Source organism: Hyperolius riggenbachi, chromosome 8, assembly GCF_040937935.1.
Source record: "Hyperolius riggenbachi isolate aHypRig1 chromosome 8, aHypRig1.pri, whole genome shotgun sequence".
NCBI classification, from domain to species: Eukaryota; Metazoa; Chordata; class Amphibia; order Anura; family Hyperoliidae; genus Hyperolius; species Hyperolius riggenbachi.
The window spans coordinates 291,161,635-291,305,813 of NC_090653.1; the positions used below are offsets into that span (position 1 = coordinate 291,161,635).

The 144,179-nt window shown below is 47.5% G+C and overlaps 1 long non-coding RNA gene across 1 annotated transcript; it reads left to right on the forward strand.

Annotated features, from left to right (window-relative positions):
• The first annotated feature begins 6,551 nt into the window (after positions 1 to 6,551).
• Positions 6,552 to 108,394, forward strand: LOC137528598 (uncharacterized). Its single transcript, XR_011023433.1, has 3 exons — positions 6,552 to 6,600; positions 31,036 to 31,134; positions 108,071 to 108,394. It is a non-coding gene; the product is annotated as an uncharacterized lncRNA (long non-coding RNA).
• The last annotated feature ends 35,785 nt before the right edge of the window (positions 108,395 to 144,179 follow it).

The following is a 144,179-nucleotide window of genomic DNA, read 5'->3' on the forward strand; positions in this document are numbered from 1 at the left end:
GAGACCTCCTCCCAGGCCTTCCCACTAGTTGCCATGGTTCCTCAGAGGCCCTGTTTGAGGACATCACAGTGGGAGGGGACACATTCGGAGGGACAACACTAGATACAGACACAGCATTTGAAACATTAGGAGAGACATCACGGGGAACAGACTTTGAAAGTACATTAGGAAGGTTGGAGACATACGACTGGATGTCCTCACCCATAAAGGCTAACAAGGCCTCCTTCACCTCAGGTGGAAAATTTGCCCAGGAATTTGGGCACACGCTGTAAGGATGTCCATAACTAAAACAAAGATTACATTTGATTGTTTTACAGTCTCTAGCCTCATGCCCAAATTCCTGGCAAAGATTACAACGGGGCTGTTTACAGCTGTAGCTGAAGTGTCCCCTCCCCTGACACCGATTGCAGACCCTGGGCTGACCCGGATAGAAACAAGTGATACGATCTTTCCCTATGAGGGCAGAACGGGGGGCATGGACAAAAACACCATTCTCCTGTCTCATTTTAATTGTGACTTCATACCCCCCCCCACCAGATATCCAGGTCATCCAGGATCTTTTGGGGAGGAGACACCACATCCACATAATGGGAAAGCCAGAGAATGATATCCTGCACAGGGATGGACTCATTGGTAACCACGACGTTAGCCTTCCTCACCAGGGGTTGTCTAGATACATACGAAGCCTCAAAAAACTTCCATTCCGAAAATCTCTTCTCTCGCTCCTCAAGAAAAAATTCTTGGCCTCCTGATGTAAGAAAGCTAACGTCGTAGTAAGCAGGAGGGTCGCCAGGAGCGATGATGGCGTAAATGTCCTGTGCTTTTATACCCGTGCCAAGGAGGAGTTGGACAAAATCTTTTTTTCCTGGGATCTGGTAGTTCCCAGTCCACTTCAAGCGGACCACATTCCTCCTTCCCCCTGACACGGGTGCTTCCCCCTCCTGCTCTAAAGGGGCAGGCACCCTCCTTCCAGCAGGCCGACCCTTGTTGGTCTGGACTTTTGCAGCCTGTGCATAGGATGGGACCTGTTTTGCCTGGGCCTCAGACATCCCGGTGGGCGGTACTACGTTTCCGCCCCTCGTAATGTAGGCCAAATCAGGCAAAGGGGGCAGAGAAGCCGACCGCTCATGGACAGTCGGATGACCCTCACCTACACCAGCAACTAAGCACATTTCAATTTCTTCGCCATTGGAATCATAGCAAAAGAAAACTTCATTTCTTACTAAAAACCTCTTGTTACCTGCAACAAAATTTGTTTGAAGACCTATGTTAGAGTCACCGAGCCCGACAGAACAGACTTTCCCTAGATCAGTATCATCACAAATCGGCAAGAAATCAATTGCTTCAGCTGTTTTTACTTCTAGGATAGTAAGAAGGTTAGGCTCAACGACATACCTTTTCTCTCCTGCAATAAAATCACCGACTATCTTTGGCTCCACGACTGGCGGGTCCGACACACGGGACCCCCCATCCACAGCAGCACTCTGCGACGGAGCCACTGCCACATCAGCCCCGACAGTCTGGGAGGAAACGGTCGACTTGTCTGCCCCCTCCTTCTGGCCCCCATCAGAGGATACAGGTTCTGAAATGACACCCATTACACCTTTTGGGGTCACAACCACCTCTGTATCACCAAAAACAGTATCAACAACAAAAGAGTCACCGACAGAAGGTTGGCTATGACCCGCACCGACACCCCCAGGAGCTACGGGTACAACTGAGACACCGGCACTAGTGGTAGGTTTCACCTCTACTTCTTTAATATTACCAGCACTCTCACCCTGCACCCCAACAGGTGTCAATGTAGGGGCCACAGCAACCCCAGGCTGCACCACAGAAGGTACAACAGCAGGTTCAGATATTTGCACAGACCCAGCACACTGACTAGGCACAACATTCTGCTCTGCAGCAGCACTTTTACAAGGCTGCACACCTTCTCTTTTCACCCCCTCCCTCCCCTCTTTATCAGCACTATTGGTGCACACTTTTCCCTCAGGCACTGTGTTCACACTAGCAGCATTAAGTGGCTGCACATTACAGATCTCCTTCTCAGGCACAGTTACTTGTTTAGTCTCAGGTGGCTGCCCACTAGCAGGCTGGCCAGCATTGTCACACAGCACCTCGGCGGGTGCTTCTCCCATAACATCACTTACAGTCTTTGGTGGTTCAGTGGGCACAATGCTGTCACTGACCTCAGCTTGCCTTGCAGGCTGCTCTCCAGTCTCTGGCTGGCTCTCCATGTGCACACAAGGCTGCTCCTCCTCTCTGCTGCCCCCTGCAGTGTCCTCATTCACTACAGGCAGCTTCTCTCCATCACCACCAGCAGCTAGGAGAGCAGGGAGCTGACAGGAAGTGCGGGTGACATCACTTCCGGGTCTGGCCAGGGAGGCAGGAAGCAGTCCGGCAGCAGCATCTCCAGATAGACTTACTCCACATGAGACATCAGGCTGGCTGCGGACGCTGCACTTACTTCTCTTGGGCATGGATCTCACAGTTGGAGGTCTGTATCTCCCTTTCCTCTCTCTCTTTTTAGCTGCTCTAGGAAGCGACTGTCGGGTTCCCCTTGTCACTTCCTCCTCCATTGGCTCCTCAGTATCCTCCAGCACTCCACCACCATTAGCAGCAGGCATCTGGTCACACACAGGCTTCACACTGCTGGTATCAGTATTAGCTGCAGCAGGCATCTGGTCACACACAGGCTTCACACTGCTGGTATCAGTATTAGCTGCAGCAGGCATCTGGTCACACACAGGCTTCACACTGCTGGTATTAGTATTAGCTGCAGCAGGCATCTGGTCACACACAGGCCTCACACTGCTGGTATCAGTATTAGCTGCAGCAGGCATCTGGTCACACACAGGCCTCACACTGCTGGTATCAGTATTAGCTGCAGCAGGCATCTGGTCACACACAGGCCTCACACTGCTGGTATCAGTATTAGCTGCAGCAGGCATCTGGTCACACACAGGCCTCACACTGCTGGTATCAGTATTAGCTGCAGCAGGCATCTGGTCACACACAGGCCTCACACTGCTGGTATCAGTATTAGCTGCAGCAGGCATCTGGTCACACACAGGCCTCACACTGCTGGTATCAGTATTAGCTGCAGCAGGCATCTGGTCACACACAGGCTTCACACTGCTGGTATCAGTATTAGCTGCAGCAGGCTTCTGGTCACACACAGGCTTCACACTGCTGGTATCAGTATTAGCTGCAGCAGGCATCTGGTCACACACAGGCCTCACACTGCTAGTATCAGTATTAGCTGCAGCAGGCATCTGGTCACACACAGGCCTCACACTGCTGGTATTAGTATTAGCTGCAGCAGGCATCTGGTCACACACAGGCCTCACACTGCTGGTATCAGTATTAGCTGCAGCAGGCATCTGGTCACACACAGGCCTCACACTGCTGGTATCAGTATTAGCTGCAGCAGGCATCTGGTCACACACAGGCCTCACACTGCTGGTATCAGTATTAGCTGCAGCAGGCATCTGGTCACACACAGGCCTCACACTGCTGGTATCAGTATTAGCTGCAGCAGGCATCTGGTCACACACAGGCCTCACACTGCTGGTATCAGTATTAGCTGCAGCAGGCATCTGGTCACACACAGGCTTCACACTGCTGGTATCAGTATTAGCTGCAGCAGGCATCTGGTCACACACAGGCTTCACACTGCTGGTATCAGTATTAGCTGCAGCAGGCATCTGGTCACACACAGGCTTCACACTGCTAGTATTAGTATTAGCTGCAGCAGGCATCTGGTCACACACAGGCTTCACACTGCTGGTATCAGTATTAGCTGCAGCAGGCATCTGGTCACACACAGGCTTCACACTGCTGGTATTAGTATTAGCTGCAGCAGGCATCTGGTCACACACAGGCTTCACACTGCTGGTATCAGTATTAGCTGCAGCAGGCATCTGGTCACACACAGGCTTCACACTGCTGGTATCAGTATTAGCTGCAGCAGGCATCTGGTCACACACAGGCTTCACACTGCTAGTATTAGTATTAGCTGCAGCAGGCATCTGGTCACACACAGGCTTCACACTGCTGGTATCAGTATTAGCTGCAGCAGGCATCTGGTCACACACAGGCTTCACACTGCTGGTATCAGTATTAGCTGCAGCAGGCATCTGGTCACACACAGGCCTCACACTGCTGGTATCAGTATTAGCTGCAGCAGGCATCTGGTCACACACAGGCTTCACACTGCTGGTATCAGTATTAGCTGCAGCAGGCATCTGGTCACACACAGGCTTCACACTGCTGGTATCAGTATTAGCTGCAGCAGGCATCTGGTCACACACAGGCTTCACACTGCTAGTATTAGTATTAGCTGCAGCAGGCATCTGGTCACACACAGGCTTCACACTGCTAGTATTAGTATTAGCTGCAGCAGGTATCTGGTCACACACAGGCCTCACACTGCCAGCATCCTCCTGGACACCAGCAGCAGCATTAGCAGCAGGGATCTCAGCACACACAGGCCTCACACTGCCAGCATCCTCCTGGACACCAGCAGCAGCATTAGCAGAAGCTGCAGCAGGTATCTGGTCACACACAGGCCTCACACTGCCAGCATCCTCCTGGACACCAGCAGCAGCATTAGCAGCAGGGATCTCAGCACACACAGGCTGCACCTTCTTAGTATCCCCCGGGACACCAGCAGCAGCACCATTTTCACCCCCAGCAGCCGTCACAGGAGCTGAGCTGGGGGACTGGGTGGCACCACTTTGGGGCACACATGCCTCTGTAGCCTTTCCAGCCTTATCTTCCAGCTTGCTCTCAGCAGACACAGGGCCAGGATTCAGCTGAGAGACTCCAGTACCAGCCACGCTACCACTCTGCTCCTCCTCACTGGCGCTGGTCTCCTCCACCACCTCCACAGTCACCTCCATATCTTCCACCTGCTCACCCTGGGTTTCACTGGGCTTGGTCACCTTCACCCTCTCTGTAAGTTTTGGGGTTTTAGCAGCAGAAGGGACTGGATTTTTCCCCTTTCCTTTCTTTGTATCCTCCACCACGGGCTTGGCTGTGGTCTTACCACCAGGGGCCACTTTCTTCACAACCCCCTTGGTCGACCCTTGCCGAAAGCGAGCTTGGTTTCTGCGGACCTCACGAAAGGGGCCTCCTTTCTCCTCCAGCTCCTCCAGAAGTACTCTCTGGGCCTCGACCTTCCTCTGCATCTCTGCAGTGACCACATCAGTCTCAAGGAATTCCGGCCTCCATCTTACACCGAAACGGTGAATTCTTTCCTTCAGCTGGCGTTTCAAAGTGTCATACAAATCACTGTGGTAATTCATGGCCTTATTCCAGGCCACAACGTCTCTAAACACCTCTTCACATAGAAAACCCCCTTCCCCTAGGTGGGTCAGGTCAGGGGGGGAATAAGCCGGCTGCTCCATTGCTGGAAGCAGCCGACCAGTGCAGGGAGGGCCCCTGCAGGCCAAGGCCTAAGCAGGGACCTCAAGTATTCCTCAAGCCCAAAATCAAGCACAAAACTGGGCTAGGTATAAGCCGGTTATGCTGCTCTCTGGATCCCAACAGGAGCTCCCCACCACACGTCTGCTCTGGTGCAGAGACTGATGGGAATGGATCAGTGATCTCTGTACAGCGCTGTGGAATATGTTAGCGCTATATAAATGTATAATAATAATAGTGTGTGACTGTGGTGAGGGCATTGGAGTGTAAGCTCCTCTGGTGCAGACACTGATGGGAATGGATCAGTGATCTCTGTACAGCGCTGTGGTATATGTCAGAGCTATATAAATGTATAATAATAATAGTGTGTGACTGTGGTGAGGCCATTAGAGTGTAAGCTCCTCTGGTGCAGAGACTGATGGGAATGGATCAGTGATCTCTGTACAGCACTGTGGAATATGTCAGAGCTATATAAATGTATAATAATAATAGTGTGTGACTGTGGTGAGGGCATTAGAGTGTAAGCTCCTCTGGTGCAGAGACTGATGGTAATGGATCAGTGATCTCTGTACAGCACTGTGGAATATGTCAGAGCTATATAAATGTATAATAATAATAGTGTGTGACTGTGGTGAGGACATTAGAGTGTAAGCTCCTCTGGTGCAGAGACTGATGGGAATGGATCAGTGATCTCTGTACAGCGCTGTGGTATATGTCAGAGCTACATAAATGTATAATATTAATAGTGTGTGACTGTGGTGAGGACATTAGAGTGTAAGCTCCTCTGGTGCAGAGACTGATGGGAATGGATCAGTGATCTCTGTACAGCGCTGTGGTATATGTCAGAGCTATATAAATGTATAATATTAATAGTGTGACTGTAGAGAGGACATTAGAGAGTAAGCTCCCATATGCTAAATTATAATATAATTGGCTGTTCTGTCTTTGTACAATACCCTTGAATATGTTCCTCGCTTTCCTAGCCAATTAAATGCCGGCTGGTCAGATCAGGAGAAATGTCACCCCACTCTCTTTAATTGCCTCGTATTGTAAATAAATGTTTTACGATAGTTACGTGCGCGGATTGAATCAGCTTCATGCATCTCGCCTTATCTCGCAGTTTCAGACGCCGGAAATCCTCAGAGATTAAGTTTTGTCTGCGATGAACAGGTAATAATGCGTTTACTGCTCATGGCCACGACATGTACTTATCACCTTTTCTTTATTCAGAACTCCTGGAAAGTCAGAGACTAGCAGCTATAAGAAGGGGATAAATAGGATGAACTGACTTTTATGCGACATTCAGCCTAGCGACTCATCATGCCAGCATATTAGGGTGATATTAGGATATAATATCCACTAGGGATTAGTGATGACTACAGGAGGCCGGCCGACAGGTGTAAGTTGTAAGTCCCCAGAGTGCCTCTCTCCCTCCTTCCCTATTCAGAGTCCTGATGAGAGGGTAAATGAGGGGGTTACTCACCCTGATCTCAGCATTACACTGACCAGATCTCCCATCAACCAGGGGCACCTCTAGGTACCTAATATACCTGGGGTCACCACTAGCTACTTAATATTGAGGGTACTTGTGGCTGCCCAATACTAAGGGACATCTCTAGCTACCTATGACATGCAAGGGAAGTAAGGGAGGAGCGACAGCTGGGCCAGCCAGCACACTTGCGGTGCAGTTCGGTGGGGGTTTGTAGGCTCATGGAGGGTGAAGTCTAAGGTGCCAGGGCAGCTGTGCCTATAGCCTCCTGTGCGGTAAAGGGAACCTAAACTGAGAAGGATATGAATTTTTCCTTTAAAAAAAATACCAGTTGCCTGACTCTCCTGCTGATCCTGTGTCTCTAATACTTTTAGCCACAGCCCCTCAACAAGCATGCAGCAGATCAGGTGCTCTGAGTGAAGTCAGACTGGATTACCTGAATGCTTGTTTCAGGTGTGTGATTCAACCATTGCTGCAGCCAAATAGATCAGCAGGACAGCCGGGCAACTGGTATTGTTTAACAGGAAACATCCATATCCCTCTTAGTTAAGGTCCCCTTCAGGGAGAAACCGTGACCAAGAATTGAACTTCCTCCCAATCAGTAGCTGATACCCCCTTTCCCGTGAGAAATCTTTACCTTTTCTCGAATAGATCATCAGGGGGCGCTGTATGGCTGATATTGTGGTGAAACCCCTCCCACAGTGTGATGTCAGGACCATGGTCCTCACAGTTTCCTGTCTGTGAACCTTATTGCTTTGAGGGAAATATCAGCTGTTTTACTGTTTACAGCTGTTTCCAACTGCCCAAAAAAAGCAAGCATCATCTCCTTCCAGTGATATCACCTTCCAGCAGTAAAAATGTCACCATATGATAAATATCAGAGTGTAAATCAGGGAGAGGAAAGATTTTACAATGGGCAAACACTGACTAAATCACTTATACATAATTATTGTAAAAATGAAGCACTTTTTTATTACATTATTTTCACTGGAGTTCCTCTTTAAATCCAAGCCTGAGTGGCATAATATGGGGGTTAGGCATTAGGTGGGAGGGAGGGTTGGATTCAGGTACTTAGGGCTGGAGCACACCAGGGCGGTTCTGGAGCGTTTTTTAAAACACTTGCAGGGGGAAAACCGCTTGGCCAATGAAAGTGAATGGGCTGGTGCACACCAGAACGGCTCGTTTTTCCACAAACGCAAACTCGGGGGCTGCAGCATTTTTTAGATTTCCGAGGTGTTTCTGCCTCAATGTTAGAGTATAGAAAAGTGGAAAACCGCTCTGAGAAACGCCAGATCAGAGCCGTTTTCCAGGCGATTTTATTACAGAAGCTGTTCAGTAACAGCTTTACTGTAACAATACATGTAATCTGCTACACAAACACGCTCCAAAACCGCTAGATATGTATAGAAAGCCTCTCTCCCCATGCCTAGAATCGCTCTGAAGTCTGCTCCAATAACCTCTAGTGTTTTGCGGATCTGCTAGCGGTTTTTGGTGTGCACTGGCCCTCAGAGATAGTGAGGGATAGGCATTACGTGGTGTGGGGATTTTTTTTAGGCACTAACAGGTGCCCATATTGTACATTTCCGGTGTATTTTTTAGTAACGGCACCACCCAGTGCCCAACTCATGCAGCAGGGCTGCGATACAAACTCCTATTCTGGCACCGCTATAAATAATTTCCCACGTTCGTTTCCTTCACACCTGCCAGAAATACTCGCTGATTACGGATAACACGGTTACTGCCACCGAGCGATTTCCGTACCGACGCAGAGAGCGACAGATGTTAGAGATAATATTGGGGGAAATGATGCGATATTGCTGCTGCGAGTAGCACGACTCCATCACCTCGCAAATACTAACTGTCACCTACCTCTGCATTACTCTCCTAATCAGACACAATGAGGGTGACTAATTGTGGCTGTGACTGCTCACATGCTTTGTGTCACTTCTCCGACGCCTACGGGTGCGAGATGGGGAGGCGGGTGTGGGGTGAGTATATATATATATATATATATATATATATATATATATATATATATATATATATATATATATATATATATTTATATATATATCCGCACGTGCGCCCGCCCACGCCTGAGCATATGTGCGGAGTTGGTGGTGACAGCGCTGAGGACTGCAGGAGGAACGGATAGATAAATATTTGCGTGTTTCGGTGCTAACTCGTGAACTAATTATCTTGATGTATCGGCGAGGAGATTCGGCGCGATTCGCCGCACGCCGGCAGGTTTTATATTTCGTGTCGGACAAGAAGGTCCTGACCTGATGGAATGAGATTCCTGCTGTATAACTACATTCCATGAAAATAAAACTCCCGTGTACATTATTCACATTCTCCCTCTGATGCGGGGGAATCTGGTGCAGGTGAGAGAGCAGCGGAGACGCGACTGGTGGGGAGAAGCGATCAGGAACTAGAATTCATAAAAGAAAGAAGGAAAAATCAAGGTGAATTATTTTTCTTTTGTAGTCAGATGGCTGCCATATGCTAGATCTCCCTTACATGGTCACAGCTCTGTCCTGCTGTAGTGTCCACACTGATGGGGGCGCTGTCCCCCCCAATGCAGTGGTGGCTCCAGCTTAAAATTTTTGGGGGTCACAACGGGGGCACAATGGCTGGCTGGTGGGGCCCATTTGGGTGATAAAAATCAATGTCTATATGGTGAGCTTTACATATTTTTTTTGCATAACTCAGGTGATAAATTTAGGCTAACTAGTTCAGCAATGACAGGAAGCAACTGTCTGTAAGCATCACAAAACACAACTCACAGGCTGAGCAGAGCAGATTGTCCAAATGATGGTGCCATTATTGAAAAAGGTAACCTACAGATGTACTTGGCTAGTTTGCTGGCATGCTTTAGGCTTCTTGCACACAGGGACATTACAGGCGCACGTTAGTGCAGCCTGTGACGCTCCCCCAATGCACAGCAATGTAACACAAGTGGGCTGTTCACACTGCCCACGTTGCGTTACATTGTAACGCAGGAAAGTGCTGCATGCTGTGCGTTCTCTGCGGCTAAGCCGCGTTAGACTGTTTGCACATGCTCAGTCATGTTGGGGAGGAGGGGAGAGCGGCCGGGCACATGGCTAATTAATATTCACTGCACTCAGTGACGTGCAGTGTTTACTTCCTGGAGCGGCCGCTCTGTGCGGCGATTGGCCGGGCGGGACCACAAGATGCCGCATGCGTCCAAGAGTATGCATCCCGGCATCACGGACGCCAGAGTGAGCTGCACAACGCGGCTCACTCCGACGTCCACACCAGAGAGCACCAGGCCTTGCGTTAGGGGCACGCTATGTGCCCTATAACGTCCCCTAAACGCCCTGGTGTGTAACTAGTCTAAATCTTTATTTGCTATCCTGAGTTAAAACTGTCTGTAAAATACAAGCTATACTGTATTGGCTACTTTAAAGGCAAAACAGTAAGCTTTCAGCTTGTAAAGGCCCGTACACACGCCTGACTGCAGGCAACAATGGGTCCGTCATCACCTCCCGCTGAGCGGGCGTTCCAGCGACAGTGGCGTGTGTACAGTCTGTCTGCAGACTGATACGGCTGTTTCTGAGCGATCCGCCTAGGCGGATCGCTCAGAAACAGCCTTATCTGTCCGCCGACAGTCTGTACACACGCCAGACTGTCTGCTGAAAACCCGCCCAGCTGGAGGTGACGACGGACCCGTCGTTGCCTGCAGTCAGGTGTGTGTACGGACCTTATAGGCCCAGACACACGGCGGATTTTTGTGGTCGTTTGAACGCCCCGTCGTTCAGTCTTCCGCACGCCAAATTGGGCGTGTGTACAGACTGTCGTTCGGGTGATAAGACTGCTTTTGAGCGATCCGCTGTCTTATCACCCGAACGACAGTCTGTATACACGCCCGATTTGGCGTGCGGACGACTGAACGACGGGACGTTCAAACGACCCGTCGTTCGCAAAAATCCGCCGTGTGTATGGGCCTTAAAGCTTCTTTATACTCTATTCCTGCTGACTGACAATGTTAGAACATACAATCAGAAGGAGGTAGAGAGATTTTTTGCAAATATAAGTGTCATCCAGATACATTAATTACAAGGGAGCTTGTAAGGATTGTGAGGTCTTTATGGCAAATAGAGAAGACCCTTGGTTTAGTTAATGCCTTCATAGACTCAGTCGGACATGGATAGTTTTTTGCAGACCCTCTCCTGTTCAGAATATGCTGCTGGAGCCTGACAACATTTAACCGTTACTGAGCACAGTAGGGCACAATGATTCCTGGCGACCGTGCGAATGTATGTGCACAGAGCCAGTGGCAGACACAGACAGGTAAAGTATACTGCACGGGGCACTGAGGAGCTCATTTTACATTAGGGGGACAGTGGTTCCGTCGCGTTCGGCCTAATATCACACACCATTACCGCTGCGCACCCGATCCAGCATGTCGGCCCTACATCTTGCAGTATGTACAATCTATACATGCGGCAAATTTTGGCCATAAATTACGTCGCCAATCAGGCAGGCTCTTAACACTGATTTGCACCCAATTATAGTAATCGAATCGGATGGTCAATCGGCCGCCAAGTTGATGTACAGGGCTGGATTTGGACAAAGGCTCCATAGGCCATTGCCTAGGGCACATTGGAAGCTGGGTACGCTACTGGTTAGGGGTAGCACTAGGTAAGCACCCACCACTTATTACAACTACATTTAATGTGAGAAAAGCTACCTATAATAGGGGGACAGCTACCTATACTTTGGGGGGCATCTGCCTTTACTGGGGGAGGGACAGCTACCTATGCTGGGGGAGGGACAGCTACCTATGCTGGGGGAGGGACAGCTACCTATACTGGGGAGGGACAGCTACCTATACTGGGGAGGGACAGCTACCTATACGGGGGGGGGGGGGAGCTACCTATACTGGGTAGAGAAAACTACCTATACTGGGGAGGGACAGCTACCTATACTGGGGAGGGACAGCTACCTATACTGGGGAGGGACTGCTACCTATACTGGGAAGGGACAGCTACCTATACTGGGGAGGAACAGCTACCTATACTGGGGGAGGGACAGCTACCTATACGGGGGGGGGGGGGAAGCTACCTATACTGGGTAGGGAAAACTACCTATACTGGGGAGGGACTGCTACCTATACTGGGGAGGGACAGCTACCTATACTGGGGAGGGACAGCTACCTATACTGGGGAGGAACAGCTACCTATACCCGGGAGGGACAGCTACCTACACCCGGGAGGGACCGCTACCTGTACTGGGGGGGGACAGCTACCTATACTGGGGAGGGACAGCTACCTATACTGGGGAGGGACAGCTACCTATACTGGGGAGGGACAGCTACCTACACTGGAGGGGGGGGGCAGCTACCTATACTGGGGGGAAGCTACCTATACTGGGGAGAGAAAATTACCTATACTGGGGAGGGACAGCTACCTATACTGGGGAGGGACAGCTACCTATACTGGGGAGGGACAGCTATCTACACTGGGGGGGTGGACAGCTACCTATACTGGGGGGAAGCTACCTATACTGGGGAGAGAAAACTACCTATACTGGGGAAGGACAGCTACCTATACTGGGGAGGGGCAGCTACCTACAGTATACTGGGGAGGGATAGCTACCTACACTTGCGAGGGACAGCTACCTATACCGGGGGGCATCTACCGATACTGGAAAGGGACAGCTACCTATACTGGGGAGGGACAGCTACCTATACTGGGGAGGGACAGCTACCTACACTGGAGGGGGGGGGGACAGATACCTATACTGGGGGGAAGCTACCTATACTGGGGAGAGAAAATTACCTATACTGGGGAGGGACAGCTACCTATACTGGGGAGGGACAGCTACATATACTGGGGAGGGACAGCTACCTACACTGGGGGGGGGGGGACAGCTACCTATACTGGGGGGACAGCTACCTATACTGGGGAGAGAAAATTACCTATACTGGGGAGGGACAGCTACCTATACTGGGGAGGGACAGCTACTTATACTGGGGAGGGATAGCTACCTACACTTGCGAGGGACAGCTACCTATACCGGGGGGCATCTACCTATACTGGAAAGGGACAGCTACCTATACGGGGGGGGGGGGGGAAGCTACCTATATGGGGGGCAGCTTCCTTTACTGTGGGGACAGCTACCTATACTGGGGGGGGGGGGAGGGGCAGCTCCCTATACTTGGGAGGGAAACCTACCTATACTGGGGGGGGAGGGGCAGCTACCTATACTTGGGAGGGAAACCTACCTATACTGGGGTTAGAGGAATGCTATTAGGGCGGCTGGTTATAGTTGGCCTTGGGCGGTAAGAAATACAGATCCAGCCCCGCTTATCTATGGCCACCTTTAGGGACAAGTCCGGCATTGTGGAGGTTTGCGGTCAGTACAGTACTATTATGCAAGACACATTGATTTTTTTTCACCGGGACAATATGTGATTGGCATGAGGAAGTCACGCCCCCATGTATCAGTTTGTAGTGCACCAGTGGGGACACCAATACTGCTGGGGGTGCAGCTGATGATGGGACCGGCCAGGAGGCAAGCGTGCTGGATGGACCCAATGGGAACATCACTACAACTGAAAGGAAAGGGTCCCCTCAATTAATAAGCGTGGCAATTATTGATCTATAAATTGAAGGGGGGAGGGGATAGAATATTGGCTTATACTCAGATTTGGTGACTTTCAATTTGTCCAGCAGACATGCTATCAGATGATACATCGGGTTCCATGACTCCCAATGTCACAGATTGTTCTCAGATACATCCAACTTTTTTTGTTTTTTGTTTTTTTGCAACCAAAAATTATTTAAATTTTTTTTCTCCTTGCAGACTTATAATGGACTGGCGGAGTCAGCCAGCAGTAATGCAAGCTGCACATAAATCCTTTGTTTTATTGCTGAAGTGACAGTATTCCCCGAGTGGCACAGAGTGACTTATAAATTGTATCGATTTTTTTATTATGGTGGCAAAGAGGCCGCAAGGATTTCAGAGTCATAACAGAGGGCGTCCGGAAGCGGGACACGAGCAAGCAATGCTGCAATAACATGAAGTACATACATAGAAATAAGGCAGGCATGGAAGGTTAGCGGATTGCAGAGGGGGGAATATGAGGTACGGTCAGGCCCAGAGTTCCTCCTAGGTCAGGGCTTCCATAAAGGAACACTAGCAGGGGCGTAACAATAGACCCTGCAAGGGATGCCTCCACAGGGGGGCCCAGAAGCCACAGGGGGCCCGTGGGGGGGAAAAGTTTGAGAGACTGACAGCCAAGGGCACAGAGAGAAAAAAGCGTATTCTGCTCTCGCACCATTGTTATATTGACTGCATGTGTCCACCACACAGATAAGGACTCATACACACTTTGGAATTTTTACACTGTCCCTGCTCTCTAGGGTTAGTAAAAAACATCTGTCTCACACTGCAGCTAAGTTCTAAAGACTTGACAAAGACTTTGTAAACAAAGGAGTCACATTTTGAAAAAAACGTTTTAGACTTTCCCTTGTTATATTGACTGTATGTGTCCACCACAGCAAAAGGATTCCAAGATTCTTATCACACAGGCTAATGACTTTATGGCCTCTGAATACTTTTACAACTCAATGGAGTGGAGATTGATGTCTGACTGTTGCTGCTTCATTGAGAGCTTGTGACATTCTGAATGTTTTGCCAAAGTTACAGTGATACTATATGTTATGTTCAGCATGTCATTGTTGTTCCTCTATATAGCATGTGCTCTCATGTAGTAATATAATACGGCTGTGTGTGTATGGACTGGGAGCAGAGCTGCAACGGGGGACTTGTCGGCTGCAAGGGGCTGGAGGAAGCCCCGGGTAAGTAGATCTGGGGGTAGCATAGATTGCCTGACGTTTCCTTCAAGTCTAAGTGTTTTTATCTGTATGGAGAAAACACATTGGTCCTCAGTTTTTCTGAGCAGAAAGCGAGGGGGTGGGGGGCCTCATCCAAAGTCTCGCAGGGGGGCCCAGTGATGTCTAGTTACGCCCCTGTACACTAGGCAATTGCCTGGGGCGCTAAACTCCTTAAAGGTGCCCATACATCAGACGATGTATGGGCAGATCGACCAAGAGACAGATTTATCTGATTGAATCCTATGGGAGAGAGATCTGTTGCTTGCCCATACACGGCAGGCCGATTTCTGATCGATTTCTGCCCAGCAGAAATCTAGATTAGCCAGCACAGAAACCAGGTAACTGCCTAGTTATGTTTAAGTGGCACTGTCTATTTAGTATTATTATTATTGATTTATAAAGCGCCAACATATTCCGTGGCGCTGTACAAAGTAAGAAAACAAACATGGGGTACATAATACAGACAATGGGGTACACTAATATACAAGATACATAATTAGTGACAAAATACAAAAATGATACAAAATACAGAATACAAAATACAGAAGTGGTCATGACAGTGATAAAAGTAACATGATAAACAAAAGGAGGAGAGAGTCCTGCCCTTGCGAACTTACAATCTAAAGGGAATGGTTTTCACATTGAAATAAATGTTTAAATCTGTTATATTATACGTACTGCATACGGACCCCCTGGAAACCCCGTCAGGAAATTTATTGCTCTTTCTTTTGATATATGTAAATTTACACCACCGTTAGGTTTGCTACATTATCTGTCATTTACCACTTTTAAATGTATACTTTTTTTGCCTTTGAAACTAACATTTTCTCAAAAACTATAAGGTCTTTTTGATTTTTTTTTTCCTCTTGTAGTCACTGTCCCCCTCCACATACCATACAAATGTGCTGTTTGTAGCATGTAAGGGGGCTTTGCCATTAACCGCCAAAGTCGGCGGCCGTTCGCCTGCCATTAAAGTTTGCGTCCGCGGACCCAAGATTGGAGGTTCGCGACATCTCTAATCATAATCCCAATATAAAAGGGTATGTCAAAAAGGACAAAGAGTATAAGATTAGTTTATATGCGGATGACGCTCTCCTGTTTTTATGTCAGCCCATAACGTCTATGTCTACGCCAATGCCCTTATTGGACCATTATTATTATATAGTATTTATATAGCACCGACATCTTCCGCAGTGCTTAACAGAGTCTATATATTCTTGTCACTAACTGTCCTCAGAGGAGCTCACAATCTAGTCCCTACCATAGTCATATGTCCATGTATGTATCGTGTAGTGTACGTACCATAGTCTAGGGCCAATTTTAGGGGAAAGCAAATTCACTTATTTGTATGTTTTTGGGCTGTGGGAGGAAACCAGAGGGCCTGGTGGAAACAATCACATACACGGGACACAGACACGGGGAGAACATACAAACTCTGTACAGATAGCGACCTGGCTGGGATTCAAACCGGGTACCCAGCACTGCAAGGCAAGAGTGCTAACCGCTACACCACTCTGCTGCCCATTCTGAAAAACTTTCTGGTCTGGCCATAAACACGGCTAAGTCACAAGCATTACCTGTCAAATCTACCCCTGCAAGTGGTTACAATTTAGACTTCAACTGGGTAAACGCAGAGATCTCCTACTTAGGGATCAAACTGACCTCATACTATGACACTTTAATTCAATCTAATTATGTTTCATTATTGAAAATGGTTGAATGCACTCTTAGGGATTGGTCTCAATATAGGATTTCATGGCTAGGCAAGATTACAGCTATTAAAATGGTGATATTACAACGCATTATTTTACAAGAGAGTCCTCCTAATAAATCCAGGGAGTGTGATTATTGCAAGATTACAAAAACTAATCAACACGTTTGTATTGAACGGCAAATCAGCACATTTCAAAAATGTGTACCTTTATAGACCGAATATTGATGAAGGTGTTGGTATGCCTAATTTGCTATACGATTACTTACATGGTAAATGGTATCCAAGTTTAACCCTAAAGCACATGATGTAATTCGAGATGAATGCTATTCTTCCCTTTAAAGAGAATCTGTATTGTTAAAATCACACAAAAGTAAACATACCAGTGCGTTAGGGGATATCTCCTATTCTCCTCTGTCACAATTTTGCCGCTCCTCGCCGCATTAAAAGTGGTTAAAAACAGTTTTAAAAAGTTTGTTTATAAACAAACAAAATGGCCACCAAAACAGGAAGTAGGTTGATGTACAATGTATTGTAAATGCTGTCATTATGTGTAATTGCCGTATATATGTAAAATGTACAACTGTCATTACGTACTTGTCCAAGCCATGTGTACCACAAGCAATTCCGAGTACGGCACCACCGTACTTGGCGAATAAATCCATCTTGTATCTTGTATCTTGTATCTTGTATGTCCACACATAGAAAATACATTCATACACAAGCAGGCTGTATACAGCCATCCTTTTGTATCTCAAGAGATCATTTGTGTGTTTCTTTCCCCCTGCAGCTATCTTCCACTGAAGTGTCAGGCTGTTTCTTCCTGCAGAGTGCAGACAGCTGTGCCTGTATGTAATTCCTCAGTATGTGAAAGCCCAGCCAGCTCAGAGGAGGATTTATCCAGCTTGTAAAAGATAAGAGAGAAGCTGCCCTAATCTAAATAATACACAGGCAGTGTGCAGAGAGGGTCCTGGAGGGGGGAGATGCATCACAGAACCACAACACTGAAGAACTTGGCAGTCTTCCAGACACGGAGCTGGGAAAAAAGGGCGCAGGCAGCTAGTGGACAAAAAGGGCGCCGCCATTCACTCCCATAATAAATAACGTTTAATGGGCGCCGAGCAGGAAAAAAGGGCGCCGGAGCTAAATAAAGTTTACAAACGGCGCCCGGAGCTAAATAAAGTTTACAAACGGCGCCCGGAGCTGTTTAATGATTTATAACTGAGCTTGTGTTGATTTACGTTTATAAAATGCACCCGTGCCAAATAACGTTTATGAAAATACTAAATATATTTAACTTATTTAAATAATTAAAACATTATTTAAAGTTTTATCCCTTACTGTTTATAAAACATTATTCACAAAATAAAGCGATCAGTACGTAATGTAAATTGGAATATATTTTTTGGAGTCACAATTTGTAAAACATTATTATCCACATAATAAAAAACATTATTATTCACAAAATAAAGCGATCAGTACGTTACGTAAATTGCAAAATATTTTTTGCATCCATAATTAGTAAAACATTATTATCCACATAATAAAGGGGGGTCTTAGGTTTAGGCACCAACAGGGGGGTCTTAGGTTTAGGCACCAACAGGGGGGTCTTAGGTTTAGGCACCAACAGGGGGGGTCTTAGGTTTAGGCACCAACAGGGGGGGTCTTAGGTTTAAGCACCAACAGGGGGGGTCTTAGGTTTAGGCACCAACAGGGGGGTCTTAGGTTTAGGCACCAACAGGGGGGTCTAGGGGTTAGGGGTAGGTACAGGGAGGGTTACTTAGGCACCAACAGGGGGGGGCTTAGGTTTAGGCACCAACAGGGGGGTCTTAGGTTTAGGCACCAACAGGGGGGTCTTAGGTTTAGGCACCAACAGGGGGGTCTTCGGTTTAGGCACCAACAGGGGGGTCTAGGGGTTAGGGATAGGTACAGGGAGGGTTCTGTGTAAGAGTAGGCTTAGGTATAGTTTTAGTAAAATTTTAGTAATAATTACTAATGTTTTACAACACTTATTACGAACGTACTTATATTTATATCATCGTTATAAAGAATATTTTCAGATTTTATTATAAGAACAAACCATAAATGAAGGTTATTCACAATAATATACAAGTATAACAATTAAACATATATTATTGTTTTTTTAATAAACGTAATTATAAGTTTAACTTTACAAATAGGGAAGATTAACGTTTTCACAATTTCCGATTTTATAAACATTATTTAATGATTTATAATTTTGTTAAACTTTATTTGTAAACGAAATATAGCACACTATTTTTATAAACCCTATTAATGATTAATTATTATTTAGAGTTTACACCCCGCACCCTTTTTGTCCAGGCGCCCTTTTTGTACGTACGCTCCAGACACAGGCTGACAAGTCTGACAAGAGAGAGATAAGTTGATTTATTACAGAGATGGTGATAGAACGTGCTGCAGTAAGCCAGAACACATTAGAATAGCTTTTGGAACTTGTAGGATGATAAAAAACAGGATGCACTTTTTGTTACTGAGTCTCTTTAAAGAAAACCTGAACTGAAAATTAAAAGTCAAAATAAACATACACAGGTCATACTTACCTCCTGTGTAGTCTACTCCTCAATCTCTTTCTCCTCTCCTGCATCCCATTTGTCCCCTGTGATCAATGGAATTCTCCATCCTCCATTTTGAAAAAATTGCCCATAACAGCTTTCTGCTCAGCACACTGTTACACTGTAATATCACCCACATGAGCCATAGGGAAACATGGACACATCAGTTCTCCTCTCAGCTGTAACTGACAGCAACTGATATATAACTGACAGCAACTGATATATTTCAGTTCTGACAAAATGTTGTCAGAACTGGAAGGGATCATTGTCAGAAGAAAATGGTGAGCTTCTGAGAGGAACGGATGGCAAGGTAACTATGTAATGTTCATTTGAAGTTACCTCATGTGTTTATTTTAAATAATTTCACTCAGTACAGGTTCCCTTTAAAGGACACCCGAGGTGACATGTGACATGATGAGATAGACATTTTTCTTTCTCTGCCTGAAAGAGTTAAACATCAGGTATGTAAGTGGCAGTTCCTGTCTGGGTCAGGACTGGGTCAGACTACAGTGTGAACCTCACTGATAAGAAATTACAACTATAAAACACTTTCTTAGCAGAAAATAGATTCTGAGAGCAGGAAAGAGATAAAAAGGGTCAATAGTTCATAGCTTTTAGCTCTAGCACACTTCAATGAATAGGTCATTGAGCAAAAACAAAACAGTAAAAACTTAAAAAGAAGATTTAAATATAAACTAAAACCGTGGAATATCTTAAAAAGTCATTTTAGGAGAATGAGGAAAGATACAATTGTTTATTTCATTAGTTTAATGTTTAGTTCATTAGCTTAAGGAAGTCAAATATAGTTGCGGATACATTATCTCTCTGGTGTACATATAAAGATAAAATGAAGCAGTGCTCTGCTAAACCCCCAAGACTTACTTTTGTCGAGTTTCCCCAGATTTTAAAAATCACACTCAGTTCAACTGTACGATAACTAATTCTCCTACGACTTCCAATCGATTCTGGATGGCCGAGAAATGCATCCCCTGCTCAGTATTTGAATGTAATAAAAATGCCCCATCAACAGAATGTTATCGTTATATGCAGATCAGAAAGTTTCTTGAAGTATGCAGTCCCATATGGATTGCTCAACTGTACTTTTTATTGAATTTGTATCTACTGTATCTTCTACGCCTTGCAAAAGGAGCTATTTTTCAACACATGATAGGACTCACACAAGAACAAGAACTAAGGGCATGCAAGAATGGGAATGTAATCTGCAGTTAAATCTAGATACACAGGCGTGGCATAACGCAAGCCTAACGTTGCTAAGCTATATACCAGAGCCTATATGATCAGGGATACTACTAGGCGGTAAAGAACCCCTCAAAGTCGCTATAAAATGTTCCCTGGGGTTTCTTCACGGTGCTTTAGGTGTCAAACTGAAGGGTCACTCAGAAATATATATTTTGGGACTGTCAAATAGTTAAAACACATTGAGAAAGGCTAAAAAGAGATCTGAGCAGTATTTTCTCAATCACAATAGTTCTAGAACCACAGCATGCCCTGTCATTGGCACCACCTAATACCAGAATGCCTAAAAAATGGAGGCGTATGTACTATGAGTTGATATGCTCAATGCTTTGGGCAATGGCCTCAAGATGGAAACTGGTACATGTGCCTTCTGAGCCGGTCTTAACCTCCCTGGTGGTGCATTTCTGTCTGGAACTATGAGTCAAATGTCACATAACTGTCCCTCAGAGGGGCTCACAATCTAATCCCTGCCATAGTCATATGTCTATATGATACACGATATGTATGTATCGTGTAGTGCGTGTATCAGTCCAGGGCCAATTTTCAGGGGGAAGCCAATTAACTGTATGTTATTTGGGATGTGGGAGGAAACCAGAGTGCCCAGAGGAAACCCACGCAGGGAGAACATACAACCAGACACAGGGAGAACATACAAACTCCTTGCAGATGCTGACCTGGCTGGGATTCAAACTGGGGGCCCAGCGCTGCAAGGCGAGAGCGCTAACCACTACGCCACCGTGCTGCCCCAATGGAGGTACTCAAGTTAGCTTGACAAATATGAATAATGTTTCCTAGTATTGAGAAGTGAGAGATATACGGTATCTCAATCTCTTATTATGATGAATGTTTTTACATAGCTTACTGGACGAGTTGGTTGCCTCTGGTACACATTTGATGTCCACTCTACTGAGTGGAACGCAGCGTGACCAAGTGTCCAGGAGGGCGCGAAACGGCCGTCGATTGATCCACCTTTGTCCCTGCACTCCCATCTCCTCACCAGCAGCTCACACTTCAGCTTACAAGGTATTCTCTGTGTGTTTATATCTCAGTGTGAACACTGTCATTACACGGATGTTGCAATAAACCAGAATGGTAAAGGACAGATGGTGCACATACTTTTTCTCCTCTTTACATGTTTTTCTCATGTTGCCTATTGGGTAAGGTTAAAGGTCATTAAGGGCTGGTTCAGATGGACGTTTGTGCGGCGTCGCGTTTGGGGGCGTTGCGGCGGCTGCGCAGTCAGGCTTTCAGTAGCCTTCGCGTCGCATTCCGATGTGGTCGCGTTTTTTCTTCCCCTAGGGAGACATTAGCCGTCGTGGTTAGCCGCCCCCTGGAAGCTACATGTCGCTTCCAGGGGCAGCTCAAACGCTAGCGAAAATCTGGACCCGAACGCCGCGATCGTGCAAACACGCGCAAAAGCTTGGTGTAAACAATCCCATTCACTTCAATGGGAGCGTTTACCGCGACGTTCCAAACGTTTGCGGTAAACGCTCCGCAAGCGTTCGTCTGAACCAGCCCTTATGATACTTTTTCTGCAATGGTGGATAATTTGTTTAACCATTCTTGTGTTACACTGCAAGATATTTGTATGTTTTCTACCATTTTAATGACTGCAATAAACACAAAGTGAAAGAAAATGAGAATTTCCTTGAAAAAAAAAAAGTAACCTTGAAATAGGAAAAGGGGTACACACAGGGGGACAGGAGCTCAATATAACAGGAAAAGGGGTACACACAGGGGGACAGGAGCTCAATATAACAGGAAAAGGGGTACACACAGGGAGGACAGGAGCTCAATATAACAGGAAAAGGGGGTACACACAGGGGGACAGGAGCTCAATATAACAGGAAAAGGGGGTACACACAGGGGGACAGGAGCTCAATATAACAGGAAAAGGGGTACACACAGGGAGGACAGGAGCTCAATATAACAGGAAAAGGGGGTACACACAGGGGGACAGGAGCTCAATATAACAGGAAAAGATGTACACACAGGGGGACAGGAGCTCAATATAACAGGAAAAGGGGTACACACAGGGGGACAGGAGCTCAATATAACAGGAAAAGGGGTACACACAGGGAGGACAGGAGCTCAATATAACAGGAAAAGGGGGTACACACAGGGGGACAGGAGCTCAATATAACAGGAAAAGATGTACACACAGGGGGACAGGAGCTCAATATAACAGGAAAAGGGGTACACACAGGGGGACAGGAGCTCAATATAACAGGAAAAGGGGTACACACAGGGAGGACAGGAGCTCAATATAACAGGAAAAGGGGGTACACACAGGGAGGACAGGAGCTCAATATAACAGGAAAAGGGGTACACACAGGGAGGACAGGAGCTCAATATAACAGGAAGAGGGGTACACACAGGGAGGACAGGAGCTCAATATAACAGGAAAAGGGGTACACACAGGGAGGACAGGAGCTCAATATAACAGGAAAAGGGGTACACACAGGGGGACAGGAGCTCAATATAACAGGAAAAGGGGTACACACAGGGAGGACAGGAGCTCAATATAACAGGAAAAGGGGGTACACACAGGGGGACAGGAGCTCAATATAACAGGAAAAGATGTACACACAGGGGGACAGGAGCTCAATATAACAGGAAAAGGGGTACACACAGGGGGACAGGAGCTCAATATAACAGGAAAAGGGGTACACACAGGGAGGACAGGAGCTCAATATAACAGGAAAAGGGGGTACACACAGGGAGGACAGGAGCTCAATATAACAGGAAGAGGGGTACACACAGGGAGGACAGGAGCTCAATATAACAGGAAAAGGGGTACACACAGGGGGACAGGAGCTCAATATAACAGGAAAAGGGGTACACACAGGGGGACAGGAGCTCAATATAACAGGAAAAGGGGTACACACAGGGAGGACAGGAGCTCAATATAACAGGAAAAGGGGTACACACAGGGAGGACAGGAGCTCAATATAACAGGAAAAGGGGTACACACAGGGAGGACCGGAGCTCAATATAACAGGAAAAGGGGTACACACAGGGAGGACAGGAGCTCAATATAACAGGAAAAGGGGTACACACAGGGAGGACAGGAGCTCAATATAACAGGAAAAGGGGGTACACGCAGGGGGACAGGAGCTCAATATAACAGGAAAAGGGGTACACACAGGGGGACAGGAGCTCAATATAACAGAAAAAGGGGGTACACACATGGAAGACAGGAGCTCAATATAACAGGAAAAGGGGTACACACAGGGGGACAGGAGCTCAATATAACAGGAAAGGGGGTACACACAGGGGGACAGGAGCTCAATATAACAGGAAAAGGGGTACACACATGGAAGACAGGAGCTCAATATAACAGGAAAAGGGGGTACACACAGGGAGGACAGGAGCTCAATATAACAGGAAAAGATGTACACACAGGGGGACAGGAGCTCAATATAACAGGAAAAGGGGTACACACAGGGGGACAGGAGCTCAATATAACAGGAAAAGGGGTACACACAGGGAGGACAGGAGCTCAATATAACAGGAAAAGGGGGTACACACAGGGAGGACAGGAGCTCAATATAACAGGAAAAGGGGTACACACAGGGAGGACAGGAGCTCAATATAACAGGAAGAGGGGTACACACAGGGAGGACAGGAGCTCAATATAACAGGAAAAGGGGTACACACAGGGGGACAGGAGCTCAATATAACAGGAAAAGGGGTACACACAGGGGGACAGGAGCTCAATATAACAGGAAAAGGGGTACACACAGGGAGGACAGGAGCTCAATATAACAGGAAAAGGGGTACACACAGGGAGGACAGGAGCTCAATATAACAGGAAAAGGGGTACACACAGGGAGGACCGGAGCTCAATATAACAGGAAAAGGGGTACACACAGGGGGACAGGAGCTCAATATAAGAGGAAAAGGGGTACACACAGGGAGGACAGGAGCTCAATATAACAGGAAAAGGGGTACACACAGGGAGGACAGGAGCTCAATATAACAGGAAAGGGGGTACACACAGGGGGACAGGAGCTCAATATAACAGGAAAAGGGGTACACACATGGAAGACAGGAGCTCAATATAACAGGAAAAGGGGGTACACACAGGGAGGACAGGAGCTCAATATAACAGGAAAGGGGGTACACACAGGGAGGACAGGAGCTCAATATAACAGGAAAAGAGGTACACACAGAGAGGACAAGAGCTCAATATAACAGGAAAATGTGTACACACAGGGGTGACAGGAGCTCAATATAACAGGAAAAGAGGTACACACAGAGAGGACAAGAGCTCAATATAACAGGAAAATGGGTACACACAGGGGTGACAGGAGCTCAATATAACAGGAAAAGAGGTACACACAGGGGGACAGGAGTTCAGTATAACCAGGGCCGGATTTATGGCAAGGCCTCATAAGCCATGGCCTAGGGCACCAGAAATTTAGGGGCGGCTCAGTGAGGTACAGTAAAGCTGTTCCATGCAGCCATCCCTATCTACAAGGACAGCTTTAACCTTTGAACTCTCTGTCCTGTACTTGTGTCGTCCCTACAAGACCTGTAAGCTCTATCCTGCAGGTACACATCAGCCTAACTCTCATGGTGACACAATGGGTCCATCATTAATGAGATGGCAAACATAACGGTTCTTAAGGAAAATATAACTTATAATTTATATGCGTATTACTGAAATAGTTATTGTCTGTGACATCCAATCATGTAAGTAGAATTCTCATTGGGGCACACAGAGATCACAACCATACAGACGGTATAATTGGCCTTGGGCGGTAAAAAGTACAAATCCGGCCCTGAGTATAACAAGAAAAGGGGTACACACAGGGAGGACAGGAGCTCAATATAACAGGAAAAGGGGTACACACAGGGGGACAGGAGCTCAATATAACAGGAAAAGGGGTACACACAGGGAGGACAGGAGCTCAATATAACAGGAAAAGGGGTACACACAGGGGGACAGGAGCTCAATATAACAGGAAAAGGGGTACACACATGGAAGACAGGAGCTCAATATAACAGGAAAAGGGGGTACACACAGGGAGGACAGGAGCTCAATATAACAGGAAAAGATGTACACACAGGGGGACAGGAGCTCAATATAACAGGAAAAGGGGTACACACAGGGAGGACAGGAGCTCAATATAACAGGAAAAGGGGGTACACACAGGGGGACAGGAGCTCAATATAACAGGAAAAGATGTACACACAGGGGGACAGGAGCTCAATATAACAGGAAAAGAGGTACACACAGGGGGACAGGAGCTCAATATAACAGGAAAAGGGGTACACACAGGGGGTCAGGAGCTCAATATAACAGGAAAAGGGGGTACACACAGGAGGACAGGAGCTCAATATAACAGGAAAAGGGGTACACACAGGGGGACAGGAGCTCAATATAACAGGAAAAGAGGTACACACAGGGGGACAGGAGCTCAATATAACAGGAAAAGGGGTACACACAGGGAGGACAGGAGCTCAATATAACAGGAAGAGGGGTACACACAGGGGGACAGGAGCTCAATATAACAGGAAAAGGGGTACACACAGGGAGGACAGGAGCTCAATATAACAGGAAAAGGGGTACACACAGGGAGGACAGGAGCTCAATATAACAGGAAAAGGGGTACACACAGGGAGGACAGGAGCTCAATATAACAGGAAAAGGGGTACACACAGGGAGGACAGGAGCTCAATATAACAGGAAAAGGGGTACACACAGGGGGACAGGAGCTCAATATAACAGGAAAAGAGGTACACACAGGGGGACAGGAGCTCAATATAACAGGAAAAGGGGTACACACAGGGGGACAGGAGCATAATATAACAGGAAAAGGGGTACACACAGGGGTGACAGGAGCTCAATATAACAGGAAAAGGGGTACACACAGGGGGACAGGAGCTCAATATAACAGGAAAAGGGGTACACACATGGGGACAGTAGCTCAATATAACAGGAAAAGGGGTACACACATGGGGACAGTAGCTCAATATAACAGGAAAAGGGGTACACACAGGGGGACAGGAGCTCAATATAACAGGAAAAGGGGTACACACAGGGGGACAGGAGCTCAATATAACAGGAAAAGGGGTACACACATGGGGACAGTAGCTCAATATAACAGGAAAAGGGGTACACACAGGGGGACAGGAGCTCAATATAACAGGAAAAGGGGTACACACAGGGGGACAGGAGTTCAGTATAACAAGAAAAGGGGTACACACAGGGGTGACAGGAGCTCAATATAACAGGAAAAGGGGTACACACAGGGGGACAGGAGCTCAATATAACAGGAAAAGGGGTACACACATGGGGACAGTAGCTCAATATAACAGGAAAAGGGGTACACACAGGGAGACGGGAGCTCATAACAGGAAAAGGGGTACACACAGGGGGACAGGAGCTAAATAGAACAGAAAATGGGGTACACACAGGGAGGACAGGAGTTCAGTATAACAAGAAAAGGGGTACACACAGGGGGACAGGAGCTCAATATAACAGGAAAAGGGGTACACACATGGGGACAGGAGTTCAGTATAACAAGAAAAGGGGTACACACAGGGGTGACAGGAGCTCAATATAACAGGAAAAGGGGTACACACAGGGGGACAGGAGCTCAATATAACAGGAAAAGGGGTACACACAGGGGTGACAGGAGCTCAATATAACAGGAAAAGGGGTACACACAGGGAGGACAGGAGCTCAATATAACAGGAAAAGGGGTACACACATGGGGACAGTAGCTCAATATAACAGGAAAAGGGGTACACACAGGGAGACGGGAGCTCATTATAACAGGAAAAGGGGTACACACAGGGGGACAGGAGCTAAATAGAACAAAAAATGGGGTACACACAGGGGGACAGGAGTTCAGTATAACAAGAAAAGGGGTACACACAGGGGGACAGGAGATCAATATAACAGGAAAAGGGGTATACACATGGGGACAGGAAGAGCTCAATGTAACAGGAAAAGGGGTACACACAGGGAGGACAGCAGCTCAATATAACATAGTAAATTCTTAGAAGGTGGAAAGTAATTTTTATAAACGAGGAACTCACAAACTTGGGTTTCCAGAAAGCAACCAGCTTCAGCCCAGGTGGGGACCTCTTGGTGCCTTGTATTGTCACTCTCTCTAAAAAAAAAACAAACCTTGAGACTGGAGGGTCTCATCCCTCCGAAGGATGGTAACAGGTTAGTACAAGGAGTTGAAGGTGCTCAAAATTTTGAAAACTATTAAAAACTATTTTAACCCTCCTGGCGGTTTATTCAAAATCCGCCAGGGGGCAGCAAAGTCTTTTTTTAACTTTTTTTTTCATGTAGCATCCCCCCAGCCCCTTCAAAGAACGGGATCTCCTGGAGGGCTTCCCCCGTCGCCATGGCGACGGGCGGCATGACATCACCGATGTCATCGACGTCGTGACGTCATTGGGAGTTCCGATCTACCCCTCAGCGCTGCCTGGCACTGATTGGCCAGGCAGCGCACGGGGTCTGGGGGGGGGCCTCACGGCGCGGGGAGCGCCGCGTAATCGGCACAGAGCGGCGGCGATCAGAGGGCACACGCACTAGCTGTGTGCTGCAAAAAAAAAATTATCAAAATCGGTCCAGCAGGGCCTGAGAAATCCCCCTGCGCGGCATAGTCCGTGCTCAGCTCGGGCTTACCGCCAGGGAGGTTAAGCAAGACTGGGTCTAAATAAAAATAAAAAAACAGATTTTTTTTTAAAATTATTTTACAAATTTGGCCATCTCCAAAGGAAGCAGGAAACTTTAGCGCACAGCGGTAAAATAGCCAAGGTTTGCTAATACAAATACAAATACAAATTTGGGTACACATTAATTATGGTTTTGTAAAATGAAAAAACTTTATAATTTTTGAAATTCAACATTTTGAAAATAATAACATTACAGTTTGACGGTTTTGATGTTTCGTATTTACAAATTATTCATTTTTAACAAAATTATCATTTTGAAATGTATTGTTTTGAACATGAGGTTAGGAAGGGGGATTTTAGGGTTAGGCATCAACAAAGGGGTTTTAAGGTTAGGTGTCAAGAAGGGATTTTATGGTTAACCTTCTTGCCGGTTATCCCGAGCTCAGCTCGGGGTAACCTGCACAGAAGGATTTCTCCGGCCCCGCTGGCCCGATTTTCAAAATTTTTTTTTTACTGCACGCAGCTAGCACTTTGCTAGCTGCGTACATTTTCCGCTCGCCGCTACGTGCTGCCTCCCCCCTCCAGACCCCTTGCGCAGCCTGGCCAATCAGTGCCAGGCAGCGCTGAGGGGTGGATTGGGATTCCCTCGGACGTCCATGACGTCCGTGACGTCATCCCGCCCGGTCGCCATGGTGACCGGGGAAGCCCAGCAGGAAATCCTGTTCTGAACGGCATTTCCTGCTTACTCTGATCGCTGAAGGCGATCGGAGTGGGTAGGGGGATGCCGCTTGTCAGCGGCTATCATGTAGCAAGCCCTCGGCTCGCTACATGATTTAAATTTATTTATTTTTTTAAAAAAGTGCTGTGCTGCCCCCTTGCCGCCAGAATTGGAACGGCAAGGGGGTTAATGGACGGGAAGAAGGGTTTTCGGGTTAGGCATCAGGAAGGGGGGGGTTTAGGGTTAGGTCAGGTGTCAGGAAGGGGCATTTTAGGGTAAGGCATCAGGAAGTGGGGATATTAGAGGTAGGCATCAGGCAGGGGGTTTTAGGCTTAGGCATCAGTAAGGGGGTTTTAGGGTTAAAGGGTGGGAAGGGTGGTTTTCAAGTTAGGCATCAGGAAGGTGGGTTTTAGGTTTAGTTGACAGGATAGGGCTCTGTGTGAGAGTAGGGCTAGGTTAGGTTAAGCTATAGTAACATTTTGGTATATATACCAATATTTTATTACGACAATTTACGCTATTTAAACTTAAAAAAATAACAGCAGATTAATCAGCAGATTGTTAATGATCATTTTAATTTTATCATTCGATTTAATTTTGTTGATAACTAAAACAGGCGCCCATTTTTCCTCGCACCCTTATTTCATGCACGCCCTCCATGTCCTTGTACCCGCCTCTAATGACAAATGATTTCAGTCAAATTGTAAAAAATGAGTTTACTTGTGTCTGTATATATATTTTTGGTAAAATTCTCATCTAAAAAATAGAAAACTATTGCATAAATCACGACAACAATGGCCACGTTCACAAATCGCTAGTCCGTGAATTTCCTGGAGTAAGTATTAGCGTGACAGTAGCAGTCTATTCCGTACAGTACAGACAGAGGGATAAACGTCCAATAAACCCATCTCTATTAGTAGATGTGGATCCACCAGCTGATAATACAATCGCCTTTTGCAGAGCAGATTATGCCGGATACAATGACAGAGAGCAGATTATGTGATAGAATCCCTCAATGCATTATATACTATCTCAGATCTTCCACATGCTTCAGCTAAGCCGGTTTACCTTGACGCAGCGATTCTCGGCGGCTCAATCGCCGGAGCTCTTCCCATCGACTCCTGAGGGTTTCTTACCATAAACTCTAATCACACACTTTCCAAAACTCCTCGACTCGTAACTAATCATCTTTATTTGATAACGGCACAAAGAGCAGCCGAAATGCAGCGGTGATGTACAGCAACCAATCGGCACTGCCGAGCGGATACTAAAGCCTGAATTCTAGATGGGACTGTAGATCAGAACTATAAGTCTTCCTTTTACACAGTTGGTGAAGACAGACTATAAAAAAGTTTTCGGAAATGGATGTGAGCTATCAGTACAGCGAGAGATGGGAGTCTCACTCCAAACCTGAAGTGAAAATAAACGTATAATATAATGAATTGTATGTGTAGCACAGCTAAGAAATATAACGTTAGCAGCAAAGAAAATAGTCTCATGTTGTTTTCCAGTACAGGAAACAAAACTTCAGTTATCTATGCAAAAGAGCTTCTCTGAGATATTCAACCCAACTTGGGTCAAATACAGTCTTGTTTTCTGAACACCTAAAAGGGAACCAGAGACGAAGCACCCTTGTGTATTTTACCATATATATCAGTAAGAACATTAGAGAAAACACCTACCCTGCTCTCTGTTTCATCCTCACTGCTAAAAGTGTCTGTTATCAGCTGTGATAAGAATCCCGGACTGAGCATTCAGTCTGGCTTTGCAGGGAATAATTATAGCTGAGTCATTATAGCAGAGCCACAAGGGGGCAGGCTTGGGCTTGACAAGACACCAGAGAAGACAGACTCAGCTATAATCATTCTGTAGCAAAGCTAGACTGAGTGCTCAGTCGGGGATTCTTATCAGAGGTGATAACAGTCAGATTAAACAGAGAACAATGAAACAAAGAGCAGATTAGGTGTTTACTGTCATGTTCCCACTGATTTATAAGGTAAAATACAAGAGGATGCTTCATCTCTGGTTCTCTTTAAACAGCCAGGAAACAGTAGGAGACCGCTTGAGATAAGATTTTACTGCAGGAAAGTTCAAAGGGTCATTCGCTCTGCTCTGTTTTATAGTTTAAAATACAGTGCGTGGTTTGTAAATTGTAAATATGACAGAATGATATATTACTGAAAATAAAAATAAGAGACTCCTCTCTTTGCTACTATTGTTCTATTCATTATCCATACTACACATACAATTAATTATATCATAAGGGTTTTTTTCTACAGGTTTGCTTTTACTCTAGTTCTGAATCACTTTATTTTTTCTCCTATTAGATTTGCTGCAGTAGACCAATCATAGGGACTGCAATAGAGGCTGCCCTTACAGGGGATCACTTTCATGGAGGGATAGGTGAGAAAAGGAACCCCTAAAATGTAAGTCTAAAAACAAACCTTTTGAATAAGCACTCTTACCTTAGATCAGGGGTCTCAAACTCGCGGCCCGCGGGCCATTTGCGGCCCTCAATACAATATTTTGTGGCCCTCGCCGGCAAAAGCTTACTTATAGTTCGCTTCAGTGCTCCCAAGTAATCCGCCGCATCCCCACCAATAAACGAGGACTGCAGAGCCCTCAAATCGCCCGGGGGGCAATCCGCTGGCATTTCCTGGAAGGGGCAGAGCTTTCAGCTTCAGCTCTGCCCCTCCTGACGTCAATCGCCGCACGGATCGCCGCCTCTCCCCGCCCCTCTCTGTGAAGGAAGAGTGAAAGGGGCGGGCAAAGATTGACGTCAGGAGGGGCAGAGCTGAAGCTGAAAGCTCTGCCCCTTCCAGGAAATGCCGGTGGATTGCCCCTTGGGCAATTTGGGGGCTCTGCAGCCCTTGTGTTGCGGTGGGGACACGGCGGATTACTTGTAATGGGAGCACTGAAGCGAACTATAAAGTAAAATAGGCAAAATAGTTCGCTTCAGTGTGAATTTGTTTTTGAAATTAAAATCAATGCAAGGGGTGGGGGATGGGGGGCGGGGGGGGGGATCGGGAGCTGCTGATTGTGAAATCCCATATGCGGCCCAGCCTCATCCTGACTTTGCCTCCTGCGGCCCCCCAGGTAAATTGAGTTTGAGACCCCTGCCTTAGATGAAGAATGAGGAAGTTTAAAATGACATTTATTGGACATAAAAAAAAATTAGAATTAAATTAAATTAGAAAATTAAATTAGAATAACTAATCAATTAAGAAAAGCTAAACACATTTTTACAGAATGTTGCTCAAAACTAGTGTTGGGCGAACATCTAGATGTTCGGGTTCGGGCCGAACATGGTCGCGATGTTCGGGTGTTCGAGCCGAACTCCGAACATAATGGAAGTCAATGGGGACACGAACTTTCCTGCTTTGTAAAGCCTCCTTACATGCTACATACCCCAAATATACAGGGTATGTGCACCTTGGGAGTGGGTACAAGAGGGAAAATTTTTTTAGCAAAAAGAGCTTATCGTTTTTGAGAAAATCGATTTTAAAGTTTCAAAGCGAAAACTGTCTTTTAAATGCGGGAAATGTCTGTTTTCTTTGCACAGGTAACATGCTTTTTGTCGGCATGCAGTCATAAATGTAATACATATAAGACGTTCCAGGAAAAGGGACCGGTAACGCTAACCCAGCAGCAGCACACGTGATGGAACAAGAGGAGGGTGGCGCAGGAGGAGAAGGCCACGCTTTGAGACACAACAACCCAGGCCTTGCATGAGGACAAGAAGCGTGCGGATAGCAATTTGCATTTTGTCGCCATGCAGTCATAAATGTAATACAGATGAGAGGTTCAATAAACAATAAACAGTAATTGGTGTTGTCCAGAATGCGCACAATGCGTGGGTCGCGTTCAATGCAGTCCTAGGCCGAAGAGGTCATAGCCTAGGGTCACAAAAACCTGTTTATTTGGGCAATTTCAATGGTGGCGAGTCTGACGTACATAAATCGCAGCAATGGCCGTTAGCAACATCTGAATCTCACGAAATGTCTCATGCAGGTAGAAGACATATTGTTAGACTTGGGCTCCAAAGATGGGGTCCCTACATCTCTGCAAACCAGAGTTACAGGGGTCCAAATTTGGTAAAATCCCCCATAGGCTTTCATTGCCTCCCTATTTCACTTTCCAAAATCTCACATCTTTTCAAAGGGCAATTGCTCAGCAGTACCAAATTTTCTAGCATTGTAGGGACTCTTAGGGGGATCATGACTGGTGAGTTTTGCCACTGCTGAGCCATTGCCCTTTGAAATGGTGTGAGATTTTGGAACGGTAAAGAAAACAGACATTTCCCGCATTTAAAAGACAGTTTTCGCTTTGAAACTTTAAAATCGATTTTCTCAAAAACTATAAGCTCTTTTTGCTAAATTTTTTCCCCTCTTGTACCCACTCCCAAGGTGCACATACCCTGTATATTTGGGGTATGTAGCATGTAAGGAGGCTTTACAAAGCACGAAAGTTCGGGTCCCCATTGACTTCCATTATGTTCGGAGTTCGGCTCGAACACCCGAACATCGCGACCATGTTCGGCCCGAACCCGAACAGCTAGATGTTCGCCCAACACTACACGTGACCTGTTCGGCCAATCACAGCGCTAGCCGAACGTTCGGGGAACGTTCGGCCATGCGCTCTTAGTTCGGCCATATGGCCGAACAGTTTGGTCGAACACCATCAGATGTTCGGCCGAACTCGAACATCACCCGAACAGGGTGATGTTCTGCAGAACCCGAACAGTGGCGAACACTGTTCGCCCAACACTACTCAAAACTATATAGTTATAGTTGTTCAGAAGTAGAACTATATACACCCTTGAAAAAAATTCTTAAAAGTCAGGGGTCGTCTTATACACCAGGTGTCATTGATACCGGGTGATACGCCCTATCCTGTTACCGCCTCTCAGATCTCGCTGCTGAGGACTGTAGTGAAGCGGTGCAGGCACACATGTGTGAGATCCTATCCTGTCACCGCCTCTCAGATCTCGCTGCTGAGGACTGTAGTGAAGCGGCGCAGGCGCACATGTGTGAGATCCTATCCTGTTACCGCCTCTCAGATCTCGCTGCTGAGGACTGTAGTGAAGCGGTGCAGGCACACATGTGTGAGATCCTATCCTGTCACCGCCTCTCAGATCTCGCTGCTGAGGACTGTAGTGAAGCGGCGCAGGCGCACATGTGTGAGATCCTATCCTGTTACCGCCTCTCAGATCTCGCTGCTGAGGACTGTAGTGAAGCGGCGCAGGCGCACATGTGTGAGATCCTATCCTGTTACCGCCTCTCAGATCTCACTGCTGAGGACAGTAGTGAAGCAGCGCAGGCGCACATGTGTGAGATCCGATCCTGTTACCGCCTCTCAGATCTCGCTGCTCAGGACTGTAGTGAAGCGGTGCAGGCGCACATGTGCGAGATCCTATCCTGTTACCGCCTCTCAGATCTCGCTGCTGAGGACTGTAGTGAAGCGGCGCAGGCGCACATGTGCGAGATCCGATCCTGTTACCGCCTCTCAGATCTCGCTGCTGAGGACTGTAGTGAAGCGGTGCAGGTGCACATGTGCGAGATCCTATCCTGTTACCGCCTCTCTGATCTCGCTGCTGAGGACTGTAGTGAAGCGGCGCAGGCGCACATGTGCGAGATCCTATCCTGTTACCGCCTCTCTGATCTCGCTGCTGAGGACTGTAGTGAAGCGGCGCAGGCGCACATGTGTGAGATCCTATCCTGTTACCGCCTCTCAGATCTCGCTGCTGAGGACTGTAGTCAAGTGGCGCAGGCGCACATGTGTGAGATCCTATCCTGTTACCGCCTCTCAGATCTCGTTGCTGAGGACTGTAGTGAAGCGGCGCAGGCGTACATGTGCGAGATCCTATCCTGTTACCTCCTCTCAGATTTCGCTGCTGAGGACTGTAGTGAAGCGGCGCAGGCGCACATGTGTGAGATTCTATCCCGTTACCGCCTCTCAGATCTCGCTGCTGAGGACTGTAGTGAAGCGGCGCAGGCGCACATGTGTGAGATTCTATCCTTTTACCTCCTCTCAGATCTCGCTGCTGAGGACTGTAGTGAAGCGGCGCAGGCGCACATGTGTGAGATCCTATCCCGTTACCGCCTCTCAGATCTCACTGCTGAGGACTGTAGTGGAGTGGCGCAGGCGCACATGTGTGAGATCCTATCCTGTTACCGCCTCTCAGATCTCGCTGCTGAGGACTGTAGTGAAGTGGCGCAGGCGCACATGTGCGAGATCCTATCCTGTTACCACCTCTCAGATCTCGCTGCTGAGGACTGTAGTGAAGCGGCGCAGGCGCACATGTGCGAGATCCTATCCTGTTACCGCCTCTCAGATCTCGCTGCTGAGGACTGTAGTGAAGCGGGGCAGGCGCACATGTGTGAGATCCTATCCTGTTACCGCCTCTCAGATCTCGCTGCTGAGGACTGTAGTGAAGCGGTGCAGGCGCACATGTGTGAGATCCTATCCTGTTACCACCTCTCAGATCTGGCTGCTGAGGACTGTAGTGAAGCGGTGCAGGCGCACATGTGTGAGATCCTATCCTGTTACCACCTCTCAGATCTGGCTGCTGAGGACTGTAGTGAAGCGGCGCAGGTGCACATGTGTGTGATCCTATCCTGTTACCACCTCTCAGATCTCGCTGCTGAGGACTGTAGTGAAGCGGTGCAGGCACACATGTGTGAGATCCTATCCTGTTACCACCTCTCAGATCTCGCTGCTGAGGACTGTAGTGAAGCGGTGCAGGCGCACATGTGTGAGATCCTATCCTGTTACCACCTCTCAGATCTCGCTGCTGAGGACTGTAGTGAAGCGGCGCAGGTGCACATGTGTGAGATCCTATCCTGTTACCTCCTCTCAGATCTCGCTACTGAGGACTGTAGTGAAGCGGTGCAGGTGCACATGTGTGAGATCCTATCCTGTTACCGCCTCTCAGATCTCGCTGCTGAGGACTGTAGTGAAGCGGCGCAGGCGCACATGTGCGAGATCCTATCCTGTTACCGCCTCTCTGATCTCGCTGCTGAGGACTGTAGTGAAGCGGCGCAGGCGCACATGTGTGAGATCCTATCCTGTTACCGCCTCTCAGATCTCGCTGCTGAGGACTGTAGTCAAGTGGCGCAGGCGCACATGTGTGAGATCCTATCCTGTTACCGCCTCTCAGATCTCGTTGCTGAGGACTGTAGTGAAGCGGCGCAGGCGTACATGTGCGAGATCCTATCCTGTTACCTCCTCTCAGATTTCGCTGCTGAGGACTGTAGTGAAGCGGCGCAGGCGCACATGTGTGAGATTCTATCCCGTTACCGCCTCTCAGATCTCGCTGCTGAGGACTGTAGTGAAGCGGCGCAGGCGCACATGTGTGAGATTCTATCCTTTTACCTCCTCTCAGATCTCGCTGCTGAGGACTGTAGTGAAGCGGCGCAGGCGCACATGTGTGAGATCCTATCCCGTTACCGCCTCTCAGATCTCACTGCTGAGGACTGTAGTGGAGTGGCGCAGGCGCACATGTGTGAGATCCTATCCTGTTACCGCCTCTCAGATCTCGCTGCTGAGGACTGTAGTGAAGTGGCGCAGGCGCACATGTGCGAGATCCTATCCTGTTACCACCTCTCAGATCTCGCTGCTGAGGACTGTAGTGAAGCGGCGCAGGCGCACATGTGCGAGATCCTATCCTGTTACCGCCTCTCAGATCTCGCTGCTGAGGACTGTAGTGAAGCGGGGCAGGCGCACATGTGTGAGATCCTATCCTGTTACCGCCTCTCAGATCTCGCTGCTGAGGACTGTAGTGAAGCGGTGCAGGCGCACATGTGTGAGATCCTATCCTGTTACCACCTCTCAGATCTGGCTGCTGAGGACTGTAGTGAAGCGGTGCAGGCGCACATGTGTGAGATCCTATCCTGTTACCACCTCTCAGATCTGGCTGCTGAGGACTGTAGTGAAGCGGCGCAGGTGCACATGTGTGTGATCCTATCCTGTTACCACCTCTCAGATCTCGCTGCTGAGGACTGTAGTGAAGCGGTGCAGGCACACATGTGTGAGATCCTATCCTGTTACCACCTCTCAGATCTCGCTGCTGAGGACTGTAGTGAAGCGGTGCAGGCGCACATGTGTGAGATCCTATCCTGTTACCACCTCTCAGATCTCGCTGCTGAGGACTGTAGTGAAGCGGCGCAGGTGCACATGTGTGAGATCCTATCCTGTTACCTCCTCTCAGATCTCGCTACTGAGGACTGTAGTGAAGCGGTGCAGGTGCACATGTGTGAGATCCTATCCTGTTACCGCCTCTCAGATCTCGCTGCTGAGGACTGTAGTGAAGCGGTGCAGGTGCACATGTGCGAGATCTGAGATGCAGAGAGGGAGGGAAATAGGATACAAGGGCGGGGCCAGAAGGATGAAAGAGGCATGTGTTATGGGCATAGCGCGATCTATTCTTCCTTACCACTCTGATAAACAAGTAGACAGGGAGAGATGTGACCATTCCACTTAGGTAGAGTGACCAGACGTCCCGGATTGCCCGGGACACGTCCCGGATTCGGGGTCCGCTGTCCCAGGCAGCATGAGGTCCCGGGAAACGTCCCGCTTTTAGCAGCGGGACGTCCCGGCCTCGGGACTCTGGCCACTCTCTCCTCAATGAACTGGCAGCGGCGTCTATAGACGCCGTGCCAGTTCATTGCCTGCAGCCCTGCTCCAGCCTCCTCTTCCGGTGTCTGTTTCCGACACCGGCAGGCGAGCAGGGCTACGGCAAGATGGCTGCCGAAGCCCTGTACTGGAGACCTATTTGTGTCTCCAGTACAGGGCTTCGGGCGCCATCTTGCCGTAGCCCTGCTCTGCCAGGCTGTCAGCGCGGGAGACTGCAGGAGAAGTAAGACGGTCCCAGGAGCAGCGCGCCAGAGGCCGGACACTTCTGCCAGGTGAGTAAATGCTTTCTTTTCCAGGTGAAATGTTTGCCCGCATTGTTTCTTTTCTGGTGAAATGTTTGCCCGCATTGTTTCTTTTCTAGCGAAATGTTTGCCCGCATTGCGTTTTTCTGGGGAAATGTTTGCCTGCATTGCGTTTCTTTTCTGGTGAAATGTTTGCCCGCATTGCGTTTCTTTTCCGGCGAAATGTTTGCCCGCAGTGCGTTTCTTTTCCGGCGAAATGTTTGCCCGCATTGCGTTTCTTTTCTGGTGAAATGTTTGCCCGCATTGTTTCTTTTCTGGTGAAATGTTTGCCCGCATTGCGTTTCTTTTCTAGTGAAATGTTTGCCCGCATTGTTTCTTTTCTAGCGAAATGTTTGCCCGCAGTGCGTTTCTTTTCTAGCGAAATGTTTGCCCGCTGTGCGTTTCTTTTCTGGTGAAATGTTTGCCCGCATTGTTTCTTTTCTGGTGAAATGTTTGCCCGCATTGTTTCTTTTCTAGTGAAATGTTTGCCCGCAGTGCGTTTCTTTTCTAGCGAAATGTTTGCCCGCATTGTTTCTTTTCTGGTGAAATGTTTGCCCGCAGTGCGTTTCTTTTCTAGTGAAATGTTTGCCCGCAGTGCGTTTCTTTTCTAGCGAAATGTTTGCCCGCATTGTTTCTTTTCTGGTGAAATGTTTGCCCGCAGTGCGTTTCTTTTCTGGTGAAATGTTTGCCCGCTGTGCGTTTCTTTTCTGGTGAAATGTTTGCCCGCATTGTTTCTTTTCTAGCGAAATGTTTGCCCGCAGTGCGTTTCTTTTCTGGTGAAATGTTTGCCCGCATTGTTTCTTTTCTAGCGAAATGTTTGCCCGCAGTGCGTTTCTTTTCTAGTGAAATGTTTGCCCGCAGTGCGTTTCTTTTCTGGTGAAATGTTTGCCCGCATTGTTTCTTTTCTGGTGAAATGTTTGCCTGCAGTGCGTTTCTTTTCTGGTGAAATGTTTGCCCGCAGTGCGTTTCTTTTCTGGTGAAATGTTTGCCCGCATTGTTTCTTTTCTAGCGAAATGTTTGCCCGCAGTGCGTTTCTTTTCTGGTGAAATGTTTGCCCGCATTGTTTCTTTTCTAGCGAAATGTTTGCCCGCAGTGCGTTTCTTGCCTGGTGAAATGTTTGCCCGCAGTGCGTTTCTTTTCTGGTGAAATGTTTGCCCGCATTGTTTCTTTTCTGGTGAAATGTTTACCCTCATTGTTTCTTTTCTAGCGAAATGTTTACCCTCATTGTTTCTTTTCTAGCGAAATGTTTGCCCGCAGTGCGTTTCTTTTCTGGTGAAATGTTTGCCCGCATTGCGTTTATTTTGTACTGACATGTTTGCCCGCATTGCATTTATTTTATACTGACATGTTGCCCACATTGCATTTATTTTATACTGACATGTTGCCTATTGCGTTTATTTTCTGGTGTCCGGGGTAACTGTTACTGCATTTATTATTTAATGGTCATAGATGGCTATGTTTGCTGCTTTGTGGTTACGGTATACTATTAGCATCACACAGTTTCTGCACACTCATGATGCAAAGTCTCGTTTGTCCACATCATGGCGTAAACACTGCTTTCTTATGCCTCGCTGTAACATCATTACGTTAGCTCCGCCCATACAATGTCATGGCCACGCCCATTTTTTGCCCGCCCCCCCCAGTCTTCGCTGCTGCGCGCTCCTCAGTCCTCCCCACTTTTCGCCGTGGCGCGCTGCGTGCGCCGTCCCCCCCCATCCCAGGTTGGATCCACAAAAATCTGGTCACTCTAACTTAGGGAGAGTTGACAAATCCAACCAGTCATTCTCCTATATACTGATATATACTGGGTACCACATACAGTACAGCAGCAGTATCTGATCATACATAGCACCAGTATATGAATTTTTTTTTAATTTTTATTTGGTGTGCATTGGAAGAGGGGTAGTCTTATACGGCAAGCATATCCCAAACCCTATATTTTAACTGGAAGAGTTGGGGGGTTGTCTTATACGACCAGTCGTCTTATACGCCAGAATATACGGTAGTTCTGCTCTAGGAGATCGCTGTGGGTCAGCACTGCTGCTAGAGGTACAGGCCTCACCCCTTCTTTCACACTACTGTATCTTGCACATCTCAATCCCTACATTTTTTTCTTATTATTCTGACCACATACATCCAGATTTCAAGGCAGTCTTCATGAGAAATTGCTTCCAACACGATCAGAAATGATACATTCGGAAAAACAATAAAATAGTTGTTTGAGTGTTTCGATCTGTGTTATTGATGTAATTAGATGTACACATTTTGGCTGCCCTGTTTGCATCAACAGGCATAATTGATTGATCGCTTTCAACTTGGCAGTTCTGCGTTGTAGAGATGCAATCGTTTCATTGAATGGAAAGTACCGGTGATCGATCTGCGCAGAGATGCATATGGCCAGGCTTAATCTTACTGTAGTTTAAAGATCACGAAGAGAGGAGGAAACAGAGAGTCAATGGAATGTACATTACAGAGAAAAGTGCAGCTAAAGGGAAAAAAACCCTTATGATATAATGAATTTTATGTGGAGTACGGATAATTAATACAACAATCGTAGCAAAGAAATAAGCCTCATTTTTATTTTAAATTACATAGCCTTTTTTTTTTTTATAACATTGCATAATCCTGTCATATATGCAATTTTACAAACTACACTCTGTATTTTAAATTATGAAACAGAGCAGAGCTAATGACCTTTTGAGCTTCCCTGCAGTAAAACCTTATCTGAACCGTTTTTTCGCGGTTCCTTTGATGTAGAAGTGCTTCAGAAAACAGCACTGTAGTGACCCAAGTTATGTCAAAGAGCTCAGAGAAACTATTTTGCATATATAAGTTGTTTCTTAACTCTCCCAGTACTGGAAACAATATGAGACTCTTCTCTTTGCTACGAATGTTCTGTACTATACAAACAAATCATGATCTCAGAAGTTTATTTTTACTTCAGATTTCCTTTAACCACTTGAGGACTGCAGTGTCAAACCCCCCTAAAGACCAGCAAGCCTTGGTCTACAGAGGCGCCAGAGTAGAATACAAACTTTTAAAAACCGTCTAAAAGAGGGGGATGTTCAGGTGGACTTACCTGAAAATATAAAACTCAATTGAGTCACAATATATCAATACAAATATTTTATTTAACTCCACTTAGTGCAACGCGTTTCGCAGGTGTGGTCCCGCTTCATCAGGCAAACAGGAGTATAACTCAACGGGTCTAAATGCAGAAATGAGCGCCTCTCGGCCGATCGCAGCGCTGTACAAGTAAGTAGACGGCGATCTCGCCGTCTAACAGTCTCCGAGCGGCGAGCGGCGATTGCCGCTCGGAGACTGAAGAGGGGGCGGAGCTCCACCACTCGAGCATGAGAGGCGTGCGCAGCATGCGCGCGATCTCATGCAAATTAGAGCCCCAGGACTTGACACCACTTGGCGTTAGGCGGTCCTGGGGCTGCTGCCGCGACCACGCCCATTGGCGTGGGGCGGTCGTTAAGAAGTTAAGTTTATAGTGTACCAGAGACTGTAGTTCCTTAAAGTGTACCAGAGACGAAGCCCCCTCATGTATCCTACCATAAATATCAGTGGGAACATTAGAAAAAACACTTACCCTGTTCTCTGCTTCATCCTTCACTGCTCAGCCTGCTTGTTATCAGCCCTGATAAAATCCCCGATTGAGCATTCAGTCCGGCTTTCCTCAGGAATCATTATAGCTGAGTCATTATAGCAGAGCCAGAAGGGGGCAGGTTTGGGCTTGAAAAGACATCAGAGAAGACAGACTATAATGATTCCTGAGCAAAGCTAGACTGAATGCTCAGTGGGGGATTTTATCAGGGCTGGTAACAAGCAGGCTGAGCAGTGAAGGATGAAACAGAGAGCAGAGTAGGTATTTTCTCTAATGTTCCCACTGATATATATGGTAAAATACATGATGGTGCTTCGTCTCTGGTTCACTTAAAAGGAACTACAGTCTGTTCATTCTGAGTTTGTATCTCATCAGCAGCTCAGCTGTAGTATTTTTCTGTAGACAAGAGGGCTATTTACTCCTAGACACCCATTACCAGAGAAAACCGATACATAAAAAGTCCACACTCAAATTGTTGTACTGAAAATAACACTGGAAAAAGCCATTATGACTTGAGTGGTGTTAATCCATTAGCCACTTCAACTGCTTTCTACCTCAGTTGGCAGAACTCGTTGTGCTGTAATTATCTTAGAATGCTTTGATCTCGTCTTGCTATCACACAGTAGTGAAACGGAAAACAGAAGTCCTCTATTATTCTCTCACACTGCCCCCTAGTGACGAGTGACCATAAAGACACATTACAGCAGTACTAATTACAAGCTAGGAAATCTAACAAAGAAGAAATAAAAAGTTGATCAAATAAATTGGCCTGGAGCAGGCCTTTAAAAGCCTCTAAATAAATTGGCTGCTAAAGGTTTAAATGCAAGACCACCTACCTGCCAGCCGTGACATCTACCACCTCTAGATACCGGTCCCCTTTCATCTGTGACCTTTTTGTGGTTCATAGCAGCATTCTGGTATTCTGTTCACACTCTGTAGAACGTTACAGAGAGAGAGATCAGTTACAAGTATGTAGTCCAGCATACAAATAATCGAAGATCTGTAAATGCAAAAGACTCGAGAATATTCACTCTTCAATCATATTATTGCAGAAGGTAGAAGAACAGCGTTGGCCCTGCAGTGTCTAAAGGAAGATATGGGTAGACATCCAAAGCCGTACATCTTGTGCATATAAAATGGTGGATAAAATGGGTGCACATACCAGGAGTGATGAGATGAACGATGGTGGTTTGTGCTGGGCACAAAGTTGCCTGACGGCCGTTTCGCGCTTACTGGCGCGAAACTGGCCGAATCTGGCTTTTAAGATTGCATCAGACTGTCATTGCTGCGGTTAAGAATCTACACTCTGCTTTGTTTAGCTAAAAAGGATACAGAACTAATTTGAACTTTCCTGCATTAAAACTTCATTAGAATCCTTATCACAGTGTTTCGGCTTCTATTCACGGTTCAGGAAACCGGAGTGAATTTGACCAGCTGTCAAGTGTTTTTTTTTTACACTTGCTGTACTGGAAAATAGAAAGGGACTTCTGATAATTCCGTAGCAGGGATATGCGTGTATGTTTATCTCATCATGTCAAGCAACTGCAGGGATCTTAGATTCCTGGATTTTAGCAACTCTTTAAAATTATTCTTTCCAATGGGTGCATTGCTTGTATACCATCAGTAATATAGCACTGGTCATCTTGCTCTGTGTTACGCTTGGTGGTATATCCTCCACGGTCAGCACACAATGAGGACTCTGACGTGAGGGAGGTACACACGCTAGCACAAGGAACCAGGATATCCCCAGTTTAGTGGAGGAGAGGACTGACTCCAACAGGAGATATGGTGCACAGAGCAGGCGTAGATCTGAGCAGCCACAAACAATCCTTCCACTGTAGTGGCTCAGCGCAAGGTAGCGCTGAGCGCATAAACCAGAATTTAAAAGATCAGGACAGGTAACAGACTGATCGTTTGCTTAACTAGTCACTGCTTAAGTGACAGCAAACGTCCAAGACAAGACAGACTGGAATGAGGCAGCCAATGCGATTGCAGCGGTGGCGTGCCTCACAAGGACAGGACAGAATAGTCGGGAAATAGAGTCAAGAAGGCAGACGTAATCCACACAAATATACAATAGGTATGATTTCCTAGCGTATTACGATTACAGCTATCAATGAACTACAAACGACTAACTGACATATGTATATATCGGCGATAAACCGATATATGACATAAGCAAGAAACACTAAGAACTGGAGCAGGACTAGGAACAGGACTGAACTAGCTAAGCACGGGTGATCACGATACGCGCAACCTACCAAAACGTGCTGGAAACAAACTGACTGAACACAGAATATAAACAGTTCGATTACGTATATATCAGCGACACTGATGTATTAACGTAACACGAATACAAAGAAAAGAACAAACGTGCTAGTATGCGTATATATTGGCGATGAACCGATATATGACGTAAGACAAGCAAAGTAACAACTTCTGATAACAAGAGCAGAACTAGGAGGACTCGCTGACCCCTTCACAGGAGTCAGTGCAGTCCACACGGACTAGGAACGAGGTGGGGGCCGGACAGAGTGACAGACTGAATCTGAGACTATGATAGCCCATGGAGCACTGCAGGAAGCAGTCCTTTATACTGAGGTCATCCAATGGGAGCAGACATGCAGATTCCCACACAGGTGAATGGTAATTAATCACAGGCTGATAGCAGGAAAAGGCAGACAAGGATATACAGCCTGCAAGAAAGGGATTGCAGCTCCATTGCAACAGACAAAGGCCTCAATTCACTAAGCTTATCTCCTGTCTTTAATAACTCTTCTAGAGTTGTTACCATGGTGATAAGGCAAGTAGTATTCAGGAAACATTTTACCTCCGGCAAACCTAAAGTTAACTCTTCTGTCTTTAAGTTAACTCTCCAATCCTTAAATGAACTCCAGAGTTAAAGACAGGCTGTTTATTAACTGCGTGTGAAAATAACTACCGAGGAGGTAAATTAACTACAGAGGAGGTAAAATAACTACAGAGGAGGTAACTTAACTACAGGAGAGGTAACTTAACTACAGTCTGTTACAGAGGAGGTAAAATAACTACAGAGGAGGTAACTTAAGGAATGAAAGGATAAGATAAATCTCTTACTGTGTGGAGGTAAGTTTTCTCTTGCCTTATTATCTCCAGCATGATCTTACTGAATTGAGGCCAATGTTTGTTTTCACAAAAGCATATTAACCTGTCATTAACTTCAGAGTGACTGCAGATGGAATCAACACTCAGTGTAAGCGAGCAAATGCACACAAAGAAATAAAAAACTGCTTGTCTTCAGTAAAACTGCAGCCAGCAGTACATGCTGCAGAAGTGATCATAACACTCTGTCTCTTGACTGTAACTTATATAAAAAAAGAACAGCACCGCGGTTGCATAGTAAATAGCACTAATGTTGGCCTGATCGTTCAGACCAGATCACAATATAAATACAGAGTGTGAGCTCCTCTGAGGACAGTCAGTGACATGGCTATATGCTCTGTAATGTGCTGCAGGAGATGTCAGTGCTATATAAATACATAATAATAATATGGTAGGACATTACACTATGACTATGGTAGGATTAGATTGTGAGCTCCTCTGAGGACAGTCAGTGACATGACTATGTACTCTGTAATGTGCTGCAGGAGATGTCAGTGCTATATAAATACATAATAATAATAATATGGTAGGACATTACACTATGACTATGGTAGGATTAGAGTGTGAGCTCCCCTGAGGACAGTCAGTGACATGACTATGTACTCTGTAATGTGCTGCAGGAGATGTCAGTGCTATATAAATACATAATAATAATATGGTAGGACATTAGACTATGACTATGGTAGGATTAGAGTGTGAGCTCCTCTGAGGACAGTCAGTGACATGACTATGTACTCTGTAATGTGCTGCAGGAGATGTCAGTGCTATATAAATACATAATAATAATAATATGGTAGGACATTACACTATGACTAGGGTAGGATTAGAGTGTGAGCTCCCCTGAGGACAGTCAGTGACATGACTATGTACTCTGTAATGTGCTGCAGGAGATGTCAGTGCTATATAAATACATAATAATAATATGGTAGGACATTAGACTATGACTATGGTAGGATTAGAGTGTGAGCTCCTCTGAGGACAGTCAATGACATGACTATGTACTCTGTAATGTGCTGCAGAAGATGTCAGTGCTATATAAATATATAATAATAATATGGCAGGACATTACACTATGACTATGGTAGGATTAGAGTGTGAGATCCTCTGAGGACAGTCAGTGACATGACTATGTACTCTGTACAGTGCTGCAGGAGATGTCAGTGCTATATAAATACAGAATAATAATATGGTAGGACATTAGACTATGACTATGGTAGGATTAGAGTGTGAGCTCCTCTGAGGACAGTCAGTGACATGACTATGTACTCTGTAATGTGCTGCAGAAGATGTCAGTGCTATATAAATACATAATAATAATATGGTAGGACATTAGACTATGACTATGGTAGGATTAGATTGTGAGCTCCTCTGAGGACAGTCAGTGACATGGCTATGTACTCTGTACAGTGCTGCAGGAGATGTCAGTGCTATATAAATACAGAATAATAATATGGTAGGACATTAGACTATGACTATGGTAGGATTAGAGTGTGAGCTCCTCTGAGGACAGTCAGTGACATGACTATGTACTCTGTAATGTGCTGCAGAAGATGTCAGTGCTATATAAATACATAATAATAATATGGTAGGACATTAGACTATGACTATGGTAGGATTAGATTGTGAGCTCCTCTGAGGACAGTCAGTGACATGACTATGTACTCTGTAATGTGCTGCAGGAGATGTCATTGCTATATAAATACATACTAATAATATGGTAGGACATTAGGCTATGACTATGGTAGGATTAGAGTGTGAGCTCCTCTGAGGACAGTCGGTGACATGACTATATACTCTGTAATGTGCTGCAGAAGATGTCAGTGCTATATAAATACATAATAATAATATGGTAGGACATTAGACTATGGCTATGGTAGGATTAGAGTGTGAGCTCCTCTGAGGACAGTCAGTGACATGACTATGTACTCTGTAATGTGCTGCAGAAGATGTCAGTGCTATATAAATACATAATAATATGGCAGGACATTACACTATGACTATGGTAGGATTAGAGTGTGAGATCCTCTGAGGACAGTCAGTGACATGACTATGTACTCTGTACAGTGCTGCAGGAGATGTCAGTGCTATATAAATACATAATAATATGGCAGGACATTAGACTATGACTATGGTAGGATTAGAGTGTGAGCTCCTCTGAGGACAGTCAGTGATGTGACTATGTACGCTGTAATGTGCTGCAGGAGATGTCAGTGCTATATAAATACATAATAATAATATGGTAGGACATTAGACTATGACTATGGTAGGATTAGACTGTGAGCTCCTCTGAGGACAGTCAGTGACATGACTATGTACTCTGTACAGTGCTGCAGAAGATGTCAGTGCTATATAAATACATAATAATAATATGGTAGGATTAGAGTGTGAGCTCCTCTGAGGACAGTCAGTGACATGACTATGTACTCTGTAATGTGCTGCAGGAGATGTCAGTGCTATATAAATACATAATAATAATAATATGGTAGGACATTAGGCTATGGTAGGGATTCGATTGTGAGCTCCTCTGAGGACAGTCAGTGACATGGCTATGTACTCTGTAATGTGCTGCAGGATATGTCAGTGCTATATAAATACATAATAATATGGTAGGACATTAGACTATGACTATGGTAGGATTAGAGTGTGAGCTCCTCTGAGGACAGTCAGTGACATGGCTATGTACTCTGTAATGTGCTGCAGGAGATGTCAGTGCTATATAAATACATAATAATATGGTAGGACATTACACTATGACTATGGTAGGATTAGAGTGTGAGCTCCTCTGAGGACAGTCAGTGACATGGCTATGTACTCTGTAATGTGCTGCAGGAGATGTCAGTGCTATATAAATACATAATAATATGGTGGGACATTAGACTATGACTATGGTAGGATTAGATTGTGAGCTCCTCTGAGGACAGTCAGTGACATGACTATGTACTCTGTAATGTGCTGCAGGAGATGTCAGTGCTATATAAATACATAATAATAATATGGTAGGACATTAGACTATGACTATGGTAGGATTAGAGTGTGAGCTCCTCTGAGGACAGTCAGTGACATGACTATGTACTCTGTACAGTGCTGCAGGAGATGTCACTGCTATATAAATACATAATAATAATATGGTAGAACATTAGACTATGACTATGGTAGGATTAGACTGTGAGCTTCTCTGAGGACAGTCAGTGATATGACTATGTACTCTGTAATGTCCTGCAGAAGATGTCAGTGCCATATAAATACATAATAATAATATGGTAGGACATTAGACTATGACTATGGTAGGATTAGAGTGTGAGCTCCTCTGAGGACAGTCAGTGACATCACTATGTACTCTGTAATGTGCTGCAGAGAAGATGTCAGTGCTATATAAATACATAATAATAATATGGTAGGACATTAGATTGTGACTAGGGTAGGATTAGAGTGTGAGTTTCTCTGAGGACAGTCAGTGACATGACTATGTACTCTGTAATGTGCTGCAGGAGATGGCAGTGCTATATAAATACATAATAATAATAATAATAATATGGTAGGACATTAGACTATGACTCTGGTGGGATTAGAGTGTGAGCTCCTCTGAGGACAGTCAGTGACATGACTATGTACTCTGTAATGTGCTGCAGAAGATGTCAGTGCTACATAAATACATAATAATAATATGGTAGGACATTAGACTATGACTATGGTAGGATTAGATTGTGAGCTCCTCTGAGGACAGTCAGTGACATTAATATGTACTCAGTAAAAGATGTCAGCCTAACAAATGCAGAACACTAATAATAATTTCAGTAAAATTACAAATGAGTCTGATTGATTTTAATCACAATGCTTGTCCCATAAATAACCCCAAACAATAGGTCTTATTGAACTTGCATGGAGGTTATGCTATGAAACTAATTAGGATGCAAACAATGGTGAATTATGAGATGGAGTAATTGTCTGATATGCAGCTGGAGGAAGCTTTGTGTTCTGTCCTGAGAATAGAATTGTGCGATTGTCTGAAGTAGTGGCTTCCATTAATGAGAATGCTGTAGGCAGCCTGCTCGGCCGGCGTTTCCTGCGATTAAGGCTTTTGGCTCACGGTACGTGTTGTAAAGGTGACATTGTAATTGCAGAGGTTCAGCACTAGATGTTTCCATACGGTTCTCAGACACGGTAAAGAGGAGGACTAGCACGCTCCATTACGAGTGTGAAAATCCAAATTAACCTTCAAAGCGTAGCACCAATCCCAGACTCGAGCCAGGAATACAAATAGCAGGACCACGCTGTGCTCTGGCAGGGCGACGAAACCCCCGGAATCACAGGGGACCCCCGAGAGATACTGCAGACGGACGCCCCGAAGTCTGCTTCAGTGTTAGATGGATGATGTGGAGAAACAAAAGGTTTTATATCTGTCTGAGACCCCGGAGATGACATCCCTACACTGGAGGGATCTAGTGTACGATTAAAAAGTGTGTCGCGGTAATTTAGGCATTGGAGAAAATGGCCAGTGAAATATTTACAAAATAACGATACTCCACTACTCAAGTCTGATAGTAAAATATTGGAAATTTTGACCAATATTTTACTCACACCTAACCCTGTTCCCACACGAGTCTTCCCTCTACTGATGCCTAACAATAACCGACCCCCAACCTTAACTGATTCACCATGTAACACGCCTTACCCTAACCAACCTCCCCAACCAATGCCTAACTCTAACTGATCCCCCACCGCAAAATGCCTAACCGACCTCCGCAACCGATGCGCCTAAGCCTAACCAATCCCCCATGTAAAATGCCTAACCGATCTCCCCAACTGATGCCTAACCAATCCCTCACGTAAAATGCCTAACCGACCTCCCTAACCTATGCCTAACCCTAACTGATCCCCTGCCACAAAATGCCAAACCCTAACCAACCCCCCAACTAATGCCTAACCCTAACCAACCCCCCCCCCCCCAGCCAATGCCTAAACCCTAATGGATCCCCCACAGCAAAATGCCTAACCCTAACCAACCTCCCCCCATGATGCCTAACTCTAACCAATCCCCACGTAAAATTCCTAACTAACTCCCCCCAACCAAAGCCTAACCGATCCCCCTCTGAAAATTGTTTAACCCCAACCAACTCCCCAGCTGATGCCTGATCCATTTTCCGCCCCCCCCCTCCCCCCAACGATTTTGCACCAATTTGCTGTTAAATATCGGCCACGGTAGTTTGGGGCACCTCCATGTGTTAAAAGCCACATGTAGGCTGTAAATGTACATTTGAACACTCGAGCCACCCATTAAAATAGGGTCTGGGGCTAGTCAACCTGCGGCTACAAATAGTGAAAAAAACAAACTACAAAGAAAATTATTTTATGATATAATGTTTTTGAGTATGCTTCCTCTGCATTAGAGGACACCACTTCATCCTCACTCCACCATAGTTGTTTTACAAGTAGTGGGCATGGCAAATCTCTTAGGCCTAGTGCACACCAGAGCGGTTCGGTCGCGTTTTCAGATCTGCTTGCGGGTGCGGATCCGCTAGGGTAATGTATTTCAATGGGCTGGTGCACACCAGAGCGGGAGGCGTTTTGCAGAAACGCATACTCCCGGGGTGCTGCAGATTTTGGATTGCGGAGGCGTTTCTGCCTCCAATGAAAAGTATAGGAAAAACGCAAACCGCTCTGAAAAACTGCAGATCAGAGCGTTTTTGCAGGTGTTTTTGTTACAGAAGCTGTTCAGTAACAGCTTTACTGTAACAATATATGAAATCTGCTACACCAAAAACGCTTCCCAAAACCGCAAAATGTTAGGTGAAACGCTGCAGAAAAATAAGAAAAAGCGTTTTAAAATCTGCTAGCATTTTGCGGGATCTGCTAGCGGGTTTTGGTGTGCACTAGGCCTTATAGCCGCTAATCAAGGCCTTTAAAGTAAATGCCTGTGGAGGTGCCTAAACTATCAGGGTGCCTTCAGCGTCCAAATTTCTTGATTCACCAGATCTGCATACCTGTCACCGATATTATATATCAGGAAGAAAGGAGAGCGCTGAACCATGTGCGTTTTTGTTAGGATTGGTCCACACTAGGCACAGTTGCAGAACGCTATCCGTTGTTCGGGCTCCGGTTTTCAAAAACCAGAACGCAAACAGATACGTGCTGCCCTTTACAGCATACGTTTCAGATCCATTTGCGTTTTAAAAAATGGATCCCCAGCCCTGGCCGTGGGGGAAGGGGGGGGGGGCAAACTGGAGGGGGTAGCAGCCAGGAAGGGGGGCAGGGGGCACAGTGGCAGGAGGGGGGGGGGGGGGGGTCACTCCACCTCCAGCAATTTGCACAAATGTAATTGTAATGCAGCTAGCGGGAAAGCAATTACCTTCCTTGCTTGCTTTCCACCGCTGGCCGCGTGACTTCCTGCAATGTTGCTCTCTATACTTCAGTGAGCAGCATTGCAGGAAGTCATGCGGCGAGCGGAGGAAGGGAGGGAGGTAAGCTTCTCCGCTCGATGCATTACAAGTGGTGGTTGTTTTTTTTCCCTGCAAAATGTCTGCAATCCGTGCTCGATGATTCCCTATGTGGCCAGAAATATCAAGAGATTATTACGCTTGAGGAAAAAAAATTCATTTTTATGCAAATTAGGAGGTGTATTTCCTCTCCTGTGCAAAATGGCATCGATCTTGTTGATCGCTCCAGCATAGCAAAAGCCCTTCTGCACAGGATACCCGTCCCCTAATCTGCATAACATCCAACGCAATCATCTCTTGATATTTCTGGCGCCATAGGGGAAAAGACGTGAGATTCACTGACATTTTAAGGGGAAAAGCGCAGCCATTTTTTTCCTCACATTGAAATAATGATATTTCTGCACTGAAAACTTTCACTTCCATAGAAAATCATTATATTCATCTTTTCTGTGATTTTGCAGTGGTTGTAGTCGCATACTCCTCTCTGCCAAGCTCTTCACTGGCTGCCAATCAACCAGAGGATCCAGTTCAAACCCCTAACCTACAAAGCTCTCCACAATCTCTCTCCCCGGTACCTAGCTTTACTAATTTCCAGATACAAACCCAACCGCAATCTCAGATCTGCACATGCTCTTCTGTTGTCCCCCTCTAAGTTTACCCCCTTAAGGTGACCACACACCATACAATTTTTTAAATATCTGTTCTATTTAAGAATTGCAATACATTTTTCTGGCTGATTGTAACATTTTAAAAATATGACCAATGTACCACACACATGTTCAATTTTCCCCAAATTATTATAAAAATGATTGGAAACTGAGCAAATTGCTAGGGTGTGTATATTAATAAATTGACAATCTAACACACACCATACAATATTAAGAAAGACTGAAGAAAAATATCTGGCATTCCGGTTCGATAAAAAATAGAAGAAAACGGGAAATCCGATCGGATTTTTCAGTCGAATGAAAAAAAAAAAGCTTTCAATTTTTTCGGGAGATCCGATCGTTTTTATCGAATTGCCGTAAAATCGGATCATTTTGTTGTATCGTGTGTGGCCACCTTAACATTCAGGCAGGGGCGTAGCAATAGGGGGTGCAGAGGTAGCCACCGCATCGGGGCCCTTAGGCTAGAGGGGGACCCAAGGGGCCCACCCTCAACCACAGTATTAGCTCTTTATTAGTCCTATGCTGATAATAATCACTTCTATAGATGATTAGAAGAGTAGTGATCATTAACACATTGTTTCCCATCCCTTTCTTGCACCTCTGACACTGTGCTTGTCCTTGATTGGTTTTGGTGTGGGGTATCAATTGTTATGTATAGAGAGCTTGGGGGGCCCCAATGCAAAACCTGCACTGGGGCCCACAGCTTCTTAGCGACGCCACGGCATTCAGGTATACAACGTTTCTCATGCGCCTCACCCCTCCTCCGGCATGTCCTTCCACAAAGCATCCGTCACTCTCCAACCTTTGATATCTTTAAATGCTCCCTCAAAACTCACTTTTTCCAACAAACATGCTCTCTACCTTAGGCCATTGCCCCTTTGACCTCTAGTCAAGTTCCACTCCTACTAGATATACAATAATCATACCTAAATGCAGTGTGTTTTTAGGACACTACCCCACCTCTTGTTTCTTTACTATTCCTTTAGATTGTAAGCTTGCAAGGACAGGGGGCTCTCTCAACCTTGTCTTGGAATTAGTTAAACTTTTTTATTCATCATGTAACTTTTGTCACAGTAAACACCAACTCTGTATTTCGTATATTTGTGTATACCATTGTAAATATTATGTACCCCATGTTTGTTTCTTACTTTGTACAGCGCCACGGAATATGTTGGCGCTTTATACATCAATAATAATACTTATGTTACAAGTATGACCCCTGCCTCAGTGGTAAGCGGTGAGTTCCTCTGAGAAATAGGCAATGATGTAACTCATAACTCAGAGTGGAAAATGTTTCAGAGATATATAAAATGCTGAATGACAACAGACACTGAGCAATGTGAAGAGCCGGTAGAGGAATGAAATAAATAGGCCTAGAAATAGAAACCATCCCAATCTCACTAAGAGACACAAAGTTTATTGTCTGTCGGCTCACAATGCAGCTCAACCAGAGGCGGGACAAGGTCCTCCAGCACCCAAGGCTGAGACACCAAAGTGCGCCCCTCCATCCCTCCCACCCCAGCCGTCACACCCTGATTGCTATTAGACTAAGAGGTGCCACAGGGCCCACAACCTCTCCAACACCTTAATATCTAGTTATCTGGCTTGCAGTCACTGCTATGTATCCCCTTTTCTTATCTGTTTCTGCTTCAAACACAATTAGGAATGACAGCTGAATGAATTGTGCGCCCCCTCCTACACTGCGCCCTGAGGCTGGAGCCTCTCCAGCCTATGCCTCGGCCCGGCCCTGAGCTCAACATACTTTCCAAACTTGCGTTTCACCAAACTTTATTGTTTTTTTCCCCACAGTGGATAAAACTCCAACTAACCTTTCATAAATAAAAAATAATTAAGCAAGCGATGCAGGGGAAATGTGCTGATTTGATGGGCACAGCGTGTTCCTCGCCGTACAACCTACCCCGGATAAATCCCAATAAAATATTAATGATGATTTTTTTTTCCTTGCTTGAAAAAAAACCAGAGAGAAAGGAAAGCGGGAAGTTAACCTCTCTTGTCTGCTGTCTCTTCCCAGAATCCTCTGCAGCAGGGCAGAATACGGAGTATAAGAACTCGCAGCCCTGGCGATATTTTACAGAGCGCAGCGTAATGATGGTGTCCTTAGCATGGTACGGCGTGAACTTTATAGATTTTGATAATAAAAAAAAGACTGAAAAAGAAGAAGAATCAGCCAGAGACGGGACAAGGAGACGGGGAGCGGAATGCAGAATAATGCGGCCTGTGGGAGGCAATCATCCATCTTCTATGCCTGGAAATAATATCTTGTATAACTTATCTTATGAAAAAGAAGAACTTTCTGCTATATATCCCCTCCATTCATCATATTCTCCAGCAGTAACCATGACAACCAGGGAAATTAGGCCAGTTGCTTCCCATACTGTGGAGGAGCAGAATTCTCTTGTCAGGTCTGCAACCCTTTCCTATCCGAAGCGCGGAGTCAGCGGAAGACGGGTTTATTTTATACGGCAAATCAGCCGATCGATGCGTCTGTCAGAGGTTACCGCTGTATAAACCCTCATAAGCAACATAACAAGGTGTTATGCTCAGATTTCATCTATGGTCTAAAAGCATTAAAGGGCCACTATCGCGAAAAAAGTAGGCAGTTCAAATCTGACAGAACCGACAGGTTTTGGGCTGATCCATCTCCTCATGGGGGATTCTCAGGGTTTTCTTTGTTTTTAACAGCATTTCCTTAACAGCAGTGGCAAAGTCTAACTGCCAAAACAGTGTGCAAGTGATTAGGGAGGCTGGCTGGTATCTTGCTATTTTGGCAGTTAAACTGCTGTTCAGGAAATGCTGTTGAAAACAAAGAAAACCTTGAGTATCCCCCATGAGGAGATGGATCAGTCGAAAGCCTGTTGGTTCTGTCAGATTTTAACTGCCTACTTTTTTCGCGATAGTGGTGCTTTAAAGGACCCCTACAGCGAACAAAGTATGCAGTTAAAATCGGGCATAACTGACAGGATTTTGGACTAGTCCACATCCTCATGGGGATTCTCAGGGTTTTCTTTATTTTCAAAAGCATTTCCTAAACAGCAGTTTAGCAGCCAAATAGCCAGCCAGCCTCTACCAGCCAGCCAGCTAAATACCAGCCAGCCTCTCTACTCACTTGCACACAATTTTAGCAGTTAGAATTAGCAACTGTCGTTTTACTAAATACTTGTGAAAACAAAAAAAACAAAAAAATCCCCGAGAATCCCCCATGAGAAGGTGGGCTAGTCCACTCCAGCATGGTAGGTGTTTTCTCTAATGTTCCCACTGATATTTATGGTAAAATACATGAGGGTGCTTCGTCTCTGGTACTTTTTAATTTTGGGGCATTTGGGTCTCCCCAGAGGGTCATGGAAGAACTCCAATGATTTTATAGGTTACAGCTGTCCTTTAAGCTGGCCTTGGGCTGATATAAATGAGAAATCACTGTGAAGCTCACCTGGTATGATAGAATGACTGGACTATGTAAGTATGGCTGCTGCTTTATGTACTGACATTTGGAAAAAGATAGAAGTTTGTGATATCATCGCCACATTGACATGTTAGTTTAGCACTGGTGGAGCACAGCAATGTCAGCAGCACAGAGCAGGACGATCCATGTGACAGTAAATGCTAATGCTTCTGTGTCAGTTACAGCTCAAGCCAGCAGCTGCTCGCCCTCCATGGTGCTGAATCAATGAAACAGTGAGAGGAACTCTGACCATAGTACAATCTGTGTGTAATGCTCTGTCCATGGTGCTGCCTGCCACTATCATCTGTATGTAATGCTCTGTCCATGGTGCTGCCTGCCACTATCATCTGTATGTAATGCTCTGTCCATGGTGCTGCCTGACACTATCATCTGTATGTAATGCTCTGTCCATGGTGCTGCCTGCCACTATCATCTGTATGTAATGCTCTGTCCATGGTGCTGCCTGCCACTATCATCTGTATGTAATGCTCTGTTCGTGTTGCTGCCTGTCACTATTATGTTTATGTAATGCTCTGTCCATGGTGCTGCCTGACACTATTATCTACAGTGGCTTGCAAAAGTATTCGGCCCCCATGAAGTTTTCCACATTTTGTCATATTACTGCCACAAACCTGAATCAATTTTATTGGAATTCCACGTGAAAGACCAATACAAAGTGGTGTACACGTGAGAAGTGGAATGAAAATCATACATGATTCCAAACATTTTTTTTACAAATCAATAACTACAAAGTGGGGTGTGCGTAATTATTCAGCCCCCTTTGGTCTGAGTGCAGTCAGTTGCTCATAGACATTGCCTGATGAGTGCTAATGACTAAACAGACTGCACCTGTGTGTAATCTAATGTCAGTACAAATACAGCTGCTCTGTGACGGCCTCAAAGGTTGTCTAAGAGAATATTGGGAGCAACAACACCATGGAGTCCAAAGAACACACCAGACAGGTCAGGGATAAAGTTATTGAGAAATTTAAAGCAGGCTTAGGCTACAAAAAGATTTCCAAAGCCTTGAACATCCCGTGGAGCACTGTTCAAGCAATCATTCAGAAATGGAAGGAGTATGGCACAACTGTAAACCTACCAAAACAAGGCCGTCCACCTAAACTCACAGGCCGAACAAGGAGAGCGCTGATCAGAAATGCAGTCAAGAGGCCCATGGTGACTCTGGACGAGCTGCAGAGATCTACAGCTCAGGTGGGGGAATCTGTCCATAGGACAACTATTAGTCATGCACTGTACAAAGTTGGCCTTTATGGAAGAATGGCAAGAAGAAAGTCTTTGTTAACAGAAAGCATAAGAAGTTCCGTTTGCAGTTTGCCACAAGCCATGTGGGGGACACAGCAACCATGTGGAAGAAGGCGCTCTGGTCAGATGAGACCAAAATGGAACTTTTTGGCCAAAATGCAAAACGCTATCTGACTGAGCTGGAGCTGTTTTGCAAAGAAGAATGGGCAAGGATTTCAGTCTCTAGATGTGCAAAGCTGGTAGAGACATACCCTAAAAGACCGGCAGCTGTAATTGCAGCAAAAGGTGGTTCTACAAAGTATTGACTCAGGGCTGAATAATTACGCACAACCCACTTTGCAGTTATTTATTTGTAAAAATGTTTGGAATCAGGTATGATCTTCGTTCCACTTCTCACGTGTACACCACTTTGTATTGGTCTTTAATGTGGAATTCCAATAAAATTGATTCATGTTTGTGGCAGTAAAGTGACAAAATGTGGAAAACTTCAAGGGGAACGAATACTTTTGCAAGCCACTGTATATGTAATGCTCTGTCCATGGTGCTGCCTGCCACTATCATCTGTATGTGATGCTCTGTCCATGGTGCTGCCTGCCACTATCATCTGTATGTAATGCTCTGTCCATGGAGCTGCCTGCCACTATTATCTATATGTAACGCTCTGTCCATGGTGCAGCCTGTCATTATCTGTATGTAATACTCTGTCCATGGTGCTGCCTGCCACTATCATCTGTATGTAACGCTCTGTCCATGGTGCTGCCTGACACTATTATCTATATGTAATGCTCTGTCCATGGTGCTGCCTGCCACTATCATCTGTATGTAATGCTCTGTCCATGGTGCTGCCTGTCACTATCATCTGTATGTAATGCTCTGTCCATGGTGCTGCCTGACACTTTCATCTGTATGTGATGCTCTGTCCATGATGCTGCCTGCCACTATCATCTGTATGTAATGCTCTGTGCATGGTGCTGCCTGCCACCATCATCTGTATGTAATGCTCTGTCCATGGTGCTGCCTGCCACCATCATCTGTATGTAATGCTCTGTCCATGGTGCTGCCTGCCACTATCATCTGTATGTAATGCTCTGTCCATGGTGCTGCCTGCCACCATCATCTGTATGTAATGCTCTGTCCATAGTGCTGCCTTCCACTATCATCTGTATGTAATGCTCTGTCCATGGTGCTGCCTGCCACCATCATCTGTATGTAATGCTCTGTCCATGGTGCTGCCTGCCACCATCATCTGTATGTAATGCTCTGTCCATGGTGCTGCCTGCCACCATCATCTGTATGTAATGATCTGTTCATGGTGCTGCCTGCCACTATCATCGGTATGTAATGCTCTGTCCATGGTGCTGCCTGCCACTATCATCTGTATGTAATGCTCTGTCCATAGTGCTGCCTGCCACTATCATCTGTATGTAATGCTCTGTTCATGGTGCTGCCTGCCACCATCATCTGTATGTAATGCTTTGTCCATGGTGCTGCTTACCGCTAGCATCTTTATGTAATGCTCTGTCCATGGTGCTGCCTGCCACTATCATCTGTATGTAATGCTCTGTCCATGGTGCTGCCTGCCACTATCATCTGTATATAATGCTCTGTCCATGGTGCTGCCTGCCACTATCATCTGTATGTAATGCTCTGTCCATGGTGCTGCCTGCCACTATCATCTGTATGTAATGCTCTGTCCATGGTGCTGCCTGCCACTATCATCTGTATGTAACGCTCTATCCATGGTGCTGCCTGCCACTATCATCTGTATGTAATGCGCTGTCCATGGTGCTGCCTGACACTATCATCTGTATGTAATGCTCTGTCCATGGTGCTGCCTGACACTATCATCTGTATGTGATGCTCTGTCCATGGTGCTGCCTGACACTATCATCTGTATGTAATGCTCTGTCCATGGTGCTGCCTGACACTATCATCTGTATGTAATGCTCTGTCCATGGTGCTGCCTGCCACTATCATCTGTATGTGATGCTCTGTCCATGGTGCTGCCTGCCACTATCATCTGTATATAATGCTCTGTCCATGGAGCTGCCTGACACTATTATCTATATGTAACGCTCTGTCCATGGTGCTGCCTGCCACTATCATCTGTATGTAATGCTCTGTCCATTGTGCTGCCTGCCACTATCATCTGTATGTAACGCTCTGTCCATGGTGCTGCCTGCCACTATCATCTGTATGTAACGCTCTGTCCATGGTGCTGCCTGACACGATTATCTATATGTAACGCTCTGTCCATGGTGCTGCCTGACACTATCATCCGTATGTAACGCTCTGTCCATGGTGCTGCCTGCCACTATCATCTGTATGTAACGCTCTGTCCATGGTGCAGCCTGTCATTATCTGTATGTAATACTCTGTCCATGGTGCTGCCTGCCACTATCATCTGTATGTAACGCTCTGTCCATGGTGCTGCCTGCCACTATCATCTGTATATAATGCTCTGTCCATGGTGCTGCCTGCCACTATCATCTGTATGTAATGCTCTGTCCATGGTGCTGCCTGCCACTATCATCTGTATGTAACGCTCTGTCCATGGTGCTGCCTGTCACTATCATCTGTATGTAACGCTCTGTCCATGGTGCTGCCTGCCACTATCATCTGTATATAATGCTCTGTCCATGGTGCTGCCTGCCACTATCATCTGTATGTAATGCTCTGTCCATGGTGCTGCCTGACACTATCATCTGTATGTAACGCTCTGTCCATGGTGCTGCCTGACACTATTATCTATATGTAATGCTCTGTCCATGGTGCTGCCTGACACTATCATCTGTATGTGATGCTCTGTCCATGGTGCTGCCTGACACTATTATCTGTATGTAATGCTCTGTCCATGGTGCTGCCTGACACTAGCATCTGTATGTAACACTCTGTCCATGGTGCTGCCTGACACTATTATCTGTATGTAATGCTCTGTCCATGGTGCTGCCTGCCACTATCATCTGTATGTAATGCTCTGTCCATGGTGCTGCCTGCCACTATCATCTGTATGTAATGCTCTGTCCATGGAGCTGCCTGACACTATTATCTATATGTAATGCTCTGTCCATTGTGCTGGCTGTCACTATTATCTGTATGTAATGCTCTGTCCATGGTGCTGCCTGCCTCTATCATCTGTATGTAATGCTCTGTCCATGGTGCTGCCTGACACTATCATCTGTATGTAATGCTCTGTCCATGGAGCTGCCTGACACTATTATCTGTATGTGATACTCTGTCCATTGTGCTGCCTGCAACTATCATCTGTATGTAATGCTCTGTCCATGGTGCTGCCTGCCACTATCATCTGTATGTAATGCTCTGTCCATGGTGCTGCCTGACACTATCATCTGTATGTAATACTCTGTCCATGGTGCTGCCTGCCTCTATCATCTGTATGTAATGCTCTGTCCATGGTGCTGCCTGCCACTATCATCTGTATGTAATGCTCTGTCCATGGTGCTGCCTGACACTATCATCTGTATGTAATGCTCTGTCCATGGAGCTGCCTGACACTATTATCTGTATGTGATACTCTGTCCATTGTGCTGCCTGCCACTATCATCTGTATGTAATGCTCTGACCATGGTGCTGCCTGCCACTATCATCTGTATGTAACACTCTGTCCATGGTGCTGCCTGTCACTATCATCTGTATGTAACGCTCTGTCCATGGTGCTGCCTGACACTATCATCTGTATGTAATGCTCTGTCCATGGTGCTGCCTGACACTATCATCTGTATGTAACGCTCTGTCCATGGTGCTGCCTGACACTATTATCTATATGTAATTCTCTGTCCATGGTGCTGCCTGACACTATCATCTGTATGTGATGCTCTGTCCATGGTGCTGCCTGACACTATTATCTGTATGTAATGCTCTGTCCATGGTGCTGCCTGACACTAGCATCTGTATGTAACGCTCTGTCCATGGTGCTGCCTGACACTATTATCTGTATGTAATGCTCTGTCCATGGTGCTGCCTGCCACTATCATCTGTATGTAATGCTCTGTCCATGGTGCTGCCTGCCACTATCATCTGTATGTAATGCTCTGTCCATGGAGCTGCCTGACACTATTATCTATATGTAATGCTCTGTCCATTGTGCTGGCTGTCACTATTATCTGTATGTAATGCTCTGTCCATGGTGCTGCCTGCCTCTATCATCTGTATGTAATGCTCTGTCCATGGTGCTGCCTGACACTATCATCTGCATGTAATGCTCTGTCCATGGAGCTGCCTGACACTATTATCTGTATGTGATACTCTGTCCATTGTGCTGCCTGCCACTATCATCTGTATGTAATGCTCTGTCCATGGTGCTGCCTGCCACTATCATCTGTATGTAATGCTCTGTCCATGGTGCTGCCTGACACTATCATCTGTATGTAATGCTCTGTCCATGGTGCTGCCTGCCTCTATCATCTGTATGTAATGCTCTGTCCATGGTGCTGCCTGCCACTATCATCTGTATGTGATGCTCTGTCCATGGTGCTGCCTGCCACTATCATCTGTATGTAATACTCTGTCCATGGTGCTGCCTGCCACTATCATCTGTATGTAATGCTCTGTCCATGGTGCTGCCTGCCACTATCATCTGTATGTAATGCTCTGTCCATTGTGCTGGATGTCACTATTATGTGTATTTAATACTCTGTCCATGGTGCTGCCTGCCAAAATCATCTGTATGTAATGCTCTGTCCATGGTGCTGCCTGCCACTATCATCTGTATGTAATGCTCTGTCCATGGTGCAGCCTGCCACTGTCATCTGTATGTAATGCTCTGTCCATGGTGCAGCCTGCCACTATCATCTGTATGTAACGCTCTGTCCATGGTGCTGCCTGCCACTATCATCTGTATGTAATACTCTGTCCATGGTGCAGCCTGCCACTATCATCTGTATGTAACGCTCTGTCCATGGGGCTGCCTGCCACTACCATCTGTATGTAATGCTCTGTCCATGGTGCTGCCTGCCACTACCATCTGTATGTAATGCTCTGTGCATGGTGCTGCCTGCCACTATCATCTGTATGTAATGCTCTGTCCATGGTGCTGCCTGCCACTATCATCTGTATGTAATGCTCTGTCCATGGTGCTGCCTGCCACTATCATCTGTATGTAATGCTCTGTCCATGGGGCTGCCTGCCACCATCATCTGTATGTAATGCTCTGTCCATGGTGCTGCCTGCCACTATCATCTGTTGGTGAAGGGCTGCTTCACTTCACTGCTGGGAATTGTGAGCACTAATTATATTACATTGCTGTTTGTATATTGTTTTTTGCTGCTGCAATATCTGGTGGATTGTCTGTTGTGGTTCATCTGATATTAAGCAGCAAGTGTCAGCTTTTAAAAGTACAATTTTTTTTTCTTTTCCCTCTAGTTTGTTTTGCAGCAGGCAATTGGCTAGGGGGAGGGACTAGCTGCAACAGGAGGTATTTGGTCAGCTTCAGGACTCAGTACTGAGCTTGCTCAGTCTGTGGCTTGCTCACTAAGTGGCTTCGACACAAGTGGCATAGGCGTTAAAAACAGGCGTTACAACACAGGCACAAAGAGAGTGGTGAGAGGAAGTAGGTAAGGACTAAAAAAAAAAAAAAAAAAAAAAAAAAAAAAAAACCTTCAATCAATATTGCGTTTTTTTTGCATTGGTTAGAATGTGCTAGGCACGCTGTGGTGTAGTCTTTAAATTTTGAGGACTCCACCCCAACTTCACTCACTCCACCTCCACTCCTCCACCCCTCCCGCCCCTCCTCCTCCCCTCCCCCCTCCTCCCTCCTCCCCCCTCCCCCCTCCCGCCCCCTCCTCCCCTCACTCCCCACACTCCCCAACTTCACTTACTCTCCCCCTCCTCCTCCCCAGCTACACTCAATCTCCCGTTTCATCTTTTACCGCCACAGTTTACTTTAAATAATTTTTCCCCACACAAAAGTCATCATGTTGGACTATGCTGTACAGTGTACATCCTGCAACATGTATGCATGCCTTGATCAGCGGATTGAGGGTGTTTACTGTTGCCCTGGATGTGTGCGTGTTGCTCAGTTAGAGGCGGAAGTCGCAGAGCTAAATAAGCATCTCGCAACACTGAGAAGCATACACAACATGGAGATGAGCTTGGATCTCACGATCCAGACACTGGATGGAACCGTTGAAGATGAGGAGGGTGGAGTTCAGCCGGACCAAGAAGCAGAGGTAGCCGCTAGTTGGGTCACAGTTAGAAGGGGTAGGGGAAAAAGTGGCAGGGAGGCTAGTCCCGAGTTGTCCCTCACTAATAAGTATGCTTGTTTGCGTAATATTGGGGAGGATGATTCAGGAGTAGCAATGCTGCAGCAGGATGTGCTCCTTAGCAACCAAGGGGCAGACTGCTGTAACGAGAAAGGGAATAGGAGTGCAGCTAAGGCTAGACAGGTACTGGTGGTAGGGGATTCAATTATTAGGCGCACAGATAGGGTAATCTGTCGAAGAAACCGCGAATGCCGTACAGTCTGTTGCCTCCCGGGTGCTCGGGTTCGGCATGTAGCGGAAAGAATTGACAGATTACTGGGTGGGGCTGGGGAAGACCCGGCTGTCATGGTACACATTGGCACCAATGACAAAGTTAGTGGGAGATGGAAGGTCCTCAAAAATGATTTTCAGGTACTAGGAGATAAACTTAAAGCAAGGACCTCCAAGGTGGTGTTCTCTGAAATACTGCCAGTGCCACGTGCTACATCTGAGAGACAGAGGGAGCTTAGGGAGTTAAATAAGTGGCTGAGAAATTGGTGTAGGAAGGAAGGGTTTGGGTTCCTGGAGAACTGGGCAGACTTTGCAGTCGGCTACAGGTTCTACAGCAGGGATGGGCTGCACCTTAATGGGGAGGGTGCAGCTGCATTGGGGGAGAAGATGGCTAAACGGTTGGAGGAGATTTTAAACTAGGATCTGGGGGGAGGCGGGAGGATAAAGTCTCAATACGTAGACAAGATGAGGTAAAAAGACAGTGGGAACCTATCATTATGGAGGGTGGAGAGGGGGGTGGGGGGTGGAGAGGGGGGTGGGGACAGTGTAAAGATTAAGGAGGTTGGTAAAAATTCAAGTAGCCAATTTCATGTAAACAAAATTGGTAAATGTGGTGGTAAAAATATAAAGTGCATGGTAACCAATGCTCGGAGCCTTGCAAATAAAATAGACGAACTAGAGTTCATTCTGAATGACAAAGGCTATGACATTGTGGGAATAACCGAGACATGGATGGATGAAAGCCATGACTGGATAGCTAATTTAAAAGGATACAATTAGGAGGGATAGAACAGGGAAAAAAGGTGGAGGGGTTTGTCTCTTTGTTAAGAATTCTCTTACAGCTGTCCTCAACGATGAGATGGAGGAAGATTGCGAAGATGTGGAGTCCGTTTGGGTAAATATTCAGGGTGGAAATAAAAGTTGCCAATTGCTTATTGGGGTATGCTACAGGCCACCTCTTATTAATGAAGCTGCAGAACTGCGATTACTACAGCAGATTGAAAAAGCTGCAAGTAAAAATGAGGTCATAATTATGGGCGACTTCAACTTTCCAGACATTGACTGGAGTATTGAGGCTACCCATTCTGGTAAAAGCAGCAGATTTCTGGCAGCACTACAGGACAATTACTTGACTCAAATGGTAACTGAACCAACTAGGGGGAATGCGTTACTGGATCTGATCATTTCTAATAGACCAGATAATGTATCAAATGTGCAGGTTCAAGAACATTTGGGAAATAGTGATCACAACATAATAACGTTTGATCTGGTGACTGATAGGCCACGGGGCAGCGGGACCACTAAAACTATGAATTTTAGAAAAGCAAAGTTCAATCAAATTAGGCAGGCACTAAGTTTGGTAAACTGGGATAATGTACTACAAGGGGACGACACTGAAGGGAAATGGCAAGCTTTTAAACTTATACTCAATCAATACTGTAGTATGTATATCCCATATGGAAACAAAATGTCTAGGAATAAAAAAAGGCCTCTATGGATGAATAGAAAGGTTAAAGATAAAATGAAGAGGAAAAAGAATGCCTATAAGGTCTTAAAACAGGAGGGGACCGAGGCTGCACTAAGCAATTATAAGGAGTGCAATAAAAATTGTAAAAAAGAAATTAGGCAGGCAAAGATTGAAGCTGAAAAACAAATCGCTAAGGATATCAAATCTAACCCAAAAAAGTTTTACAAGTACATTAACTCTAAAAAAAGAAAGGTTGACTGTATAGGACTCCTAAAGGATGAGGGTGGGAACTCAATGGTGGATGACCAAGGTAAGGCAGAGTTATTAAATGCTTTCTTTGCTTCTGTCTTCACAAAAGAAACAGCACTGTTGCAAACTACAGAGGCGGAAGAGTCTCAATCTTCTAACTGTAATATTAAATACTTAACGCAGGAAGAAGTGAAGGCAAGACTAAATAAATTAAAAATAGACAAGGCACCTGGCCCGGATGGCATGCATCCTCGGGTCCTAAGGGAATTAAGTTCAGTTATAGATAAACCCCTTTATCTTATCTTTTGTGACTCTCTTGCAACTGGCAGAGTCCCAGTGGATTGGCGTACAGCCCACGTTTTCCCATTATTTAAGAAGGGCAAAAAATCTGATCCAGGAAATTATAGACCTGTAAGCTTAACATCAGTTGTATGCAAACTATTTGAGGGGTTACTAAGAGATACTATACATGACTTCATAGTAGAAAATAATCTTATTTCTCAGCATCAACATGGGTTTACTAAAGACAGGTCCTGTTTGACTAACATGCTCAGCTTTTATGAGGTAGTGAATGCTAATATGGATATTGGGAATGCTGTAGATGTGATATACTTGGACTTTGCAAAGGCCTTCGACACTGTTCCCCACAAAAGACTGGTGCAAAAGTTGAGGATGCAAGGACTGGGGAAGAGTCTGTGTTCATGGATAGGGAACTGGCTAATGGACAGAAAACAAAGAGTTGTGGTCAATGGATCGTACTCAAAATGGGAGACTGTTAGCAGTGGGGTCCCACAGGGGTCTGTTCTGGGTCCAGTGCTCTTCAATTTATTTATTAATGACCTAGTAGATGCAGTAGTGAGCAATGTTGCTATTTTTGCAGATGATACAAAATTGTGCAGAATCATCAACTCTCAGGAAGATAGTGTCATATTGCAACAGGATCTGGATAGGATGGCTATATGGGCACATACATGGCAGATGAAATTCAATGTTGACAAATGTAAGGTCATGCATTTTGGACGTACTAATGGTCTAGCACCATACAAAATAAATGGGATACAGTTGGGGACATCAAACTTGGAGAAGGACTTAGGAGTACTCATTGACAACAAGTTAAATAATCGTACTCAATGCCAAGCAGCTGCAGCTAAAGCTAACAAAATTTTGGGATGCATTAAAAGGGAAATAAAAACTCGAGATGCTAGCATAATATTGCCCCTGTTTAACTCTCTAGTAAGGCCACATCTGGAATATGGAATTCAGTTCTGGGCACCACATTACAAAAAAGATATTGCAGTTTTAGAGCAGGTGCAGAGACGAGCAACAAAATTGATACGTGGGATGGAAGGTCTCACTTATCGAGAAAGGTTAGATAAACTGGGTTTATTTAGTCTAGAGAAAAGACTCCTTAGAGGGGATCTAATTAACATGTATAAATACATCAGAGGGCAATATAATACCTTGGCGGATGAGCTTTTTGTCCCTAGGCCTTCTCAAAGGACTAGAGGACATGATCTGCGCATGGAGGAAAAACGTTTTAACCATTTATTTAGGAAAGGGTTCTTTACAGTAAGAGTGATTAAGATGTGGAATGCATTGCCACAGGAAGTCGTTATGGCAAACTCTATACCTGCATTTAAAGGGGGCTTAGATGCTTTCCTTGCGTTGAAAGACATCCATGGCTACAATTACTAGGTAATGCCTAATGATGTTGATCCAGGGATTTTATCTGATTGCCATCTGGAGTCGGGAAGGAATTTTTCCCTTTAGGGGCTAATTGGACCATGCCTTGTAAGGGTTTTTTCGCCTTCCTCTGGATCAACAGGGATATGTGAGGGAGCAGGCTGGAGTTGTACTTTATACTGGTTGAACTCGATGGACGTATGTCTTTTTTCAACCAAAATAACTATGTAACTATGTAACTATGTATGTAATGCTCTGTCCATGGTGCAGCCTGCCACTAATATCTGTATGTAATGTTCTGTCCATGGTGCTGCCTTCCACTGTATTCTGTATGTAATGCTCTGTGCATGGTGCTGCCTGCAACGGTTATCTGTATGTAATGCTCTGTCCATGGTGCTGCCTGCGACGGTTATCTGTATGTAATGTTCTGTCCATGGTGCTGCCTGCCACTACCATCTGTATGTAATGCTCTGTCCATGGTGCTGCCTGCCACTGTTATCTGTATGTAATGCTCTGTTCATAGTGCTGCCTGCCACTATCACCTGTATGTAATGCTCTCTCCATGGTGCTGCCTGCCACTGTCATCTGTATGTATAGCTCTGTCCATGGTGCTGCCTGCCACTATCATCTGTATGTAATGCTCTGTCCATGGTGCTGCCTGCCACTACCATCTGTATGTAATGCTCTGTCCATGGTGCTGCCTGCCACTGTTATCTGTATGTAACACTCTGTCCATGGTGCTGCCTGCCACTATTATCTGTATGTAATGCTCTGACCATGGTGCTGCCTGCCACTATCATCTGTATGTAATGCTCTGTTCATGGTGCCGCCTGCCATTATCATCTATATAATGCTCTGTCCATGGTTCTGCTTGCCACTATCATCTGTATGAAATGCTCTGTCCATGGTGCTGCCTGCCACTATCATCTGTATGCAATGCTCTGTCCATGGTGCTGCCTGCTACTATCATCTGTATGTAAGGCTCTGTCCATGGTGCTGCCTGCCACCATCATCTGTATGTAATGCTTTGTCCATGGTGTTGCCTGCCACTATCATCTGTATGTAATGCTCTGTCCATAGTGCTGCCTGCCACTATCATCTGTATGTAATGCTCTGTCCATGGTGCTGCCTGCCACTATCATCTGTATGTATAGCTCTGTCCATGGTGCTGCCTGCCATTATCATCTATATGTAATGCTCTGTCCATGGTGCTGCCTGCCACTATCATCTGTATGTAATGCTCTGTCCATGGTGCTGCCTGCCACTATTATCTGTATGTAATGCTCTGTCCATGGTGTTGCCTGCTACTATCATCTGTATGTAATGCTCTGTCCATGATGCTGCCTGCAACTATCATCTGTATGTAATGCTCTGTCCATGGTGTTGCCTGCCACTATCATCTGTATGTATAGCTCTGTCCATGGTGCTGCTTGCCATTATCATCTATATGTAATGCTCTGTCCATGGTGTTGCCTGCTACTATCATCTGTATGTAATGCTCTGTCCATGGTGCTGCCTACCACTATCATCTGTATGTAATGCTCTGTCCATGGTGCTGCCTGCCACCATCATCTGTATGTAATGCTCTGTCCATGGTGTTGCCTGCCACTATCACCTGTATGTAATGCTCTGTCCATGGTGCTGCCTGCCACTATCATCTGTATGTAATGCTCTGTCCATGATGCTGCCTCCAACTATCATCTATATGTAATGCTCTGTCCATGGTGCTGCCTGCCACTATCATCTGTATGTAATGCTCTGTCCATGGTGCTGCATTACCAGCACCCCCTTCCCCCCCCTCTCCGCTCCCCTCCCACCCTAACCTTCCCCCCCCCCCCCCCCCCGTCCCTATCACCCTCTTTAGCAACACCCATCAGTTCCTGAGAGGCCAAACTGAGCATCTCTCAAACCAACACAGATTTCCATACAGAAAATCCAAAAAGGATTTTCTAGATACACTCCTTTGGATATGTATGAATTACTCGTAATAATGTTTTTCTTTGACAAATTTTAAGCATAAGATAAGTTTTATGATACATGAGTGATATTGGATATATGTTTTTGTATGTATGACCTAGCTTTTATCAGTTCTAATATGTTATAGCTGAAGACGCCACCCATTTATTTATTTATTTATTCATTTATTTATTTATTTACTCACCATCTATATACGAATCACGGTTTCACATGTTTGCCCGTAGGGAATGCGTGAAACTATATGAAGTGGAATCGGTGTAATAATGCAGGTTCTGTTTAGAGTAATGATATGTTATTGTGTGTAATGGAGGTCACGCCAGGTTCTCTTTATTGATCCAGGATGTTTCCTCCGTCTGTTTAGCAGAATCTAAACCAAGCGCCCTCATGTGGCCAGTTACCAAATGAAACATGCAACTCCCATAGGATAGAGGAGACACATGGAATTCCGACTCTTAAGAGATGCCTTGAGTATGCGTGCGCATCGCCTCCTTTCTGTTATGGTGGGGCCGCCGCATGACACGGGGGCCGTTGCCATGACACTAGACGCTTACAAATACGCGTCCCTTGCCCCATTGCATCATCTGACGAAGGCGTGGAACTCCGAAACGCGTCATGACGCAATAGGCGAAAGGCAGCTGCCATCATTGCTCCGCGTTCCCTGATCCGCTGTCGCTATATTCCAATTGGATCCCCACTACTGGCCACAGTGAGGAGGCGTGCAGGACGGATTAAACACCCAAAGGACGCGGTGATTCACTTCTTCATTTCTTCAGTGTGATAAGTGCAATATTCTTTACCTTACATTGTACATCTGTATGTAATGCTCTGTCCATGGTGCTGCCTGCAACTATCATCTGTATGTAATGCTCTGTCCATGGTGCTGCCTGCAACTATCATCTGTATGTAATGCTCTGTCCATGGTGCTGCCTGCCACTATCATCTGTATGTAATGCTCTGTCCATGGTGCTGCCTGCCACTATCATCTGTATGTAATGCTCTGTCCATGGTGCTGCCTGCCACTGTCATCTGTATGTAATGCTCTCTCCATGGTGCTGCCTGCTACTATCATCTGTATGTAATGCTCTGTTCATAGTGCTGCCTGCCACTATCACCTGTATGTAATGCTCTGTCCATGGTGCTGCCTGCCACTGTTATCTGTATGTAATGCTCTATCTATGGTGCTGCCTGCCACTATCATCTGTATGCATGGCTAAGTCCATGGGGCTGCCTGCCACTATCATCTGTATGTAATGCTCTGTCCATGGTGCTGCCTGCCACTATCATCTGTATGTATGGCTAAGTCCATGGGGCTGCCTGCCACTATCATCTGTATGTAATGCTCTGTCCATGGTGCTGCCTGCCACTATTATCTGTATGTAATGCTCTGTCTATGGTGCTGCCTGCCACTATTATCTGTATGTAATGCTCTGTCTATGGTGCTGCCTGCCACTATTATCTGTATGTAATGCTATGTCCATGGTGCAGCCTGCCACTATCACCTGTATGCAATGCTCTGTCCATGGTGCTGCCAGCTACTATCACCTGTATGTAAGGCTGTGTCCATGGTGCTGCCTGCCACTATCATCTGTATGTAATGCTCTGTCCATGGTGCTGCCTGCTACTATCATCTGTATGTAATGCTCTGTCCATGGGGCTGCCTGCCACTATCATCTGTATGTAATGCTCTGTCCATGGTGCAGCCTCCCACTAATATCTGTATGTAATGTTCTGTCCATGGTGCTGCCTTCCACTGTATTCTGTATGTAATGCTCTGTGCATGGTGCTGCCTGCAACGGTTATCTGTATGTAATGCTCTGTCCATGGTGCTGCCTGCCACTACCATCTGTATGTAATGCTCTGTCCATGGTGCTGCCTGCCACTGTTATCTGTATGTAATGCTCTGTTTATAGTGCTGCCTGCCACTATCACCTGTATGTAATGCTCTCTCCATGGTGCTGCCTGCCACTGTCATCTGTATGTAATGCTCTGTCCATGGTGCTGCCTGCCACTACCATCTGTATGTAATGCTCTGTCCATGGTGCTGCCTGCCACTGTTATCTGTATGTAACACTCTGTCCATGGTGCTGCCTGCCACTATTATCTGTATGTAATGCTCTGTCCATGGTGTTGCCTGCCACTATCATCTGTATGTAATGCTCTGTCCATGGTGCTGCCTGCCACTATCATCTGTATGCAATGCTCTGTCCATGGTGCTGCCTGCTACTATCATCTGTATGTAAGGCTCTGTCCATGGTGCTGCCTGCCACCATCATCTGTATGTAATGCTTTGTCCATGGTGTTGCCTGCCACTATCATCTGTATGTAATGCTCTGTCCATGGTGTTGCCTGCTACTATCATCTGTATGTAATGCTCTGTCCATGGTGCTGCCTGCCACTATCATCTGTATGCAATGCTCTGTCCATGGTGCTGCCTGCTACTATCATCTGTATGTAAGGCTCTGTCCATGGTGCTGCCTGCCACCATCATCTGTATGTAATGCTTTGTCCATGGTGTTGCCTGCCACTATCATCTGTATGTAATGCTCTGTCCATGGTGCTGCCTGCCACTATCATCTGTATGTAATGCTCTGTGCATGGTGCTGCCTACCACTATCATGACAAGACAAGACAAGACAAATAACATTTATATTGCGCTTTTCTCCTTGCAGACTCAAAGTGCCAGAGCAGAGCAGCAGCCACTAGGGCGCGCTCTATTGGCAGTAGCAGTGTAAGGGAGACTTGCCAAAGGTCTCCTACTGAATTAGTGCTGGCTTACTGAACAGGCAGAGCCGAGATTCGAACCCTGGTCTCCTGTGTCAGAGGCAGAGCCCTTAACCATTACACCATCAGCCATCTGTATGTAATACTCTGTCTATGGTTCTGGTGCCAGTAGTGGATTGCAATTGGATAGTTTTAACACCATATATGGTGTAATTGCCTAAATGCAGCAGAATCCTAAACAATCACACAAGGATATTGCAGAATTTGGACTACCTAGTACAAGTTGCTATTTATGTTTGAATAGAATTGCAATGCCCCACCCCCGAGTCCTATATCTACAATCTAGAACAACTAGCTACATTAGTATATACTAACACTATGTTCTATAGTAGTGTACAATATTTACATTGTGGTGACAACATCCAACAGCCCTACTTGAAAGCAGCGGACAGGGACGTGTTATATTGATGTAGTGCCATTTCTCTCCAGCAGAGGGAGGCCTTTATGAACCGAGGCATAGTACGGACAGTAAATCTCAAAAAAATGTATCACTGCTCATTGTGACGTTTTATATTATGTAGTAAAAACAGATTTGTCTTTTTTTTTGTACACAGTTCAGTCAAAAGAAATGACACAAGCCCATTATTTCCGCACTCAGTGACAATCATGGGCAGCACGGTGGCGTAGTGGTTAGCTCTCTCGCCTTGCAGCGCTGGGTCCCTGGTTCGAATCCCAGCCAGGGCACTATCTGCAAAGAGTTTGTATGTTCTCTCCGTGTCTGCGTGGGTTTCCTCCGGGCACTCCGGTTTCCTCCCACATTCCAAAAAACATACAGATAAGTTAATTGGCTCCCCCTAAAAATTGGCCCTAGACTACAGTATTTACACTACATAATATAGACATATGGCAATGGTAGGGATTAGATTGTGAGCTCCTTTGAGGGACAGTTAGTGACAAGATAATATATATATATACTGTACAGCGCTGCGTAATATGTCGGCGCTATATAAATACTAAATAATAATAATAATCATATTAGCAAAACACTCCTTATATGTCACCCACACAGAAGGACAAAGGGATGCAAAGAATTCAGACTTGTGTGCAAACACAATGCAAATTCTATGCAGTTTTAAGGGAACATTGAAATACATTATTCAGCATGCCCAATTTTACGTCAATTATCTTGGTTTCAGCATCGGAAGCAATTCCTGTATGTATATATTGCTGTATATTGGCATATACCCTTTCCCTTCCAGTGATGCGTAACCTAGGCTATTTAGTTATGCAGCCTTCTGCCCCAGTGCACTCTGGCAGAGCAGATGTTTCTGCTCACTTCGGGACATACAACAAACATACATTCTGCAGTGATGCTCCTTGCCAAGAGTAAAGCTCTCGCCCACCCGTGATAAATGCATACTCTTTATATTCTTAAAGGAAACCAGAAGTGAGAGGGATATGGAGGTTGCCATAGGTATTTACTTTTAAACTATAGAAATAATAATAATTATTTAGTATTTATATAATGCCGACATATTCCGCAGCGCAGTACAGAGTATACAGTCTTGTATCAAGGATTGGACTTCATCCCAATCAGTAGCTGATACTCCCTTTCCCATGAGAAATCTTTACCTTTTTTCAGACAGACCATCAGGGGGCACTGTATGGCTGATATTGTGGTGAGACCCCTCCCACAGTGTGATGTCAGGACCATGGTTCTGCCCATGAACCTTGTTGCATTGTGTAAAATAATGGGCAAACACTGTCTTCATTTATAAATGGATATTGTAAAACAATAAGTAATGCTATGCATTATGTTATTTTCACTGCATTTCCTCTTTAACTGTCCCTCACAGGAGCTCACAATATAATCTCTACCATACTCATATGTCTTTATCATGTAGTGCAGAGGTTCTCAACATGCGGTACGCGTACCCCAGGGGGTACTTCTGATGGTTCCAGGAGGGTACTCGGGCTTGATGTACTTAACCAAGAATAACAAATGTATAGTTTTAGATAATGCTAAATCTTATTTAAATAACACCAAATTAGTATTTTAGCTAATTAAAAGCAATAGTAAATGCTTTACAATTGTTTACAACCAATTATGTACTAGGATTAAATATATATTTGTCAAGAGGTACGGTACTTGTGGTAGTTTTTACTATGATAGGGGGTACTTGGTGAGTACAGGGTTTTAAAAGGGGTACATACCAATAAAATGTTGAGAAACACTGATGTAGTGTATGTATCCAGGAACGGTTCTCCCATGAAGCAAGGTGAAACATTTGCATCAGGCACAGAGATTACAGGGGGCGGCATGTTTGTACTGTGTTTACACTTACAGCATGCAGTCAGAGTAGGAGAAGCAAGAGGAGAGCGAGATGAAGAGGTCATCATTGGGGAAAAGCAGCTTGTTGTGCTGTGTGAGGAGTGACAGTGAGTGAGGAGGGGGAGGCAGGAGAGCATAATTGGGGAAAAGCAGCTTGTTGTGCTGTGTGAGGAGTCTGACAGTCAGTGAGGAGGGGGAGGCAGAAGAGCATCATTTGGGAAAAGCAGCTTGTTGTGGTGTGTGAGGAGTCTGGCAGTGAGTGAGGAGGGAGAAGGCAGGAGAGCATCACTGGGGAAAAGCAGCTTGTTGTGGTGTGTGAGGAGTGTGACAGTGAGTGAGGAGGGGGGAGGCAGGAGAGCATCATTGGGGAAAAGCAGCTTGTTGTGCTGTGTGAGGAGTCTGGCAGTGAGTGAGGAGGGAGAAGGCAGGAGAGCATCACTGGGGAAAAGCAGCTTGTTGTGGTGTGTGAGGAGTGTGACAGTGAGTGAGGAGGGGGGAGGCAGGAGAGCATCATTGGGGAAAAGCAGCTTGTTGTGCTGTGTGAGGAGTCTGGCAGTGAGTGAGGAGGGAGAAGGCAGGAGAGCATCATTGGGCAAAAGCAGCTTGTTGTGGTGTGTGAGAAGTCTGGCAGTGAGTGAGGAGGGGGAGGCTGGAGAGCAGCAGTGTTCCATTTAACTTGCACAGCAGAAGAGAGGAGGTGGCACTGCTATCCTGACTGAGGAGGAATGGAGTGGCTGAGGGTGAGCAGTGTGTTTGTCACAGACTCACAACCAGCCAGTGCGCTTTGTGTTGAGCTGCAGCATGTCATGTGAGTAAATTGTCGGGCACTATACGATCATTCAGAAGGGGGGGGGGGTTAGGGGTCACCCTCACAACTTTGCCTCAGGCAGCAAAAAGTCTAGAACTGGCTTTGTTTGTATCGTAGTCTAGGGCCAATTGAGAGGGAAGCCAATTAAACTATCTGTAGGTTTTTGAAATGTGGGAGGAACCTGGAGTGCCTGGGGGAAACCCACTCAGACACAGGGAGAACACAGGGAGTCTAAGATGATTAGCTGCATGCTTGTTTCAGGTATGTGATTCAGATACTACTGATGCCAGAAACATCAGCAGGACAGCCAGGCAGCAGGTATTGTGCAAAAGGAAATGCACTTATTAGGAACACCTGTTCAATTTCTCATTAATGCAGTTATCTAATCAACCAATCACATGGCAGTTGCTTCAATGCATTTAGTGGTGTGGTCCTGGACACGACAATCTCCTGAACTCCAAACTGAATGTCAGAATGGGAAAGAAAGGTGATTTAAGCAATTTTGGGCGTGGCATGGTTGTTTGTGAAATTCTCAGACCGGCCCGTCTGACACCATCTGCTCAGTTACTGGGATTTTCACGCACAACCATTTCCAGGGTTTACAAAGAATGGTGTGAAAAGGGAAAAACATCCAGTATGGGTGAAAATGCCTTGTTGATGCTATAGGTCAGAGGAGAATGGGCCGACTGATTCAAGCTGATAGAAGAGCAACGTTAACTGAAATAACCACTCGTTACAACCGAGGTATGCAGCAAAGCATTTGTGAAGCCACAACACCCACAACCGTGAGGCGGATGGGCTACAACAGCAGAAGACCCCACCGGGTACCACTCATCTCCAATACAAATGGGAAAAAGAGGCTACAATTTGCACAAGCTCACCAAAATTGGACAGTTGAAGACTGGAAAAATGTTGCCTGGTCTGATGAGTCTCGCTAGAGTCAGAATTTGGCATAAACAGAATAAGAACATGGATCCATCATGCCTTGTTACCACTGTGCAGGCTGGTGGTGGTACAGTAATGGTGTGGGGGGCGTTTTTTTGGCACACTTTAGGCCCTTTAGTGCCAATTGGGCATCGTTTAAATGCCACGGGCTACCTGAGCATTGTTTCTGACCATCTCCATCCCTTCATGACCACCATGTACCCTTCCTCTGATGGCTGCTTCTAGCAGGATAATGCACCATGTCACAAAGCTTGAATCATTTCACATTGGTTTCTTGAACATGACAATGAGGTCACTGTACTCAAATGGCCTCCACAGTCACCAGATCTCAACCCAATAGAGCATCTTTGGGATGTGATGGAACGGGAGCTTCGTGCCCTGGATGTGCATCCCACAAATCTCCATCCACTGCACGATGCTATCCTATCATGGGCCAACATTTCTAAAGAATGCTTTCAGCACCATGTTGTATCAATGCCACGTAGAATTAAGTCTGTTCTGAAGGCGAAAGGGGGTCAAACACTGTATTAGTATGGTGTTCCGAATAATCCTTTAGGTGATTGTACATATGGCAGCCTCTATATCCCCCACTCATTTCAGGTGTGCTTTAAAGTGAGAAAACATTGACTAAATCATTTATAAATGAATATTAAAAAAAAAAAAAAAAGTTTATCCATTAAAAGATCCCACTTTAAATGAAATGGGTTTATAGTGTTGAAGGGCTTCATACATCTGTTGGCAGCCCCCAGGGATGTAGGGAGCAGAAGCCAAATCTACACTGACAGAAACAGGCGAAGAGGAACCAAAGAATCAGGACGAGAAGGAGTTACAGAGTGTTTGTCTGTATTCCGTCTGTTAGAGAGAATGTTTTGCTTCTTCTGCTGGACAACATTCATCTGGGAGCTGCTACAACATGGTTGAAGACTTCTTATTAAACCATGGGAAGAAAAATATTGCCAGTTGCTAGGAAATTCTAGGAGCAGATTGTAAAACCTCAATTAACGTGTCAGTCAGATCTGGCGGAGAGGCTGAGCCGTGAATGGAGTGGTTCTCTGCGCAAAACCCTTCATGGATCTCACAGATGTTATTACGGACCGGTGGCAGCAATCTCGGTGGCTTCTCACAGCAGAGATTGAGTGGCATGTCGGGGGTCCAGGAGGAGGTGAAGGGAAGCAATACCTGCAGTGACCTCCGGGGTACAGAGAGGTGAAGGTCTGAGCAGTCTCTACAAGCATAGAGGATCACAAAACATGCATATTGGAGGGAAGCCTTAAAGTGAACCTCCAGACTAAAAATCTACTCAGCAGCACTGAAAGGCTCGGTGTTTCTTTAACAGTTTCACAGCATCAGAACTTTGTTTCTCTTATACAAGCCTCATTTTTAGCTGCATAGAAGCTAAGCTCCGCCCCATCGAAGAAATCTGCCCGGGCATTTTTCCCCTGATGCTGTGCAGACTAGTGTTGGGCGAACATCTAGATGTTCGGGTTCGGGCCGAACAGGCCGAACATGGCCGCGATGTTCGGGTGTTCGACCCGAACTCCGAACATAATGGAAGTCAATGGGGACCCGAACTTTTGTGGTTTGTAAAGCCTCCTTGCATGCTACATACCCCAAATTTACAGGGTATGTGCACCTTGGGAGTGGGTACAAGAGGAAAAAAAAATTAGCAAAAAGAGCTTATAGTTTTTGAGAAAATCGATTTTAAAGTTTCAAAGGGAAAACTGTCTTTTAAATGCGGGAAATGTCTGTTTTCTTTGCACAGGTAACATGTTTTTTGTCGGCATGCAGTCATAAATGTAATACATATAAGAGGTTCCAGGAAAAGGGACCGGTAACGCTAACCCAGCAGCAGCACACGTGATGGAACAGGAGGAGGGTGGCGCAGGAGGAGAAGAAGGCCACGCTTTGTGAGACACAACAACCCCGGCCTTGCATGAGGGCAAGAAGCGTGCGGATAGCAGGCTTTGTACCGCCATGCAGTCATAAATGTAATAAAGATAAGTGGTTCAATAAACAGGGACCACGCGGCAACGCTAACCCAGCAGCAGCAGACGTGATGGAACAGGAGCAGGCGCAGGAGGAGAAGGCCACGCTTTGTGAGACACAACAACCCAGGCCTTGCATGAGGGCAAGAAGCGTGCGGATAGCATGCTTTGTACCGCCATGCAGTCATAAATGTAATAAAGATAAGTGGTTCAATAAACAGGGACCACGCGGCAACGCTAACCCAGCAGCAGCAGACGTGATGGAACAGGAGGAGGCGCAGGAGGAGAAGGCCACGCTTTGTGAGACACAACAACCCCGGCCTTGCATGAGGGCAAGAAGCGTGCGGATAGCATGCTTTGTACCGCCATGCAGTCATAAATGTAATAAAGATAAGTGGTTCAATAAACAGGGACCACGCGGCAACGCTAACCCAGCAGCAGCAGACGTGATGGAACAGGAGCAGGCGCAGGAGGAGAAGGCCACGCTTTGTGAGACACAACAACCCAGGCCTTGCATGAGGGCAAGAAGCGTGCGGATAGCATGCTTTGTACCGCCATGCAGTCATAAATGTAATAAAGATAAGTGGTTCAATAAACAGGGACCACGCGGCAACGCTAACCCAGCAGCAGCAGACGTGATGGAACAGGAGGAGGCGCAGGAGGAGAAGGCCACGCTTTGTGAGACACAACAACCCAGGCCTTGCATGAGGGCAAGAAGCGTGCGGATAGCATGCTTTGTACCGCCATGCAGTCATAAATGTAATAAAGATAAGTGGTTCAATAAACAGGGACCACGCGGCAACGCTAACCCAGCAGCAGCAGACGTGATGGAACAGGAGCAGGCGCAGGAGGAGAAGGCCACGCTTTGTGAGACACAACAACCCAGGCCTTGCATGAGGGCAAGAAGCGTGCGGATAGCATGCTTTGTACCGCCATGCAGTCATAAATGTAATAAAGATAAGTGGTTCAATAAACAGGGACCACGCGGCAACGCTAACCCAGCAGCAGCAGACGTGATGGAACAGGAGCAGGCGCAGGAGGAGAAGGCCACGCTTTGTGAGACACAACAACCCAGGCCTTGCATGTGGACAAAAAGCGTGCGGATATAGCAGCAATGCTTTTTGCCGCCATGCAGTCATAAATGTAATACAGATGAGAGGTTCAATAAACAGGGCCCGGAAACGCAACACCATCCCAGATGTTCATTGGTCATGTTACTTGGTTGGGGTCCTGGAGTGTTGCGTAGTCATTTCCAATCCAGGATTGATTCATTTTAATTTGAGTCAGACGGTCTGCATTTTCTGTAGAGAGGCGGATACGCCGATCTGTGACGATGCCTCCGGCAGCACTGAAACAGCGTTCCGACATAACGCTGGCTGCCGGGCAAGCCAGCACCTCTATTGCGTACATTGCCAGTTCGTGCCAGGTGTCTAGCTTCGATACCCAATAGTTGAAGGGTGCAGATGGATGGTTCGACACAGCTACGCCATCTGACATGTAGTCCTTGACCATCTTCTCCAGGCGATCGGTGTTGGAGGTGGATCTGCACGCTTGCTGTTCAGTGGGCTGCGGCTGCATGGGTGTCAGAAAATTTTCCCACTCCAAGGACACTGCCGATACCATTCCCTTTTGGGTACTAGCTGCGGCTTGCGTTGTTTGCTGCCCTCCTGGTCGTCCTGGGTTTGCGGAAGTCAGTCTGTCTGCGTACAACTGGCTAGAGGAGGGGGAGGATGTCAATCTCCTCTCTAAAGTCTCCACAAGGGCCTGCTGGTATTCTTCCATTTTGACCTGTCTGACTCTTTCTTCAAGCAGTTTTGGAACATTGTGTTTGTACCGTGGATCCAGAAGGGTATAAACCCAGTAATTGGTGTTGTCCAGAATGCGCACAATGCGTGGGTCACGTTCAATGCAGTCTAGCATGAATTGAGCCATGTGTGCCAGAGTCCTACCAGAATCCTCATCATCCTCTTGTGAGCGTTGTGATAGTTGTTGTGATGCATCATAGTCGTCACCTTCCTCCTGGTCTGCTTCTGCTGACCATTCGCGTTGAATTGTGGAAGTCCAACGTGCACCGCTCTGGCCCTCGTCAGTGGTGGCATGAAATTCCTGCTCCAACTCCAGCTGTTCCTCCTCCTCTTCTTCGTCATAGCTGCTGGGGCCAGCGTTCCCTGAGGCGGATGGCCTGATGTTGGTACCATCACGCTGATCGTTTTCTCCTTCAGATTCCCCCAGTTGCATCATGACAGCTGTTTCCTTGATTTTTAACATCGACCTCTTCAGTAAACACAGCAGTGGTATGGTAATGCTGACTGAAGAGTTGTCACTGCTCACAAGCAACGTGGATTGCTCAAAATTTTGGAGGACTTGGCAGAGGTCCAACATGTTGGCCCAATCGGATCCACAGAAGCTTGGCAGCTGGCCGGATGCGCCTCGGTACTGCGCCGTCATGTACTGGACCACTGCACTCTTCTGCTCGCAAAAGCGGGCTAGCATGTGCAGCGTAGAATTCCAGCGCGTAGGGACATCACACAGCAAGCGATGGTGGGGGAGATTGAAGCGCTCCTGCATCTTGGCGAGTGCCCCCGAAGCAGTACTGGAATTTCTACAATGTTTGGACACTCGACGCACCTTCAACAGCAGATCGGGCACGCCTGGGTATGTCCTCAGGAACCGCTGAACTACTAGGTTCATCACGTGCGCCAGGCAAGGGATGTGTGTCAGCTTAGCCAACCTTAAAGCGCGAATGAGATTACTCCCATTATCACACACAACCATGCCCGGTTTCAGGTCCAGCGGTGCCAGCCACAAATCCGTCTGTTCCTTTATTCCCCTCCAAATTTCCTCCCCTGTGTGCTGCTTATCCCCAAGGCAGATTAGCTTCAGCAACGCTTGCTGACGCATGCCAACAGCTGTGCTGCACTGCTTCCACGATCCTACTGCTGCTGGGTTAGCGTTTCCGGATGAGGTACAGCTTTGAGATGCGTTGGAGGAGAAGGAGTCAGAGAGGTAGGTGCTGCTGTTATCCAGTGGGAGGGACGGCGGTGCAGCTGTTTGTGGCGTGGGCAACACCCGTGCCGTAGCAGGTGAGGAATCGCTGCCAGGCTCCACAAGGTTCACCCAGTGCGCGGTAAGGGAGATGTATCGACCCTGGCCGAACGCACTCGTCCAGGTGTCAGTGGTGAGGTGAACCTTGCAGGCAACGGCATTCTTCAAGCTTCGGGTTATTTTGCTGACCACGTGCTCATGCAACTCAGGCACTGCAGAGCGTGCAAAGTGGTAGCGGCTGGGAACCACGTAACGTGGGATGGCCACTGACATCATGCCCTTGAAGCTGTTTGTCTCCACCAATCGATATGGCAGCATTTCGCAGGCCAGAAGCTTGGCTATGCTGGCTGTTACTGCCACGGCCCGGGGGTCATTTGCTGGCAATTTCCTCTTGCGCTCAAACATCTCCGACACAGACAACTGAACCGTAGCGCTGCACACGGAAGGGCTGTTGGTTGTTGTGTTTGATGAACACTGGGAGACCTCAAGAGCACTACTCCGGAAAGTGACAGTGTCAGCGTCGTCTGATGTTTGTGAATGTTGTGAACCACGCAATGGCTGGGCTACTGCTGCTGCTGAGGCGGGTCTGGTGGTGAGTCTGGTGAACCCAAGGGAGGCAGTGTTGTTTCTGGTACCCTGTCCTGACGCGTTTGCCCAAAGAGTGGGATGTTTGGATAGCATGTGACGGCTCATGCTGGTGGTGGAGAGGTTGTTAATATTTTTCCCCCTGCTCAGGCGGGTCTTGCACACCTTGCAAATCGCCATGGTAACATCCTCAGTGCAGTCTTCAAAGAAAGCCCAGACTTTGGAGCACCTGCCTCCTTGCTGGCGATTTCTGTTTGCTCCTCTTTTGCCTCTCACTTGAACTTCCACGCTTGTGGTGCCTGAAATTGCGCGCCGCCTACCTTGTGGCACAAGGCGAACTCGTGCAGCAGTGTGTTCTTCAACAGACTCATCTGTGCTGCTGCTACGACGGCGATGTTCTCGTTCACAAACAAAATCTGGGTCTCTGTCCACATTGTCCATACCCTCCTCTTCCATCTCCTCAAACTCGTCATATGTCATTGTGGGCCACCGCCGTGGAGTAGAGCTCCCCACAACAACCTCTGCGCAGCACACTCCAACGTCGTCTTCCAGATCTTGTCGGCCGACCTCCTGCAATTGCAACCCCTCCTGCCCAAATTGCTCTGGGATTTGGGTTTCCGAGTCCTCTTCGGACTCGCCTTGTATTTCAGTGCGCGGTGCATTTCCCACAGTTAACGGTTGTGAATCCAGGCACAACATTTCTGGCTGTTCCTCCATTGACCTTTGAAAGGTGGAAGTTTGTTGGGCTGGGAATAGCTCCTGCGAATACCCCATTGTGTCCTGAGGTAATTCATCGGACTGGTTATCTGGCAGTTGTGTGCGTGGTGTCGCTGCCGGTTGTGTCAGCTTTGTGCCCACTGGCTCCTTGTAACTGGCTGAGGACTCGGACCTCGTGCGTGATGTGCTGGTGCTGCTTAACCCACTGCTGGACGCTTGAGAGGTCATCCAAGTAATTATCTGGTCCTGTTCTTTTGGATTTGTGAGGGTTGTTGTCCTGGACAACATGGGCGGTATTGAGTGGGTTTTCTTGGGTGCTCCCCTGTGGCCTGTACGTGAACCGTCAGGGGAAACACCTCTTCCCTTGCCCCTCCCTCTTTCACCGGATTTCTTCCTCATTTCACTTATCCTTACAGTACACGCTGACTGGCAGCAGTACAGTGGCAGTACAGAAATGCTATACAGTACCACTATTCCCAGCAGCGACACAGAGCACAATGCTATACAGTGACGGGTGAGCGGTGTACCACTATTCCCAGCAGCGACACAGAGCACAATGCTATACAGTGACGGGTGAGCGGTGTACCACTATTCCCAGCAGCGACACAGAGCACAATGCTATACAGTGGCGAACGAGCGGTGTACCACTATTCCCAGCAGACACAGAACAGTACACAGAATGCTATATAGTGTGGCTGAACGAGCGGTGTACCACTATTCCCAGCAGACACAGAACAGTACACAGAATGCTATATAGTGTGGCTGAACGAGCGGTGTACTACTGTTCCCAGCAGACACAGAACAGTACACAGAATGCTATATAGTGTGGCTGAACGAGCGGTGTACTACTGTTCCCAGCAGACACAGAACAGTACACAGAATGCTATATAGTGTGGCTGAACGAGCGGTGTACTACTGTTCCCAGCAGACACAGAACAGTACACAGAATGCTATATAGTGTGGCTGAACGAGCGGTGTACCACTGTTCCCAGCAGACACAGAACAGTACACAGAATGCTATATAGTGTGGCTGAACGAGCGGTGTACCACTGTTCCCAGCAGACACAGAACAGTACACAGAATGCTATATAGTGTGGCTGAACGAGCGGTGTACCACTGTTCCCAGCAGACACAGAACAGTACACAGAATGCTATATAGTGTGGCTGAACGAGCGGTGTACTACTGTTCCCAGCAGACACAGAACAGTACACAGAATGCTATATAGTGTGGCTGAACGAGCGGTGTACTACTGTTCCCAGCAGACACAGAACAGTACACAGAATGCTATATAGTGTGGCTGAACGAGCGGTGTACCACTATTCCCAGCAGACACAGAACAGTACACAGAATGCTATATAGTGTGGCTGAACGAGCGGTGTACCACTGTTCCCAGCAGACACAGAACAGTACACAGAATGCTATATAGTGTGGCTGAACGAGCGGTGTACTACTGTTCCCAGCAGACACAGAACAGTACACAGAATGCTATATAGTGTGGCTGAACGAGCGGTGTACTACTGTTCCCAGCAGACACAGAACAGTACACAGAATGCTATATAGTGTGGCTGAACGAGCGGTGTACTACTGTTCCCAGCAGACACAGAACAGTACACAGAATGCTATATAGTGTGGCTGAACGAGCGGTGTACCACTATTCCCAGCAGACACAGAACAGTACACAGAATGCTATATAGTGTGGCTGAACGAGCGGTGTACCACTGTTCCCAGCAGACACAGAACAGTACACAGAATGCTATATAGTGTGGCTGAACGAGCGGTGTACTACTGTTCCCAGCAGACACAGAACAGTACACAGAATGCTATATAGTGTGGCTGAACGAGCGGTGTACCACTGTTCCCAGCAGACACAGAACAGTACACAGAATGCTATATAGTGTGGCTGAACGAGCGGTGTACCACTGTTCCCAGCAGACACAGAACAGTACACAGAATGCTATATAGTGTGGCTGAACGAGCGGTGTACCACTGTTCCCAGCAGACACAGAACAGTACACAGAATGCTATATAGTGTGGCTGAACGAGCGGTGTACTACTGTTCCCAGCAGTGACACACAATGACTGGGGGGGACCCTGGCTAGCGTGGCTGGAGCGCGAACTACCCTGCCTGCCTACCCAAAGCTAAACCCACAGACAAATGGCGGAGATATGACGTGGTTCGGGTATTTATTTACCCGAACCACGTGACAGTTCGGCCAATCAGAGCGCGTTCGGGTCCGAACCACGTGACCCGTTCGGCCAATCACAGCGCTAGCCGAACGTTCGGGGAACGTTCGGCCATGCGCTCTTAGTTCGGCCATATGGCCGAACGGTTTGGCCGAGCACCGTCAGGTGTTCGGCCGAACTCGAACATCACCCGAACAGGGTGATGTTCTGCAGAACCCGAACAGTGGCGAACACTGTTCGCCCAACACTAGTGCAGACAACAACAAAAAGGAAGACACGGCACTCAGGAGCTGTGTGCAGCAACAAGCTGTATTGAAGCAGACAGTACACTACATGTTTTGGGCGGAGCCCTTCATCAGGTGTACCGCCCCCCCATCAACATAGGCAATTTATACCCACCCATAGGAAGTGACAGTATTCACAACAGAACAACATCAACACCAGAGAACTACACACCAGTGTCTACCCTGGAAAAAAAACCTGAGAAAAAACACTAGAGTACAGTTATACATTAAATCGCTTATTACTTTTATATTTTACGGAAAGAAAAAATTAGCAGTGACTTATCAATATGATGAATTGAGTCCATTATTCCTCTGTGGAGTCCCCCCTGAAAAAAAGAGTCAGAGAAAACAGGCCAAATGATTATTTTCATTCAAGCCATTCAGAGAGATACAATCAAATCTCCAAATCCATTTTGCTTCCCTTTACTGGCTGATTTTTTAACCACTAAACATCCGCAAACGCCTATTCTGTATTTATTGCCAAAAGTGCATAAAGACTTGCGTAATCCTCCGGGACGACCAATCGTGTCGGGGGTGGGCTCGGTCCTACACCTGATTGCTAAGTTTGTAGATACTTATCTGCAACCACTGGTTGGTGGGGTGGGTTCATGTTTAAAGAGACTCTGAAGCGAGAATAAATCTCGCTTCAGAGCTCATGGTTAGCAGGGGCATGTGTGCCCCTGCTAAAACGTCGCTATCCCGCGGATAAACAGGGGTCCCTTCACCCCCAAACCCACCCCCGCAAGACTTGGTCGCAAGTTGGTCGTAAATCTTCTTCTTCCTGGAGGCAGGGCTAACGGCTGCAGCCCTGCCTCCAGTCACGTCTATCAGACACGCATCGCCACCTCTCCCCCGCCCCTCTCAGTGAAGGAAGACTGAGAGGGGCGGGGGAGAGGCGGAGGTACGCGTCTGACAGACGCGCGTGGGGCAGGGCTGCGGCGGTTAGCCCTGCCCCAACCAGGAAGCGCTCCCCCGCTGCACCGAGGGGATTTGGGGGTGAAGGGACCCCCGTTAAGCCGCGGGATAGCTGCGTTTTAGCAGGAGCACACATGCCCCTGCTAACTATGAGGTCTGAAGCGAGATTTATTCTCGCTTCAGACTCTCTTTAAAGGACACTAATGATCTGTTGATGAGACTGTCTGATTTGGGAGCTGTCCCCGATGATTTATTGCTCTGCACATTAGATGTCCAAAATTTGTTCACCTCTATTCCCCATCAAGAATGTATGCAGTGTATTGAGAATAGGTTGTTGGAGACTGACATATCTAATCGTATGGTTTATTACTTGTTGGATTGTCTTGAATTGGTACTTGGCTGCAATTACTTTAGATAAGGATTTTTTTATACAGCTGCAGGGTACCAGCATGGGTTCTCCAGTAGGTCCCTCAGTAGCCAATCTTTTTGTGGCGGATCTTGAAAAGCAGCTGTTTGTTGACAACGATGAGTATGCTCGAGATATTCTCGCCTACTATCGGTTTGTCGACGACATTTTAATTTTGTGGCGTGGATCACAGGAGAGGTTGGATTCTATGGTTGGCACAGCCAATGCCTCACATCCAACAATTAAGTTCACTGCTGAGAGTTCTGATGTTACTGTGAATTACTTGGATGTCTCTATTTCTAAGGAAGATGGTTGTCTGGTGACAAAGTTGTTTACTAAACCAGCAGAGCGGAATGATCTCCTCAGGACGGACAGTTTCCATGCCGGCTGTATTAAGAAGGGGATCCCAAAAGGCCAATATTTGAGGGCGAGACGGATCTGTTCGTGCTTAGAAGATTATGACAAATCTGCAGAAAAATTGATTGATAAACTTGGGGTCAAGGGGTATGACCGGGACTCTTTGAAAAAGATCAGCTCAGAAGTGAGATGTCTGGACAGAGAAAGATTAATCAGACAAGCTAGCAGAAAGTCTTCAGCGAAGTCTAGCGAGCGGATTCCGTTTGTGACCACCTATTGTCACCAGTCAGAGCAGATTAGGAGTGTCATTCGCAAACATTGGCCGATCCTACAGTTGGGTAGTGAGTATGGAGCATTATTTTCACAACCGCCACTGTTTGCGTACAAGAAAGGGAAGTCAATTTGCGACCTGGTGTGTAACTCTGATATCAGTGTTGATAAACGCGACGTGGCGACCTCGAATCGACGTGGTACGTTCCCGTGTTTGGAGTGCAATTGCTGTAGCTCAATTATTAGAGGGAATTCGATTTCGCACCCGCGTACAGGTAAAAAAATGTTCGTCACTAATCGTTACTATTGTTACACACCATTTGTCGTGTATGGTCTGAAGTGTCCTTGCGGTCTGGTTTATATCGGGAAGACCAGACGTATGGCTAAATGCAGGATACAGCAGCACCGACAAGCGATCACGAATCCGAGGTGGCATGTGACAAAATGAGAGAGACATGTGTATGTACAGTGCCAGGCACACAAATAACTAGGCTGTGTTCCTTTTTCTTCTTTCTGTGCTCGAAAGCATAAAACATCAGGTATGCAAGTGACAGTTTCTGTCCAGGTCAGACTGTAGTGTAACCTAAGGCTCGGTTCACATTAGCTTTTGCCAACAGAACCGTCCATCCGGTTCCATTGTCCATTCCGCTGAACGGACTTGGAGAGGTGCTCAAACCTATTGCTTGACCCACTGAGTTGTGCTCCCATTTTTGCCTGAGGAAGCGTGGTCACGCCCGCGAAACGAGTTGCATTTGTGGAGTTGAATAAATTATTTGTCAATTCTGTTTTATCGAGACTGAAGTGAGTTTTCTTTGTTGTAAGAGGGAGGTAAGTCCACCCTAACATCCCCCTCTGCTTTTAAGCGGTTTTTAAAACGTTTTACTCTACTCTGGCGCCTCTGTATACCCAGGTTTTTGCTGGACTAAAAAATGCAGCAGGACCCAATTTTGCAGACCGTTTCGCTCAGCGGAACAGAAATAGAACGTTTTGCAGCTACGTAGGAACAAATAGAAAACTGACAGTTTTTACCTGATCCTGATGGCCGGATAGTGTTGGGCGAACAGTGTTCGCCACTGTTCGGGTTCTGCAGAACATCACCCTGTTCGGGTGATGTTCGAGTTCGGCCGAACACCTGGTGGTGTTCGGCCAAACTGTTCGGGGTTCGCCCGAACTGTTGAATGCATGGCCGAACATGGCCGAACAGGGCCCCTGTTCGGCCGAACAGGGCCCTGTTCGGCCGAATACTGCCCCCCTATGGGGTCGCAGGCATAAGGGGGGAGCATGCCCCGGTCGCGGGGGGGGGGGTCGGAAATTCCCCCCACCCCCTCCGCTAGCGCTCCCCCCTCTGCCCGCTTCCCCATAAAAAAAGTTATAGTACCTGGTGCCTGGTGGCTGGCAGTGGAGTGAGGAGGAGGAGGAGGAGGAGTCCGAGTAGCAGAGTGGCGTTGAGGCCGGGCAGCGGGCGGTTCGGGCGGTTCAGCGCTAGTACCTTGTGGTACTTCCGCCCTTTCTCTGACCTCACGTCCTCTGCGTGATGACGCATACGAGGGTACGCGTGATGCGTACCCTCGTATGCAGAGGACGTGAGGTCAGAGAAAGGGCGGAAGTACCACAAGGGTACTAGCGCTGAACCGCCCGCTGCCCGGCCTCAACGCCACTCTGCTACTCTGACTCCTCCTCCTCACTCCACTGCCAGCCACCAGGCACCAGGTACTATAACTTTTTTTATGGGGAAGCGGGCAGAGGGGGGAGCGCTAGCGGAGGGGGTGGGGGGAATTTCTGACCCCCCCCGCGACCGGGGCATGCTCCCCCCTTATGCCTGCGACCCCATAGGGCCCCCATGTTCGGGGGTCCCATTGACTTCCATTGAGTTCGGCGTTCGGGCCGAACATGCCGAACATCTGGCCCATGTTCGGCCTGTTCGGCCCGAACCCGAACATCCAGGTGTTCGCCCAACACTACGTCCAACTACGCAAAAAAACGCAGATGTGAACCGGGCCTGACTGTTGAAGAATTATAACCATAAAACATTTTCCTGGCAGTAAATGGCTTCTGAGAACAGGAAAGAGATAAAAAGGAACAATAGTTCACAGATTTTAGTGCTGGCGTACTTCAATGAATGTGTCATTGAGCAGAGACAATGACACAGTAATAACTATGCATAAATCTATGCCGTGTTTGGAACCTGTCATCTCTGCCAGGGCGTAGTTTCCAATGACTGTGCTGCATGCTACCCCTGATTGCGCCACTGCGGCCCACTCACTCTGCTGTCGGTATGTCTATAAGCCGGATAGGAGCCGATTTCACTGGCTCCGGATCCTCTGGCCACTGTGAGTGGCTCACAATGATCACAGTGTCAGGAGGCAATGAAATCGGCTCCTGATCTGACCGGCTCGCGGAGCGCTGAGTTGACATCAGCGACCGGAGAGCGGAGAAAACGGGGAGAGGAGTCCATGCGGCGTGACACGGAGAGCCCCGTTTTCTAACCAAAAAAGTATCTGGTACTTAAAGAGAAACTCCGACCAAAAATTGAACTTTATCCCAGTCAGTAGCTGATACCCCCTTTTACATGAGAAATCTATTCCTTTTCACAAACAGACCATCAGGGGGAGCTGTATGACTGATATTGTGGTGAAACCCCTCCCAGAAGAAACCCCTCCCACAAGAAAAATTCAAACTTTTGGCAGTTTCCTGTCTGTGAACCTTGTTGCATTGTGGGAAATAGCTGTTTACAGCTGTTTCCAACTGCCAAAGTAAAAATGTTCACAGGAGTTCCTCTTTAAAGGGCCAGAGACAACTGACAAGGAAGTGGCCATAATAAAACCTTTTTTTGAAATTTTTTTTTTTTCTTCTAAGCGTCAAACATCTGCAGATTGCGGTGAAGATGAAGGCGTCATTTCACACCTCTTCCACACACAGGTCCCTCTCTCCATATCACACAACCTCCCATCCTGGTCTATACGGCCTCCCGTTCCAGCCACGGCCATATTCTGCATTAATTTCATCCAGCGATGCTCCTTGCCGCCCCCCCCCCCCCCCATTGCTGTCGCTGCACGATTCCCGCGCATTGCCCACTCCACATAATAGGTGAGTTGGCAGCCAAAGGCTTTCGGTTAATTCTCCAGCACAAAGCGCCAGATGAATTGAGTGGGGGGGGGGGGGAGGAGATTTATAAGCCCAGCGCTCGCGTTTAAGTCTACGTATCCTATTAACCTACAGACTGTATATCTCCTTCTTCTGAGAGCTCTTATTAACATGCTTGTAAATTTCACCCTGTTCCAAGTCACCGTGAGCCATGTCTATAAATGAAATTTTTTCCCGGGCGATTGGATGGCGAACGTCAACTTATCCTTGCCGATAGAAGTCACTCTTCTGCCCTCCCCCCACCCTCCCTCATCCCTGCAGAGCACAATCCTCCGTCTAATTATGGCGTCCGTGCTCAGAGTGCCCGTAGCCTGTCTCACCCTCCAGTTTCGCGTTACGAGATAAAGCGGGGTTGTATTATTGAAGAACGAGTTCCGATCCCGACCGCACGGATAACTCTATCTGCCGTGGGATTTAAGCAGCGGGAAAACATATTATATCCAATAATTGTACACCGAAAACAAAGATAAAATTGAAGAGCAAGTTTTAGTATTGCGAGCGTTTTTTTTTTTTTTTTTAAAGCACAGAAACTAAAAGCCGCAAATCACAGTGTTTATATAACTCTCTTTGCCCGTCTCCCGGGCAGTAAGTGCAGTTTAAAAGTAATCGCGGTGATGAAGCCGGCTAATGTATGCGAAAATGACATGCAACGGCAGCCTGGGCTCTTCTGTTCAACGCCGGAAAATATAAGCTGAGAAAAAAATGGATTGTGTGCTGTGGCAGATAAGTCGGTCACTTTGCGGGCAGGACGGCAGAGGTCATCGGAGCTCGATACAATGACGTCTCCCTTCCCCCCCCTCCATGAGGATAATGCATCTCACAATCGGAGACTTTGGACACGCTCACCGTGATTGAAATGTCACCCGATTAAGGCCCCACTGACATCAGGGCGCTTTTCTGCAATGTTTGGGCACGCTGCTAATCGCCGGCAAGAATCCCAGCAAAATGGCCGACAAATCGCAGTGCAAATTGACAATTGCTGGGCGATTACGACTGCATTTTGCAATCACAAGTGTGAACTGACCCTGAAGCCGGTTTCACACCAGCAACCAGCGTTTTGGATGCGGTGCGATCGGACGATCGTTTTGCACCGCGACACTTAAAACAAGCTTTGTAGAAGATACGCTGTTGGAGACGCCCTAATGATTCTAATAACAGGTTGGTGTATCTAGGAGTGCATAGATCTTACCTCCTTAAAGGACACCCGAGGCAAAAATAAACTAATGAAATAAACAATTGTATCTGTCTTCTTTCTCCTAAAAATGACTTAAGATATTCCACAGTTTTATTTTATATTTTCAAATCTACTTTTTACGTTTTTACTGTTTCATTGTCTCTGCTCAATGACACCTTCATTGAAGTATGCCAGAGCTCAAATCTATGAACTATTGACCCTTTTTACCTTTCCTGCTCTCAGAAGTCATTTACTGCCAGGAAAGTGTTTTATGGCTGTAATTACTTATCAGTGAGGGTTATGCTATAGTCTGACCCGCTCCCAACCCGGACAGAAACTGTCACTTACATACCTGATGTTTAACTCTTTCAGGCAGAGGAAGTAAAAAGGAACAGGGTGGCATAGTGGTTAGCGCTCTCGCCTTGCAATGCTGGGTTCCCAGTTCGAATCCCAGCAAGGTCAACATCTGCAAGGAGTTTGTATGTTCTCCCCGTGTCTGCGTGGGTTTCCTCTGGGCACTATGGTTTCCTCCCACATTCCAAAAACATACAGATAAGTTAATTGTCTTCCCCCTAAATTGGCCCTAGACTACGATAGATACACTACACGATACATGCACAGACATATGACTATGGTAGGGACTAGATTGTGAGCCCCTCTGAGGGACAGTTAGTAACAAGACAATATATATATACTCTGTACAGCGCTGGGTAATATGCTGGCGCTATACAAATACTTAAATAAACACAGCCTAGTTATTTGTGTGCTAGGCACTGTACATACACATGTCTATCTCATCATGTCACATGTCACTTCGGTTGTCCTTTAAAGGACACCGAGGCAAAAATAAACGAATGAAATACACTATTGTATCTATTTTCCTTCTCCGAAAAATGACTTTTTAATATATTCCACAGTTTTAGTTTATGTTTAAATCTACTTTTTAAGTTTACTATTTTATTGTTTTTACTCAATGACTCTGGCATATTGAATCTGAATAAGCATCCCTACTGCCGATATCAGCCCCGCCTTCGTTCCCTCCAGCTGCCCAATCCTGATGTTTATGGTGGCCATATTTACCTACTGGTCAGCGCTATAGCTTCAATTAACATTACAGTCTATACTGCGTCCAGGGCCGAATTTGTAATCTTTCCCGCCCAAGGCCACTGTCAGAAGCCACCCCCCTTCAGTATAGGTGGCCAGATGACCCCCCCCCCCCCCACACACACCTCCAGTACAGTTAGCCAGATGACCCTTTCCCCGCTCCTCCAGCATTGATAGCTTGATGACCCCCTTTTGCCTCCAGTATAGGGAGACTAATGACCCCTCCCCCTTCACCTTAGTATAAGAAGCCAGATGACACTCCCCCTTAAGTATAGATAGCCTGATGATCCCCCCTCCCTCCAGTTTAGGTAGCCAGGTGACCCTTCGCTTCCACTATAGCCTGCTGCCCACCCGCCCTTGATCCTGTGGTGCCCTATGTGGCCTTGCCTTAAATACTGCCCTGGCTGCATCCCATTTTACCACAGCGTCAAATGCTTTACTGCTCATTTGCAGAAAACCATTTGAGAGAGACGAAACCAGCTTTCAAAAAAGAGCAGTTTGAAGAAGGAAAAAGTTGTGAGTTGGACCCTTTAATGACTCACTGACTCCAAAACAAGCAATCAGCCATTGAAGTCACAAGTCAGGAAAAGCGCAACCTACGTGCTTCTTCTGAGTTCGTGCCATATTAAAAAGTGACTCCATATTACAGATGACAGCACCAGATATTGCGCCTTAAAGGGACACTTAAGTCAAACCAAAAAAAAATGAGTTTTACTCACCTGGGGCTTCCAATAGCCCCCTGCAGCTGTCCGGTGCCCTCGCCATCTCCCTCCGATCCTCCTGGCCCCGCCGGCAGCCACTTCCTGTTTCGGTGACAGGAGCTGACAGGCTGGGGACACGAGTGATTCTTCGCGTTCCTGGCCACAATAGCGCCATCTATGCTGCTATAGCGTATATCATATACCATATAGCAGCATAGAGGGTGCTAATGTGTCTGGGAACGCGAAGAATCACTCGCGTCCCCAACCTGTCAGCTCCTGTCACCGAAACAGGAAGTGGCTGCTGGCGGGGCCAGGAGGATCGGAGGGAGGCGGCGAGGGCACCGGACAGCTAAAGGGGGCTATTGGAAGCCCTAGGTGAGTAAAACTCATTTTTTTTGTTTGACTTAAGTGTCCCTTTAAAACACAACTGGCGTCCAAATTTCTATCATTCATGCCAGTCAAGTTCGAGTTGCTAAACTTTGGCAAAACTTGTGCTTTATGGCCCCAGGGACGGATTTCCACTCTGGCTCTGCAGAATCGCCGCCTTGCGACACCTCATTCACGTACCTGCTCAGGCCCGGAGTTACATCCCAGGAGCCTAAAGGCCCAGATGATTTGGCACCCTACAATTCGCACTCCACGAACCTACAAACCTCCACCTAACCGCACTGCAAATGAGCTTGCTGGCCCAGCTGTCACCTCTCCACTACTTCCCTTGTCTACCTTAGGTAGTTACCGGTGTTACTTAGCATTAGGTAGCCAAAGGTACCCTCAGTATTAAGTAGCTAGAGGTACCCCCGACTGAAGGGAGATATCGTCAGTGGAATACTGAGACCCGAGTGAGTAACCTCTTATTTACGCACTGCTCAGTACTTTGCATAGGGACCGGGTAGGGAGGCACTCTGGGAGTGGAGTTAGCCAAATTTCCATCATCAGACGCCTGTAGACACGTGCCTACATTGCCTTATGGTAAATTCAGCCTTGTATCTGCTACTTAATACAATCGTCAGCTGAGAGAAAACACACACAAGTCACTAAAACAACTCAATGCTTGGACAGGAAATACAATCGCCAGCTGAGAGAAAACACACACTCAAAACACTAAAACAATTTACATAGAGAAAAGGGTGTAGGCAGCGCTTCCAAATACAGAAAGCTGCACCTGAATTGATTAAGCTGCAGAGAAGTGCAGAGCTCCAATGGACCATAGTACACAACATGCATTCAAACAGGTACAGCAATGGAGGGCGTTAGCTTCAGCAAATAATATGTGCACAAATCATTTCCTACTAGACTTCCCCCCGGCGTTGACGTGCCCCCTCGGGGAAGACTTACCACTAACACTAAACCACCAAAACACTAAAACAGGTTGAAAGATCTGTCAGTAAAGACACACGTACGAAGCATGACATTACACTAAACCACATAGGGGAACACAGGCAGGCGACAGTCATGACATTGACTACATAGGGGTACATAAGAGCAGCCAATGGCTGTTCCGGTGTCTATGTGGTCAGTGTATGAAAACTATACTCAGCTCGCGATTGGCCGAATCCATCCACTAGGCTGATTGCTGGCTGAGGGGTCAAGGATCATCAAGGCTGTACACACACTTCTCAGCAGAAGCGGTCGTCACCGTCCAAAGTTTGAGGCTTTCGTTGACAGTGAAAGAATTCCCCCACTCCCAGCTGGTGGCCAATTCGTCAGCAGCTAGTGGTTCTCATTTGCTAGCCCCGCTCTTCACTTCCTGGAGTGGTGAAGACAAGCACTTTATGAGAATTTTTCTACGTATCCCAAACCAATGGTCAGTCCAATCCGTAAATATTCAGTCTAATCAGGGGACGATAGAGAAAAGTTTTCCCACTCAGACTCCTCCACCTGGGAAAAGCTCTTGTTAAATATAGTCTGGCTGCGAATGCTCTTATTAGTTCTGACTTGCTAATTAGATGACAGGTTGGAGGTGCGGAGAATCTCGCAGTGACACCAGCGGCGTCCCCGCCAACGCCTGCGTTCCCTGCTAGGGAGGGAGAGAAAAATCACTGAATATTAATATTCAGCAGAGGCACGGGAGATAGCATTTAAATATACCTTTAAATATTTATAACTTTGTTCCTGCAGAGGAAGGGAGACCTTGTTAACATGGACGGAAAATATCATTGCTGCGGAGATTGCAGAAGGATATTCCGATGGCTCAAATTCATCAGATAGATATTAATTGTAAGTCTAGAATGGGATGTTATTCTGATCATGTGACATGTTAGACGTTCGGACCAAACCATCAGGATTTGGGCAAACAGCGGACAAACATGAGTGAGTTAACATTTTCCTTCTGCCAATTCAGCCTTCAGTCGTTTTTCACCTTATGCATACGAGCAATTTTTAACTCCCATTCATTCACCAATAACTTTATCACTACTTATCACAATGAATTGATCTATATCTTGTTTTTTCCACCACCAATTAGGCTTTCTTTGGGTGGTACATTTTGCTAAGAATTATTTTTTTGTAAATGCAAAAATTCTTATTTCTCAGTTTTCAGCCATCATAGTTTTAAAATACATGCTACCGTATTTGCCCATTTGTCCCGGTTATTACACCATTTAAATTATGTCCCTACCACAATGTATGACACCAATATTTTATTTGGAAATAAAGGTGCATTTTTTTAGTTTTGCGTCCATCACGATTTACAAGTTTTTAACCACTCAACGACCGCCTAACGCCGATAGGCGTCGGCAGGTCGAAGTGGTGTTACCATGGAAACGTCCGCTCCGTGAACAGCCTGTGAGCCTCCGATCATGGCTCACACACGTAATGTAAACACGCGGGGAAGAAATCCTCTGTGTTTACATCATATGGCGCTGCTGCGCAGCAGCATCATAAAAGAGATCGGCAATCTCCGGCCTCTGATTGGCTGAGGATCGCCGGCATCTGAAGCCTATCAGAGGCGGCGCAGGACGGATCGACGTCCTGTGCCGCCCATAGCAAGTGGGAGAGGGAGGGAAACAGAGGGAGGGCGGAAATCGGTGCGAAGGGGGGCTTTGAGGAGCCCCCCCCCCCCAACCACAAGTAGCCGGCAGCGATCAGACGCCCCTAGCAGGACATCCCCCTAGTGGGGAAAAACGGGGGGGGGAAGTCTGGTCGCCCTGGCTGACAGCACGATCTGTGCTGTGGGCTGGAGCTAGAGGGTGCTGTGGGCTAGAGCCCGTTCAGCACAGATCACCGATAATGAGCCCAGTCCTCAAGTGGTTAATTTAAAAAATATTAATTGTATACCCTCTTCACATGCATATTAAAAAAAGTTCAGACCATTAGGTAACTATGTTTTTTTTTTAATCGTAATTTTTTTTTAAAGTTAATTTTATTTGGGTGTGTGAGGTAAACAGTTAATTTTAAATGTCATGTATTGTGTCTTTTTTCTAATAAAAATGTATGTTTTTCCAGAAAGACCGCAGGCTCTGAAAAGAAGCAGTCAGTTTTTCCAACTGGGACTTAGGTCAATGAATGGGAACAACGCTCCCATTCATTGATCTCCGGGCTACCGGGGGGCAGCATGGGAGCGCACTGCCAAGCGCACGATCACGCACGGGAGCGTCTGAACGCGCACAGCAGTCTTTTGGACGTGAAAGTCACGTCCAAAAGGTGAAAATAGTTGAGAGGCTACACACCTTCAATTTTGATTGGCCACTGGCTCCCCCGAAACCACAGCCAAAAATGATGTCAGCTGTGGCGCAGACGCCTGCAGTATTTATTTTTCCTGGCTCCAGCGCAGTAGTGGTTTTCCAATCGCCAATCGGGCTCTGGTGGAAATAGCTATTCCTGATTGGGTCTACTCTAAAGTGCCAGCATGAGTTGCCTGAGCAGTGGAGCGGACCCAATTAGGCTCGGTTATTGCCACCCGAGCCTGATGGGAAAGCTGCTACCGCGCCTGCGCTGGATCACTGTAGTGTGATTGGCCGGTCTGGTGCCAGCACCCCGCCTGATTGGTCGTGTGATGAAGCTTTCCCTCTGACTGGCCATGGCCATCTCCTGCGGGTGATGTAGTTTATATGGGGGGTATACTGTATATGATGAAGGGCATATATGTTATGAGGTATTTATGGTATATCAGAGATTCCAGGTCTGGACACGTTACTGTGTCTTTAAATTGGCTGACTGATTGTGTATAAGAACGACACATTAAAATGTGGAACAAGTAGAGTGCGAGGAATTACACATAAAAATGGTTCTATCTGGTTTCTGTGCTGAGGGTCATATTAAAGGACACCTGAAGTGAAAGGCATATGAAGGCTTCCATATTTATTTCCTTTTAAAGGGGAACTGAAGTAAGAGATACGGAGGCTGCCATATGTATTTACTTTTAATCAATACCAGTTGCCTGGCAGCCCTGCTGGTCTATTTCTCTGCAGTAGTGTCTGAATAACACCAGAAACAAGCATGCAGCTAGTCTTGTCAGATCTGACTTTAAAGTCTGAAACATCTGATCTTCTGCATGCTTGTTCAGGGGCTATAGCTAATAGTATTAGAGGAAGAGGATCAGCAGGGCTGCCAGGCAACTGGAATTGCTTAAAAGGAAATAAACATTGCAGCTTCCATATACCTCTCTCTTCAGTTGTCCTTTAATCAATACCAGTTGCCTGGCTGTCCTGCTGATTCTCTGCCTCTAATGCTTTTAGCATTAACAAGCATTGACCCTGAACAAGCATGCAGCAGATCAGATGTTTCTGACATTATTATCAGATCTGACAAGATTAGCTGCATGCTTGTTTCTGGTATGATTTAGACACTACTGCAGCCAAATAGACTAGCAGGACTGCCAGGCAACTGGTATTCTTTAAAAGGACATATATTTGGCAGCCTTTATATACATCTTGCTTCAGGTTCCTTTTGATAAAAACGGGCAGATTGGTAATTACAACAGTAGTGACACAACTTAGAGCAAAACTTCAGTCCAATAGCGAATTCCACAGCGGAATACATAAATTATTGGCTATAGAAATAAAATATTTAGGTAGGCAATAAAAGGTTTCGCATCATCTCTATATTTCCAAACTTGGGAAGGAGTCCAAACCGGAGAAATCACAGCAGTGGTGGGAAATATCCCAGTGTAAAAACCTGACAGACCTTTTACCATCTCACAGAGAAATATTATAGTGCTTAATGGAGAAACAAGCATGCAGACAGCACAGTCACACCTGGAACAAGCATGCAGCCAGCAGTCACACCTGGAACAAGCATGCAGCCAGCGGAGTCACACCTGTAACAAGCACGCAGCCAGCAGTCACACCTGGAACAAGCATGCAGCCAGCAGTCACACCTGGAACAAGCATGCAGACAGCACAGTCACACCTGGGACAAGCATGCAGCCAGCAGTCACACCTGGAACAAGCATGCAGCCGGCAGAGTCACACCTGGAACAAGCATGCAGACAGCACAGTCACACCTGGAACAAGCATGCAGCCAGCAGTCACACCTGGAACAAGCATGCAGCCAGCAGTCACACCTGGGACAAGCATGCAGCCAGGGCAGTCACACCTGGAACAAGCATGCAGCCAGCAGTCACACCTGGAACAAGCATGCAGCCAGCAGTCACACCTGGAACAAGCATGCAGCCAGCAGTCACACCTGGAACAAGCATGCAGCCAGCAGTCACACCTGGGACAAGCATGCAGCCAGGGCAGTCACACCTGGAACAAGCATGCAGCCAGCGGAGTCACACCTGGAACAAGCATGCAGCCAGCGGAGTCACACCTGGAACAAGCACGCAGCCAGCGGAGTCACCCCTGGAACAAGCACGCAGCCAGCAGTCACACCTGGAACAAGCACGCAGCCAGCAGAGTCACACCTGGGACAAGCACGCAGCCAGCAGTCACACCTGGAACAAGCACGCAGCCAGCAGAGTCACACCTGGGACAAGCATGCAGCCAGCAGAGTCACACCTGGGACAAGTATGCAGCCAGCGTAGTCACACCTGGAACAAGTACGCAGCCAGCGCAGTCACACCTGGAACAAGCACGCAGCCAGCAGTCACACCTGGAACAAGCATGCAGCCAGCGGAGTCACACCTGGAACAAGCATGCAGTCAGCAGAGTCACACCTGGAACAAGCATGCAGTCAGCAGAGTCACACCTGGAACAAGCATGCAGCCAGCGGAGTCACACCTGGAACAAGCATGCAGCCAGTGGAGTCACACCTGGAACAAGCACGCAGCCAGCAGTCACACCTGGAACAAGCATGCAGCCAGCACAGTCACACCTGGAACAAGCATGCAGCCAGCGGAGTCACACCTGGAACAAGCATGCAGCCAGCGCAGTCACACCTGGAACAAGCATGCAGCCAGCAGTCACACCTGGGACAAGCATGCAGCCAACAGTTACACCTGGAACAAGCATGCAGCCAGCGGAGTCACACCTGGAACAAGCATGCAGCCAGCGGAGTCACACCTGGAACAAGCATGCAGCCAGCGGAGTCACACCTGGAACAAGCATGCAGCCAGCGGAGTCACACCTGGAACAAGCATGCAGCCAGCAGTCACACCTGTAACAAGCATGCAGCCAGCGGAGTCACACCTGGAACAAACATGCAGCCAGCAGTCACACCTGGAACAAGCATGCAGCCAGCGCAGTCACACCTGGAACAAGCATGCAGCCAGCGGAGCCACACCTGGAACAAGCATGCAGCCAGCGCAGTCACACCTGGAACAAGCATGCAGCCAGCGGAGTCACACCTGGAACAAGGATGTAGCCAGCGCAGTCACACCTGAAACAAGCATGCAGCCAGCGGAGCCACACCTGGAACAAGCATGCAGCCAGCGCAGTCACACCTGGAACAAGCATGCAGCCAGCGGAGTCACACCTGGAACAAGCATGCAGCCAGTGGAGTCACACCGAGAACAAGCATGCAGCCAGCGCAGTGACACCTGGAACAAGCATGCAGCCAGCGCAGTCACACCTGGAACAAGCATGCAGCCAGCGCAGTCACACCTGGAACAAGCATGCAGCCAGCGGAGTCACACCTGGAACAAGCATGCAGCCAGCAGTCACACCTGGAACAAGCATGCAGCCAGCGCAGTCACACCTGGAACAAGCATGCAGCCAGCGCAGTCACACCTGGAACAAGAATGCAGCCAGCGGAGTCACACCTGGAACAAGCATGCAGCCAGCGGAGTCACACCTGGAACAAGCATGCAGCCAGCGCAGTCACACCTGGAACAAGCATACAGCCAGCGCAGTCACACCTGGAACAAGCATACAGCCAGCGGAGTCACACCTGGAACAAGCATGCAGCCAGCGGAGTCACACCTGGAACAAGCATGCAGCGTAGTCACACCTGGAGCAAGCATGCAGCCAGCAGAGTCACACCTGGAACAAGCATGCAGCCAGCGGAGTCACACCTGGAACAAGCATGCAGCGTAGTCACACCTGGAGCAAGCATGCAGCCAGCAGAGTCACACCTGGAACAAGCATGCAGCCAGCAGAGTCACACCTGGAACAAGCATGCAGCCAGAGGAGTCACACCTGGAACAAGCATGCAGTCAGCGGAGTCGCACCTGGAACAAGCATGCAGCCAGCAGAGCCACACCTGGAACAAGCATGCAGGCAGCAGAGTCACACCTGGAACAAGCATGCAGCCAGCGGAGTCACACCTGGAACAAGCATGCAGCCAGCGCAGTCACGCCTGGAACAAGCATGCAGCCAGCGCAGTCACACCTGGAACAAGCATGCAGCCAGCGCAGTGACACCTGGAACAAGCATGCAGCCAGCGCAGTCACACCTGGAACAAGCATGCAGCCAGCAGAGTCACACCTGGAACAAGCATGCAGCCAGCAGAGTCACACCTGGAACAAGCATGCAGCCAGAGGAGTCACACCTGGAACAAGCACGCAGCCAGCAGAGTCACACCTGGAACAAGCATGCAGCCAGCAGAGTCACACCTGGAACAAGCATGCAGCCAGCAGAGTCACACCTGGAACAAGCATGCAGCCAGCAGAGTCACACCTGGAACAAGCATGCAGCCAGCAGAGTCACACCTGGAACAAGCATGCAGCCAGCAGAGTCACACCTGGAACAAGCACGCAGGCGGCGGAGTCACACCTGGAGCAAGACTCCCTAACACTGCTACTGCCTATAGAGCGTACCCTACTGGCTGCAGCTCTGGTTCTTTGAGTCCACCAGAAGAAATGTGCAATGTAAATATTCTGTGTCTTGTCTATTACTGGCTGAGAAGCAGAGGATGAGCATAAACAGACATGTTTTGTTAAATGCAATGGCAGCTTCCTCTTCCTTTCACTGTGGGTCAGACCTCTGCCTGTTAGTTGCGTGTTTTGCTGGCAGTTGTCATGGATCAGACTTCTGCCTGTTAGTTGTGTATATTGCTGGCAGTTGTCATGGGTCAGACCTCTGCCTGTTGGTTGTGTGATGTGTTGGTAGTTGTCACAGGTCAGACCTCTGCCTGTTGGTTGTGTGTTGTGTTGGTAGTTGTCATGGCTCAGACCTCTGCCTGTTGGTCGCGTGTTTTGCTGGCAGTTGTCACGGGTCAGACCTCTGCCTGTTAGTTGCGTGTTTTGTTGGTAGTTGTCATGGGTCAGGCCTCTGCCTGTTGGTTGCGTGTTTTGCTGGCAGTTGTCATGGGTCAGACCTCTGCCTGTTGGTTATGTTTTATTGGCAGTTGTCATGCGTCAGGCCTCTGCCTGTTGGTTGTGTGTTGTGTTGGTAGTTGTCATGGCTCAGACCTCTGCCTGTTGGTTGCGTGTTTTGCTGGCAGTTGTCACAGGTCAGACCTCTGCCTGTTAGTTGTGTATTTTGCTGGCAGTTGTCATGGATCAGACCTCTGCCTGTTGGTTGCGTGTTTTGCTGGCAGTTGTCATGGGTCAGACCTCTGCCTGTTAGTTGCGTGTTTTGCTGGCAGTTGTCATGGATCAGACTTCTGCCTGTTAGTTGTGTATTTTGCTGGCAGTTGTCATGGGTCAGACCTCTGCCTGTTGGTTGTGTGTTGTGCTGGCAGTTGTCACAGGTCAGACCTCTGCCTGTTGGTTATGTTTTATTGGCAGTTGTCATGCGTCAGACCTCTGCCTGTTGGTTGTGTGTTGTGTTGGCAGTTGTCATGGCTCAGACCTCTGCCTGTTGGTTATGTTTTATTGGCAGTTGTCATGCGTCAGACCTCTGCCTGTTGGTTGTGTGTTGTGTTGGCAGTTGTCACAGGTCAGACCTCTGCCTGTTGGTTGTGTGTTGTGTTGGTAGTTGTCATGGCTCAGACCTCTGCCTGTTGGTTGCGTGTTTTGCTGGCAGTTGTCACGGGTCAGACCTCTGCCTGTTGGTTGCGTGTTTTGCTGGCAGTTGTCATGGGTCAGACCTCTGTCTGTTGGTTGCGTGTTTTGCTGGCAGTTGTCATGGGTCAGACCTCTGCCTGTTGGTTGCGTGTTTTGCTGGCAGTTGTCATGGGTCAGACCTCTGCCTGTTGGTTGCGTGTTTTGCTGGCAGTTGTCACAGGTCAGATCTCTGCCTGTTGGTTGTGTGTTGTGCTGGCAGTTGTCACGGGTCAGACCTCTGCCTGTTGGTTGCGTGTTTTGCTGGCAGTTGTCACGGGTCAGATCTCTGCCTGTTGGTCGCGTGTTTTGCTGGCAGTTGTCATGGGTCAGACCTCTGCCTGTTGGTTGCGTGTTTTGCTGGCAGTTGTCACAGGTCAGACCTCTGCCTGTTACTTGCTTGTTTTGTTGGCAGTTGTCATTGCCCGGTAGTGACATCTTGAAGGAACAGATGGATTGGTAAATATAGTGTCTGCACTGCCGCGCTCCCCTCAGACACCAGGGCCGCATGTCAGCGTTACACTGTCAACATTGCTGTTCCTCACACCTATAATGAAGGCCAGGATGGCGACACAAGCGCAGAGCGAGCTGAGCTATATAAAGAACGTTCCGGAGCAGCGGCAGGTCCCGGCTTCTGGAGGTGATCACTGTACAGACAGAAGTAGTGTATGGGAGCGAGCTTTACTCACAACACAGAGACGTGCTGCATCGCTAAATACTGAGATCATACAGTGAGCCAGGCGACCCTCCTGTCCCCATCTACAGCCATGAATGACAAGCCATTCTCCTCTTCTCTCTCTATGTATAATCCCTCGATCTCATGTGACATTACAATCACTGACAGGTGACAAGAATAACCCGGCTCATCTCGGTGCAACCGCTCTGGTCTGTGGGTGGGATAGAGCAGGCAGTATAGAGCCGTCTATCGAAAAAAGGGGCATGAAAAATTGGGTGCCCAGTAATCCCAATAGTAAAATAACAGGTTTAGCCATAATAAAATATTGGTATTTAATACTAAGCCTTTGTTAAGAGATCTTCTAAGCGCTTTTCAAATCGCTTTTGTCTGGCGATTTTTTCTCTTCCTGATGACACACAGGAAGTGAACTTTTTGACCTGGAACAGAATAAATACAATGTATTTATTCTTAAAAGCACTGGTGAATTCGCTTTTCAAAGAGCTTTTTCAAGTGCTTTGTGATGATTTTCCTATACTTTGTATCGAAGCGAAACGCTCAGAAAATGGTGCAGGAGCCGTGTTTGCGATTGGATAGAAATCTCATCGCTCACGTGAGAACACTGACATAGAGCAACATTGCAGAAGCGCTTTTAGGCTGCTTCCACACCAAGACGTTACAGGCGCGCACGTTAGTGCGCCTGTAACGCTCCCCCAATGCACAGCAATGTAACACAAGTGGGCTGTTCACACTGCCCACGTTGCGTTACATGTAACGCTGCACGTTCTGTGCAAAGTGCAGCATGCTACGGCGTTGGAGCGGCTAGAGCCAAGTTAGACTGTTTGCACATGCGCAGTGGGGGGCGGAGAGGAGGCGGGGAGAGCCAGCTACAGTAGCCGCGCACATGGCTACTTAATATTCACTGCACTGGCGGGCACTGATTGGCCGGCGGGACCACGTGATGCGGAGTGTCTTGCTCCGCATCACGTGGTCCCGCTGGCCAATCAGCGCCACTCTGGGAGACATTATAGGACTCGAGCCGCCTGACGCGGCTCACTCTACCGTCGGCTCTTGCAGCACCATACGTTGTGTTAGGTGCACGTTATGCGACCTTAACATAGCACCTAATGCAACGTCTTGGTGTGCAAGAAGCCTTAAAAGCGATTTTTTTTGCATAGTACGGATAATTACTAGAACATTAGTAGCAAAAAAAATATTCTCATTTTTATTTTCAGGTATATAGTGTTTTTTATAACACTGCATCACTCTCTAATATTTGCAGTTTACACACTACTCAGCATTCTAAATGATTTTACAGAGCAGCCCAGTGAATGTTTGACCTGTCCTCTGCAGGAAAAAAAAATACAGTGACTGACACTTGAGGTAAGTTTCAGAAGACAGAGCTCTCTGCGACTTTGAAAGTTGTAGAGCTCAATGGCTCTTTTGCATAGAGATAACAACTGGAGTTTCTTAACTCTTCCTGCACTGGAAACTATAGAAAGCCTCATCTACACGGTACAATTTTCCATCACTTCGACTGGTGATCTTATAAGAAATTGTAGAGACGTCCAAATTGTTTCTGATCAATTTTGCAATAGATTCTGCATTGATAAGTACACACAATCTATTGCAGAATCTATCACAATCCAATTGGACTGGGTGGAAATTATCTAATAATTCCGTTGATCTGACGGAAAATTGCACCGTGTGGATGAGGCTTAAGACTCGTATCTCTGCTCCTAATGTTTTATTTCTTAGCTGTACTACACATACAAATCATTATATCATCATTTGTTTTCATGTCAGTGTCTCTTTAAAGCCAGAATTTCTTTTAAAGAGGTGTCCAAACTGTCCAAAAACTGGGTCAGTGGCATAGTGGAGGGGGACCAATGGCATAATTTCCCGCAAAAATATGTATTTTAGAAAGCAGCTTTTTTTAAGACGTCAGGCTACTTTCCCACTAAGACGTTTCGTTAGGTGCTACGCTAAGGTCGCATAACGTGCACCTAACGCAACTCCTGGTGCTCTTTGATGTGGACGTTGGAGTGAGCTGCGTTGTCACTCTGGCGTCCGTGATGCGTACTCTTGGACGCATGCGGCATCACGTGGTCCCGCCGGCCAATCGCCGCATAGAGCGGCTGCACCGGGAAGTAAACCCTGCACGTCACACCATGCAGTGAATATTAATTAGCCATGTGCCTGGCCGCTCTCCGCTCCTCTCCAACATGACTGAGCATGTGCAGACAGTCTAACGCGGCTTAAGCCGCTCCAACGCCGTAGCATGCTGCACTTTCGGAAGAACGTGCAGCGTTACATGTAACGCAACGTGGGCAGTGTGAACAGTCCACTTGTGATTACATTGCTGTACGTTGGGGAAGTGTTACAGGCTGCACTAACGTGCTCCTGTAACGTCCCTGTGTGCAAGAAGCCTCAATGCAGGAAATGACTTGTTCGTCCACCTCTACTGATAAGCTAAAATAGCATATGATCGATTTTGGAAAGTTTGTGGATTAGAAACATGATCGGGGTGAGATTTGATGATTGGTCGGCTGTGTAATTTTGTAGTCACATTAATCATTAGGAAATTGAAAGTCCAATCCAGTAACTACTCCATTCCACTGGTTCATTTACTAAGTACATAAACTTGCATAAGCAATCAAATCTGCATCAATTCATATATATTAGCATCTCATTGCCCAACCCCTACTAAGACCACATGCTGTAAAACAGCAAATTAAAGGGAACCTGAAGTGAGAGGGATACGGAGGCTGACATTTATTTCCAGTTAAACAATACCAGTTGCCTGGCTGTCCTGCTGATCTATTTGGCTGCAGTAGTGTCTGAATCACACACCTGAAACAAGCATGCAGCTAATCCAGTCTGACTTCAGTCAGAGCACCTGATCTGCTGCATGCTTGTTCAGGGGCTATGGCAGAGAGTCTGTGCATACATAACATATAGTGAAAGGCTGCGTTTTATGTCATGGTTTATGTTAATATTGTGTGCATTTTTACTGCGTTTTTTGGTGCGCTTGCAATGCGTTTTTCATGCGTTTTAATGCGTTTGCGGCTTGCATGTACAAAACATATGCGTTTTCCATGCATTTTTATATTTCAAATTATGCAAATCACTACTAAGACAACAGGAAGCGGAAATACAGCGATAAAATGTATTCTTGAGGGAAAAAAACGCATATAAAAATGTATGGAAACGGCATGAAAAACGCATACCATTGTGTTACCATTGACTTTCCTTACATGCGTTTTCGATGCATCTATGAATATTATGCAACAAAACCAGCGATTTTAAGAACGCAGGTTTGAAAACTGATATGCGTTTTTTATATGCATTTTTCCTGCGGCCCATAGACTTCCATCAGCCACAAAAACGCAGCATTTTAGCGTTTCTGCTATGTGTGCACCCAGCCTTATAAATGCATTAGAGGCAGAGGATCAGCAGGGTTGCCGGGCAACTGGTACGGTTTAAAAGTAAATTAATATGGCAGCCGCCACATCCTTCTCACTACAGGTTCCCTTTAATTTGCGATTTTGCAACATTTGGTCTAGTGGGTGGTCAATGAGATATATTTCTGAATTGATGGAACAATACAGGACATAAATATGGCAGCCTCCATATCCCTCTCTATTCAGGTGTCTAATAATTGATCCTCAACCAGTTTTTGATCAGGAAGTAATCCATCATCAGAATAATCAGCACGCTATGGACCTGTATTCTCGGACCGCTGTGGCATTTCTCAGAAAGGGCTGCAAATTGAACTGACATCCTCGGAAACCAGGTTGGACTGTTGATATTTGCGGCACGTACAGCGCGGCTGATTCTGATAAATATAACGAGCCGCGCTCGCGGTTTACACCCCTCGCCTTCCTCTAGGAAGTGTGCGGCTGCATCTCTTGATATTTCCTGCAGGCCAGCAGAGTGATTGGGAAGACTTTGACACCGTCAGCTTAATTGGGCTTCGCAATGATTGCGGGAAGGAAGGAGAGAGATAACTGCATGGGAGGATCTCCCTCCGCTCTCAGGAACAGATAAAAAATCATCAAAAACAGTGCTAAACTGCCGTAATATTGCTGTATATTGTGTACTACTAATTATGCTGGTAGCGCAAACCTTGCTATGGAACGCAAATTACTAGACAGCGTTATCATTAGTAACTCATGTTTCACACCGCAAATCGCTGCCAAAAACAGCCCTTGAGGCTGCTTTCACATCAGGACGTTAAAGTCGCACGTTACAGCAGCCCCTAACGCAGAACAACTCACAGTAATGAAAAATGAATGGGCTGTTCACAGTGCCCACGTTGCGTTGGAGTATAACGCAGCAAGTCATATAAAAGTGCAGCGTGCTGTGCGTTATACTCGTAGTTAGCTGCGTTACAATGTTTGCACATGCTCAGTAATGTTTTCATTTTTTTTAAAATGTGACACATGCACCGTTTGCGCTTTATCAGTATGCGTAAAAAAGTAGGCATGAAAAGTGCGCAAGTGCGCATCAAGAGACGCATAACAGTTCAATATAACGTCCAACCAAAACTAACATGTGTTGCGTTAGGGGCTCGTTATGCGACCTTAACGTCTAACGCAACGTCTTAGTGTGAAAGAGCTCTTAAGGATTACCACATTAGTGCATGCTAATCCCCTTCTGGCTGAAAGCCAAACAGGAAGTGATGCTCAATTGCGCTCACGTCCTGTTCCGGAAATATGGTAGTGCATTGTAAAAATACACTTTCATGCATGTGTGACATAACTCCAGCGCGTACATTTTTTATACGCCATGCGCCGCCATAGACTTGCACGACTTCCAGCCCACTGCACGTAGTCGTAGGTCACCGCAGAACCGAGCGGTAACATAAATTTGTCAGAGCGTTGGGGATGCAGTGAAAACGTGGCATCGCCCCGTACCGCCTTGGTGTGAAAGTTTCCGCAGACTTTCATTGCCCAGTGGTGGGGGGCTGTAAAAATACCACATCGGCCCAGTGTGAAAGGCCCCTCACGGTACTATAGTACCACAAGGCTCACTAACTGTTGTGCCAGTCTGTGTTAGGGATGGTCAAAAATGCAGATTTTTGATTCCACATTCCCACATGTAGCATTTTGAATTCCAAGGAATTATTTTTTTGTTATAGTTAAAGTTTGTTATGTTGATTTCCAAATTGCGCGGTATCTGCTATATTTTCAGGATGTACGTTAAAGTATGCGTAATCCGCCATTCTGAATGCCGACCGTGGTACACTTTGAAGGTTTACGCGCATAAAGATTTAAGTACGCACGCTAATGAAGGTTGTTGCACATTAATGTGCGCACTTTGCCGCATTAGCGTGCGCATGTAAATATTTACTCATGCAAACCTTCTCACGCATTACATTGCACGTTAAACGCATAGCACCGTCGTGCTATGCGTTACCACGGTTTTATGAATCAAGCCCCTTATCAGAGATAACATGCCTTATCAGAGTAGCATGGCAAGCGTTATGACCCCGCAGGGGCTCAGGGCAGGACGAGTGCAGCTCTCATCATTGCCAATTAGCAGGCATAAGTTCATAGCACTCGCTTTGCTACTCTGATAAGGCACGTTAACTTTGATAAGGAGTGTTATCTCTGATAAGGCATGTTATCTCTGATAAGGCGTGTTAACTCAGATAAGGCATGTTATCTCTGATAACGCATGTTATCGCTGATAAGGCATACTATTTGTGTTAAAGGAATACTTTGGTCTAAAAAAAAAATGAGATTTACTCACCTCAGGGCATCCCTCAGCCCCCTGAAGCTGGATGGTGCCCTCGCAGCCCCGCTCCGATCGTCCTGTCCCCGCCGGTGGCTACTTCCGGGTTTGGCGACAGCCGCCGACAGGCTGGGAACGCAAGTGATTTTCCGCATTCCCAGCCGCTGCTATCACTCTCTATGCTGCTATAGCGTATATGTTATATGCTATAGCAGCATAGAGGGTGGTATAGCGGCTGGGAACGCGGAAAATCACTCGCATTCCCAGCCTGTCGGCGGCTGTCGCCAAACCCGGAAGTAGCCACCGGCGGGGACAGGACGATCGGAGCGGGGCTGCGAGGGCACCATCCAGCTTCAGGGGGCTGAGGGATGCCCCAGGTGAGTAAATATTTTTTTTTTTAGACTTAAGTATTCCTTTAATTAATCAAGCCCTATAGGCCTAAATTTGTCCTCAAAGCAATGTTTTTTTTGGGGTCTAAGACACTATGGTTAAAGTTCCTCTTTAACGTCAGAGAAATCTCTGAATCTTCTGAGAGAAGAAACGCCACAAGTTCTGATCCAGTTCCTGAAACCGTCTTTAAGAAAAAGCAGTCGGCTTCCTTTCTTGCAGAAACAAGACGCGGTGATTAGAACCCTCCGCGGTGGAACGTGGACTGATTGGCTTCATTCAAGCACAGCTGACAATGAGCTGCCGGCGGGATCTGAAAGGAGGAGACTCTCCAACCTTCTACCCCGAGGCCCAATTATCCCAGCTTCCCCCGCCTCCGACGTGCGGCTCCAGATGTGGATAAATAGCCGTTCTGCGCAAGAACGCCACAAAACTGTAATGCCACACCTGGAGCGGGTTTGTTACTCTGATTGTTGATTCAGCTTGGCATACTGACACCGATTACAATGGAGAAGATAAGGAATAATCATCGACATCCCCCCCACTAACAGTTTGTAGACTTGACGACACTCTAAAGTTCCACACACAGCTCAATCACAGAGAGATCCCCTGATGTTTTGAAACAAATAAATGATGTTGGAGCACGGTTGAATTAACCATTTAAGGACCACAAGGCTTAAACCTCCCTAGTGACCGGGCCATTTTTCACAAAATAGGCCACTGCAGCTTTAAGACCTCGCTGCAGGGCCGCACGCAAGGGATTCCTCCACTTTTTCGCCCACCAACAGAGCTTTCTGTTGGTGGGCGAGGATGGCTCCCAGGATGTTTAATTTATTTATAAATATTTCTGTGTTAATTTTAATAATACATTTCTTTTTTATTTTTCACCAATCCCTCCCTCCCCTAGCCAGCCTACGACAGCAATTGGCTATCATAGGCTTCAGCCAATGAGAGCTTATCGAGAGTCCAAGGGGTCCAAGCCATTAGGGATGGTCGCTGCATTCCACGGAATTATAAATTCCGCGATTCCGGACGGAATTTGGTTATTCCGGTTCCGAAGCGACGGAACGGAATTGCAATAGCCCTATTTTGGAATTTCCGCAGAACAAATTAAATTCTGCTGAATTTTACGGAATTCAATTTTTTTCTGCCTAATAAGAAATATTTCTACTCAATAGACTCCCTTCCTCCCTCCCTCCTCCCGGAGGGAGAAGGGTCTCGTCTTCCAGGGAATTGTAAGATTTCAAAAACCAGCTTACATACCTTTGCCGGGAATTGAACCCAGGTCTAGTGCTCAGTAAGTAGCTCACTTCACCACTATACCACCACCAACACTACATGCTGAATGTGATATGTCCAAGAGAAAAATGAGCTTGCTTAGGGAATTGTAGGATTTCAAAAGCCAACTCACATACATTGGCCAGGCCCAGGAATTGAACCCAGGCCTACCACTCTGTAGGCTGCTATTAGGGATGGTCGGAAATGCCAATTTCCGATTCCGCGGTAAATCCGCATTCCGCCATTGCCAAATACCGATTCCGCTTTCCGCTACCAATTTCCGCATTCCAATGCGGAATTTCCGCTGGAAGTCGCGGAAATTCCGTCCGACTTTAACATCAATTTTCTCAAAAACTATAAGGTCTTTTTGAAAACTTTTTTTTGCATCTTGTTCAGAAGATTCTGCTTAATAAACGCTGAAAATTGGGTGTTTCTAGAACTTACGGGGGCTTTGCTATTAACCGCTAAAGTTGGCGGATTTTTACTGTAATGTAAATGCAAAAAATAAGCAGATGCGGATTTTCTGCATTTTACATTACAGTAAAAATCCGCCGACTTTAGCAGTTAATAGCAAATCCCCCTTAAGGCTACGTTTCCATTTGTGCGGCGGCATGCGTCTTGCGAGACGCGATGCCGGCACAACTGCTGCCTCTCGCAGCCGAATCCCTCTAGCCGCGCTATGCACGGCTATGGGATTCGGACAGCTATGGACGAAATTATGCTGCAGGGCCTCAGATTTTTCCTCAGCCACGAATTCGGATGGCTCTCATAGACTTCTGTAGGCTGCTGTAATCCATCCGAATTCGTGGGCGGGGAATCGGCCGGGATTCGCAGCAGTGGAAACCCGGCCTAAGTCCTAGAAACACCAAATTTTCAGCGTTTATTAAACTGAATCTTCTGAATAAGATGCAAAAAAAAAGTTTTCAAAAAGACCTTATAGTTTTTGAGAAAATCGATGTTAAAGTCTGGCAGAATTTCCGCGATTTCCGGCGGAAATCCGCCTAACACACTTGCATTACAGATTTCCGCATTCCGATGCAGAAATGCAATTTCCGATCGGAATTTCGGAAATTGCATTTCCGTGGAATCCGAATGAGCATCCCTAGCTGCTATCCTAACCATTATACCAACAACACAACACACTACAATGCTACATGCTGAAGCCAGCCTAGCATGTACCATTGTGATATATCCAAGAGAAAAATTAGCTTGCTTAGGGAATTATAGAATTTCAAAAGCCAGCTTACATACATTGGCCGGGAATCGAATCCAGGTCTAGTGCTCTGTAGGCTGCTATACTAACCATTATACCACCAACACAACACACTACAATGCTACATGCTGAAGCCAGCCTAGCATGTACCATTGTGATATAGCCAAGAGAAAAATGAGCTCTCTCTCTCTCTCGGACTTGATGCCATTGAACTGAATGTTCAGCTTAAAACCATCAACGGATACCGGAAGAATTTCACAGGCAATTTCGGAATTCCGCCGGATTGAAAAAGCAATTCCGTTCCGATCAAACGGAATGGAATGACCAATTTCCGCCTAAAATTGCGGAAAATACAATTCTGTGGAAAGCGGTGACCATCCCTACTAGAGAGAGAGAGAGATGAATCTACATGGCTATCTGGGGTTCTCCTCGGACAACTGTTGAACACAAAAGGCAAGGCCATGCCTGGGTGGGCTTGAACCACCAACCTTGCAGTTAACAGCCAAACGCACTAACCAATTGTGCCACGGAGACTGTGTACCACAAAGACTGTACATGCAGTTGCTGTTGAGTGATTTTATGGGGATGTATGTGTGTCTTTTGGAGGAAGTTTTAGCATGTAGTGTTGGTGGTATAATGGTTAAGATAGCAGCCTACCGAGCACTAGACCTGGGTTCAATTCCCAGCCAATGTATGTAAGCTGGCTTTTGAAATCCTACAATTCCCTAAGCAAGCTCATTATTCTCTTGGATATATCACAATGGTACATGCTAGGCTGGCTTCAGCATGTAGCATTGTAGTGTGTTGTGTTGTTGGTATAATGGTTAGGATAGCAGGCTACAGAGCGGTAGGCCTGAGTTCAATTCCTGGGCCTGGCCAATGTATGTTAGTTGGCTTTTGGCATCCTACAAATCCCTAAGCAAGCTAATTTTTCTCTTGGATATATCACAATGGTACATGCTAGGCTGGCGTCAGCATGTAGCATTGTAGTGTGTTGTGTTGGTGGTATAATGGTTAGAATAGCAGCCTACCAAGTGGTAGGCCTGGGTTCGATTCCTGGCCAATGTATGTGAGTTGGCTTTTGACATCCTACAAATCCCTAAGCAAGCTTATTTTTCTCTTGGATATATCATAATGGTACATGCTAGGCTGGCTTCAGCATGTAGTGTTGGTGGTGGTATAGTGGTGAAGAGAGCTACCTACCACGCACTCAGACCTGGGTTCAATTCCCGGCCAAGGTATGTAAGCTGGCTTTTGAAATACTACAATTCCCTGGAAGATGAGACCCTCCTCCCTCCGGGAGGAGGGAGTGAGGGAGAAAAAGGACTAAGGGAACAGTCAATAGGGTCTATGGGCTACCATATAGCATAAACAAGGTTCCATTTGTGATTATTTTAATTTTTTCACCGGAATGCCGCGGAATTTCGTAAAAGTCTGGAGGAATTTTCATAGCGACGGAATTCAGCTCTGGCGGAATCCGCGAATTCAGGCGTAACGGAATTTGCTCCTTCTGATCATCCCTACAAGCCATGTCATATGGCTGTCTCCAGTACAGCGCTGCAGTAGATCGCAGCGCTGTACTATGTAAATAGACGGCGGTTTCACTGACTAACAGTCTCCTAATGGCAATCGCCACTGGGAGACTGGTAACGGAGCGGAGCTCCGTCATCCAAGCGGAGATGCACGGGCATCAGCGCGCAAGATCTCCTGCAAATCCCAGGACTTTACGCCGATCGGCATTAGACTGTCCTGGGGCTGGTGCCGCGGTAGCCAAGAGGTTAACACAATGTGCTGCAGGGCCTTACAACTTGGCACACAAATGTATCTGCCCTCATTCACTGGCCACCAACAAAGCCTTCTGTTGGTGGCATCTGATTGTTGCTACGATGGTTTATTTTTTTTTTTATATTTTCTTAATAATTTTTTTTCTTTGTAATAAAAATGTCATTTTTACGTTCCCCCCCCCACCTTGAGATCCAACCAGTGAAATCACCTCTCATAGGCATCAGCCTATAAGAGGTATCAGATTGTAAGCCTCTCTTGGGGACAGCTCAGTGACCGAGCTTCCCCCGTAGAGCAGTAGGAGAACAGAGGCGCCAGCAGGATAAAAGCGGATAAAAACTTTAAAATTTGCTGGGAGGAAGTGGTGGATTACCTCCATAAAGCAGACACGAAAGACTGTCTGAATAGTAGCAATCACATTTATTAAATAGTACCCCAAAAAAGTGCAACGCGTTTCGCAGGCCCAGCCCGCTTCATCAGGCAATAAACGTGGGGACAAAACAGAATTTCGGCATTAGCAGGTGTAGCGCCTCAGTCTTTTTCCCCCGTAGAGCGCTGCACTAGATCAAAGCAATTTCGATTTTTTTTTCAGCCTGCCAGATCTCAACTGGCAGGTTGTTTACGAAGCTCTGCCCTGTAACTGAGCGGGGATGTGCGATTCCCGCTAATCTCCGCCCCTAGGACTTGACGCTGATCTGTGTTAGGCGGTCCTGGGGAGCCACCTTACCGAAACCTATCCGCGTTAGGCGGTCGGGAAGGAGTTAACCAAGGCACAACCATGGTCTCCCAATCGGATTGATAGTAGAAACGCAAAAATGAGCACCCGGAAAGGCAAACGTTTTTTCCTTACACGATTGCCCTGCCATTGCTCAATTCGGGAGAATGCAGTCGAGCGTGCGTACGAAAATTAAGCTATGACATGAAGAGTCTATTCAAGTAAATCCCAATAATACAGAGGATGGATTCACAAAGGATCTGGCCTCTGGTGTAGCTAAGGAGCTCGGGGCCCCAATGTAAGTTTTACATTAGGCCCCTCCAAGCACTCTATACAGAACAATGCCAAGGACAGCCACAGAGTCAGAGGTGCAAGAAGGGGATGGGGAGCAGTTTGTTAATGATAATTACTATTCAAAGTATCTATATAAGTGATTATTACCAGCACAGGACCAATAGAGAGCTAATGCTGCAGTTGTGGGGAGGGCCCCGATGCGGTCTCAACCTCTGCATCCCCCATTGCTACACCCCTGGGTCTAGCCTTAAAATGAACCAGAGACAAAGCATCCTCATGTATTTACCATATATATCAGTGGGAACATTAGAGAAAGCACCTACCCTGCTCTCTGTTTCATCCTTTACTACTCAGCCTGCCTGTTATCAGCCCTGATAAAATCCCCCACTGAGCATTCAGTCTGGCTTTGCTCAGGAATCATTATAGCAGATCCAGAAGGGGACAGGCTTGGGCTTGAAAAGACATCAGAGAAGACAGACTCAGCTATAATGATTCCTGAGCAAATCCAGACTGAATGCTCAGTGGGGGAGTTTACCAGGGCTGATAACAAGCAGGCTGAGCAGTGAAGGAAGACACAGAGCAGGGTGGGTGTTTTCTCTAATGTTTTCACTGATATATATGGTAAAATACATGAGGGTGCTTCCTCTCTGGTTCACTTTAACTACTTGAGGACCGTAGGTTTACACCGCCCTACTGACCAAGCAATTTTTCACAATTTAGGCCACTGCAGCTGTAAGAGCTGTACATTAGCACACAAATGAACCCCCCCCCCCCCTTTTCTGCCCAACAACACAGATTTCTGTTGGTGGGCTCTGATCACTGCTTTAATGTTTATTTTTTTTATTATATATTTGTTTTTTGTTAAATAAATGTAGCTATTTTTTAATTTATTTTTATTAGACCCCTCCCTCCCTCCCCCCGGCAGCCAATCCCAGTGATCAGCTCTTATAGGCATCAGCGTCATGGCTTTCCCCAGTACATCGCTGCCTTAGATCGCAGCGCTTTACAGTGTTATTAGATGGCGGTTTCGCCGTCTAACAGTCTCCTAGCGGTGATCGCTGCTGGGAGGCTGATGACGGAGCAGAGCTCCGTCATTCAAGCAGGGATGCGCGCAATCCCCTGCAATCTCCACCCCCAGGACTTGACGCCAATTGCCGTTAGTTAAAGGAAAGCTGGTCTTAATGGGTGTATTTATACTTACCTGGGGCTTCTTCCAACCCCATGAGGTGTGTGGGGTCCCCCCTCCTCTGACCACTCTGTTCTTCTTCTTCTTATTATTTATTGTATTTATAAAGCGCCAACATATTACGCAGTGCTGGACAATAAATATATACAAGGATGACAGACATAACAAGGTTATACACATAGAACAAAGTTATACATACAAATTGTACAAAATACATGACCATGTGATTTGGGCTGGTTAGGTAGGCCCAGTAATACAAGTATGAGGCTGTCATAGGAAAGGAGCACACGATCATGTAGAATATACTAGGGAAGGGAGAGGGTACAAGATACATGATCATGTGATTTGGGCTGGTTAGGTAGGCCCAGTAATACAAGTACAGGCTGTCATAGGAAAGGAGCACATGATCATGTAGGATACACTAGGGAAGGGATAGGGTACAAGCGACATGATCATGTGATTTGGGCTGGTTAGGTAGGTCCAGTAATACAAGTAGAGGCAGTCATAGGAAAGGAGCACACGATCATGTAGGATACACTAGGGAAGGGATAGGGTACAAGATACAGGATCATGTGATTTGGGCTGGTTAGGTAGGCCCAGTAATACAAGTACAGGCTGTCATAGGAAAGGAGCACATGATCATGTAGAATACACTAGGGAAGGGAGAGGGTACAAGATACATGATCATGTGATTTGGGCTGGTTAGGTAGGACCAGTAATACAAGTACAGGCGGTCATAGGAAAGGAGCACACGATCATGTAGAATACACTAGGGAAGGGAGAGGGTACAAAATACATGATCATGCAATATGGGCTGGTTAGGTAGGCCCAGTAATACAAGTACAGGCTGTCATAGGAAAGGAGCACACATCATGTAGAATACACTAGGGAAGGGAGAGGGTACAAGATACATGATCATGTGATTTGGGCTGGTTAGGTAGGCCCAGTAATACAAGTACAGGCTGTCATAGGAAAGGAGCACACGATCATGTAGGATACACTAGGGAAGGGATAGGGTACAAGATACAGGATCATGTGATTTGGGCTGGTTAGGTAGGCCCAGTAATACAAGTACGAGGCTGTCATAGGAAAGGAGCACACAATCATGTAGAATACACTAGGGAAGGGAGAGGGTACAAGATACATGATCATGTGATTTGGGCTGGTTAGGTAGGCCCAGTAATACAAGTACGAGGCTGTCATAGGAAAGGAGCACACGATTATGTAGATACACTAGGGAAGGGAGAGGGTACAAGATACATGATCATGCAATATGGGCTGGTTAGGTAGGCCCAGTAATACAAGTACAGGCTGTCATAGGACAGGAGCACACGATCATGTAGAATACACTAGGGAAAGGAAGAGGGTACAAGATACATGATCATGTGATTTGGGCTGGTTAGGTAGGTCCAGTAATACAAGTACGAGGCTCTCATAGGACAGGAGCACATGATCCTGTAGAATACACTAGGGAAGGGAGAGGGTACAAGATACATGACCATGTGATTTGGGCTGGTTAGGTAGGTCCAGTAATACAAGTACAGGCTGTCATAGGAAAGGAGCACACGATCATGTAGAATACACTAGGGAAGGGAGAGGGTACAAGATACATGACCATGTGATTTGGGCTGGTTAGGTAGGTCCAGTAATACAAGTATGAGGCTGTCATAGGAAAGGAGCACATGATCCTGTAGATTACACTAGGGAGTGGAGGACCCTGCCAGAGGCTTACAATCTAAAGGGAGGGGTGGAAACACTAGGTGGGGCTGTTAATATTCCTTAGAGAGTTACTGTGTGGTAGTTCTTGTGCTATGGCCCCCTGTATTCTGGCCGCCATGCTCTTCTGCACATGCGCAGCCAGCATGCGCGCACTCCTCCCCCTTGTCACGCTCCTGCACCCGGGAGCATTCTGCACCTGCACAGTAGCACTGCGCAAGCACAGAACAGTCACGGCACATTAGCACGGCAGGGAAATAGCCCGCCCCGGCCACGCATGCGCAGAAGGGCAGAACTGGCCAGATTACAGGGGGCCATAGCACAAGAACAGAGAGTGGTCAGAGGTCCTCTCTGACCTCTGACCAGAGGCAGCAAATTGTAGACAGATTGAAATTGGACCAATCAAAATCAGCAGAAAGTGCCCTTCAGTGGCCCAATTCCAAGGTACATACAATTTGCGTTACATTTGCATGCAAGGCAATATTTTTAAGCACCTCACCGACTTATTTCTAGTGCAGCCTTTCATAGAAACTTACGGATTATAATTCAGAAATCACCTCTGTTGGGAAATAATGTGGACTGTATCCCTATTCTATCCACCCAACCCGCAAACCCCTCCTCTCAATATGGGAGCTTCTGAGAAACAAAGTGTAGCTGGGTGGAAATAAAACTCCACACTTAGCAAAACAATAATCAGGCCTACCGTGTGCGATCTGCAGGGATCGGGGAAGACACACAGTCTGCATTTATTGACTGCTTTACCCACTAACAAGTAAGGGAAAAAGCAGAAGTAACTGATTACTGCGGATATTATTTATTTGGTATTCCAGGCAGCGCTGAGCAGCGAGGCCCACACACAAATTGTCGGCGGCGCGCAGGAAACATCCTCGATGGAAGGTAAATAGATGGAGGCGGGTGAGTGCAGGAAACATGCAGCCGCATTAGTGCATTAAGGCCGCGCATCGCTGCGGAGGGGAAGTGGTGGGTGTGGCCCAGGGAATGGGTCATCCAATCTTCGCTGACAGATTATTCCAGACAAATGTCTGGTATATTAACCCCCCTGTTGGTATGATTCTTTCCGCATTTTAGAGTCTAGAAGTGGTGCAATTTTTTTGCACCCTTTCAGACCCACAAATCTGGAAAACATCCTGCTGCCCGGGAGACCTGCAGCAGTTCCAGCAATCACTCACCTCCCAGGGCTCCAGCGCTGAAGTTTTCCCTCCATCCTCCGGGTGGCGCTTCAACCCTAAAGTGAGATTGCTGGCTGTCGTCATGACGACAGCCGGTCAATCTCACCAGGGAAATGCAGAGCCCTGGAGGAGAGGAATAAGAATGTTGGCCGAAGTCGGGATCCCCTGGGAGGTGAGTTGAAACGCCCGCTGCGCACATTGCTCTGCATACAGCCTCCGCCGGCTACCCCGAGCACAGGTCGGGGTTACTGCTCTGAGCTGCTGTTTTCCGCCCCGATCCTAGCTCGGGATTACCGCCAAGGAGGTTAAAGGACAACTGAAGTGAGAGGGATATGGAGGCTGCCATATTTATTTCCTTTTAGCAATACCAGTTGCCTGGCAGCCCTGCTGATCCTCTGCCTCTAATACTATTAGCCATAGCCCCTGAACAAGCATGCAACAGATCAGGTGTTTCTGACATTATTGTCAGATCTGACAAGATTAGCTGCATGCTTGTTTCTGGTGTTATTCAGATACTACTGCAGCCAAATAGATCAGCAGGGCTGCCAAGGCAAACCTGGACTGAAGGTTAAAAGTCAAAATAAACATACACATGTAATACTTAACTCCCACGTAGACCACTCATTGATCTCTTTCTCCACTTCTACGCCCTGTTTGTCCTTTGTGATCAATGGAATTCTCCATCCTCCATTTTAAAAATGGCAATGACCTTGTAACAGCTTCCTGGTCAGTACACTGTTAAACTGTAATATTGCTCGCATGAGCCATAGGGAAACATGGACATTACCTTGCTCATCAGTTGTCCTTTCAGTTATAACTGATGGCAACTGATATATAACTGACAGTTACATAAACCATTCATTATAATCACACGGCAATAGGCAACACTGGTCACACAGTAGGCCCATTCATATATTCACATCGGGTTCATAATAAAGTAAACCGAGCTTTGCATTACCAGAAAACGCTGGCATTATGCGCACATTACAAGTGAATGTCGACAAAGTACTGTGTGTTGTGACATGCGAATTGCCGGAAGACGCCAATGTTGAAATCGCCCCATCCCAATGTATTTATTGTGAATTTAGTCTATAGTTTTGTACACACACCAGAATAAATGTATTTAACAAAATTAGTGATACCATGCAGAGGAAGCCTCTCTCTTAAAGTGAACCAGAGACGAAGCACCCTTGTGTATTTTACCATATATATCAGTAAGAACATTAGAGAAAACACTTACCATGCTCTCTGTTTCCTCCTCACTGCTAAAAGTGTCTGTTATCAGCTGTGATAAGAATCCCGGACTGAGCATTCAGTCTGGCTTTGCTGGGAATAATTATAGCTGAGTCATTATAGCAGAGCCACAAGGGGGCAGGCTTGGGCTTGAAAAGACACCAGAGAAGACAGACTCAGCTATAATCTTTCCGTAGCAAAGCTAGACTGAGTGCTCAGTCGGGGATTCTTATCAGAGGTGAAACAGTCAGATTAAACAGAGAACAATGAAACAAAGAGCAGATTAGGTGTTTACTGTCATGTTCCCACTAAGGTAAAATACAAGAGGGTGCTTCATCTCTGGTTCTCTTTAAAGTGCTCTGTGGATGTGGATAGATATGGAGGCTGCCATACTTATTTCCTTTTAAATAATCTTCCTCTTTAAAGGAATTTTAATTTGCTATAAAAAAAATCCCCTTTTATTTGTCAATTTTTCTTTTCTACCTACGTTGAATATATTTCTTCTATAATACAGATTTCGACCACCGTGGATGTGTAAAGCTCAAAGCCCGGGTCTACTTCCACTGAGGAAAACTATAAATAGAACAAAGGTCTGGAGGCTGGCGCTGCTACTGCCTGGAATAACAAAGCGAAACAACTCAAAGTCCACCAGTTCAGCACTAGAAACTGAGTATAACCAGCAGATTCCTATAGGCAGGGATACTGTAGCTGGTTCAGCACCATGGACAGAGTATCACTGTGTGACAGATACTGTAGCTGGTTCAGCGCCATGGACAGAGGAACACTGTGTGACAGATACTGTAGCTGGTTCAGCGCCATGGACAGAGGAACACTGTGTGACAGATACTGTATCTGGTTCAGCGCCATGGACAGAGGAACACTGTGTGACAGATACTGTAGCTGGTTCAGCGCCATGGACAGAGGAACACTGTTTGACAGATACTGTAGCTGGTTCAGCGCCATGGACAGAGGAACACTGTGTGACAGATACTGTAGCTGGTTCAGCGCCATGGACAGAGGAACACTGTGTGACAGATACTGTATCTGGTTCAGCGCCATGGACAGAGGAACACTGTGTGACAGATACTGTAGCTGGTTCAGCGCCATGGACAGAGGAACACTGTTTGACAGAGATACTGTAGTTGGTTCAGCACCATGGACAGAGGATGACTGTGTGACAGATACTGAAGCTGGTTCAGCGCCATGGACAGAGATCACTGTGTGACAGATACTGTAGCTGGTTCAGCGCCATGGACAGAGTATTACTGTGTGACAGATACTGTAGCTGGTTCAGCACCATAGACAGAGTATTACTGTGTGACAGATACTGTAGCTGGTTCAGCACCATAGACAGAGGATGACTGTGTGACTGAGATACTGTGGCTGGTTCAGCACCATGGACAGAGGATGACTGTGTGACAGATACTGAAGCTGGTTCAGCACCATGGACAGAAGATCACTGTGTGACAGATACTGTAGCTGGTTCAGCACCATGGACAGTCACACAGTGATCCTCTGTCCATGGTGCTGATCCAGCTACAGTATCTGTCACACAGTGATCCTCTGTCCATGGTGCTGAACCAGCTACAGTATCTGTCACACAGTCATCCTCTGTCCATGGTGCTGAACCAGCTACAATATCTCAGTCACACAGTCATCCTCTGTCTATTGTGCTGAACCAGCTACAGCAGGGGTAGGGAACCTTTTTGGCCGAGAGAGCCATAAACACGACATATTTTAAAATGAAATTCTGTGAGAGCCATACAATATGTTTAAAACTAAATACAAGGTAATGTGTACATTTTATGCAAAACAAACACTTTTTAAAGTACAATAAGTGTCTGCATTCTTTAATAACGTTGTTATGCAGTTGCTAATGGTTAGGATTAGGTTGTGAACTCCTGGGCAGGGGGAGATGGCTAGGGGTGGTGGGTTGGGAAGGCCGGTCAGGGGACAGGGGCGAAACTAGAAATCACTGGGCCCCCCCTGCGAAAATGTGGATGGGGCTCCCCCATAGGTGCCAAATAATCATAATGGGGCAGCGGTTCGCCATAAAGTAATTCTAATGCAGCAATGTTTCACCAGAAATTAATCGTAAAGTGGGGAGCATTTCACCATAAAATAATCGTACACTGGCCAGCATTCACCAGTAAATAATGGGAGCGGCAGGTCAGGGTGCGGAGAGGTAGGTCAAGGTGCTGGGTGGGCAGGTGATATTGCTTGGTGGGTGGACAGATGAGGTGCACAATAGTCCACATGGTGGAGGGCCGGCTGGCCACAAAATGCAATCTCATTGGCAGACGATTTCCCCACAAATGCAATCTCATTGGCAGACAATTTCCCCACAAGTGCAATCTCATTGGCAGACTATTTCCCCACAAGTGCAATCTCATTGGCAGACGTTTTCCCCACAAGTGCAATCTCATTGGCAGACGTTTTCCCCACAAGTGCAATCTCATTGGCAGACGTTTTCCCCACAAGTGCAATCTCATTGGCAGACGTTTTCCCCACAAGTGCAATCTCATTGGCAGACGTTTTCCCCACAAGTGCAATCTCATTGGCAGACGTTTTCCCCACAAGTGCAATCTCATTGGCAGACAATTTCCCCACAAATGCAATCTCATTGGCAGACAATTTCCCCACAAATGCAATCTCATTGGCAGACAATTTCCCCACAAGTGCAATCTCATTGGCAGACGATTTCCCCACAAATGCAATCTCATTGGCAGACAATTTCCCCACAAGTGCAATCTCATTGGCAGATGATTTCCCCACAAGTGCAATCTCATTGACAGACAATTTCCCCACAAATGCAATCTCATTGGCAAACTATTTCCCCACAAATGCAATTTCATTGGCAGATGCAATCTCATTGGCAGACGATTTCCCCACAAATGCAATCTCATTGGCAGACAATTTCCCCACAAGTGCAATCTCATTGGCAGACGATTTCCCCACAAGTACAATCTCATTAGCAGACAATTTCCCCACAAGTGCAATCTCATTGGCAGACGATTTCCCCACAAATGCAATCTCATTGGCAAACTATTTCCCCACAAATGCAATTTCATTGGCAGATGCAATCTCATTGGCAGACGATTTCCCCACAAATGCAATCTCATTGGCAGACAATTTCCCCACAAGTGCAATCTCATTGGCAGACGATTTCCCCACAAGTACAATCTCATTAGCAGACAATTTCCCCACAAGTGCAATCTCATTGGCAGACGATTTCCCCACAAATGCAATCTCATTGGCAGACGCTTTCCCCACAAATGCAATCTCAATTGGCAGACTATTTCCCCACAAATGCAATCTCATTGGCAGACAATTTCCCTACAAATGCAATCTCATTGGCAGACGATTTCCCCACAAATGCCTATCCTATCTCATTGGCAGACGATTTCCCCACAAATGAATTTACCAGACTGGAGTGACCTCCTGGACCTGTCCTGGAGTGACTGCGGCGGCTCCTGCGGCGGCGGCGACGGCTGCTGCTGGCTTGTGCGCTCCGGAGCAGTACCTATGGGTGCGGCTGCCTCCGGGTCGCACGTCGTGGGGTCGGCTCCTCCTCCCCCCGCCAAGCTGCCTCAGTTCCCGCCGGCTGCGCCGATGTGTCACACGTAACGTGTGACATCACACAGGCAGCGCCAGCATCAGCGCAATTACAAACACCCGGCATGGAGGAGGGGGGCGGGGCGGCGGCGCAGATTACCGGCATGGAGGAGGGGGGCGGGGCGGCGGCGCAGATTACAGCGGGGCAGATTACTAAACACAGGCTCTCTGGCCGCTCTGTCACCCGTCTTTTAGCGAGCCAGAGAGCCATACGCAGGCATGAAAAGAGCCATATATGGCTCGCGAGCCATAGGTTCCCGACCCCTGAGCTACAGTATCTGTCACACAGTGGCCCTCTGTTCATGGTGCTGAACCAGCTACAGTATCTCAGTCACACAGTGATCCTCTGTCCATGGTGCTGAACCAGCTACAGTATTTCGTGGACAAAGGGGCCACTTTGTGACTGAGATACTGTAGCTGGTTCAGCACCATGGACAGAGGATCACTGTGTGACTGAGATACTGTAGCTGGTTCAGCACCATGGACAGAGGATTACTGTGTGACTGATACTGTAGCTGGTTCAGCACCATGGACAGAGGATGACTGTGTGACAGTTACTGTAGCTGGTTCAGCCCCATGGACAGAGGATGACTGTGTGACTGAGATACTGTAGCTGGTTCAGCACCATAGACAGAGGATGATTGTGTGACTGAGATACTGTAGCTGGTTCAGCACCACGGACAGAGGATCACTGTGTGACTGAGATACTGTAGCTGGTTCAGCACCATGGACAGAGGATCACTGTGTGACTGATACTGTAGCTGGTTCAGCACCATGGACATAGGATCACTGTGGGACAGATACTGTAGCTGGTTCAGCACCATGGACATAGGGCCGCTGTGTGACAGATACTGTAGCTGGTTCAGCACCATAGACAGAGGATCACTGTGTGACAGTTACTGTAGCTGGTTCAGCACCATAGACAGAGGATCACTGTGTGACAGATACTGTAGCTGGTTCAGCACCATAGACAGAGGATTACTGTGTGAGATACTGTAGCTGGTTCAGCACCACGGACAGAGGATCACTGTGTGACTGAGATACTGTAGCTGGTTCAGCACCATGGACAGAGGATCACTGTGTGACTGATACTGTAGCTGGTTCAGCACCATGGACATAGGATCACTGTGGGACAGATACTGTAGCTGGTTCAGCACCATGGACATAGGGCCGCTGTGTGACAGATACTGTAGCTGGTTCAGCACCATAGACAGAGGATCACTGTGTGACAGTTACTGTAGCTGGTTCAGCACCATAGACAGAGGATTACTGTGTGAGATACTGTAGCTGGTTCAGCGCCATGGACAGAGGATCACTGTGTGACAGATACTGTAGCTGGTTCAGCACCATGGACAGAGGATCACTGTGTGACAGATACTGTAGCTGGTTCGGCACCATGGACAGAGAATCACTGTGTGACAACTACTGTAGCTGGTTCAGCACCATGGACAGAGGATCACTTTGTGACTGAGATACTGTAGCTGGTTCAGCACCATGGACAGAGGATTACTGTGTGTCCATGGTGCTGAACCAGCTACAGTATCTCAGTCACACAGTAATCCTCTGTCCATGGTGCTGAACCAGCTAAAGTATTTCAGTCACAAAGTGATCCTCTGTCCATGGTGCTGAACCAGCTACAGTATTTCAGTCAGAGGATCATTGTGTGACAGATGGACAGAGGGCCACTTTGTGAGTGAGATACTGTAGCTGGTTCAGCACCATAGACAGAGGATCACTGTGTGACTGAGATACTGTAGCTGGTTCAGCCCCATGGACAGAGGATGACTCTGTGACAGATACTGTAGCTGGTTCAGCACCATAGACAGAGGATTACTGTGTGACTGAGATAATGTAGCTGGTTCAGCCCCATGGACAGAGGATGACTGTGTGACAGATACTGTAGCTGGTTCAGCACCATGGACAGAGGATGACTGTGTGACAGATACTGTAGCTGGTTCAGCACCATAGACAGAGGATGACTGTGTGACAGATACTGTAGCTGGTTCAGCACCATAGACAGAGGATGACTGTGTGACTGAGATACTGTAGCTGGTTCAGCACCATAGACAGAGGATTACTGTGTGACAGATACTGTAGCTGGTTCAGCCCCATGGACAGAGGATGACTGTGTGACAGATACTGTAGCTGGTTCAGCGCCATGGACAGAGGATTACTGTGTGACTGAGGTACTGTAGCTGGTTCAGCACCATGGACAGAGGATTACTGTGTGTCCATGGTGCTGAACCAGCTACAGTATCTCAGTCACACAGTAATCCTCTGTCCATGGTGCTGAACCAGCTACAGTATTTCAGTCACAAAGTGATCCTCTGTCCATGGTGCTGAACCAGCTACAGTATTTCAGTCAGAGGATCATTGTGTGACAGATGGACAGAGGGCCACTTTGTGAGTGAGATACTGTAGCTGGTTCAGCACCATAGACAGAGGATCACTGTGTGACTCAGATACTGTAGCTGGTTCAGCCCCATGGACAGAGGATGACTGTGTGACAGATACTGTAGCTGGTTCAGCACCATAGACAGAGGATGACTGTGTGACAGATACTGTAGCTGGTTCAGCACCATAGACAGAGGATGACTGTGTGACAGATACTGTAGCTGGTTCAGCACCATAGACAGAGGATTACTGTGTGACAGATACTGTAGCTGGTTCAGCGCCATGGACAGAGGATTACTGTGTGACTGAGGTACTGTAGCTGGTTCAGCACCATGGACAGAGGATCACCGTGTGACAGATACTGTAGCTGGTTCAGCACCATAGACAGAGGATGACTGTGTGACTGAGATACTGTAGCTGGTTCAGCACCATGGACAGAGGATGACTGTGTGACAGATACTGTAGCTGGTTCAGCACCATGGACAGAGGATGACTGTGTGACAGATACTGTAGCTGGTTCAGCACCATGGACAGAGGATGACTGTGTGACAGATACTGTAGCTGGTTCAGCACCATGGACAGAGGATTACTGTGTGACTGAGGTAATGTAGCTGGTTCAGCCCCATGGACAGAGCATCACTGTGTTACTGAGGTAATGTAGCTGGTTCAGCCCCATGGACAGAGCATCACTGTGTGACTGAGGTAATGTAGCTGGTTCAGCACCATGGACAGAGGATCACTGTGTGAGATACTGTAGCTGGTTCAGCACCATGGACAGAGGATTACTGTGTGAGATACTGTAGCTGGTTCAGCACCATGGACAGAGGATTACTGTGTGACTGAGATACTGTAGCTGGTTCAGCACCATAGACAGAGGATTACTGTGTGACAGTTACTGTAGCTGGTTCAGCACCATGGACAGAGGATTACTGTGTGACTGAGATACTGTAGCTGGTTCAGCACCATGGACAGAGGATTACTGTGTGACTGATATACTGTAGCTGGTTCAGCACCATGGACAGAGGATGACTGTGTGACAGATACTGTAGCTGGTTCAGCACCATGGACAGAGGATGACTGTGTGACAGTTACTGTAGCTGGTTCAGCACCATGGACAGAGGATTACTGTGTGACTGAGATACTGTAGCTGGTTCAGCACCATAGACAGAGGATGACTGTGTGACAGATACTGTAGCTGGTTCAGCACCATGGACAGAGGATGACTGTGTGACAGATACTGTAGCTGGTTCAGCACCATGGACAGAGGATTACTGTGTGACTGAGATACGGTAGCTGGTTCAGCACCATAGACAGAGGATGACTGTGACTGAGATACTGTAGCTGGTTCAGCCCCATGGACAGAGGATGACTGTGTGACAGTTACTGTAGCTGGTTCAGCACCATGGAGAGAGTATCACTGTGTGACAGATACTGTAGCTGGTTCAGCGCCATGGACAGAGGAACACTGTGTGACAGATACTGTAGCTGGTTCAGCGCCATGGACAGAGGAACACTGTGTGACTGAGATACTGTAGCTGGTTCAGCACCATAGACAGAGGATGACTGTGTGACTGAGATACTGTAGCTGGTTCAGCACCACGGACAGAGGATCACTGTGTGACTGAGATACTGTAGCTGGTTCAGCACCATGGACAGAGGATCACTGTGTGACTGATACTGTAGCTGGTTCAGCACCATGGACATAGAATCACTGTGTGACAGATACTGTAGCTGGTTCAGCACCATAGACAGAGGATCACTGTGTGACAGTTACTGTAGCTGGTTCAGCACCATAGACAGAGGATTACTGTGTGAGATACTGTAGCTGGTTCAGCGCCATGGACAGAGGATCACTGTGTGACAGATACTGTAGCTGGTTCAGCACCATGGACAGAGGATCACTGTGTGACAGATACTGTAGCTGGTTCGGCACCATGGACAGAGGATCACTGTGTGACAACTACTGTAGCTGGTTCAGCACCATGGACAGAGGATCACTTTGTGACTGAGATACTGTAGCTGGTTCAGCACCATGGACAGAGGATTACTGTGTGTCCATGGTGCTGAACCAGCTACAGTATCTCAGTCACACAGTAATCCTCTGTCCATGGTGCTGAACCAGCTACAGTATTTCAGTCAGAAAGTGATCCTCTGTCCATGGTGCTGAACCAGCTACAGTATTTCAGTCAGAGGATCATTGTGTGACAGATGGACAGAGGGCCACTTTGTGAGTGAGATACTGTAGCTGGTTCAGCACCATAGACAGAGGATCACTGTGTGACTGAGATACTGTAGCTGGTTCAGCCCCATGGACAGAGGATGACTGTGTGACAGATACTGTAGCTGGTTCAGCACCATAGACAGAGGATTACTGTGTGACTGAGATAATGTAGCTGGTTCAGCCCCATGGACAGAGGATGACTGTGTGACAGATACTGTAGCTGGTTCAGCACCATGGACAGAGGATGACTGTGTGACAGTTACTGTAGCTGGTTCAGCACCATGGACAGAGGATTACTGTGTGACTGAGATACTGTAGCTGGTTCAGCACCATAGACAGAGGATGACTGTGTGACTGAGATACTGTAGCTGGTTCAGCACCATAGAAAGAGGATTACTGTGTGACTGAGGTACTGTAGCTGGTTCAGCACCATGGACAGAGGATCACTGTGTGACAGATACTGTAGCTGGTTCAGCACCATGGACAGAGGATCACTGTGTGACTGAGGTACTGTAGCTGGTTCAGCACCATGGACAGAGGATCACTGTGTGACAGATACTGTAGCTGGTTCAGCACCATGGACAGAGGATGACTGTGTGACAGATACTGTAGCTGGTTCAGCACCATGGACAGAGGATTACTGTGTGACTGAGGTAATGTAGCTGGTTCAGCCCCATGGACAGAGCATCACTGTGTGACTGAGGTAATGTAGCTGGTTCAGCCCCATGGACAGAGGATCACTGTGTGACAGATACTGTAGCTGGTTCAGCACCATAGACAGAGGATTACTGTGTGAGATACTGTAGCTGGTTCAGCACCATGGATAGAGGATTACTGTGTGACTGAGATAATGTAGCTGGTTCAGCCCCATGGACAGAGGATGACTGTGTGACAGATACTGTAGCTGGTTCAGCACCATGGACAGAGGATGACTGTGTGACAGTTACTGTAGCTGGTTCAGCACCATGGACAGAGGATTACTGTGTGACTGAGATACTGTAGCTGGTTCAGCACCATAGACAGAGGATGACTGTGTGACTGAGATACTGTAGCTGGTTCAGCACCATAGAAAGAGGATTACTGTGTGACTGAGGTACTGTAGCTGGTTCAGCACCATGGACAGAGGATCACTGTGTGACAGATACTGTAGCTGGTTCAGCACCATGGACAGAGGATCACTGTGTGACTGAGGTACTGTAGCTGGTTCAGCACCATGGACAGAGGATCACTGTGTGACAGATACTGTAGCTGGTTCAGCACCATGGACAGAGGATGACTGTGTGACAGATACTGTAGCTGGTTCAGCACCATGGACAGAGGATTACTGTGTGACTGAGGTAATGTAGCTGGTTCAGCCCCATGGACAGAGCATCACTGTGTGACTGAGGTAATGTAGCTGGTTCAGCCCCATGGACAGAGGATCACTGTGTGACTGAGATACGGTAGCTGGTTCAGCACCATAGACAGAGGATGACTGTGACTGAGATACTGTAGCTGGTTCAGCCCCATGGACAGAGGATGACTGTGTGACAGTTACTGTAGCTGGTTCAGCACCATGGACAGAGTATCACTGTGTGACAGATACTGTAGCTGGTTCAGCGCCATGGACAGAGGAACACTGTGTGACAGATACTGTAGCTGGTTCAGCGCCATGGACAGAGGAACACTGTGTGACTGAGATACTGTAGCTGGTTCAGCACCATAGACAGAGGATGACTGTGTGACTGAGATACTGTAGCTGGTTCAGCACCACGGACAGAGGATCACTGTGTGACTGAGATACTGTAGCTGGTTCAGCACCATGGACAGAGGATCACTGTGTGACTGATACTGTAGCTGGTTCAGCACCATGGACATAGGATCACTGTGGGACAGATACTGTAGCTGGTTCAGCACCATGGACATAGGGCCGCTGTGTGACAGATACTGTAGCTGGTTCAGCACCATAGACAGAGGATCACTGTGTGACAGTTACTGTAGCTGGTTCAGCACCATAGACAGAGGATTACTGTGTGAGATACTGTAGCTGGTTCAGCGCCATGGACAGAGGATCACTGTGTGACAGATACTGTAGCTGGTTCAGCACCATGGACAGAGGATCACTGTGTGACAGATACTGTAGCTGGTTCGGCACCATGGACAGAGGATCACTGTGTGACAACTACTGTAGCTGGTTCAGCACCATGGACAGAGGATCACTTTGTGACTGAGATACTGTAGCTGGTTCAGCACCATGGACAGAGGATTACTGTGTGTCCATGGTGCTGAACCAGCTACAGTATCTCAGTCACACAGTAATCCTCTGTCCATGGTGCTGAACCAGCTACAGTATTTCAGTCAGAAAGTGATCCTCTGTCCATGGTGCTGAACCAGCTACAGTATTTCAGTCAGAGGATCATTGTGTGACAGATGGACAGAGGGCCACTTTGTGAGTGAGATACTGTAGCTGGTTCAGCACCATAGACAGAGGATCACTGTGTGACTGAGATACTGTAGCTGGTTCAGCCCCATGGACAGAGGATGACTGTGTGACAGATACTGTAGCTGGTTCAGCACCATAGACAGAGGATTACTGTGTGACTGAGATAATGTAGCTGGTTCAGCCCCATGGACAGAGGATGACTGTGTGACAGATACTGTAGCTGGTTCAGCACCATGGACAGAGGATGACTGTGTGACAGTTACTGTAGCTGGTTCAGCACCATGGACAGAGGATTACTGTGTGACTGAGATACTGTAGCTGGTTCAGCACCATAGACAGAGGATGACTGTGTGACTGAGATACTGTAGCTGGTTCAGCACCATAGAAAGAGGATTACTGTGTGACTGAGGTACTGTAGCTGGTTCAGCACCATGGACAGAGGATCACTGTGTGACAGATACTGTAGCTGGTTCAGCACCATGGACAGAGGATCACTATGTGACTGAGGTACTGTAGCTGGTTCAGCACCATGGACAGAGGATCACTGTGTGACAGATACTGTAGCTGGTTCAGCACCATGGACAGAGGATGACTGTGTGACAGATACTGTAGCTGGTTCAGCACCATGGACAGAGGATTACTGTGTGACTGAGGTAATGTAGCTGGTTCAGCCCCATGGACAGAGCATCACTGTGTGACTGAGGTAATGTAGCTGGTTCAGCCCCATGGACAGAGGATCACTGTGTGACAGATACTGTAGCTGGTTCAGCACCATAGACAGAGGATTACTGTGTGAGATACTGTAGCTGGTTCAGCACCATGGATAGAGGATTACTGTGTGACTGAGATACTGTAGCTGGTTCAGCACCATAGACAGAGGATGACTGTGTGACAGATACTGTAGCTGGTTCAGCACCATGGACAGAGGATGACTGTGTGACAGATACTGTAGCTGGTTCAGCACCATGGACAGAGGATGACTGTGTGACAGTTACTGTAGCTGGTTCAGCACCATGGACAGAGGATTACTGTGTGACTGAGATACTGTAGCTGGTTCAGCACCATAGACAGAGGATGACTGTGTGACTGAGATACTGTAGCTGGTTCAGCACCATAGAAAGAGGATTACTGTGTGACTGAGGTACTGTAGCTGGTTCAGCACCATGGACAGAGGATCACTGTGTGACAGATACTGTAGCTGGTTCAGCACCATGGACAGAGGATCACTGTGTGACTGAGGTACTGTAGCTGGTTCAGCACCATGGACAGAGGATCACTGTGTGACAGATACTGTAGCTGGTTCAGCACCATGGACAGAGGATGACTGTGTGACAGATACTGTAGCTGGTTCAGCACCATGGACAGAGGATTACTGTGTGACTGAGGTAATGTAGCTGGTTCAGCCCCATGGACAGAGCATCACTGTGTGACTGAGGTAATGTAGCTGGTTCAGCCCCATGGACAGAGGATCACTGTGTGACAGATACTGTAGCTGGTTCAGCACCATAGACAGAGGATTACTGTGTGAGATACTGTAGCTGGTTCAGCACCATGGATAGAGGATTACTGTGTGACTGAGATACTGTAGCTGGTTCAGCACCATAGACAGAGGATGACTGTGTGACAGATACTGTAGCTGGTTCAGCACCATGGACAGAGGATGACTGTGTGACAGATACTGTAGCTGGTTCAGCACCATGGACAGAGGATGACTGTGTGACAGTTACTGTAGCTGGTTCAGCACCATGGACAGAGGATTACTGTGTGACTGAGATACGGTAGCTGGTTCAGCACCATAGACAGAGGATGACTGTGACTGAGATACTGTAGCTGGTTCAGCCCCATGGACAGAGGATGACTGTGTGACTGAGATACTGTAGCTGGTTCAGCACCATGGACAGAGGATGACTGTGTGACTGAGATACTGTAGCTGGTTCAGCACCATGGACAGAGGATGACTGTGTGGCAGTTACTGTAGCTGGTTCAGCACCATGGACAGAGTATCACTGTGTGACTGAGATACGGTAGCTGGTTCAGCACTACTATGCGTAAATGAATATTGTCATAAAAGAATAAACGTATCTAAAATGTTTTGTTTTTTTTAAATGGGGGAGGCAGTGGTGGACTTACCTCCTCTAAGCAGACACAAAAACAGGTTGATATTATACCAACAAGCAAATGTATTTATGTATACAGTCCAAAGGGTCAAAGCAACGCGCTTTGCAGGTGTGGCCTCGCTTCATCAGGCAATAGGGGATGGAGCATACAGCAGCAAGTGTCTATGACTCAGCCTAGCGCCTCTGTTTACTACTATGCAAGCTTTGTGCTTATTGCTAACCACCCTGTACTCGAGACGCACTCTGGAGTACCTGGAGGCAACCAGATGAGTGGGAGATCGGAGCATCGTCCTTAGCAGATTTCTTGAGTAGACATGGGACTGGTTCATCCATCTGATAATGACAGGTTACACGTGCATCTACAGAACTCCCTCCAGCAAACATAGATCACGGCAATCAGCCACTGGCCTCTTTACAAGTCAGGCAGAAAAAACACTGAACAAAAGCAGCTTAGAAAAAAATCCGTAATGGAAAAAAAACCCTCTGGGGGATACTTACCTTGGGTGGGAGAAGCCTCTGGATCCTAACGAGACTTTCCCTGTCCTCCAGTGTCCCGGTAGTCTAGCGCTGCAGCCCCCAACAGCGGCAAGGTAAATATTTACCTACCACCATCCAGCGCAGGCACACAAGAGGTTTTTTTTTCCTAATAGGTTATCTTTAACAAAAAAGGAGAGAAGCATTGGATTGGCGACATCAGAACCGCCATCAGGGAACTCCCATCTCTTCATACAGTTATGTACATACTTGCACTAGCCGTGGGCCAAAAATGTCCATTTCCGCTGATTGTTTTGTGTGTACAGCGGCCGCCAATCAATCCTGCTTACGCATCATTAGGGATCTGTCATGTCACATCCTTAATGAACCCCGATGCCCGAGGACAACCAATCATAATGCATTTTTAAACATCCTCCCCCGCCCCAGATGCAAGTCGCTTCAGAGTGCGCTGACTGTCGTATATCTGCCCCCTCCATATCAACAAAATACATTGCTTGCCTAAAGGCTAGGGAGGTGTCTGTACAGCATTGTTTCCTGAATTGTGCCTGAGGGATTGTTTCCCGATTCCCTGACCGTTGACAATCATTGTATGTGTGTACTTAGCTTAAAGTGTACCCGAGGCGATATAGGACATGAGATAAACGTGTATGTGCAGTGCAAAACATTAATAACCAGGCTGTTTTAAATGTTTTATTTTGCTGCCAGAAATAGTTAATTTCTAGGCATGGAAGTGGCAGCTTCTGTCTTGTCAGTAGTTTGTCGGGAAAATAATAAACCTCACTGATAAGCAAATTACAGCCATACAAGTTTTCCTGGCAGAATACAACCTCTCAGAGCAGGAAGAGATAAAATACATGAACTATTGACCTTTTTCTAACTCTGGGACACTTAATAGGCTGCCACTGATTATAGACCATTCAACCTACTTTGTAAACTTTGTTTAAAGAGACACTGAAGCGAAAAAAAAAATTATGATATTATGATTGATTTGTATGTGTAGTACAGCTAAGAAATAAAACATTAAGATCAGATACATCAGTCTAATTGTTTCCAGTACAGAAAGAGTTAAGAAACTCCAGTTGTTATCTCTATGCAAAGTAACAAGCCATTAACTCTCCGACTAAGTCTTAGTCGTGGAGAGGGCTGTTATCTGACTTTTATTATCTCAAGTGTTATTGTACTGTTTACTTTTTCTCTGCTAGAGGAGAGGTCATTACTTCACAGACTGCTCTGAAAGAATCATTTTGAATGCTCAGTGTTGTGTAATCTGCACATATTATAGAATAATGCAATGTGAGAAAAAACACTATATACCTGAAAATAAAAGTATGAGAATATTTTCTTTGCTGCTAATCTTCTAGTAATTATTCATAGTACACAACCAATTCATTATATCATATTTTTTTTTTTCGCTTCAATGTCTCTTTAAATATAAAAGAAAACCCTGTGATATCTAAAGCCATTTTTTTAGGAGTAGGAGGATAAATATAATTGTTTATCTCATCCGTTTATTTTCACCTCGGGTTGACTTTTAAGGAGAAGTTAAATGGAGTACATACTTTTGTCAGTAATATTATCCTTTGTCAGTCTATGTACTCTATTCATCTGTTATTTGTCTCGTTAGTGGACCTCGACTAGCATTTATCAGGACATTTGAACAGGAAGTAATGGTGCTGGCCATGCTCCCGGTGGCTTTCCTACAGCTGCACACTCATTCACAGCATAGCACCATCAGTGCGACTATGGGGGGGCGGGGGCACCGCTACTGGGCATGTGCGAGGGCCATTACTTCCGGTTCAAACGTCCTGACTAGTACTAGTGTTGTTAGCCCAAAGGATCAGTGGCACATGCCCCGAATCTATTCTGAGTTCCCCAGGCAGGCTCTGTGGTGCCTCAATGGCGGGCATGCTGGGAGCTGTGGTGCATCAGTTGGGTTATGCTGGGTGCCTCTATGTGGGCATACTAGGTGCTGTAGCGCCATGCTGAGCACTGTGTTGCCTTTATGTGGCCATGCAGGAAGCTATGCTTTTTCTATGGGGGCATGCTGGGAGTTGTGGTGCCTTAATGGGGGGCCTGTGGGAACATGGGAGGAGGTCCACTAGAAGGTCAGGAAACACTAAGGGGGAACTTCCAGATAACCGGGCGGCAGGCCAGCCCACCCAGCAGAAAGCCAGACCAGCCAGCGACCAGTGATACTAGTAGACCTAAGCCCGTTATTATAACATGCTCTAAGTCTCCCTCACAACCCCTCCCGCCCCTATGACCGCCATCGCTGCTGCATGTCAGCGCGCACACGTCTGCCCACGCCCGCCCGGCCCCGACCTACTCCTGTCCCAAAGGCTGTCCGTGCTACACATGCGCAGAGAGGCAAACGCATGGACACAGGGACCCCAGAGACACTTCATGATTTTTATACAGTATATAATGCTGCATTTTTTTTATTATTATTAATGGAGAGGGGGCACTTCAGCCAACATTTTGCTGGTCAGGCCTAGACTGCTGTTAAAGAGGAACTCCAGCCTAAACAATCATACTGTCATTAAGTTACATTAGTTATGTTAATTAAAATAGATAAGTAATATAATCTCTTACAGACCCTGTTATAAAAGAACAGGCAAATGTTTGATTTCATGACGGCAGCCATCTTTTTGGTTAAAAGGAGGTGACAGGGAGCATGAGACACAGTTCCAACGGTCCTGTGTCCTGATCACCCCTCCCAGCTGCTAGGCAACGTTAACAACAATATAGGAAATCCCATCATGCTCTGCACAGCATCAGGGAAAAAAAGCCTGGGCTTTTTTTCTTTGATGGGTGGAGCTTAGATAAAAATGCAGCTAAAAATAATGCTTTGGTAAGAAAAACAAAGTTCTGATGCTGTGAAACTGTTAAACACCAAGCCTTTTCAGTGCTGCTGAGTAGATTTGTAGCCTGGAGGTTCACTTTTTAAGTTCATGTAATTTTGGCTCCACCCATGACCACACCCACACTCTGGTGCATGGCCACACCCTATTTCCATCTAGAGTGCTCAATAGTGCCCCAGATCTCTTAAGATCCATGCAACGCCCCTACTAGTCATGGCCTACCAATGGAAACAGGAGGACACAGACTGCCAAAGGAGAATATTACTGACTAAAGTATGAACTCTATTTAAAGGAATACTATCGATTGAAACGACTTTTTTTTAATACTCTATATTAGTGTACACATTACCACTAGTGCTAGGGGCACTTTATTTATTCACCCAGGTCTCTCTCTCACTATCCCTGCTTAAAAATTCATTTCTCACACAGCTCATAGTAGTTTGGGTCACCCTGAGCTGCTTGGTTACTCTGTCACACAGCTCACAAATATATTTCACTGTGTCACTCACAGCATGCAGCAGACATGAGGAGAAATAGGCTGAACTGAGGTGGTAACAGGTAACTAAATGAGCTGTAATATTGCTGGACTATAACTAGCTATACCAGGAGTCTGTGTTTACACTCAAGGTGCGTACACACATGCGACTATAGTCGTTTGTAACGATCGTTCCCCGATCTTTACCAACGACGATCGTTACAAAAAACGAACCACCGACTATTAAGGCAAACGACGAACGAGCCAAATCGCTACAAAAGAAAGTTCTGTCTCGGCGGATTTTAACCAACGACGATCGTTTGCAAAAGTAGTACATCGTTGGAAACGATCGTTCGTACTAGGCTTGACATGCGCATTTCACTATTTCTCCATGGAACTTCTCATTTTTATGCGCAGGCGCAATAGTTGCTTTCTATGATGTAACGTTCGTTCTAACGATCAGATCGTTACACACATTTTAAAACTATCTTTACTTAGGTCGTTCTTTCATCAATTAAAAGTTCGTTCGTCGTTCTTAACGAACGATCGTTGTCGCATGTGTGTACGTAGCATCAGACTGGCTGCCTGCTTGTGGTGATTCACTCCAGGCTGCATCCACTTTACAAGCTGCTGAGAGGGGCAGACCACTGTCTACAATTAGCATTATTAGTATCTTTATCAGTCAAGAGAAGCAAAGATAATAAACACACATTGCTAGAATCTTTAACCCCTTACCACCATATCAACAAGATTCTTTCAGCAAGGTGAAAATTAAACTATAAACTGAGGAGTTGATAGCATCTCCCCTGTGCAGAGACATGGTCTAGCCCTCTGGGAGCTCAGTATTAGATACATTTGTATCCAACACTGACACCAAAACTGATGGAGGATTTTACAGCTGAGAGGAACAGCTGTGTGAGGAATCAAATTGCTCCTAGTACTTGCCCTAATGTGTGCTACAACATACAGCATTTATAAATAAATGCATACATCCATAGTATTCCTTTAACTTCGCTCCCCCCCCCCCCCCCCCCCCCAGATATCCTTCATCACTGATACGAAAGGAGAACTCTAATTAAAAGATGAAAAAAAACAAGACAGTAAATTCTACATTCAGCTCCTTATGGAAATAAAGGGCGGCTGCCGGTCTCATTAAGTAAAGATAATGTGGCCTGGATGGGAGAGTCCTGCAGGGATTGTCTGTGCAAAATATGTGCAACTCCTCGGAACAATTAACCACCGTAGTAAATTACGTACGCGAGTCAGGGATGCAATTAGGCCACTGCAACTTCCCACTACGGCTAATTAGAGGAAACGGTGTGTGAAAGGGATCTGGAGGCTGCACTGTCTTATCATGACCCCGGACTACGGGAGGGGGGGATATGGAGGCTGCTCTGTCTTACCGTGACCCCGGACTACGGGAGGGGGGGGTATATGGAGGCTGCTATGTCTTACCGTGACCCCGTACTGGGGGAGGGGGGATATATGGAGGCTGCTATGTCTTACCGTGACCCCGTACTGGGGGAGGGAGGGATATGGAGGCTGCTATGTCTTACCGTGACCCCGTACTGGGGGAGGGGGGTATATGGAGGCTGCTATGTCTTACCGTGATCCCGTACTGGGGGAGGGGGGTATATGGAGGCTGCTATGTCTTACCGTGACCCCGTACTGGGGGAGGGGGGTATATGGAGGCTGCTATGTCTTACCGTGACCCCGTTCTTGGGAGGGAGGTACATGGAGGCTGCTCTGTCTTACCGTGACCCTGTACTGGGGGAGGGGGGTATATGGAGGCTGCTCTGTCTTACCATGACCCCGTACTGGGGTAGTGGTAGTGTATATGGAGGCTGCCCTGTCTTACCGTGACCCCGTACTGGGGGAGGGGGGTACATGGAGGCTGCTCTGTCTTACCATGACCCCGTACTGGGGTAGTGGTAGTGTATATGGAGGCTGCCCTGTCTTACCGTGACCCCGTACTGGGGGAGGGAGGTATATGGAGGCTGCTCTGTCTTACCGTGACCCCGTACTGGGGGAGGGAGGTACATGGAGGCTGCTCTGTCTTACCATGACCCCGTACTGGGGGAGGGAGGTATATGGAGGCTGCACTGTCTTATCATGACCCCGTTCTTGGGAGGGAGGGGATATTGAGGCTGCTCTGTCTTACCATGACCCCGTACTGGGGGGGGGGTATATGGAGGCTGCCCTGTCTTACCGTGACCCCGTACTGGGGGAGGGGGGTACATGGAGGCTGCTCTGTCTTACCATGACCCCGTACTGGGGTAGTGGTAGTGTATATGGAGGCTGCCCTGTCTTACCGTGACCCCGTACTGGGGGGGGGGGTATATGGAGGCTGCCCTGTCTTACCGTGACCCCGTACTGGGGGAGGGGGGGATATGGAGGCTGCTCTGTCTTACCGTGACCCCGTACTGGGGGAGGGAGGTATATGGAGGCTGCTCTGTCTTACCATGACCCCGTACTGGGGGAGGGAGGTATATGGAGGCTGCACTGTCTTATCATGACCCCGTTCTTGGGAGGGAGGGGATATTGAGGCTGCTCTGTCTTACCGTGACCCCGTACTGGGGGAGGGGGGTATATGGAGGCTGCTCTGTCTTACCATGACCCCGTACTGGGGGAGGGAGGTATATGGAGGCTGCACTGTCTTATCATGACCCCGTTCTTGGGAGGGAGGGGATATTGAGGCTGCTCTGTCTTACCGTGACCCCGTACTGGGGGAGGGGGGTATATGGAGGCTGCTCTGTCTTACCGTGACCCCGCACTGGGGGAGGGGGGGATATGGAGGCTGCTCTGTCTTACCGTGACCCCGTACTGGGGGAGGGAGGTATATGGAGGCTGCTCTGTCTTACCATGACCCCGTACTGGGGGAGGGAGGTATATGGAGGCTGCACTGTCTTATCATGACCCCGTTCTTGGGAGGGAGGGGATATTGAGGCTGCTCTGTCTTACCATGACCCCGGACTACGGGAGGGGGGGATATGGAGGCTGCTATGTCTTACCGTGATCCCGTACTGGGGGGGTATATGGAGGCTGCCCTGTCTTACCGTGATCCCGTACTGGGGGAGGGAGGTACATGGAGGCTGCTCTGTCTTACCGTGATCCCGTACTGGGGGGGTATATGGAGGCTGCCCTGTCTTACCGTGATCCCGTACTGGGGGAGGGAGGTACATGGAGGCTGCTCTGTCTTACCGTGACCCCGTACTGGGGGGGTATATGGAGGCTGCCCTGTCTTACCGTGACCCCGGACTACGGGAGGGGGGGATATGGAGGATGCTATGTCTTACCGTGACCCCGTACTGGGGGAGGGAGGTATATGGAGGCTGCTCTGTCTTATCATGACCCCGTTCTTGGGAGGGAGGGGATATTGAGGCTGCTCTGTCTTACCATGACCCCGGACTACGGGAGGGGGGGATATGGAGGATGCTATGTCTTACCGTGACCCCGTACTGGGGGAGGGAGGTATATGGAGGCTGCTCTGTCTTATCATGACCCCGTTCTTGGGAGGGAGGGGATATTGAGGCTGCTCTGTCTTACCATGACCCCGGACTACGGGAGGGGGGGATATGGAGGATGCTATGTCTTACCGTGACCCCGTACTGGGGGAGGGAGGTATATGGAGGCTGCTCTGTCTTACCGTGACCCCGTACTGGGGGAGGGAGGTATATGGAGGCTGCTCTGTCTTACCGTGACCCCGTACTGGGGGGGTATATGGAGGCTGCCCTGTCTTACCGTGACCCCGTACTGGGGGAGGGAGGTACATGGAGGCTGCTCTGTCTTACCATGACCCCGTACTGGGGTAGTGGTAGTGTATATGGAGGCTGCCCTGTCTTACAGTGACCCCATACTGGGGGAGGGAGGTATATGGAGGCTGCTCTGTCTTACCGTGACCCCGTACTGGGGGAGGGAGGTATATGGAGGCTGCTCTGTCTTACCGTGACCCCGTACTGGGGAGGGAGGTATATGGAGGCTGCTCTGTCTTACCGTGACCCCGTACTGGGGGGGGGGGGTATATGGAGGCTGCCCTGTCTTACCGTGACCCCGTACTGGGGGAGGGAGGTATATGGAGGCTGCTCTGTCTTACCGTGACCCCGTACTGGGGAGGGAGGTATATGGAGGCTGCTCTGTCTTACCGTGATCCCGTACTGGGGGAGGGGGGATATGGAGGCTGCCCTGTCTTACCGTGACCCCGTACTGGGGGAGGGAGGTATATGGAGGCTGCTCTGTCTTACCGTGACCCCGTACTGGGGGGGTATATGGAGGCTGCCCTGTCTTACCGTGACCCCGTACTGGGGGAGGGAGGTACATGGAGGCTGCTCTGTCTTACCATGACCCCGTACTGGGGTAGTGGTAGTGTATATGGAGGCTGCCCTGTCTTACAGTGACCCCATACTGGGGGAGGGAGGTATATGGAGGCTGCTCTGTCTTACCGTGACCCCGTACTGGGGGAGGGAGGTATATGGAGGCTGCTCTGTCTTACCGTGACCCCGTACTGGGGAGGGAGGTATATGGAGGCTGCTCTGTCTTACCGTGACCCCGTACTGGGGGGGGGGTATATGGAGGCTGCCCTGTCTTACCGTGACCCCGTACTGGGGGAGGGAGGTATATGGAGGCTGCTCTGTCTTACCGTGACCCCGTACTGGGGAGGGAGGTATATGGAGGCTGCTCTGTCTTACCGTGATCCCGTACTGGGGGAGGGGGGATATGGAGGCTGCCCTGTCTTACCGTGACCCCGTACTGGGGGAGGGGGGTATATGGAGGCTGCCCTGTCTTACCATGACCCCGTACTGGGGTAGTGGTAGTGTATATGGAGGCTGCCCTGTCTTACAGTGACCCCATACTGGGGGGGGGGGTGTTGGAGGCTGCTGTTTCTTACCGTGACCCCGTTGAGGGGAGAATATGGAGGCGGACATATTTATTTCCATTTAAACAAGGTCAGGCTGTCCTGAGCCTCTTCCTCTGGTATTCCACTGACCCAGAACAAGTATGCAGATCAGGTGCTCTGACTAAAGTATGATCACACGCCTTTTCCAGGAGTTCCTCCCGCGTTCGCATGCTTGTTCCAGGTGATTTTCCAGAGGCCGGCGCGCTTATTCCAAGCGGCACTCCAGTGGGCGCACACTTGTTCCAGGTGATGCTCCAACGGCTGCACGCTTGTTCCAGACGACGTTCTAACGACCGCACGCTTGTTTCAGGTGATGCTCCAGCACCCGCACGCTTATTCTAGGTAATGCTCTAGCGGCCACATGCTTGTTTCAGGTGATGCTCCAGGGGCCGCACGCTCGTTTCCAGGTGATGCTCCAGCGGCCGCACGCTTGTTTCAGGTGATGTTCCAGCGGCCGCACGCTTGTTCCAGACGGCGTTCCAGCGACCGCACGCTTGTTTCAGGTGATGCTTCAGCGGCCACACGCTTGTTTCAGGTGATGCTCCAGCGGCCGCACGCTTGTTCCAGGTGATGCTCCAGGTGCCACACGATTGTTACAGGTGACGCTCCAGTGGCCGCACGGTTGTTCCGGGTGACGCTCCAGTGGCCGCACGGTTGTTCCGGGTGATGCTCCAGCGGCCGCACGGTTGCTCCGGGTGACGCTCCAGTGGCCGCACGCTTGTTCCAGGTGATGCTTCAGGGGCCGCACCCTTGCTCCAGGTGATGTTCCAGGGGCCGCACCCTTGCTCCAGGTGATGCTCCAGTGGCCGCACGCTCGTTTCAGGTGATGCTCCAGGGGCCACACGCTTGTTCCGGGTGATGCTTCAGCGGCCGCACGCTTGTTCCGGGTGACGCTCCAGCGGCCGCACGGTTGTTCCGGATGACGCTCCAGCGGCCGCACGCTTGTTCCGGGTGATGCTCCAGCGGCCGCACGGTTATTCCGGGTGACGCTCCAGTGGCCGCACGCTTGTTCCAGGTGATGTTCCAGGGGCCGCACCCTTGCTCCAGGTAATGTTCCAGGGGCCGCACCCTTACTCCAGGTGATGCTCCAGTGGCCGCACGCTTGTTCCAGGTGATGTTCCAGGGGCCACACGCTTGTTTCAGGTGATGCTCCAGCGGCCACACGATTGTTCCAGGTGACGCTCCAGTGGCCGCACGCTTGTTCCGAGTGACGCTCCAGTGGCCACACGCTTGTTCCGGGTGACGCTCCAGCGGCCGCACGGTTGTTCCGGGTGACGCTCCAGTGGCCGCACGCTTGTTCCAGGTGATGCTCCAGGGGCCGCACCCTTGCTCCAGGTGATGCTCCAGGGACCACAAGCTTGTTCCAGGTGATGCTCCACCGCCCGCACGCTTGTTCCAGGTGACACTCCAGTGGCCGCACGCTTGTTCCGGGTGACGCTCCAGCGGCCACACGCTTGTTCCAGGTGATGCTCCAGCGGCCGCACGCTTGTTCCGGGTGATGCTTCAGCGGCCGCACGCTTGTTCCGGGTGATGCTCCAGCGGCCGCACGCTTGTTCCAGGTGATGCTCCAGGGGCCGCACGCTTGTTCCAGGTGATGCTCCAGTGGCCGCACGCTTGTTCCGGGTGATGCTCCAGGGGCCACACGCTTGCTCTAGGTGATACTCCACCGCCCGCACGCTTGTTCCAGGTGATGCTCCAGTGGCCGCACGCTTGTTCCGGGTGATACTTGCTTGTTTCAGGTGATGCTCCAGCGGCCACATGCTTGTTCCAGGTGATACTCCAGGGGCCGCACCCTTACTCCAGGTGATGCTTCAGTGGCCGCACACTTGTTCCGGGTGATACTCCAGGGGCCGCACCCTTACTCCAGGTGATGCTCCAGTGGCCGCACGCTTGTTCCGGGTGATACTCCAGGGGCCGCACCCTTACTCCAGGTGATGCTCCAGAGGCCACACGCTTGCTCTAGGTGATACTCCACCGCCCACACGCTTGTTCCAGGTGATGCTCCAGCGGCCGCACGCTTGTTCCAGGTGATGCTCCAGCGGCCACATGCTTGTTCCAGGTGATACTCCAGGGGCCGCACCCTTACTCCAGGTGATGCTCCAGGGGCCACACGTTTGCTCTAGGTGATACTCCAGTGGCTGCACCCTTACTCCAGGTGATACTCCAGGGGCCGCACCCTTACTCCAGGTGATGCTCCAGCGGCCGCACGCTTGTTCCAGGTGATGCCCCAGCGGCCACATGCTTGTTCCAGGTGATACTCCAGGGGCCGCTCCCTTACTCCAGGTGATGCTCCAGCGGCCGCACGCTTGTTCCGGGTGATACTCCAGCGGCCACATGCTTGTTCCAGGTGATGCTCCAGTGGCTGCACCCTTACTCCAGGTGATACTCCAGGGGCCGCACCCTTACTCCAGGTGATGCTCCAGTGGCCGCACGCTTGTTCCGGGTGATACTCCAGGGGCCGCACCCTTACTCCAGGTGATGCTCCAGTGGCCGCACGCTTGTTCCGGGTGATACTCCAGGGGCCGCACCCTTACTCCAGGTGATGCTCCAGGGGCCACACGCTTGCTCTAGGTGATACTCCACCGCCCACACGCTTGTTCCAGGTGATGCTCCAGCGGCCGCACGCTTGTTCCAGGTGATGCTCCAGGGGCCACACGTTTGCTCTAGGTGATACTCCAGTGGCTGCACCCTTACTCCAGGTGATGCTCCAGTGACCGCACGCTTGTTCCGGGTGATACTCCAGGGGCCACACGTTTGCTCTAGGTGATACTCCACCGCCCACACGCTTGTTCCAGGTGATACTCCAGGGGCCGCACGCTTGTTCCAGGTGATGCTCCAGTGGCTGCACCCTTACTCCAGGTGATGCTCCAGGGGCCACACGCTTGCTCTAGGTGATACTCCACCGCCCACACGCTTGTTCCAGGTGATGCTCCAGCACCCGCACGCTTGTTCCAGGTGATGCTCCAGCGGCCACATGCTTGTTCCAGGTGATACTCCAGGGGCCGCACCCTTACTCCAGGTGATGCTCCAGAGGCCACACGCTTGCTCTAGGTGATACTCCACCGCCCACACGCTTGTTCCAGGTGATGCTCCAGCACCCGCACGCTTGTTCCAGGTGATGCTCCAGCGGCCACATGCTTGTTCCAGGTGATACTCCAGGGGCCGCACCCTTACTCCAGGTGATGCTCCAGGGGCCACACGTTTGCTCTAGGTGATACTCCAGTGGCTGCACCCTTACTCCAGGTGATACTCCAGGGGCCGCACCCTTACTCCAGGTGATGCTCCAGTGACCGCACGCTTGTTCCGGGTGATACTCCAGGGGCCGCACCCTTACTCCAGGTGATGCTCCAGGGGCCACACGTTTGCTCTAGGTGATACTCCAGTGGCTGCACCCTTACTCCAGGTGATACTCCAGGGGCCGCACCCTTACTCCAGGTGATGCTCCAGTGACCGCACGCTTGTTCCGGGTGATACTCCAGGGGCCACACGTTTGCTCTAGGTGATACTCCACCGCCCACACGCTTGTTCCAGGTGATGCTCCAGCGGCCGCACGCTTGTTCCAGGTGATGCTCCAGCAGCCACATGCTTGTTCCAGGTGATACTCCAGGGGCCGCACCCTTGCTCCAGGTGATGCTCCAGTGGCCGCACGCTTGTTTCAGGTGATACTCCAGGGGCCGCACCCTTGCTCCAGGTGATGCTCCAGTGGCCGCACGCTTGTTCCAGGTGATGCTCCAGGGGTCACACGCTTGCTCTAGGTGATACTCCACCGCCCGCACGCTTGTTTCAGGTGACGCTCCAGTGGCCGCACGCTTGTTCCAGGTGATACTCCAGCGGTCGCATGCTTGTTCCAGGTGATACTTCAGTGGCCACACGTTTGATTCAGGTGATGCTCCAGCGACCGCACGCTTGTTCCAGTTCTTCTAAGCATTACTCTGTTGGCCGCATGCTTGTTACAATATCTGCATCAACTTAGAATGATTAGCATCGTATTGGCCTCCATATACCGCTTCAGGCAGGGGTGTAGCTAGGCCCAGGAAAACTAAGCAGCTGCTAGGTGCCTCACCCACAGGAGGGCCTCCCATGCTGCCAAGCTGCCCTGTCTAACTTGTTTGGCCACAGCTGACACCTTTGGCTACCTATACTGGGGGTAGCTAACTATACTAGGGGACACCATGGCTACCTATATACTGGGGACACCTGGACTACCTATACCAGGCTTGGCTACCTACA